General features: G+C 39.5%; 8 protein-coding genes across 11 annotated transcripts; 4 read left to right on the forward strand and 4 right to left on the reverse strand.

Moving 5' to 3' along the window:
• Nucleotides 1-3,040: 3,040 nt before the first annotated feature.
• On the reverse strand, nt 3,041-36,330 carry LOC146313418 (uncharacterized). Of its 2 annotated transcripts, none has more exons than XM_084739910.1 (10): nt 36,158-36,330; nt 28,526-28,587; nt 28,126-28,146; nt 26,028-26,300; nt 23,958-24,045; nt 23,263-23,489; nt 21,470-21,757; nt 19,303-19,481; nt 8,447-8,542; nt 3,041-5,822 (listed from the first exon to the last, which is right to left on the reverse strand). In XM_084739910.1, the coding sequence occupies exons 2-10, from the start codon at nt 28,569-28,571 to the stop codon at nt 5,370-5,372; spliced, it is 1,671 nt and encodes a 556-aa protein (XP_084596036.1). In that variant the 5' UTR covers nt 28,572-28,587; nt 36,158-36,330; the 3' UTR covers nt 3,041-5,369. The 2 variants fall into 2 exon arrangements, with proteins under 2 accessions (XP_084596036.1, XP_084596035.1); XM_084739909.1 differs by lacking the exon at nt 36,158-36,330 and adding an exon at nt 29,582-29,990.
• A 4,701-nt stretch (nt 36,331-41,031) lies between these two features.
• On the reverse strand, nt 41,032-50,910 carry LOC146313419 (tubulin beta chain-like). Its single transcript, XM_084738356.1, has 5 exons — nt 50,751-50,910; nt 44,995-45,103; nt 43,776-43,886; nt 43,415-43,659; nt 41,032-42,328 (listed from the first exon to the last, which is right to left on the reverse strand). Exons 1-5 carry the CDS (start codon nt 50,805-50,807, stop codon nt 41,516-41,518), a joined length of 1,335 nt encoding a protein of 444 aa, XP_084594482.1. The 5' UTR covers nt 50,808-50,910; the 3' UTR covers nt 41,032-41,515.
• Nucleotides 50,911-52,853: 1,943 nt separating this feature from the next.
• flot1a (flotillin 1a) lies at nt 52,854-63,958 on the forward strand. The gene is made up of 13 exons (XM_084738583.1): nt 52,854-53,005; nt 54,491-54,539; nt 55,134-55,209; nt 55,845-55,935; nt 56,443-56,586; nt 56,720-56,839; nt 57,344-57,439; nt 57,709-57,861; nt 58,882-59,063; nt 59,841-59,886; nt 60,017-60,154; nt 60,664-60,828; nt 62,595-63,958. Exons 2-13 carry the CDS (start codon nt 54,497-54,499, stop codon nt 62,613-62,615), a joined length of 1,275 nt encoding a protein of 424 aa, XP_084594709.1. The 5' UTR covers nt 52,854-53,005; nt 54,491-54,496; the 3' UTR covers nt 62,616-63,958.
• A 4,122-nt stretch (nt 63,959-68,080) lies between these two features.
• Nucleotides 68,081-81,140, forward strand: znf384a (zinc finger protein 384 a). 3 transcript variants are annotated; one of them, XM_084739455.1, is made up of 11 exons: nt 68,082-68,606; nt 70,401-70,468; nt 71,243-71,576; nt 72,475-72,597; nt 73,463-73,617; nt 73,747-73,823; nt 74,776-75,000; nt 77,453-77,620; nt 78,704-78,782; nt 79,038-79,196; nt 79,967-81,140. In XM_084739455.1, exons 2-11 carry the CDS (start codon nt 70,406-70,408, stop codon nt 80,387-80,389), a joined length of 1,806 nt encoding a protein of 601 aa, XP_084595581.1. In that variant the 5' UTR covers nt 68,082-68,606; nt 70,401-70,405; the 3' UTR covers nt 80,390-81,140. The 3 variants fall into 3 exon arrangements, with proteins under 3 accessions (XP_084595582.1, XP_084595581.1, XP_084595580.1); XM_084739454.1 differs by having other exon boundaries at nt 68,082-68,248; XM_084739456.1 differs by lacking the exon at nt 77,453-77,620 and having other exon boundaries at nt 68,081-70,468.
• A 4,842-nt stretch (nt 81,141-85,982) lies between these two features.
• Nucleotides 85,983-93,478, forward strand: kifc1 (kinesin family member C1). The gene is made up of 16 exons (XM_084739370.1): nt 85,983-86,104; nt 86,577-86,676; nt 86,845-86,898; nt 87,213-87,293; nt 87,832-88,030; nt 88,153-88,318; nt 88,610-88,777; nt 88,949-89,062; nt 89,329-89,415; nt 89,512-89,709; nt 91,013-91,177; nt 91,325-91,463; nt 91,661-91,800; nt 91,990-92,063; nt 92,351-92,426; nt 92,749-93,478. The coding sequence occupies exons 1-16, from the start codon at nt 86,015-86,017 to the stop codon at nt 92,791-92,793; spliced, it is 1,896 nt and encodes a 631-aa protein (XP_084595496.1). The 5' UTR covers nt 85,983-86,014; the 3' UTR covers nt 92,794-93,478.
• Nucleotides 93,479-94,588: 1,110 nt separating this feature from the next.
• Nucleotides 94,589-105,116, forward strand: zbtb22b (zinc finger and BTB domain containing 22b). Its single transcript, XM_084739048.1, has 5 exons — nt 94,589-94,732; nt 97,611-97,847; nt 99,580-100,326; nt 101,331-101,609; nt 102,369-105,116. Exons 2-5 carry the CDS (start codon nt 97,611-97,613, stop codon nt 103,488-103,490), a joined length of 2,385 nt encoding a protein of 794 aa, XP_084595174.1. The 5' UTR covers nt 94,589-94,732; the 3' UTR covers nt 103,491-105,116.
• A 10,464-nt stretch (nt 105,117-115,580) lies between these two features.
• daxx (death-domain associated protein) lies at nt 115,581-125,015 on the reverse strand. The gene is made up of 11 exons (XM_084738805.1): nt 124,661-125,015; nt 122,660-122,917; nt 121,967-122,428; nt 120,876-121,007; nt 120,617-120,733; nt 119,854-120,085; nt 119,417-119,586; nt 119,072-119,225; nt 118,021-118,609; nt 117,434-117,569; nt 115,581-116,622 (listed from the first exon to the last, which is right to left on the reverse strand). The coding sequence occupies exons 2-11, from the start codon at nt 122,897-122,899 to the stop codon at nt 116,563-116,565; spliced, it is 2,292 nt and encodes a 763-aa protein (XP_084594931.1). The 5' UTR covers nt 122,900-122,917; nt 124,661-125,015; the 3' UTR covers nt 115,581-116,562.
• Nucleotides 125,016-125,805: 790 nt separating this feature from the next.
• Nucleotides 125,806-132,061, reverse strand: tapbp.1 (TAP binding protein (tapasin), tandem duplicate 1). The gene is made up of 8 exons (XM_084739238.1): nt 131,750-132,061; nt 130,147-130,335; nt 128,772-129,020; nt 128,314-128,673; nt 127,480-127,803; nt 127,181-127,282; nt 126,920-126,948; nt 125,806-126,781 (listed from the first exon to the last, which is right to left on the reverse strand). The coding sequence occupies exons 1-8, from the start codon at nt 131,808-131,810 to the stop codon at nt 126,770-126,772; spliced, it is 1,326 nt and encodes a 441-aa protein (XP_084595364.1). The 5' UTR covers nt 131,811-132,061; the 3' UTR covers nt 125,806-126,769.
• Nucleotides 132,062-136,963: the final 4,902 nt, after the last annotated feature.

A 136,963-nucleotide genomic window follows, 5' to 3' on the forward strand; every position in this document is an offset into this window, starting at 1 on the left:
AGTGCTTCACACACTTTTCTCACTCTGGACAAACCCCAGGTGATTCTTGGATAAGTTGATGGCTAGCTAATAAGATACAGCATTCAAAAACATTTTGGAGTCGCTGGTAGGCTTATTTTTCCTCTTTTATGGAGGTTGGCAGTTTTACCCTGCTCACCCTGCAAACTTTGTGCAAAGCTAGGCTAAATATGTTAGATGCAAATTGTTTTTCTTCACCACATCAGCAACTTAAAGGCAAAGTGAGCAATTATCGCAAAAGATGGATAAATGTTGAGTCTCAATCCGAGCCACCAACCCTAAGCACCGATATTTTGACGACTTGGGAGACTCATCAATCAACTACCTTTTTTCAAAATTGCATCGTCTCTTCTCTTCTCTCCTCTCTTTCTGTTTTGCTCCTGCTCTGTTGGCCCAAACCTGAAGTGAGGAATCTAAATAAGAATCCATGGTTAAGTCCGGCACTGTTCCTGTGTCAAACAGTGCACCCCAGAGGCGACTACACAAACTTCACTCCACTGCTGAGGAAGAATTTCGATGAAAGGATTTCACACAGCATCACTGCCTGTGACTCAAACATGTAAACGTGACATGAGTCAGACTGCAGAGCATCTCCAGTCCTTTGTGTTAATATTCTACCTACGGTGGGTGAGTGGTTAAAGGATCAATGCAGCGTTTTTTATAGTATAAAATCTTGCATAAGCCTTGCAGTAAGAAACATATTAGTATTTTCACACTACACACATGCAGACCACATATCTTTTATATTTACAACAGTGAAAAAAAGGGGATGATTAAGAGTGACTGATGCAGAGATGTGCTATGTCAGATTCCTCAGTCCGCCCGGTGCATGTAAGTGATGTCTCAGTGCCATTATCATTAATATTGCTTTAGATTTAACTGAAAATCCTTCAAGTCAAGTCGTCGATTAATCATCAGCCCACCTGAACTTCTCATCAGAGCTTAATTCAACCAACCTGATATTTACATCAGACATAAAATCACATTTACGCTCTTAGAAATAAAGGTGCTAACTAGACTTTAATAAAGGTTCCACTTAGAGCTGTTTCGAAGGGTTATACCTGGAACCACCTCTGAAAGGTTCCACCCAAAACCCTCTGCAAAGGTTCTGGAACTTTAAAAGGATGCTGACAAGAACCCACCCAGAGGTTTCTACCAAGAACCTTTTTATATTCCAAGGGTTTTAGCTAGAACACACCCAGGAGGTTGTGTAGAACCCATCCTGGGGTTCCACTGAGTAGTTTTTTTTAAATCTCAAGGGTTTTATCAAGAACACAATCAGGGGATCCACCAAGAATCCTTTTATATTCCAAGCTTTTTAGCTAGAACCCAGCATGGGGTTCTACTGAGGACCTTTTTGTATTCCAAGGGTTTTACCCAGAGCCCACTTGGGGGGTTCTATCAAGAACCTTTTATACTATTAAGGATTTATCTAGAATCCACTCAGGGGGTTCTACTGAGAACCTTTTTACATCATGTTACAAAGAACCCTTGACGAACTCTTGACAAAACAGTTCTTCAAGGATTTCGACAATCCTCAAAGAACTCTTTCTTCTTTGGATGAAAAGCGTTCTTGACGGAACCCTTAAACTTACAAAGAACTCTTGACAAACCCTTTCTTTAAAAAAAGAGTTCTTCAGAAGCAGTAGAACCTCAGCGCTTCAGGAAGAACCCTTTTGGAACCCTTATTTCTAAGAGCGTACATGATAAAGTCAAGACGTCCCTGCACGAGCTGAAGCACCTCCCTTTAAAAAAGCCATACAAAATCAATAATTCATTGATAAGTGGGGTCTTTTACACACTCATGATTCCATATTTAAATAAAGACTCAATCCAAACTACATTTTCCTGAATAAGAAGGGAGCTAGTTAATCATTTTTTGCAGATCCATATATCGTATTTACAATAGCTGCTACTTTTTTTTTTTTTTACCCTCTTTAATTACAATGTGAATCCATTTCCTGCTTCAAAAGGATCACATGTTACACTTTGTGCTTTTCTTGTCCAGACACCAAACACCTGTGTCCGTCTGACCGCCTTTAATAACCTTTAGCTCGTCCGTCTTGACATCAATTCGGTTACAGCACGAGGTAGTCATGCTGCTAACAGCTGTCAATGGAAACAATATCAGTGACAGATAAATGGGAGCGTTGGGACAGAACGCCCTCGTTATGATGACGATCAATGTGGTTTGTGTTTCAGTGGGTGGAGCATGTGATGATGTTGCCATGGATACTGCTCTGATGCTCTTAAGCTGTGAAAGGGGTCTCTCTGCCTGTATCGCAGCCTGTTTTGGCGGCAGGGGGGACATGCTTGAACAGAGTTTTCTCAGCAGTGTGAGATGTCTCGCTTTAATTCTGTGAAACGTCTTTGGTGAAAATCGGTTTCCTGTGACCCGAATTAGCCCACGGGCTCCTTCCACGGCGAGGAAAGGAAACTAATTAGTCAAAAGCAGTCGTTACGGCTGTGAGAGCTTAAGCTAATTGACTCTGTGCGTGCTTCTTTTTAAATCTGCTTGAACTTGTGCCAGATGTGTCTCATCTGTAGATGTGTGGTCCATCACTTGTGCCTTCACTTGTCTTTCTTTAGACTTGGCATTTATTGTTAGTAACCCTTTATAATAACCATTGTTAATAAATAGTACATTGATGGTTAATTCAATTTTAGTTCAGTTGTTTTATGCTAACAAACAAAACCCTATACTCTCAAATTATGGTACCCCTGATGGTACTCAAGCTCCCTCTAGTGGTTCACTGGAGAATCTCCTACAATGATAAAAATGAAATAAAGTAATTTAAAAACAAACAATTTTTTTGTGTTAACATTATGTAACATATGTCAATTAGGTAAGGTAATATAATTATTAGTTGCAACTTTATAATAGTCATGTAAATAATATTTAATATTTATAATTAGTAACTAAAGTTTAATTAGCTATCAATTTATCTTTCATCATTGATGGTTATTGGTGTTAGAAAAGAACTGCAGATTTTATAGACCGATGTCATTTAGACATCTACATCTGTCCCACATCCTGAGATGCCTTTTTTTTTAGAGCTTTCAAACTCTTTACAGTAAACAAATCTACAGTATGACCTATCAGTTATTGGAAGTGGAAAGCCATCCACTCAATAAGAGGCGTAACTTTTAAACTGAAGTATCTGTAAACATCTGACCTTCCTAACATCGAGGGTTAAGTGACAGTAATACTATTACTGGCAAGGGTGCAGATCTCATTACAAGTTGGAGGGGAGGGGCAGCGAGCGGGAGAGAAATTCAGCCCTGGACTGAACCAAAACAACCCTTTAAAACACCAAAGTCACACAATCATTCCAATAAACCAACCAGTCAAGGCAGCAGTAAACCAGCGTCCATGAAGAAGGTCTTGAAGAAGCTTGGGGTTAAATGTAATGTATAAGATTTCAGATTTGAGAAGCTGGGAAACAAAACAAAAACAAACATAAACAAAACAAAAGTTTAAGTTTTGAATTTATGTCCCACTGTTTTCAAAAGTGGAGTCGTCTGCTATTAAACATATCTTTTCTAATCCATAATTTATTTAGAAGTGATTTATTGACTCGTCCCCTCCAACCTCCTGAGGATCTGTGCCCGAGATCTCTTTCACTGTCAGTATTAGCATCAGTGTCACCGTATCGTTCAGTGAATTTGGGTTCGTGGAGCGTAAAAACCAAATGTCGAACTCACTGTTTGTTTGTTTATTTAAATTACCATTAATTCAGGATTTTCATACTCCGAGAACGTCCTCCCCTCTTTCATTTCCTATTTTTCACGGACTGAAAGGAATCATGTCTCCCTGCACTGAAGGTCTAATATTGTTGGTTGCTTTGTATGAACGCCCCCTTCACAAACACACAAACACACACACACACACACACACACAGCTCTCATAATAACGGATATACAGCCTCATTCCTTCGGGGCGGTGGGTTGCGTCGTTATCACAGATTGATCCGACTGCGTCTTTTCATTTTGGCAAACAACTGGGCCACAATAATCAGAGCTCCGTCCGTCAGATGGGAAGGAGGGGGGTGAAAAATAGGAGGTTTTAAATCATGCAAGTCATTTATCTGGTCCCCCAAATAGTACAATGTTTCATCTCTGTCGTCTCTTTTATCACCGCTCGTCACTGTATGGTGTCCGTGAATCGCTCCTTTTGTGAAGAGAACAAGAATCCAATTATGTTCTCGAGAGCTGCTCCAAAAGTCCCAAAAGTGTTGCGCAGCGTTCTTCGATTTTACTTTGCTCTGACGGGGCTTGTGACAACTCCGCCGGGGATAAAATAAAAACAGGTGAGGATAGTTTCTGCAGTCAGCTCTCGCCCCTGTGGGTATTTTCTCCAGCAATCATCATTAGCGTTGAGTGAGACGAGGTGGACGGATTTCAAAAGTGGCAGATTTGACGCCAAAGATGTGACAGACAGAAGTGAAAACAAACAGAGGAGAGACGGTGTTCAATCTGCAGAGCTTGTTTCACACTGCAGTTTGTTGTTTTTTTTAAAGAAAGAGCACGTTGAGGAGGTTTTTCCTCACCGAGAGCGCTGAGACAAGCACTTCTGTCTGAGAGGCGGAGACGCTTTCTGACATGCTTGTACTGTTAATAATAGAGTCTGTGTGTGGGCGGGATGAAATGCAATCATCGCAGTGTTTGTCTGATGCCGCAAGAGCAGACAAAAGTGCTGTCAGAGGCAACACAATACAGGAGAAGCTCTTTGCTGTTGTTGTTAGTAGCCTCAGTTTTTTTTGTTTTTTGTTTTTAGAAAATAACATCTGATTCCTTTGACTCCAACTGTCAAACTGTCAAACTCCTGCAATTTTTCTTGACAACCTTAAGACAGGAGCTAAAATTCATTTGATCCCATTTAGGTGTTTTCCTAAAAGTGCTGAGAGTGATTTACCCTTTTCACATCATCATGACTTCTTTTTGAGCCTGTGCTTTCTTTGGCATGCAATCAGTCTACTCTAACGTCAGCATTTTCCTGTAGATCTGAACTATGATATCTACTTTAATGTTTAATTTAAATTCATGCTTTTTCCATATGCACAGAATGGCTTTGTTCTTCTTTTTGATAGAGCTCGGGGTTGCTTTTTTTTGCATCTCATTTAGTGCATTCAATTTTGTGTTTGTGTATTTTGTGCAGCTGCTTTTTATTATTTTCTTTGAGGCTGAATTGTCATCCGGATCCAAGCGTGAATATTTTGTCTGTGATGTTGATTCGAATGCTGTGATCAAGGACTCGGTGGTGTTTGGGTATGATAATGTTCCTGGAAAGACACAGCAAGATAGTTGTGAAGGAGTATGAGCTAAAAAAAAATCCACCCTGGTGCCTCCTCTCAGGTGCTCTGAGCCGTTTCCTCCGTCTGCGCAGCCTCTTCGCCCTCAGCGCCTCCTTCTATCTTGGCTGTATCCGACCCAGCGGTGCCCCTGGAGGCCGCTCCTGGCGACACGGCACCGCACAGACTGCCGTCAGGGGTGGCGGCTGAGAGGGAGCGAGGGTTGGAGGCGGGGCTGGCGCTCATGACGGAGTCAGGGGTCCGGCTGGCGCTGAGGTCGCCGCCGTGGGGCGCCAAGGTGACCTCCTGGCTGTCAGAGTGAGCCCCTGTGGTCACGGCTGTAGGGGAGACGGCGTTCAGGAGGGGCTTGTGGGAGGCGTAGGTCATGGCGGCGTCAGTGTCACTGTCCAGTGGCAGGCCAGAGCTGGTGAACTCCACCCCAGAGTCGCTCATCTCCATGAAATTGTCTGAGGTGAGAGCCTGGTAGCGGCCCGGCTTGGACACCTCGAGACCCTGCAGAGAAAAAGAGGTCAGTTTATGAAAGACAAGGACAGGAGGAAAGAAAAGGCAAAGAGGAAGTGGAGAGATAAAGAAGATGATAAGGGAAGCAGAAAGAAAGAGAAACCAGAAAAAGTACAAAAGAGTGGCAGAGAGTAAGAAGACAGAGGGAGACAAGTACACCAGAGTGGAGGAGATGAAGGGGGGAGGTGATGTAGGATGGAGGAAGGGAAGGAAAGTGGTAAAAATTGAGGTCAGTGAAAAAGCAACGTGAATAATTTATGCACATGTTTCTGGAACCGTATTTATAGATTTACCTTCCACTAACATGCAGCCACCACCACTTTCTTTCCCCGTTACTCGCTCAATAATCTGCAGGAATGGATTTAAGCGTGTCGAAGGAGGATAAATCTGATTTGTACCGAAGATTCAGACTTTAAGATGTAGGTAATGGATGAGAGGCTGCACCTGCCTTCTCTATTAAATATGGAGGCCGCTTTTCATTATTTAGACACGATGTATGTTACAGAAGCATGTTGTTTCCCTGCTGAAGTCGAGCAGCTGCTCCTGAGATTAAAAGTCTGAGAGCTTTTTGTTCTGCCAGATGTTGCGCATGTGTTGAAGTGAATCACTGATTTTGTGTTTTAGGTTACAATAGATATCAAAATATCTGGATTAAAAGTGGGCTAAATTTGGCTGAAAAGTGAACAGTTTTAATTTGTCTGTCTATATGAAACTGCTGTTTAAACTTTCCCACCCCTTCCCTTCCTATCATACACTTATTTTTTTCTTTTTTGGGGTGATACCACGATGATACCATGTATTACACAGCTGCACAATTTAACCATCTTGACCACTTCAGAATACTCCAGTATATTGCTGACCTCCTCCTATCTTGTACGTTGAATCAGGTTCTGGGGATTCCTCAGTAACTACCTTATTGCCAAAATACACCTCACAAAACTATCCATTCTCTGACTGCCTCAGGTCTCTGGTTTGTGGTTGTGGAGTTTCATGAGGCTGTCATCATCCCAGAGGTCACTATAGGTCATTTCATACAGTGAGGTCTGGTTTCACTGAAATCCCGACTATGGCTACATCATCACACATGAATGCCATTGGGCTCATAGTATTGGGAGTTTCATATTTCCAGTCAGACGCAATTTATGCAATTCCAATACTGTTTAGGGACCCCAGTATGTAAGAATATTCAAATAGAACGGGTGAAAATACCACACTGCATGTAAAAAACTGCATGGTTTTGTCTGAAAACTGCATGGAATTAGCATGAAGTGGGGATGCATGTAAAGAGACTATTGGAGCTGGTATGACATAGTTGGTAACAATGAATGTCTTAGTCATTTAGTTTTATTTGGTGCTTGTATCGACACTAGATTTAAAGCTGAGCCCACCACAGCCTCTGAAAGAGACTGACCTTACATGCCAGACAACGTCACATTTAGTCTGCAGAAGCTCTAATCAAACAACTCAAAGAATTCCTTGACCACTTTGCTTTCTTTGCTTCCCTTTATTCCAGTTTCACCGAAGGTCCTTCCTATAAACTCTAATCTAATCTGTTCCACTGCTGAGTGCGGTGTGAAAGGTTGATTGCCTTTTAATTACACTTGGCATTGAGGCGACATCACATAGCAGGTAGTTTCTGCAAAGCAATCTAAAACACGAGGACTGTTAATGATCTCTCTGTTCTTCTATCGATACGCGGCTTCAAAAGAAAACTTCCCTGACAGTACAAAGGTGTTCTGTAATCAGGTTTTAGATGTTGGTCAGCCGCAGCTCGTTCTCATGATCAAGATCAAGACTTCGCTCTCAGGATTTTTTTATTTTTTATTAATGATTCTCGTATCTTATCAAAATAGTCCCAAAAACCTGCTGTTGAAACGCTTGTTTTGTTGACCCATTGGCCTGATTTCTACTGCAAGACGAAAACAACTGATGATTATAATATCTTATGTAACTGACAGACTTTATGTTACATAGGTGAACTTATGTAAATAATGCACTTATTTTAATGCATGGGTCTGCAAACTTTCAAAAGAGCCATTTTTGACAAATAAAATGGGACATTTGCAGACTCACTGTATCTTAGTTTTGAGTGACAGGTTATTTACTTGAACATTTACTTGGGTGCAAACTAATTTGACATTATGTCAGCGTAGCAGCATAAATCGCAACATCAGCCCCTAACCTCAGAGGAGAAGAGATATGAGTGGATAAAATACTTATTTTTGATGACAACATATCTGTGGATTTTACTCTGTTGGAGTGTTTTATCAACAAGGTCAGCTGTTAACTGTTCAAACTCAGTGACAGATCGATACCAGCTGTCTGTGACCCGACTGCAAACTTGAAAGCTGTAGGTTTTGCTGTATTTTACATTGTTTTAGTGTTTTTTGTTTTGTTTTTTTGTTTTTTTTTGTAGATTATCATACTGAATTTGATTCTAGATGTTGCTAATGTGGCTAGTAATGTTAGACGAACGTTGCAATATTAAGAGACAGTCAAGGGAAAATGTGTGAACATTAAGTCTCGTTTAGACATTTAACTACTTGGTTAGGTTTAGTTTTAACAATGGATCCGACCTTTAATCTTATCACATTTGTGGTGACCCCTCCACTGACCTTGATTGTGACCTCAGTGCTCTCCGAGGGCTTGTCATCGCACACAGACTGCATCAGAGACTCCTCAGTGAACCTGGTGTAAGCATCATGGACCACCTGCAGACACACACACACACACACACACACACACACACACACACACACACACACACACACACACAGGAGACATGTCAAACTGTGGCCACAACAGTGTAATGTCCCAGGAGCTAAGCTTTTGTCATCAAATATAGATGGACACTGGTAGAGAGGACATACAGTTAACACACACACACACACACACACACACACACACACACACACACACACACACACACACACACACACACACACGAGGAGGCACACATAACTGCACAGAAAGCTCTTAAACACACACATAAGATACTGAAGGGGAAGCTTGTGTGACATGACTGAGAGACGGGCTGGTTTATTTGTCTTCACGGTGGGGCTGGAGGTTGAGAGGGAACAGAGCCAAACAGGCTGTAATCTTTCAGAAATGTCGGTTCCATTGAGCTGCAAGAAAGAGAAGGTCGAAGACAGATGGAGGCAAGATGCATTCAGTCTGAAGAGTAAAAGCAGGAGAGGAGGAGAAGGAAGACCGAGGTGATATGTTGAAAAAGAAGAGGGAGTGAACAGAGACAGGTGTGAGAGACTGACGATGAGAGATAAAGTGAGGAAGATGGGAGAGAGATGGGGTGGAAGGTGTTTAATACTTGAATAGTTTTAAGAGAAACTGCCCTTCAGTCAGCTTAGCCGAGGGACGTGAGCACACTGTAGACACTGTCTCCATGCTGACACTTATGTAATGTTCAGTGACATCCATCCATTTGCTTTTTTTTTTCTGACTGGAGACAATCCCAGCTGACATTTCTCGAGAGGCGGGGTGCGGCCTGGACAGGCTGCCAGTCAATCGCAGAGACGGACAACTATTCACATGAAAGCATGGACACACCTTCATGTTGTGAGGGGACAGTGCTAACCACTGCATCACCGTCTCACCACGAAGCCCCTGTTCAGCGAAATTATCAAATTATCTTTGACGTGAAAAAAGGTAGAATGTAAGGTTGAGTTTTAAAGTCCACCTCCAGACATGTTTTAAATTATATAATATATTCTGCGAGAAATAATAAATTGTGGGTTTTTTGGGGGGCAAAATAAGTTCAAATACCTTGTTGAAATGGCTTACATACAGCTCTACACCTTACCTTCATTTAATATTCAAGGATTCATGAATATTGAAATAGTCCCCGCCCTTACTGAGAACTAGCAGGGACCATCTGTGTTTTGTGATGTGTTATCTATTATCAGAAAAAAACATCCACTTATTAACTTCTTCAACTCCACCCCTCCTTACCACAGACCCATTCTAATCATGTTTAGGGGGTAAAGGGGGATCTTTAGGGGATATAGCAGGTTATCAACGGCCTATAACAAAACAGAAGTGGTAAACATCATCATCTGGGAACCTGAAAATAAAGATGTAGCTGAGCATCGTGTGTCAACTTTTCCAGTCAGAAATCCGTAATAAGCAATAAGCTCCTGTTCAGATTTGTGTGTAAAGGCTTAGAACATCATGACTGAAGCACATGATGGACATCCTGATGCTCTATTATCTCTCACAAGTTGTGGCAGCAGTTTTTTTGTTGATACTATTTATTACACAGATTTGGTGCACAATCTAACCATTTTTGACCACCCAAGAATTGCTAAAATTTTCAAAAATCCATCTAAAAAAACTCAAACGTTGACAATGGGAGAATTTTTGCAAGAACTGCATTGTTTGATTGGTTGGCGAGGCCATATGGTAAATGTATGTATATACAATATACATAGAAAAGCCATCCATCACCTGAGGCTGACTGAATCTATATCAGCCTTTCAGTCACACAAAATTTATGCCTTTCCAGCACTGTTTAGGGAGCCCACTATGCAGTAATATTCAAACGCAACAGACGAAAATAACATTTATACTTTATGCAAAAAGCTGCATGGTGTTCGGCCAAAAACTGAAGGGGATTAGCATAAAGTGTGCTTGTCTATAAAGGGCAGACTCTTGGGTTCCCATTAACCAGTTTGCATCCAGATATCTTGAGGTGAGAGGTCAGGGGACCACTTTGAAAGTGGCCATGTCAGTTTTTATCTCGCCAAAATTTAGCCTAACTTTGGAGCGTTATCTAATCCTCTTCTCGACAAGCTGACATTGGCATGGTTGGTACCAGTGGATGTCTTAGGTCATCCATCTTCATTTAAAGCTTAAAAGCCTGCAACCGTCTATAAAAGACTGTAATGTTGGGCGAGGACGCTGGCATCCTAGCAGAGTTGAAGAGGTTACTGCCTACACTCGTCCAGTTAAAAAGATGCTTTATATTATCTTGACTGAAATAGGCAGGCAGTCAGAAGCCTTTTTAATAAAAATCTTATGTGAAACACCACACTGGATCAGGGAGATAAGGTACAAAATAGATGAGGAAAAAAAGAGTGAAAGTGAAAGAATGAGAGGGTGGCAAGAGAAGCAAGAGTGAAGAGTAAGAAGTGGAAATTGAGGGTGTAAGAAAGATTAAGAAAGTGAGACACAGGAGACTAAGTGAAAGGAGAGAAAAGATGGAGAGGGAGCAGGAGAGATGATGAAGATACAGAGAGGAAAGAGGCTGGTAGAGCGATGGAGAGGAGGATAGAGAGTAAGATCGATGGAAAAACAGCGAGGTGGAGAGACATGGAGATAGAGAGACGGAGTCAGGTGCTTTGATTGATTTGAGTTTCATGTCGGTCTCTCAGGTTAAGTCCCGAAAGGTCGACGCTGACAAACTCTCACACGTGTTGTCTGTGTTCTCAGATCTGTGAGGAAATCCATAACGTGTCAGCGTGACCGACGTCAAGGGCAACTGCTGTCGTCTCAACCTCCACCGTCAATACACACAAACACACACGTTAAAGTGCCCATACACACACGGAAATTCAGAGACACGTCATGGGCATTTGCACAAAGACATGTTGTTACGTAAGCTGCACGAACATACGAGGACACACAAACACACACCCAAACAACACAGACACATACAATGAGTGACACACGGAGCAGTATGACCTGCTGATTTAACATTTATTATAACATTTTAACTTTTACTGGTCATTTCTCATTTTTAATAGCAACTTCTTAAGAAGCATAAATATTTATCAAATGTTATCTCATTTTAATGTTATTTTTGTTTAAATACAGTGTGGGTAAAAACAAAATCACTACTTATCTTGTTATTGAATATAGACTGGGTTTTATTAAAGTGCTACCTGTGCTAGTCGTGACACTGAAAAAAAGAAAATCATTACGGAACAAATTTGACAGATACAAGAAGTATGTTTTTAGCCATGCTGGCAGCATGACTCTAGGGATGCTAATGTTGATCTGAATTAAATTTTTATGCATCCACTGCAATGCATGGGCTGCAAAGGCTGCAACATGATCCCTGGGGGCCAATGCATCCAAGTATGTCCAAGTACATCCACTAAAAAGTGCTTGTTTTTGCTACTGACAGGGTCAGATTGTTATTCTACATGTCTGGCAACATTATGGAAAGGATCCCTACAGAGATTAACTTTTTGAGACGGCCCTTTGTGTTGGAAAACTGAAGCCATTATATCATTCTTTTTAAAGCCACCAGACTCCTTTGACAAAAACAGTAATTTCCCCTCACAGAACCCAGGAGTTACTGTTTTAGCAATGCCTCGACTAGTCACTTAATTTGCAATACTGTGTAATTTTGGTGTTTGAAACGTTTATTCAGAACTGAACTATCGTCTGTCTCTGTAGCGACCCTTCCTATAACACTGTCAGACACTTCGAGTGACAATCTGAGACTGTCAGTGGACATTCTTGACATGTGCATTTGTACAGAAGGATTTTGTTACAGCCACTGCAGCCCGTTTTATTCCAAAACTTTTTCTTCCTATTAGTCATTTAGAAAAAAAAATAAATAAATACCAGAACTGCCCTTTAACATATGTACTTTTGAGTCAAATGAAATGAAATTTTCCCCTCAGGATGAAAACCTTTGTTTCAACTTGTGCAATAACTCTAATGTCTACTCTGTCATACAGCATTTCTGTTTATAACACTGATGTATAAATAAATATTTCTGTATTGTAGTGAGAAAATTATACGCTGAACTTTGCGTTTTGTTCCTCAGGGTTGCTTCTCTTCAAATGTTATTGACTGGGTCTAATTGGTTACTCATCCTTGAACACACAGCTGTTCTTCTTTAGGACAAACACGTCCTGACTCTCCTGATATGCACTCGAAGGACACCTGACTCAACCTCTTGTGTCTCTTTATCCTATAAAACAGATGCACGTCCTTCACTCATTATCGGTTCCTTTTACACTTCCTGACTGTGTACTGATCCTTTGGTCCTGGTGTCTGTCTTTATTTTCAGATTTTCCACCACAGTATCATGATGCACATTGAGTACATAATATTTATTTTTCTTATTTCTTATTCTATTACATTGCATATGTATAGAAACACTATGATACTGTTTAGGAAAACAAAGCAAATACCTTTACTGTACATATTCTGTTTTATTATCTATTATTGCCATTTTGTCTGTGTGTATATCAGTAGACTGTACATATTTTATACACCTATTTTCTCTTCTTCTTGCACTATGTAATATATTTTTTTTCTATTATTGAGCATCCATAATGTGAACAATTTCTTCCCAGGGATCAATAAAGTATTTCTGATTCCTTCTTCTGGCTCCATCAAAACAAAACTATTGTCATTCCCATCAGCCTTAGCTGTTCTTTGTGTTCAGTGCTAATTAGGAAATGTTGGCAAGCTAACATGCTAACAGTAAGATGTGGAACATGGTAAACACACTTGAATGCTACACAGAGGATTGTGGGTCAGAACAGCCAGAAAAGTTTGCTGGCTTGTGTGCAGCAAAGTGTGACCAGATGCAGAAGCAACTAACAGCATGAAGACTATTGATTAGCCACTAACATGTAAGTAATGGTGTCCTTGGTAACTACAGTGACATATGGGAATAAATGTAAAACCAGCACGCCATGGGGTAACGTCTCATTGTCATGTCACATGTTAATTTATTGCTTTGCATCACTTGAGTTGATTATAGAATATGAACACACAACATCTAACGCACAGAAACTAGACAAACACAAACAAACACACAAAAAGAAAACACAGACTGTCTGGGCCAGTAGTTGATTACACAGTGACAAGTCTCTGGAAAATAGCTCAAAATCAATCTACTGTACATCATGGAAGGTTTAATAAAGCATATTCATAAAGTTTAATCACTACTGCCCTTAACACGAACACCACACGCACAACCAGCACAGAAACCCACACATACACATCGGATATTTACCCTGTGATTCACCCCACACAATGAAACAACACCGACGTAAGAAATCTGTGCATGTGTGTGCGCTTAGCTAGCCGAGTCAGCACATACTGCACGTTAAATACAGCAGTGAAGCTACACGTCCACAGTTATCATAACTGGATGGTTTATGAGTAACTGCAGGGGATCATCTGAGCTGCGAATCAGCAGAGAGGAAGAGAAAAGAAAGAGAGAGAGACGAGGAAGGAGAGCGAGAAAGAAGACGAAGCAGAGGAATGGGAGGCGCAGACGTTTAGTCACAAAGAAAAAGTCACACATGAGATTAGCGTGACTTTCTCTGATACCATTGCTCAGCTGCAGTTACACACACCAATATAAAGGAGTTACAAACCATCTCAACAGGTCATTTAGTCTCTATACTTAAAGTTAAAATCTAATTTTCCTGAAGCAAGTGAAAAGAACTGGTCTAATTTTCACTTGTTTTAAGAAACGTGAGATTTTAAGAGTAAATATTAGATTAAATTACTTGTTAAAATGGACATTTTTTTGCAGTGAGCACCCCGACCTGGTTCAAAACTGTATCAGAAATCCTGCAAGACAGACGGCACTCTTGACTGAGCCTGTCAAACAAGTTTTTAGAGTTAGAAAATTACATATAAGTAGCCTCCTATGTTCTTAACCCTAAACTTAAACATTGATATTTATCCTTTACATCTAACCCCCATTAAAGGACCAGTGTGTAGAATTTAGTGGCATCTAGTCACAGATCTAATAAGGAGAACTGGAGACGGTGTCATTCATTACTGGGAAAGCTGTTCAAAGGTGTGAGACACTGACTTCCAGGTATAAAATTACCTGGATCTTCTGCAGACCTCGAGTGCAGTAGAGTGGGTATAAAATGATTTAGACTTTCTGAGTGCTGAATGGCTCAAATCCTGACAGTGAAATGTGTTTTTTCTCGTTTTTTTAATGTCTTCTTTCTTTTCCCCCCTTTATTCTCTCTTTTCTTTTCATTCCTTCTGTTTTTTGCTTACTTCTATGTCTTGACATAGTTTGTGCTCAATGTTTTGTATTGTTTGCTTGTAATGTTCAGTTTCCTTTGTCCTCTTCAATTTTGCTGAACAATAATGAGTTTTTTTTAAGGAGAGGACTCTGAATAAACCTTTCAGGCTCACGTCTTCTCCTGCGCTGCAACTCCTGTCCTTTCTACTTGTTATATAGACCCTTTCACAGCCTTTAAACAATGCACACGTAGTTTGGCATTAGAAGTATGTCCGACCACAACAGCTTGTCAATAGTCGCTGCAAACACTTTCACTTTAATAGCTTTTGGCCCTAACCGCCACCGATTGCTCTGAATCGGGCATCATCCTGTCAGAATCCTGTAAAACTGTCAGGGCAGTATTGATTCTGACACCCATACATGCAACCAGCAGGCATTTTGGTGATTTTGGTGCTGGTTAAATATCTAATTCAATGTTTGTAGCTTGATAACTCCTGTTGAGTGGGGGAGACTCTGTTGCCAGTATGCACTGTTGATGACGTCAGCTGTAAAAGGGTCCATATTATGTATTTTTATTGTGCTAATAAACTAAACTAAACTGTAACATAAGACTTTTTGGGCCACTGTGCATCATGTGATGTTGTCTTTACACCATCAGTCAATCAAATTACCACCAATCTTGTCTTACTAGATTTAAGAAAAACTGAACAGTTCTTATTTTTAGATTATTATACACTAGTGAAAACATATTGAGGAATATTATATTCCATTTCTGCCATATTCTGCTAATAAATCCCTATAAATTTTACACACTGGACCTTTAAGAGAACAACAGTTTCCTGAATATTCTGTTTTTTTCTTTTATTTATTTTATTTCAGTGTTAATATGGTATCTACCTCATGAAAGAACCTGGAGCTGTCCATTATATAAACATACAATAATATGTACTTATAGTCTACATAAAAAGGGATGTTTGTGCAAAGCTCAGTCATTTGAATATTTAAAGTCTTTGAGGATCAGAGAGACAGCTTGTGCCAAGTTGTGGTGCCAGATCCACTTCAGGTAATTCATTGACTTTTTGTCAAATTAGGTCTTCGATCATCTTCTGCTTGTTCATTAAGATTGATAGCAGTTTCTCCTCAGTGTCCAGGCTTTATTTAGTCTGCTGCTGCTCAGTTTCTCTAATCGATCATTATCATCTCAAAGCAGCACAGTTTACAAAATACTGAACACACATTTCTGAAACTGTCACCAATAATCTCGTCACAGTAAAGCAGGTTGATCGAGGAACTTATCTGGCAAAAAAACTGTACATTTCTCTAGACACCAATATGAAGGAAGAGCAGAAAAAAAGAGGCCAGAACACAATTCTCTCACCAAGAAGAGGCTCCGTTTGAGGCTCCTTTAAAAGTAAGAGGGAGAAACGCAACGCAGGCAACAGCGTTAGCTGGACCACCAATCAGACACATCCAGCTGTTAGCATAAAGGCCTCGTTTACACAGCTGTAATTTCAATTCACTCAACATTTATGAAGTTGAACCAAGACACATAAAAAAACATCACAAACTGGACAAACATTAATAATTTCACATACCTCTTTCCTGACAGTCTTAAACACAAACACACACATCTTTACCACACAACCCTTAATGACGGATGTAGTTGGATGGAAGTAAAATTAGACAAATAAATTAGGTTAAATCTAGACCATTGCTGTAATCTACCAACACTAATCCTTAAATTCAGCTTGTTGCTGTTGGTGTGTTGCAATGCAGATGTACTGAATGTAGTTATTCATCCAAAAAGTGAAGAAAATGAGAATTAGAATAAGGACTGTTACATCTAACAGCATCGCAAATACCCTCCAAACACCTGAGAGTCGTCTACATAGAGTTAAATGACCTAAAATATCAATTTAAGATGCAAATACACAAAATCACATGACAGTGAACAGAGACGACAAACATAAGAAACAGTAATGTGAGATAATAGAACAATACTTTTTTTAAAGTTGGCAATAACCATGATATTTAAAAAAAAATATATATATTCATGTTATGTTAATTATACACAATATTGTTAGGTCTTATTGATCTTTATAGACTCTCATTCCACCAATCTAAACCTGTAAAAGAGACAGAACTCACAATAACCAAATTTAAAGATGTATTTTTTGAATTCCCTATAGACAAAGAACATCACAGCCCTATTTGTAAAGTAACGGTATAATTATAAAGATTCTAAAGTTGATGAATAAGAGCTAAATTTACTACTGAGTAACTAAGAATGAATCAAATGAAACTTTACAGTTGCAGGTTATTAACATGATATATCATGTAAATATAATCTAATAGTCTCTGTAATCACCTCTGCAGCTGTTTCCTCTGTCTGTGTTGTTTACGATGAGTGAGTCATTTCTCTGCAGAGGTTTTTTTTTTAATGCCAAGTGGCATAAATTCAATCAGTTTAAAAGATCATTTTGTGGGCGTGCTGGTCAGGGAAGGAGGGTTTAACTGTCATTTATTTAAAATTATCCAATAATTTAGTCAACTAAACTTTTGGTAAAGCAGTAAAATGCTCAGATTATTAGTTTTGCAAGAAAGTTAAGTTTGTTTTTCTTTAACCACCTTCTTTAAAATGATATATAATAGCAGAATTAAAGCAAGATTCTGTGAACACTGAGTTCTGATGATCTTTGGAGACAACAGGATAAAACAGACTAATTTAGTTTAACATCTAACAATATAAACAAAAGTCTTCAGTGTTTCAGCATTTTATATTAAACCTTCATACAACTGATGTGGACGTCTGTCTTATGCCTGTTTGGTCTTTTTATTCGAACACGACAATCAGTGTGATGTTTCATTGTTTTCTGCAGGTGAATCATCTGTTTGTAATGAGTTTTTAATTGGTCCAAAAATTCAGTTGGTTAACAAATCTCCAGCTGAGGATGAGGATGCCGTGGCGACAGAGGGGTTAACTGTCAGCTCCTCTAAATCGTCCACTCAGTCAGTTAATCAGGAGTATTGAGCAGGTGAAGATTGAAAATACCCGACTGGGAAACAATCAGCGGTTTTTGTTTAGTTCAATTTTTGTTCCTACAGGCTCAGCACCACCTCTGAGGGTCATAATTTATTCTTAACTGAAACTTTCATTCAAAATAGAAATATTAAGACTGAGAAATATAGTAATGACAGGATATAAAAGGCTTTTTTATAGTTAATTTAAAGATTCTTAAAACTGAGTGCAAGACTACAGTAAATCATGAACAATTACTCAAAGTAAAAATAAAAAGCGCTCTATATCTGAGAAAACATTCAGTGGCCAAAACTCAAGCAGTGATTTGTATTACAAAAACTGCTAAAAAATATTTTCACATGTCAACTAATCACAAGTTCACTGTGTTCATGCAAAAATATCTGGTGCTAAAATCTTGTTGTTGTCTTCAACAGCTCTCCTTGCTGCCAGGCTTGAGTCTGTAACTCGCGCTTGTACTTCATTAAAAATTAAAATTTAGAAAGTAAAAATGCATGAAAACGTGCTTCCTGAAGCTTCAACTTTCCTCACTTGTGGACTTATATGGAGCACGTCGCTTCATGTTCTACAAGTTTGGACTTAATTTTGAAAGACATTTTAACTTCAGTGCAGCAGAGTCCTAGAACAAAGTACAACCCCTCTTTCAAACACCTTTTAGAAAGTCTTAAACCTCCCAACCTCAACTCGCAATTGTAATTCTTAGTTTTAGGTTTTCTTTGCATGACTATTTTACACTTATATTATAATTTCATCATATGAGACAGCTCAGCCCAAAATCAAAAATTTTTTTCCTCTTACCTATAGTGCTGTTTATCCATCTAGATTGTTTTGGTGTGAGCTGCAGAGTTTTGGAGACATCAGCTGTAGAGATGTCTGTCTTCTCTCTAATCAAAGTGCCAGTAATATATTTGGAAAAACTCAACAGAAATGTCTCTTTCTCTTGCTTTAATTTGTTTCTGTAATCAACTTAACATCAGTGTAAATGAGGGTCACTTGTCAATGATTTCTCCGGTATAAATAAAGGTTTAATGAATGAATAAATGTTTAAGGCTGAAGTCTCCAACATATTGTTAATTACTAAGAAATGAGTTCCAACAACAGTATGAATTTCTGATTAGAGTTTGTGGTGGTTTACTTTAATATCATTTAATAAAACTTGTTTATGTACAACATATAAGTGTGAGAGAAGAGAACAGAGATCCAGGAAGCAGCACTAGAATAACGTGTTTCTGTTTGTCGTCCTCTGTCATGTGGATATCTTTAATTTGGCTGTAACCATGAGTGTCAGGTCCAGCACTGCAGGGGGACGAGGTCGACCAGCTGACCATGCTGACAATCCCAGCCAACACACACACACACACACACACACACACACACACACACACACACCTAACACTGTGACCCTACAACATTCCTCCATCACAGAGAGATGAAGAATGATGGTGCTGCACCGGTGTTACCTGTCTGAACGCCTCGCCGTCTCCTTTGCCCGCCTGCTGAGCGAGGAGCGTCAGCCTCTTGTTCTTCTCGTTCCTCTTGTGCACTTTATAGAGGCAGGACAGCAGGCACACCAGAAGCATCAAGGCGAGCAGGCCCAGCAGGGAGAGGATGGCCACAGTCAGGGGAGGCAGCTTATAGGCTGAGAGAGAGAGACGAGACGGCAGAAACAACCACAGAGGAAAAATAATAAGTCTTCTGTGACTGCAGAAACGTTGCTTCAGGCTGACTTTATTGTGTAGAAGCTCATATTTCTGCACATTTCAAGGCAACGGACTGCAAGAGAGTTTTTGAGTTTTGAGTCCAACTGAAATTTACTACTACTGACTATTTTAAAAAATAAATAAATAAAATAAAAAAGAGTAAATTAATTGAAGTGATTGAGAAAGACCTTTTTTGTTATTTCTAAATGTCAAAGATTCAAAGAAGGAAAGTAAATGGTCTCAACTAAAGTTATTTCAAAACTTATAAGTTTGAGTTGGGCCCAAACTCAAAAATCTATTGCAGTGCGTTGCCTTGAAATTTTGAGTTTTCTGAACTTTTCTTTTTTACAGTGTGTCTGTTTCTTGTCAAAACTGATTCTCGCTTTAATTAGCAGGTTAGTTTGCATTAACATGTTGGTGGTAATCTGGTTAAACTGCACTGATCGTAGGACAGCGGTTCTCAAAAAGGGGTCTCTCTGCCACTCTGCCAGGGGTTCTGTGAAAAGTTTTCACCGTGAGATAATCAGCTTTGTCTGTTGATGAACTAGAGCCAGTGTTTGGTTTGTCCATTCTGGGCTACTGTAGAAACACGGCTGTGCAACATGGCAGCCTGCACCATCTGTAGATATAAACTGCCCTTTCTAAGATAATAAAAACACAATGATTTGTATTTTCAGGTGATTATACACTAATGAACACATGCTTATGAATATTATATTCCATTCCAGCCACATTGTGCCAATAGATCTGCCCAAATCTTGCACACTGGACCTTTACATCTCCAATTCTACCGCCGTTTATCAAGTTGCAAGTGTTCATTCATTCATTTCATTCAACCTTTATTTAAACTCGGAAATACATCGAGGTAGAGACCTCATTTACAATGTAGCCGAGTGAAATAATAGAAAATAAAAGCACTTAGACATAGAAAGCCAAAGAGAAACTACATGAGTGTGGCAAACAGAAAAAAAACACACAATGAAAGTGAAATTAAAAATGTTTTTTTTTAAATAATACAACAAAAAATGATTAATTAATAAAATCATCAATAATGAATAAAATAGCAGCAAAGGCATGCATGTACAAAATATCACCGTAGTCCAACACTGATAAAAAAAAAAGTTGCCTCAACAAGCATCTTCCTACAATGTGGCCTGTTTCTGTAAAAGAACCCAATTTTAATTCGTAAAGAATTCACCAACTTAGAAATATGATGTTTAAAGGTTAATTTATCATCATACACAGTGACCCTTTCAATATTTGTACCATAGCTGGTAGAAACGATGAGGTTGTCATGGATACTATTTTTTTGATCTGGTGAACAACATGAATTTAGTTTTGCCAGCATTGAGAACCAGTTTCTGATTATTGAGTGCAACTTGGACATCAGAAAAGCAGTGCTGGAGGGATTTTATGGCTGAGTGTGCATCACTGGCAATACAGTACAAAACGGTGTCATCTGCATAAAGATGAATATTACACCCAGAGGCAACTGAGGTAATATCATTGATCTAAATCGAAAACAGAACAGACCCCAGGATTGAGCCTTGCGGGACACCTTTTGCTATTTGGATAAATTCAGATTTAACATTGTTGTCATAATATGGGTGATGGGATCACTAGCAGACAGTGGTGGACCTGCCTTTACTGCCTTCCAGAAATTTGCTGGATTTGAATATGATTTTGGAATTGGATTAAAATAATAATCAGACTTAGCCCTTCTTATCACAGATGTACATTTGTTTCTAAACTGTCTGAAAGCAAGAAAGCATATAGAAAGTTGCCAGGTTACAGGCATGAAAACACTTGGTGAAGTGGTCGGGATTGTGTAAAAGTCGATATAGAACGCATGTTAGTTCACAAAAAAGCCAGATCAGAACTAAAAAAAACGGTACGTTGATCATTTAAATGTGTCTGTTTCTCTTACCGTCCACCTCTATGTAGACGTGAGCCACAGGAAACCCAGCCAGGTCTGTCACTTTGAAGATGCCCCTGTCGGACTCATGGACCTTCTTCATGATGAGCTCTGATCCCTCCACGTTCAGCCTCCCCTCCAACATGGAGTCCAGCGGCGACACCAGAACCCCCTGCTCCAGGATGACCCGGTCCTGATTGTCTGATTTGGGCCTGTAGACGATGTTAAGATTGGAATAGTGCAGGTAGAGGTTTATCTTCAGGTTTTCTCCGTAGGTCAGACGCAAGAAGTTCTGGTGCTCTGTGGAGAAACGAAGGGACGAATGTAAACTGATGTACAGAGTATATGTATAGCTTGTTTGGCAATGTGTCTAAACTTACACAGGCACATTTCTAGAGTTTTTAAATTTGATTTAAGCCATTCAAACAGTAGTAAATTTGGTGGCCAAGGTACATTTTTGGTGGCACAAACAAATGTAAACTCATGCAAAAACATTTCAGAAAAGGCAGTTTAACAGCTTAATGCAGCTGTGTTAAATCTGCTGTGTCGTCCATTTTTCCCATGAATTGTGATGTGATGTTTCTGATTCTTTTTCCTCTGTAAGGATCTCATTAGCAGTTTGAGTAGGTTGAGTAAACCCACACTTCGTTAGCACCAAAATATTGGCTCAGCAGCTTTCTCATTTTGTTCTTTTTGGCGAGGAACTCCATTCCCCTTCTGTTGATGTTCTGTTGCATTTTCAGTATATTCAAATTGCTTAAAATAAAGCTTGGGTTTGAATTCAACATGTCTGGTCACGGGTGCCCTTTGTATGTTGTTTAGGGAGGCCGTAACAGTCCAGCGAAATGTAAAAAATGATGATCAATTTGTGAATTTTGCAACAGTCTAAAGCATTTGATCTGCAGGGAAGGGAAGGACGGTTGCAGTCATGCTAGTAAACTAAAAATCTAAGTGTAAAAGAAAACTGATGATGACAAAAAAGTGTTTAAAGTTACAGTTAAGTGTGAAGTCTCCTTTATGTTACATCTGGGGGTTAATAGGCAAAGTTCATGGTATTTACTGCAAAGTATTTATGTGCAAGACCGTCAAAATTGAAGGCGCAATACTATGAAAAAGTGGTATGTCCCAATTGTTGTTCTTCGTACGGGCAGCTGCAGCACTAAAAGTAAAACAAAGTATGTGATTTGAAGCGCAGCTCATCTTCTGTTTAAAGCCAGTGTTCTCTTTTTTTAAAGCCATTGTATCTCAGTCTTTAGTTACAATACAATAATAATAAATAATACAAATGTGTTCTTGATGGATTCTTATCTACATGCTATTCTTTACTTCTGCAGCAGCAGCCTAATGTCCCTGCAGGCAGGTTTAACTTCATTTTAAATACATTAAATAAAGACTTATGACCTTGTCTGAGATAAAGGCATTAGGATTTTCTAAAGGTAATACACTCAAGAATGAGATAATGCAGACAGTGACTCCAGGCCAAGATGAAAATTTGCAATGTGAGTAAAACAAATAGCCTCTCACTAACTCTACTGCTGTGTTTCTGTCAGAGGTATCACTATTATCTCTTCTGGGCTTCGTAAACAACTCAGTCTACGGTAACAAAAACACAACAATTAAAACACGTATATTAGAGTGCATTACTGCCATATTCTGCTAATAAATGCCTGTAAATCTTACACACTGGACCTTTAAGCACATCAGTAGGAGTCACTCAGATGCACATTAACATGAGCGACACATGAGACTGACGGATCAGTCAATTAAAGCTGAGAGGATGCGGCGGAGCACCGATCTCTCCTCACCTCTGACATTCAGACAGTTCCTCCTCCTGACTTTGCCCTCGCGGTCCAGCACTGTGAAGCTCCCCTCGTCCACCATCCTGACCGACTGCAGCATCACCCGTTTCTCCGTCACGCTGAGGCGGCCCACATACTCTTCTGCCGACACCGCCGTCTGGTTGTACAGCACCACGGGCGGCGCCTCCGTTGTATGCTGTATCTCGGTCTGATTGGGATGAGCCGGTGTGGGCCTTCGCATGGTTTAAAATCAAACAGAAGAGAAGAGATGTTACCTGAACTAACGCAGGAGCACCAACCACAGCTCATAGTACTGTCACTGGATATGAAAGGAAAACGTGTAAATTCTCAAATATCGATGAAAAACTTAATTTATGCCATTGCTCACGACCCAGTGTCCCAATAGATTTTCACTATCCACTGACTTTTCAGTTGCTGATCAATCAGGAAGTGCTGACATGATCATTTCTCAGATTCTATACATTTATACGACTTTCAACCTGGAGCCAACAGTGAAAACTTCTGAGCTGAGCTTCATGTCAATATGGTGAATGCAACAGAAGTGAAGTATAAAACTAAGGCTAACTGGAATCTGCCGTCCCTGGTTGGCTTTTAAATTCAAGTCAAAACAGCTAAACATTTTGTAATAAACACGACAGATGAGTGAATCTTTTCTTCTGTCGCACTTGCACGGCCTGTACCTGAACTCCAGGGTGATGGGGCCTTCGACGTGGTTGAGATGGATGTAGTATGTTTCTCCGTACTTCACCACTTGCTCCAAAGCACAATCTGATCGTGAAGACGAGAGGAAATAAAGGTCATGATGAAAGTCATTATGTAGGCTACAAATCAGTAGTGTTGTTAATATCAGTTGTGAAATACTAATACAAAATCTTCTATTTTAGAAACCACATCTTTGAGAATTTGTGCACAAAAGAAAAAGGAAGTTTGTAAAGTTTGTTTGTGTACTGTAATTTGTTAACTGAGGAGTGCTGCATGCTTCATTTAAAGTATGCTACATTATGTTCCAAAATGTGCAAATGTTACTTTTTGTTATTATTGGACGCCTTCAGTGTGCAGATAACAAAATCGTGACATGTAATTTATGGATACCATACAGGACTGTACGCTAAGTTTTTCTGCACAGAGCACTGGTGCTATATTGATCATACAGGACAATCTTATCAGCCAGGTTAGGCTTTTATTTTCCCACTTTCATTCTCCATAAATCTCCACCTTATTTTAGTGTTTACCCAGAAACTACTTTAATCTGTTTATCTTGTTTTTCCCGTCTTCTTTACCCCCCACACAAACAGGCACCTCTGGTCTATTGAAGCACACACACCAGGGCTACTGTGTGCGGCTGCTCTGTTCGCTTTCTTCATCAGCAGTACGTTTTCTAATGTCTCCCAAAATAACACAACTCGCGTTTTGGATTTTTTTTCACTTGCCATTTTCACAGCAGCAGATGAGCTGCATGTGGAGGAGGAGGCTCATTGTAACTCCTGAAGCACAGCGAAGTATAGGAGGAGAGGAACGATTGTTCTCTTAGCTGGATGAAAAACTAAAAATAAAAGTTAAAACGGATCACCACATATACTTTGACAGCCGTTAATATACCTGAGCAACCCGCCCAAGTGAAGTCTATGTGTAGAGTATAAGTATTTTGGCATCTGGCTTGATGTAACACTTAATTTCAAACGTCATGTTGACAATCTTGACTCCAACTGTCTGACTTTCCAGTGCAAATTGAACGTCCCATTAAACCTGAGAACTGCAGGGAGATGAAGAGAAAGACAAGACAAAGACGAGTGAATATAACGCTGATCTGTCTGTCTGTTTCTCACTGTGACACAAACTCCGGTCTTCAGTATAGTTCAAACACTTCATGCTGCATGATCAACCAAATTTTTCATGCCTCCCTGACATTTCTGTCCATATTTGCACATTCTGTCTCTCTTGCTTGCAATCACACTTTTTCTTTATCAGCTGACGATGTGAGCACCGTTATCTCCCTCAGGAGTGAACGTCGCTCATGTTCCTGTTCATTAATTACAAACTGATCCGTTCGGTGCACCGTTCACAAAAAATATGAGCACCTTCAATGAACGCTGCTCTTTTAGTGCATTCATGCACAACGCTGTCACACTGTATGTACCCAAAGACAACTCAGAATTAGGAAAGACCACTTTTGAATTCCACGCTCCAGACATATGGAATAAGCTGCAGAGTACTTTAAAAATGAATCTTAAAAGTTTCCAACAATTTAGAAATAATGTCTTAAACCCTCACACAACAGAAAGCATTTTTTTATGGGATGAGGTTTCATGATTTTATGTTCTTCCTCTTGTTGATTGAATGGTTGTGTTCACTTTATACTATTTTATCACAGTTTTGTTTTATTTATTGTGACTTGCTATTTAAAGTGTATTGCATTTTTTCTTTTACATTTCTTTGAAATTATGTGTTCAGGAATGTTTTTTATTCTGTTTTTATTTTATGTACATTCAGGTCCTGAAAATGTGTGTGCTGCAGTGGTCATTTCGTTCAGTCCTGGTACTTCCATAATAGAGCACTGAACTGAATTGTGCAATTTATATTCTTTGCAATAAATTGTAATATATTTGCATATTCATATTTTGCACAGTATTCCTGAAAGACTTTATATTTTTCTTCACTTGGTATGTATTTTTCATTGTTCAACAGCATTCAGAGTGGAAGGCAAATGAAGAATTTCATAAGTGCAGCAGAAGCAGCAGAAAGCAGCTTACCCCTGACGATGAGGACGAGGTGCTTGGCTGCGTGGGTGTTGTTGGTGTTCCTGATGATGTACAGCCCCTCGTGCTCCTCCTGCACGTCCTCCAGCACCAGGTGGCCCAGAGAGTTGATGTGGACCCATCGGTGCACAGGCTGGCCTGCCTGCAGCAGAACCACCTCAGTCAACTCATCATTCTTGGGTTTGAACACGACCTCGCCAACGTTCCCGGGCGGGATATCGATGTGAATGTCCTCCCCAAAGAACGCTGTCCTGCGTTCCTCTTTGACTGGCAGAAACAATCATGATGTTTCATTAGGTGTTATTGATAGCCTGCTATTTCTTATTTACATTTCTGCCCAAGTTTGAACCTTATTCCACTGTCACTTTATCGTTCCTCATGCATATCATTTGTTAAAGGACCAGTGTGTAGGATTTAGTGGCATCTAGTGATGAGGTTACAGATTGCAACCAACTGAATAGGCTACTGATTACAGATATTGGATTATTTGTGAATCATATTTGTGTCTAATTAGCAATGCATATCAGCAATTTTTTTGAAGTAACTGGCCATGTTGTTAGCCAAAAATCACAAATCACAGTTTGGCTCAGGTGGCTTCAGACTCTCATTAGTGCGACAGAGCACACTAGCGTGACAAAAGCCCTCAAGGTGCTTCTAAAACCTTGACGTGGCGTCTACTGATGCTGAAAATGACCAAATGCTCTTTATATTTTCACGCCAAAAACACATTCCTGACAGCTTCCTGGCTGTGCATCTCCTCTGCTGTGCTGTGTGTCAGCTGCACTGCACGAGCACAAACTGTTGCACATTTCTTTAATCTTTTTATTGATTAATCTGTGTTATTTTCTAGGTTAATCTATTAGTTGTTTGCTCCATAAAATGTCAGAAAATGTGTTAAAAATGTTGATGAGTGTTTCCCAAAGCCTGATGTGACGTCCTTAAACAACCCAAAGATATTCAGTTTACTGTCATAGACGAGTAAAGAAACAAGAAAATATTCACATTTAAGAAGCAGAAATCTGATATATTTCTTTTTCTTAAAAATTGCTCAAATTGAATTAGTTAATCAATTAATCTTTGCAGCTCCATGTGCCTCAAGAGCAAATAAAACAAACTAACAAAGTAATTGCAAAGGCTGTATCTAGAGCCGATGTTTGTTTTTTCTGTTCTGGAATACTATAGAAACATGACAGTGCAACATGGCCGCCTCCACAACAATTCTTATTTTCAGGTGATGAAAACATACTTATGAGTATGAGATTCCGTTTCCGCTATATTCTGCCAATAAATCACTCTAAATCTTACACACTGGACCTTTAATTTACTCTTCCAAAGTCCCGCCCCCTTTTGCTCTGTGCTCCAATAACAGTTGAGTTTCCTTGGTACCCAACAGAACCTCGGTCAACTTTCTCTTTTCCTGTTTCCTGCACTTTTATTTGGATAAAAAGAAGCACTGTAAAAGCAGCCAGTCAGTATGTGTCAGTGTCACAGACTTCATCACGAAGTTAGTTAATGATGTCACTGAGTGAATGACGTGCGCTGATTGTTTCCGTAGATCAAAGAGAATCAGAAAAGAGTTGTAGTGATGATGTAACTTTAGAATGGAGTTTGGTTCAACAGCAAATAAACAACAAAATAAGGCATCTTAATACGTCAGATCCATCCACTTGACTGAGACAGACTGAAAGAAGCCCTATTTTTTAAATGTTTTGTGTAACAATGCAGATCATTGATTGGCAAAGACATATCATAATTGATCACCTGACTAAGGATTTGGGCTCGATAAACAGCGATAAAGTTATCTTATGTTTTGCATTTAAACTGGAAAAGATGTTGAGTCTGCAGTTAAAGTACCTGAAAGGGTTGCTCTCAATCATTAGCTAACTTAGGCTGTGACTTAGGATGTCATTTTTACAGGTAGCCCAGCCACATCTCTTCACCATCTTCAAAATCTTGATATAAAATCACACAGCACAAGCTCAGGAAATAGGAAAGTTCACAGAGGTTCCAAAAATGGGCAGGACTTAGGAAGGGTCAGTTCTCAAGCAATTCCTAGTCGTGCATTTCAATCCAAACTAGCATGCAGTTTTACCTTTCAAATTTGCTGACACAACTGTGGAAGAAAAGACAGAGAAATAAATAGAATTAAACCAGATCTTTTTTTAGTTCCCTGCTCATTTGTACCAAGATCTCTAAATAAGTTCCTTTGTTCTTAATGGAAAAGCACTTCACCAAAAAGTCTGAAAGCGTTTGAAATGTAAATGCATCACATAATGACAGCTAAAATTAGAACAGATGTAAACACACTTTAACTTTCTCCTAAGACAAGAAAAGAAAGCAAATAACTGGAAATATAACAGATCGCAAAATAACTTATAGCTTCCTTTGTTGTGCTTTTCATAGAATCTATGCTAATCATTCAGCTGAAACACATGCAGTTTCAGCCATTCATTTATCCAAACCCTCAAGAGACTGATTATGTTTGTGCTTACCAGTGCAGAACAGGGCGCCGAGCACTGCAGCGTCGATTACTTTCATCTTGAGTCGTCGGTCTCTGGTAAAAAAAGAAACCCACACACGAGACACAACAAATGAGAAAAGCTTTTTATAGCATGATTATGACTTCCTAAAAACAGATATCCGCCTTAATTATGTCAAGATGGGATAATTTTATTTGACATGAGAATATTTTTCTTTAAACAAGGTTAACTTTCTCGAGGTAAAGATGAACTGCTAATTTGTGTTCGGTGTTTAATTGAAAAACACCTCTGCAAAGTAGAATCGTGCCAAATTCAATCTGTGTCCTCGAGCTGAAGAGGAGTTTCCTCCCCCTCCTGTTCTGCACCACCCAGCTACATTAAATTGCATTTCACAAATTAGCTCTAAAACACCTGAGGGAGAACATAGCCAACACTCCATGACAAGAACGTCTATGGTGCTGCTGTAAAGACAATATACACTATTAAGCCCAGGTTTACAGATAAGGTGTCTTCAAAGCAGAATGAGGCGTGAGTCAAAGACGTAACACTGTGCTGCTGAAGCTCTCCTGCGGTGTGACGAGTCGATCAGCTCTGCACTCACGACACATGACCGCAAAACCAGAGAGATGCATAGAGAAGGAGGGGAGGGGAGGAAGAAAAGCAATAAAGACAGGAGAGAAGAACGGTGAAGGAAGAGAGGCTGCAAGAGAGAGTGTGTGGTCATCCCGCTGGGACGATGAGATGGACGGGAGCCAGCTGGCACGAGGAGACTCTTTGACCTTTCACGACGCTGGCACTGGATTAGATTGAGACTGAGCAGCAGTGGGACAGTTATCAAGGTGGGATAGTTAGACGGACAGATAGCGGAAGAGACAGAGAGAAACAGCAGCAAAAAGAGGGGAATCTGACTGGACAGAATTACTAACAACTCAACAACTGGCTGGTTCAGAGAGAAGGGCTGTTTCCTGTGAGAAAAGGCTGTCTGGCAGCAAAGTAAAGTGGTGAAAATATTCTAAATATACACTTAAACTGATTTTTTAGATGGATTAAAGACGTTTTGTTACTGACCCTGAATTACACTGGTTAGCTTCTGTGCTGGTGCTCCTCTCTGCTTCTCCAATCTGAGGATGCCAGCAGGTATCCTCTGTGGGTAAAACACTTACTATTGATAAGTTCTTCATACAACTCTACATTAAATAATCCAAATTATCCGTTTAACATGCATCCCATCACAACTGGACTCTGACCACCTCTGAAGGCGATCTGGGCCACACTGAAGGACCGCCTACTCAACAGCTGTCTGATTTCCATTTGCTTTTTCACTGTAATGCAAATTACGTGTTCAGGCTCTCTTCCCAGCCGAAATAAGCAGCAGATGTTTGTGATCACACTATCTGTTTCAACTGAACTCACCACTGAGCTAGAAACTGCAATATCCCCACACTCTCTTTAAAAATTGCGCAATTTTGAGAGTTGCCAAGTGAGAAGACACGACCGTAAAAATCATTTGTGACTTTGTGTGTTGCATTGATTGCAACACACTGATTTTTTTTTCTTTCCTTGTAAAAGACACTGTGTCAGTTTGTCACAGCTGCCCCAGTATGTCGACTACTCTGTCTAAACTGCAATTGATTTATAAATAAATCTCAAGTGGTTTCACCATTTAGACGTTTTATGAAAGAAGATAATATTTTATTTATGGTAAACCTGTCAAACTATACAAATACAGTAAATAGTAACCAAGAAAGGGTTGTTATGTCGCCCAAGGAGAAAGTACCAGGACCAGCTTTAAGAAATTGCACAATTTTCTGAGTTGTGAGAAACTTTATAAACCACTGTGACATGATTGGAGAAGCAGACAGGAGTCTTGGCACAGAAACTACGCAATGCACCGCTGTGGAAGGGATCAACAGAGAAACGTACTTTAGCCACCAAAGAAAAAGATCCACCTAAAACAGAATCTGTATCAGTTTAAATGTATGCTACATTTAGAATATTTTACTGCTTTACCTTGCTGTCAGACAGCCTTCTAATTTGTGCTATATTATAGATTTAAGCCAGCAAAAAGCTATAAAACGAGTTTCAGAGTTCTGCCCCAAATCATGAAGTCTGGAAAGTTATTTTCCTGTTTCTATCCACCGCAGCATTACGAAACAGAGAGAATCACTGCATCTCCCGACTCCGACTGAGAGAACAATAAAAAGCCACTGAATTCCTGCCAGCTTCCTCAGATGAGGGATTAGAGTGCTATTTAAAGAAAAAAGAGAGAAGAAAGCCCATCTACTCTCCCTCTGCACAACAACAGACGCAAAGTCACTCCCAAATGACACCCGCCTCGCACTGAAGTGCAGAAAAATTACTCAAGAGGCTCTTAGTCCTTTAGCACAACACAGTAATCATGGCATATTTTCTAATCGGTGCCCTGTGTGGCAGGTTTCAATCGTTGTACAAACCCATTAGCTTATTGCATGTGTGAGTGCTGGTGGCAGGGCGCTGCAAAGACAAATCACACGTTTAAATCATTGATGGACACAGCTATAAAGCTGACAAGAAAATAGGAGGTTGCTGCTGCTTATGTGAAGGTCATACTGCACGTCATTGACCAGACACACGCACATACATTTACTTTCTCTCTCTTAGACAACTAAGCTCTTAATAATACATTTGTATGGATGCACTTTGCCTCACCTAGGCATCTATAAACACCATGTTCAGACTGTGAAACAAATATTCTATGCCCATGAAAGAATAAATGCACAATATGACTCAGTTATCAAAACTGATGCTTCTTATTTTCCACACACAGAACTTTTGGCAGCATTTTTGATTGGTCAGCAACATTAAAACATTCAAACTGAAATTTAAATAAACCGCATTCAATTGTTTTGCTTTTGTCTTCCTTGACCTTTCTCACAGGATTGGTCAGGTGTTGTCAAATACTGACGTTTTAGGTTGGCAAAGTGTCCCAAACACAGCAAAACTGAGAGAAAATAAGAAAAGCTAGGGGTGGAATGGTACGTGTATTCATCCTGAACTGTTTGGTACAGGATGTTCAGATCGATACATGACTTCCTCAGTCCATCCACCCTGTGACCAAACCATCAAAATCGTCTACAGAAATTTTTGAGTGCAGGTTTACTTTCACTCTCACTTAATTACATTTAATACAGAACTGGACCACTGCATCAAACTGTGACACTCTAATAAGTTAGGAACATTCATAACTTGTAGCTACATGTAGCTAATGGTTAGCGACACAGCGGCACCTTGCGAGTGTTGAAGGTATAAAACAGTGGTGGTGATAAACTCCCCAGTTTAACGTGGAAGTGAGATGGAAAAGCCACCGCGGAAAAAAACGCCATAAGGTTGAGAAGAAAGGGAAGTTTCAGGAATAATTGATGAGCTCTTAATTCGTCTAACCTCGGGGGGCGGATAGAGTGATCTGCCTGATCTGCAAATGGATGAATTTGGTGCTTAAGGAATTTTTAAGGTTTTAAACTCCATCATGAGACCAATCACAAATCATACAACGAGTTCATGAGGATTCCTGTGCAGCCCTCAATCACATGCTGGCTCCCTATGCTGCTACTCACTCATCAAAACTTTGAGACCCCCTGGTTTTGGCTAATGCAGTGTATTAGATTGTAGTTTTTTCCCACAATATCCGATTTTGGGCAGTTTAAGTCGATACTGCTAATGATACTAAGTATTAGATCTGTGCATCCCTACTAAGAAGGCTCCACAAGGCATATCCCTGCTGAACTTTCACCCAATAACAACCTAAAAAGAACCTTTTGCTATCCAAAAGGGGCACTATGAATAAATATTTTCAAAGAATAACACACAATTTGATAAAACTGGAGGGCTAATGATGCATTTGCCAGTGTTTTTCTGGAGGGCGGTTGCTTTAATTTAAGGTGAAAATTCAGAAAAACTTCTGTCTCTGGATAAAAGCATCAGTTAAGACGCCTGAGACACAGATGTAACCGCTGTCCTTTGGCTCAGGGCGCGATGTCCCTTTTAAAAGTCTGACTCTAAATGGGGTCACTGCTCCTGTGTCTCCCGTTATGACCAATTAGATCAATCGAGGTGTGCGAGCGCAGCATCCACTGAAGTGTGTGTGACACGTCCAGCAGCCTCCTCGCTGTGAGAGGCGTGGAGGTTACATCTTTCAGGCTGATCTCATCAGCCTGACATCCATCCTGACTGACAGACTTAAGAGCCTTTTCCCCCCTCATCTCTCCTCTCCCACACAAGCCAGGAGGGCGCTAGCATCATTCCTCCATCCTCCTCCTCTTGATACAGCATTGTCTCTCTCAGATTTCTGCTCCTCTTTATCTCCGGTTTCCTGTCTCTTTTTTTTCTTATCTTCCTCTAAAACACTTCTGTCTTTTTCTGCCTCTCTTCTTAACTCCTCAAATATCCTTTTAACTGATTCCTGTGGTCAGACTCATACACTGCTTTGCCATAAAATCAAATATATTTTATAGTCACCCATAGCGAATATGATTCTCTTTGCACTGTTATTGTTTCAGGACCTTTCTCTAACATTACTGCTGACTGCTAATTCAATTAGCTTGAGTTTTAGTGCATTAGTGTCCTGAAGGGCTGCATAATTAAACACAATATTCATTATATGCATTTTTTTTTTTTTGATAAAAGTAAAAAGTGAGACAAAATGGCATTATAATAAAGTACTGTAGTGCTGCAGAGATGCCCTGGCCTACAAATCTTTTTCTCCAGTTGTAAGCGTGTTTGTTTGGCACAGACCTCAACTAGTATCACATTTTCATGACTTTAAAAATATTTTTGTAAGTTGAGATGACCAGTGACAACAACGGGGCTTTTACGACAGGAAACAAGGTGATATTTGAACCCATTTTTGTTACAATGAGGCTGAGAAAAAAAAAAAAAAACAAATGAAGGGAGGCAATGAGGCAGTTTGATAGGAAAATGTACCACAACTCTGAAAAGACTCACCACAAAGAAATTAATGAAACTTTTTTTTTTAAATCTATATTAAGCCAAGTTCTTGCAAGGTGGTGATGCTACTTAATGTAAGCAGTATTGCAGATCATACACACAACATCTGTTACACATCTGTCTGACCTGGGAGGGGGATCCCTCCTCTTTAGCTTCCCCTGAGGTTTCTTCCACGTTTTTGCCTTAAAACGTTTTTGTTTTTTTGTAAATTCTTCTTTACTTTTCGAGGGTCTATGGGACAGGGGTTGTTGCACACTGTGCAGATCGTGAAGCCCCCTGAGGCAGATTGTGATTTATGATATTGGGTTATTTCACTAAAATCTGACTGGACTTGATAATGATAAATAAAATGTCCCTTGACTAGATGAACTGAACGTTCAATATAATTTGTTGAATAAAAAAAAAAGACTAAAATAACAACTGTTTTCATTGACTAAAACTAGACAAGGATGGTTAAGGGTTTCTTTGACTAAAATGCTCAGACCTGAAATCTTACTAATAAACAGGATGAGGTTGACTATTAAATTTTAAAAAGCTGACAAAATGAACACTTCACTTTGCTTGAAGGACACAGAGAAGGGAGTGGCAGTTTAACAAGAGGGATGTATTTCAGGATGCAATTTCAGATTTTTTCATTGTTGATTAATCTGGTGACTATTTTCTCGATTAAAATGTGTCTGTTTATCTGCTTTTTACATACAAAAAGTCAAATATAATGATTTCAATAATAGGACCCAAAAATAAGGATTGCCTGCTTGCCCGGAGTCAGTAAAATACCACATTAGGCTAATAACTCCAGCAACTCACTTGCCCATTTGGGTAAGTGATAAGACAGACTTACACTATTAAACTATTGTGATAATAGATTATTTGTTAAAGTAATTTTTCATACAAAAATGGCAGAAAATGCTGTTTTCATCCTCTCAGATTTGAAGATTTCCTGGTTTTCTCTGTTTACTATAACCGGCATATTTTGGGATTTTGGACTGACAAACCTTCAAACTTGGCACAAATGTTCATTTGGACACACAGACATGGATGTAAACTTGCAACATGGTTAGCTGAGACTTGTCACTTGTCTTAACCAGACACTAGGGGCCACAAGTCACCAACAGCTGCTTCAGTCTGAAATTTTGTTTCAGCTCTGGACATTGTTGGCGGGGGTCGTGTTAATGCTGGCAGAACCTTGCAAATCTCTGCTGGTTATATCTGGCAGTTGCCACATTGCAGTAGGTGCTTCACCATCTGGTGTCTGAAGGGAAATCTACTGAGTGCACTTTATTTTTCTGACATTTTATAGATATAGCAGTCCTAGATTAAACATGCTGATTAGATTTAGTCTTTGCTGTAATTTGATAACAGCTAATAAATAAAATAATCTGTACAGGGGCAAGTAAAAACTGACTTTGGGCAAAGGGGTTTCTGACCCGTTTGCCTGATGCTGAACCCTGCAGAGCCTTTAATCCAAAAACAGTGAGATCAGTGCCACTTTTAAAGTAGACCTGGACCTGCGTGTCCCCTGCACTTTCCTTCACTGCACCTCCAACCCTTCCTCGTCTCTCTCCCCCTCCTCACCCTTTACGCAGCCCATTCAGCCAGGAGCAGCAGCTGCTGCTGGTGCAGCCACCATGGGTGTGTCACGACACAGCATGGATGGGGGCTGTCCCGGTACGGGGATGTCCGGATGGAAGATGGAGGAAATAAAGAAAGGAGGAGGCTGGATTTATCCACCACAGTCAGACAGTCTTACCTACAGTCTTATCTTCTCTGTGTGCATATTATCATTATTTTTTATCTAGAAGAAAGAAGAATCAGTTGGATTTGAGCATCATAAGTGAGCTTTTAATATCCAGTTCCAGCTGAAGATTGAGCAAAAAAATCTATATATATATATCAGATATCTTGTTTGGGGAGATCTGTTACCCAACAGATGGAGAATCGTTTGGTTTTCCAAAGATAACTTTGTTTAAGGTATCATGAAACTGTCCTCGTCCCTCATTTAACACTGTATAGAAGACTCTTTAGCTCTAATGTACATGTCGTAGCGGCGAAGTACATTGCGTAACCATTTCCACTGGGATGAAGCAGAAAATACCCTTTAATTCAGACGGGTATATCCCACATATTGCACCACAGTCTGAGCAACATACATAATATCATTACTGTATCTTGCCTTAAAACCGATAATCAGGTGTTAATGTTAGTTTCCTCTTACAATACATGAGCAGGAAAAATAGTGAATTAACGATATTGAAAAAAAAAAAAAAAAAAAAAAAAACTGGAATAAGACAGGAGACCATTTGGAGCACAAAAAAATTATTAAATCATGTCTCCTCTGGGGAATCCTGGATTCCTGTCTGAATGCTGTGAATTTTCTCGAATATTTCCGAAAGTTTACCCGTCTGTGACTTGTCTGTAAGGCGTTAATTTTTTTTAAATTCTTGTGTGAAGATGCCTGTAGTGAAACTGCTGCACGCCTTCGCTGCGTTGCTGTTGGTTACACGCCCTAAATCAGCCGTATGGGACCCGCTGAACACAAGCAAACAGTCAAAACAGCGAAGGAAAACCTGCAGAATTTAACCCACTATCTCCCAATTTGAACCAAACGCTGAGCAAAAGACCGACTGCTGTAATATACAATTATAATTGGATGTTAATTACCTTTGTCAAGCCTCGAATCCGTACACCACTGGACTGGGAGGGGCTCTGGAGGGATGCTTTCTCTAAGACGTCTATTTTTTTTCTTTATTTCATGAATCTCGTCCACCCCATCACCCCCCAACCCGACAACAACAGACTTCAATGGGGCCGAATCGGGAGTAACTGGAGAGTTTCGGTTGATGTCGGGTTTGTGAACCATTTGAGATCGGAGGTGTTCGGGAACCTTCGGTAAAAACCGTCAGTCCTGGCTTGAAGCCACGAAGCATCAGCTCTGCAGTTTAACCTCAGGCGACCAGAACACATGATGCCAGATGTGTCACATCTGATGATCATTCATCTGGTCAGGCAATCAATAACACCTAATAATAACTATCATCAATAACTGGTAAACTGATAGTCAATAAAATGTTAGTTTATGGTTATTTTACTGTGAACAGACATTCAGATTATATTTATATATTCTTTATGCAATGACCTTATTAAGCAGTTGTTAAGTCTTAGAAACATCAGTTGCATTAATGATGGCCATCCAAGTAATGCTTATAGATTAACTACACAATATTTATTAACATTTATGTATATAGATGCACTAAACAGTATTGATTAACCATTTACAAAGTATTCTAAACAGTTGTAGCACAAATTAATGAGAAAATAACATTAATTATATCATGAGTTATAATTAGTAAATGTAATTATCATTTCATTGTTGTTGACAGTGAAATAAGTAAAGTTTATGTTATATACTAGGCTCATCTACAACAAAGAGAAAACCACACTTTGAAGATGGTTCATAAATGTTGCTGGGGACATTTATAAGCGACATATAGTCAAATCTTTAGTTAGCTAATGCTAACAAAATGCTATCTCGCCAGTTAATCTACATCAATCATTAGCTAGCTAGTTAGCTAGTATTTTGCTAACTTTAAATAGCTTGAGGTGTAAACTTATATGTTGCTTTTGATGGAAAAAAGTTAACGTTGACGTGTAAATTGACGTGTGATACCAAGCTTGCGCAACTTTTATTGGGCTGCAGGGCAAAAAGAGGTGGAACGTAAGAAGGGGCAATTATAACACTGAAAAAATAAGTCATATTAACCCACCTCCAAGTAATCACATTACTGCTGTTGTGTCTAATATTACTTTTATTATCCTTTTTTTGCAAAAGACAAGGTAACTATTCTAGTGGTGGCAAAAGAGTCTTTGTTGGTAAAGTGAATGAGTTAAAGCGGGTTGATGAGTTGTGTTCTTTGCTCTGTTTGAGTGTCAGCAGCAGTAAACTACCGTAATAATGTGAACTTCTTGTTCTTGGTCCTGAATCTTTCCCAGCCATTTGTGTGGCTGCTGTCCAAGGTCCAGACACTTCATCTCAGCCACCGGCGTTGTGTTTCTGCTTTGTATCATAATAAATCCAATTACTCAAGAGGCTCTTAGTCCTTCACAGCCAAACACAGTAATCACTGCATATTTTCTAATCGGTGCCCTCTGTGGCAGGTATCAATCATCCAGCTTTAATGTTCTACAAAGCCATTAGCTTATTACATGTTGGAGGGCTCGAGGCGAGGCGCTGCAAAAACATAAATCACAGGTTTTATTTAATGGTACAGTGAGCTATACATCTGACGAGAAAATGAGAGGTTGCTGCTGATTACATAAAGGTCATTGACAAGCCACACGCACATATATATTAAAAACTGACTGACACATGAAAAATGCCTTCAGTGAAGTGCAGTCAGACAAGTGTTTGTGCATCTAAAGAACACAACTGAAAGCAGTGTAAGAAGCCCACATAAGGCTGCAGGCCTCACCTCGCTGAACTTTTCTTCCCTTTACAACATAAAAGAAAAGTTCTGCTGTCATAATGGAGGGCGCTATGAGTAAAGAACAATGTTTCAACACTTTTGCAAGTGTTTCCAGTGTTTTGGATGGTGCATTAGTGTTTCTGCATTGGGGTGAGGTAGCTCTGATTAAGGATGAAAAAACATGTCCATTTTAAAGGTCTAACTTTTTTCATTCGTTCATTATACATTTCATGTTGTTTGTTTTAAATTAATTAATTAATTCACCGATTCAGAGTAGGTTTTCACAATTCAGTTAAAAGTGTTTAGTTTTAGTTATTACTTTCAGGACTCTGAGAACTTGTCTCTGACATTTTTCAGAATTTCCTCATATTTTAAAGAGTAAAAAAGAATATGTTAATCATAAAAAGTAATAATAGATTAATGGCTATGGAAAATAATCTCAAGTTGCTGCTACTTTTCAGTTATTCCTGCTGATAGACCGATTTTTGTCTGCTGGACTGTAAGTCTTGCATCTTGCTCATTCATTATCATTATCATGTGTAATACATATTAATAATTAATTATTATCATGTACAGTATTATGTTAGATATGTGCAATTTTATGCAATATTACTTTTTTATTACTATCAATATCAGCACTATTACTATTACTATCAATATCAGCACTATATTATAATATATAATGTTATTGCCAATACTGTCTTTTCTACTTTCTATCATATTTCTATTGTTATTCTACTAGGCACTGTTTCATGATTTTTACTCCTTATATACTTTATATTTAATACTTTATTGTTGTTATTCTTATGTTGTTATGTTAAATTGTAATGTGAATGGAAAAATTGGATTTATAAATGGCATTTCTTTGTTTTGTTTTCAGCATTATATCATTAGCATCAGTCACTGATGGTATCAACTAGTATTTATCACTGAAATATGACCCTGTTTATGTGATGGGAAAGATATTATCGGATGCTTGCCTTCACACCGCAGCTCTCACTCCATTTGCTGTTACCATAAAAAAAAAAAAAAAACTGCAATGACTTCCTGGAAGCTCACACTGAAAAGTGTTGGAAAAAAAACACTAAAAGAAGTCAATCAATAATCAAACACCACACGTGTTTTTTATTTTTCCTGCAAATGCCATTTTATTTCTCGCTATTGTTTCACAGTCACTGGGATCCCGAGTCAAACTTCTCCACAGGAATTAAAAACAAAACAATAAAGGACACACAGACATAAAGACAGCATGGCTGAAGATCACATACTGAACACAAATGACTTCGCTTTGATTTGAATGCATACTGTCGTGGCTCAGAGCGTAAACATTTACCAGGATGTTACATTGTTCACAGGACAAAACCTTTACAGGACGAAATACAAAACTGGAAATTGGTGATTTTACTTTTTCTTTCAAAAATAAAAGCATCCAGGCATTTTACATTTTTTAAAATGTAGTTCAAGAAGCCTTGATAATGTTAAAAATGTTAAAATGACTTGTGTGATGTGAAAGTTGACCAGGTGATGATGGATGCAAAGTGTGAGCTGAAGATGCAGAAAAATGACAGGAAATTAAAGTAAAACACTTCAACTATGAATTTTAATACTTTCAAATGCATCTCACTGCTCGTTCCTGTCAGTCCATCCATCTCAGAGGTTTCAGACGAAGGTGATACAGCTGATATTATCCTGACGTGAATGAATTTAAGGTCATCTATGTTTGGAGGAAGCCCCCGACCTGAAATATATTAAAAATTTATATTTTTAAAAAATACATGCAGGACAAAGAGTATAGTTGTATTGTTGTTGTTAATATTGTTGTTACTGCCTTTAAATACAGTACTTGACAGATACACGCTTCTAATCCAACAACAGCAAACACCCTTCTACTATCTGAACATTAAGGAAAGGAAAACAGATCAGGGTAAAGATTATATGCTTTCCATGACCTGACCGGGGTTCAGAGTGTCTGCAGTGTGTGATCCTCCTCATGACGTTGGCTGGCGTCTGAGAAAAATCCTGCAACTGCTGCTGTTGCATTAAAACTGTAAAAGTGCATCATATTGAAGTCAATTTGTTGGTCAGGAATTCAGTGAAAAAAAGTTTTGTACCGATTGCTGTACAGCTAAAAAGTTTCCTCTTAACGTGTCTCTTTATAAAATGTACAACATTTATTTTAACTGAGAAAACACTGGACTGATTATGAGGATTTGTTGCATGAAGTTTTAACTGATTGGTGCTTTCAGCTGAGTTTTCATCTTTTCCATAAAAGTTAATTTTACCACAGCTTGAACACACATCTGGACAGGAGAGACACACTTCTGCAGTTCTGTCCCTCTCACAAATTCACATTTATCTCTGAAAGCTGACAAAAAAATAGCAAAAGTAATTAACACTGAAAAAAAGCGATTAACACTGATAACGGCATGATTTTGTATTTCTCAAGATCACTCTCGACATTATAGGCCTGTTTTCCCCAAAATTATATAAGTCACAGTTCACTGGGGTTTTTTTAACACTTGACATTCTTCAGCTTTGTTTAAATGCTTTAACTTTTTGGAATAAAACACCCAAAGCTGGATTTTTCTGACTGATAACTCTGCTCTCAGCGAAGAAGCACAGACATTAAATTATTCCAATGAATGTAAAATACTGTTTCTGGCGCGAGAGGTAACGTCATATCAATATTTGGCAAAAATTTGCAAGTTTTTTTGCAGGTTGGAGTGAGTGACTGTAAGTGCAATATTTATCAGCTGCAACAGCGTGTGGCTAGTGTTGTTTTTCACATTATGAGTCAGTGTGTGTCAATCATAGATGTATTATAATGAACTGGACAGAGGACGCAAAGATGGCGCCCGTCCAGTCCGATGAGAACTGCTCGCCTGGCACATCAGTCAAAAACAGTTTTCTTGCTTCTGGGTTTACTTCTGGGTTATAAATCCCATCTGAATACGTGCAGGAGTGTTCCCGCTCGGCCCGTAGACTTTATATTGTGACATGATCTGTCTTCAGGACCACATTTTGCCACGATGACTCACACGGGCTGCTAACTATTTAGCTAAACATTTGCTGAAGGTGAATTTGACCTTACAGCACGACTTGATTTTTTTCCCAGTATTACCTTTAACTTTCTAGGATACCTTACAAGACAATCCTACGTGATGAAAGTGGAGTGTAAGAAGTGCTTTTGATTTGTGCATTTGCTACAAGACAAGACTTTAGTGTAAAAAAGATTTTGGGAGGCCAGTCTCAGTAGAAGCGGCCTACATGGCGTCACAATAAACTGTAAACCATGGCACATTAATTTGGTCTCGTAATTTTCATCCTGTTTCTCATTCCGCTTCTCTTTCTCTTCTTTGCCTACATTCAACTTTTCCTTCTCAGCTGTCCGTCCATTAAACATTTCAGACCCCGGTGCTTTTCTAAACAGACTTCCTTCTTCTACATTCCTTCATTCCTTGTCACAATATTTTTTACTTTTTTTTAAAGTTTTTTTTAATCTATTTGGTGATTAACTTCTTCTCTTTCTTGCATCATTTTTTGTTGTTTTTTTTTTTTAGGCATCCTCCTCCACTTCTTCCTCAAACTCTCCCTCTTCCTCGGCCGTGGCGTCCTGGTACTGCTGGTACTCGGACACCAGGTCGTTCATGTTGCTCTCCGCCTCAGTGAACTCCATCTCGTCCATGCCCTCTCCGGTGTACCAGTGCAGGAAGGCCTTGCGGCGGAACATGGCGGTGAACTGCTCGGAGATGCGTTTGAACAGCTCCTGGATGGCCGTGCTGTTGCCGATGAAGGTGACGGCCATCTTGAGGCCGCGTGGCGGGATGTCGCAGACGGCCGTCTTGACGTTGTTGGGGATCCACTCCACAAAGTAGCTGCTGTTCTTGTTCTGGACGTTCAGCATCTGCTCGTCCACCTCCTTCATGGACATACGGCCGCGGAACACGGCTGCCACCGTCAGGTAGCGTCCGTGGCGAGGGTCGCAAGCCGCCATCATGTTTTTGGCGTCAAACACCTGCTGGGTGAGCTCGGGCACCGTCAGGGCGCGGTACTGCTGGCTCCCCCTGCTGGTCAGAGGGGCAAAGCCAGGCATGAAGAAGTGGAGACGAGGGAAGGGAACCATGTTGACGGCCAGTTTCCTCAGATCGGCGTTCAGCTGGCCGGGGAAACGCAGGCAGGTGGTCACGCCGCTCATGGTGGCTGAAACCAGGTGGTTGAGGTCACCGTAGGTGGGAGTGGTGAGTTTGAGAGTGCGGAAGCAAATGTCGTAAAGGGCTTCGTTGTCAATGCAGTAGGTCTCGTCTGTGTTTTCTACCAGCTGGTGGACGGACAGGGTGGCGTTGTACGGCTCCACAACCGTGTCTGATACCTGAAGACAAGAAACATTACAGTTACAATAAAACAGAGACAGAAAATATGTCTCAGCATTAAAGGACATTTCATTAAATACTACAGAGGAGACAACTAGATTAAAATGGGACTAGTAATTATAATAATTACTGACACTGTCTGTGATTTTAATACCGTGTGAATCTGCCATGTCTGTTATTTGAAAAGTAGAAATTCCACATAAAATTAACAACAATAATTCGCTAAACACAGAGATCATGTGTGCAAACTGGCATCTCAGTAATTTGTGGTCATATTTTCTTTTAATCTAACATCTGGTTTCTGTTTTCAGATAACTGACTATGAATTTTTTGATTGCAGCTTGTGAGGTTGGACATTTGATATTTAATGATTGATAGAGAAGTCTGACTGTCTGTTTATTGCCTATTTATTTAGTCTGTTTGCTGTTAGCTAGTATGTCATTTTATTTATTTTATTTTATTTTTTATCTATTCTGTCTATTTCCTCTTAACAATTTACCATTTATTTATTTTTTACCCACTGTTTGGAGTTTTAATTTATTGATTCATTGTATTTTATGTACCTTATCTCTTCATTTTGACTTTTATCCTGCATCTGGTGTTTCCTCACTTATGACAGCATTTCCTTGGTTCAGTTCCTTGAATATATCTCTCGCCTTTAATCTGATGGTCTCAATAAACTTTTTCACTTTTAGAAAAAAATGGCGTGAAGAAGATCTGAAAATCTAGTGTCAGAATCACCAAACTGGCAACACTTACTATGTCCAATAATTATGATATGATTGATAAATGGATTTTTTTTTTTTAAAAAAAGAGAGTGATTAATATTTGGTTTGGTGAAGGATGATGTTTATAAGTCAGCTGCAGGGCTCAGCTGCTGCCAAATAAAGTGACTGCGTGTTCGGTGTCTCTCTTCATCTTTTCCCTTCATGTCCTTTCAAATGTAAAATGTGTCACATATATTAAATGTCATGAAATGCCAAGTATTAAATGTCAAGTAATACTAAATTATGGATGATGTTTTATTCAGAACAGATTCTTTTATTTTACCGTAAACAATGAGACAATATGTCTTTAAGTGTTACCTTAGGAGAGGGCACCACACTGAAGGTGTTCATGATGCGGTCGGGGTACTCCTCCCTGATCTTGCTGATGAGCAGGGTGCCCATGCCGGAGCCGGTGCCTCCTCCCAGGGAGTGTGTGAGCTGGAACCCCTGCAGACACTCGCAGCTCTCGGCCTCTTTTCTCACCACGTCCAGGACCGAATCCACCAGCTCTGCTCCCTCCGTGTAGTGACCTTTGGCCCAGTTGTTTCCTGCTCCGCTTTGACCTTGGGGAATAAAAACAAAGTGACTGTTTTGTATCCCACCCCTGATCTCTGACTTCCTTTGTAAAAGAGGGCCAAATTATCGACTCAGACTCCTCTCCAGTGGGGTGTTTTCTCACCGAAGACAAAGTTGTCAGGTCTGAAGATTTGTCCGAAGGGTCCGGAGCGGACTGAGTCCATGGTTCCTGGTTCCAGGTCGACCAGGATGGCTCTGGGCACGTACTTCCCACCTGCACACAGAAACCAAAACAACATCTCAGCTCAGTGCTTTAAGAAACATTACAGCTCTATACAACCAATCTCAAAAAATCATATCACGTCTGTCAGCACACATTAGGGATGGATGGATCGATTCTGCAGGATCGATACGTCTCAAAAGCTTTTCTTGAAAAAACTATGGATAATATAATTACATTCGCACACGCATCCAAACATTTTCAGGCAAGCATGTTGTGAAAATCCCATTCAGTTGCTGTTAGAAATAATGAAAGTAAAGAAAAGAAATGAACTACATGTGCTTCAGTTTAGTTGAGTGAAAAGCTCACTCTGCAGTATAACAGCTGCTGTGAGGCTGTAGTACCTCATGCAGCCACTAGATGGAGTCAAACACCGTAAAACTGCAGGAAGCAGCTGATTAAACTCCATAAACCTAATATTTTGTGATAAGATTAACACTAGTGTGACCAAATTGAGCAACCATATCACAGTTTTCAGATCATTTAAAACATTAATTCTTTAATCAAGGATTATAAATTAAAAATTAAACTAATTTCCAGTGTCAACTGTTTTTTTTAGCTGCTGAGTAAACCTGCATTATGAGATTTCTCAGGGAAAATGGAAAGGAAAGGAAAATGTACCCTTTTTTATAATCAAGGTGCAGTTTTTTGATGTGGGTTTGACAAACTAACAATTGAGGCAACAAGTTGACCAACAACTCCTGTGTTCTGTGAGGTAAAGTTGCAGTTTTTGCCAAAATATTCTAAATGCAGCATACACTTAAACTGACATGGATTTTTTTTAGGTGGATCTTTATAAAGTCGTTAAAATAAGTTTTACTGCTGACCCTGTCCACATCAGGTCATTGCTTCCACCTCTACTCCTCCACCAATGTAGTTTCTTTTTTTGAGTAAGTGGCTCTTTGAGGCAGTGTGGCCCCATAATGAACCTCATCATCTGCAAATTTCATAATTAAATCCGTTTGTAATAACATGAACACATCCTGTGGTTGTATTTTCATCTGCAGCGTTTTTGCTGCAGCTGCAGTGAGACAGTTTCTCCACCAGGTGGAGGTCAGAGCTCAATTTTTCAAACACTCAGCACACGTTAGGATGAACTTACCAGTGGCCTCGTTGTAATACACACTGATCCTGTCCAGCTGCAAGTCGCTGTCTCCATGGTAGGTTCCTGTAGGGTCGATGCCGTGTTCATCGCTGATCACCTCCCAGAACTAAACACACAAACACACAGGCCAAGACACCGTCAGTAAAGAAGCTGTGTGCTTTTAATATCAGGTGGGATTGCTTTTAGAAAATAAATACATAAATTAAAGACAAGGCAGTTTGTTCATCACCTTAATGTTTGGAAATCTGACTAAACCTGATCGGTTGACCCTTAAATACACCTTTCACTGGGCTTGAAACATGAAACATCCTTTTGCAGCTTTACCTCTGATTAAATGCCATGCGTTTAGTGATGTTATTCAGTCACAGTTCTGGAAACATGCCTCAGAAAAAGGTGTCTTTGTAGACTGATTAAGACCATAACTGCAAGCCAATTTACTGAGGGGGAAGAGGAGAGAATCACTCCTCTGTCCTCTGTGCTGCACACCAACATCTGATTACCTTTAGCGGTCACAAGATCGCCTAAAAACAGCGACATGTTCTGGAAAATCACTGTTTCTTCGAATCTGGCTGAAGAAGTTTATTTTCTGCAGGCACCAGTGTTATCAGATCATACAAGCTTGCATTTCATGGATACACTCTCAGTGTGTCATGTGGACTGCGTGTGTTTAAATGTACAAGCAGCGACCTCTCAGCTTCTGTTTGTTCTTTCTGACCTAAAGGCTGAAATTAGAACAAACTGAAGCTTTGATCGCAGCTAAAATGGGAACTAGGCAGCTCAAAACAGCTCAGACACAGCTCTCTGCGCTCGATGTAAATCTCCTGCTGGATTTGCAGATTCACCACAGACGTGTAATAAAGTCTGGATCTAATAAATGTAATAAATAAATAGAAACGACACAGCCCCGATCATATTAAAGTCTCATCATGTTGTTGTGCTTCTTTTCTCAAGAAAACGAGAAAGAAAAGAACAAAACAAAGACTTTAGACTATTTTCCTCAGGGGGAAATTCCTTTTCACAGCGCTGTGCACGTCATACAACAACAACATATAATGACAGACAACCGTACACAGTCAGGCCAGTTCAGCAGCAGTGAGGCCTGTTATTTAAGGCCACTATGACTGCAAGGATCAGACTGTTTTTTTCCAAAAGGGAGCCCTTCTGCACCTCAGTGCTCTGTACCTGCGCCTGGAGGGTGGTCAGGCCAGACAGTGAGTGAGTGGATGTGTGTCTGTGTCTGTGTGTGTGTCTGTGTGTGTGTGTGTGTGTGTGTCTGTGTGTGTGTGTGTCTGTGTGTGTGTGTGTGTGTGTGTGTGTGTGTGTGTGTGTGTGTGTGTGTGTGTGTGTGTGTGTGTGTGTGTGTGTTGTCCTGTGCTTTAGAGGCTGCAGTGTGTGGAGCGGCTTTGAAGAATTTCTGAGTTTGAGAGCAGGATGAAACAACAAAAAGAAGAAAGTACTGAGACCGAGTGAAAAACAGGAATAATTTTGTGCCAAAAGAGGTGAGGAGGAGACTAACAAGTATTTTCATTATGGATTCATCTATAAATTAAATTTCTCAATGGATTGATTAATTATCTGGCATAAATGTTATAACTGAAATCATACCACAGCAGACTTTGTGATATCTGCAAATATCATAGTTGTCCAAAAAAATCAATACGTTATCACGTTGTGATGAAACTTGTGATTGATGCCCCTCGTAAATATACATGTGATTCTCCCTCAAGCCATAAAGTTGCATCACACACACACGTGTCACCCCTTAATGGTAGAAACAAACTCTCTCTGATCCAAAAGGACATAGATGAGGGGGTCTCAGGCTGAAAAACACTGACCGCCTCTGATTTAGGCGCACACATAAACACAATTTGCGTTCATAACGCCGCCTCGACGACAACTAAAAACTACTGAAACTCCTGGTCCTGTTCGTGGTCGGAGAGTCAGTAAGAGCGGAGATTTCAGTCGGCCTCGTTTCTGCAGGCAGAGACTTTAACGACAAACTCAGTTAAGACGAGAGCACAGACTGTCACACCAGCTCAGTCAACTGACCCTAATCTGTGCCATGGACTGCCTGTGTGTGTGTGTGTGTGTGTGTTTAAGAGAAAGAGGGAGAGATAAGCAGAGAGAGGTTGGCACGTCTATGTGTGTGTGTGTGTGTGTGTGTGTGTGTGTGTGTGTGTGGGAGCGAGGGAAAGATTTGGTGGGCAAGAAAATCTCTTTCTTTTAATCTTCACTACTGTCACCTCACCATCTTTGGCTGTCCCTGGATTCACCCCCCCTGTGATCACCATGGCAACAAGTTGATAAGTTTAGTCATGCAGTTTTAGAAAGAGGAAAAAACCTAAAGCATTTCATTGGGCGATAAGCTATAAGAATATGGACTAACAGTGACATAATATGCAAAACTGGCCTCTTATATTCACACAGTCTGGATAAATATACACGGAGATCTACAGTGGGTTTAACAATACAGCACAAACGTCGAATAAACACTGCGTTACAGACTTTACATTCAAATAAATAATGAACATCAGAGGTTAAGAGTCTCTTTGAAGCTGTCTGTGACCATCTACTCTTTCACGTCTTTCCATAAGAAGTTACCCAGCAGCGACATTTTAACAGACCTGAGCAGATTTTGGTTGGATGTTGGAACTGGAGTGGGTGAGCGAGTGAGTTCAGGCAAAGTTAATCCATTGTGAAATGAGGATGACCTCAGCCTCACTAAGTCCTCCGTAAATACACTTGTCTTCAGTGATCAGGGCCATTGAGTAGTGGAGTCTGAGTCACCCCATATGTTGCCGCCACGCCTCTTGTTGTGCTGCCAAGAACCCCGGGGCGAGTCTGCCGGACTCAGATTCTTCAGATCGCAAGACTTTCCGATTGATTTTCTGCTACGAAGCAATCAGTGTTGAAGGGTGACTTTGGTATTTTTCAACCTGGATGAGTTTTCAACCACATTTTGCCATCCTGTTGTGTCCAAGTGACTAATTTGGGCAACATTTTTTAAAAATTGGTCCAGTATTGAGCGAGACAGCTGCAGCCATCTGCCAAAAAAGGGGTTGCAATGTGGCCTCTAATCCTTAAAGGCAACTGCACCAGTCAAGGTACATCCACTGAAAGTGCTTGTTTTTACCGGTGAGAGGCACAGATTATTTTTCAAAGTGTCTAACAAACAGGTTTATCTCCGTAGGGATCATTTTCATAACGGAGTAGACGCATCGTGAGACAGCACCACAAATAACTGATTTAAAACTGTTTCTTTTTTCACTTTACAGCCTAAATCCTTTACATAATGGCTCCTAAACCCATGACCAGGAACACTTTGGTTTGGATTTCAAAGTTCACCTTGCTCATTGTCGAATATCAGTATTTTATTGTATCTAAATTATAAATTCCAGTCTCAACACTTGCCGAATTAGATGAGAAGTTACCCTTTAAAGTCCTTTTTCTGATATTTAAACGGCCTAATGTACACTTTGAGAGACAACAGGACACATCTGAGCTAGGGATGTTTTCTCATCTGCTACCAATCGTGATTGCTGATAAGCCATATCGGCTGAAACTGATCCTTTTAGCAGTGTTGTAGGTCCGTTTGATATTAGGTCAAACCATACCAGTAATACACAATTTTACCACTAAGGATCGCAGATTATCCAGCTTCTCCTGAGTGGAACATAAAAGCATGTGAATAACAGTAGCGTTGGATATTTCACAATAAAAGCCTTGTTAAGAAATTAAGAGTCAAGGACTGCTTGGGTTTTAGGATGAAGTTCTCCTTTTGGTCAGTTAGCATGTAACAATGACGCCAACTCGGCTGAGAATTTGAAGAAAATGCAGCAGTCAGCAGGAGTCTTTTTCTAAATTAAAATAAAAAAGATAAAATAAAATAAACAGCCATGTAATATCACAGTAGATACAGTTACAGTCCACTATTGAGACTTTTTTTTGTGATATTCGATATATTGTTCCATCCCGAGTAGAAAAACCACAGGACATTTAAAGCGCTGCAGCAAAAATGCTGATAAAACAGAAAACACTTATTTCACAAGTAACCACTTCATGTCATCGTGTAAACAAGGTTTTCGGGGTCGCTGGTGGTTTGGGGGCCCGAGGCGTCTTCATGTGATGCACTGACTGGAAAAGCAGCTATTTAAAAGACCTCAACTGTGCTTTCAGAGGAGACACTGAGACACTTGTTGTCTGTTCCCCCTTCAACCCCCCTCCTGCTGCGTTCCTCTCCTCTGCCTCAGCAAATTTCTCCTTTCTTTTCACCCTTTCTCTTGTTTTTTTCCCCCCCTCTCCCTTTTCTCAGTGACAAAGAGTCCGGCTCACCAGGCGGCCAAGACAGCAGCTGGTCCTGAGCGTCTGCTCAAGTCTGCCCAGCTTTATTAATCATGGATCAATGACTTGAGTCACTGTTTTGTCAACAGTTCCAAACAGTCCCAGTGTGTGAATTGTTACTGTATTCATATGCAAAAATACTGTGTGAGGATTACTGCTTATTTATCCCAGAAATACAGAGTCAGTGCTATATTCCTATGGGCTCTACTTGTGTAGTTTTATGAAATCTTGTAGATTTAAAGCTACTCAAAGGACTTTTTAACTGGTTGTGAAACAGTTTCGACTTACTACTGATGCCTCTACATGACCTACAAATGAGACCATCAGCGAGAAGATATAGAAGCTTTTCTATAAAGGTATTCTTAATGCTGCAACCAGGTCAAATTCTCATTGAAATCAGATTAAATTAGCCTGGAGATTTTTTTTTTAGATAATCTTAATCTTTGACATTATATTTTGTGGTTATTACAGTGGAAACACTACTGGTTTTGGCCACAGGGGCCTCCAAAAACAACAAAACAAGAAACTTCCTTGTAGTAGCTTATTCTTCTATTGTATCACTCCATCATAGCATAACAATATGATAGTATTACTATTGGTTTATACAGAATACTTGTTGAGGCACTAATGTATTTAGATTAATATGGACCTTAGTGTCCTTTGTGGTGCTTTAATCACAGAGTTATTTATTTATTTATTTATTTATTTATTATGGTAATTACAGTATTTTCTCATCCACTGTTCAAACAGGATTAAGTCAGATTTTCTATTGCATTTCTATTTAACTGTGAGTTAATTAATTTGCAGTTTTAATGATACATTTGTGCAGTAGTCTTGAAAAAGTCAAAGTACAAAATGTAAATATTTCCTTTTGATAAAGATAACAAATTAATTTGGTGCTTTAGGAAAGAAAAAAAACTCATTTATACCCATGATGTAACTTAAGATACTCCACTCTTCAACAAAGATTATGTTGAACTATACAAAAGACTGAAACTAAAAAAAAATTACAATTAATTAGAGTTTTAAGTAATAAAATGTAAGATGTAGTCATAGGCTGGAGAAAGATGGGCAGATTAAATGGTTAACTGAGTCTTTGAAACAGAAGGCTGGAGAGAAAACAATGGGACTGCGTGATTTCTGGTTCTGTTATATCTTTATACTAAAGGCACATATTTTTTAATGTTTTGCTTTGTAAGATATAAAAACTGGGCCGTGTATTATTTTTCTTTGTGATTTTTAAATTCAATTATGTTCTAAAACTGTCAAAACACACAACAAAAGAAATGGCTCTTTAAAAAGTTTTAAGAATGAAAAGCTTAACATAACTACTAAAAAAACAAAAAAAAACAAAACAGGAATTAACAAACAATCAACAACAAAAAAGGAGCTCGTTTTGTACTTTTTCTTACCTTCGCACCAATCTGGTTTCCGCACTGTCCGGCCTGGATGTGCACGATTTCTCTCATGATGGATGAAGTTAGTGATGTAACGTTAAGTTGAGTGAGGAGGAGAAAAAGCGACGCTGCTGTCGACCTACTGACTGAACACAGACGGTCTGAGCGGTGCGTGAACTGCTCTGAGTCCTGTGGGCGGGGCTAAAGTTTTGGGACGCGGCCATCACCGCGTTCACGAAAATGATTGGCTGCTGTCGCTGCAGCGCCGGTGCTGATTGGATTAAAACGGGGATTTTTTTTGTAAAGGGGTTTCCTTGTCTGAAAGGCAAGGACCGGAAGAAGAGAGGGAGTGCCGGGTTTTGTCATCACTGCCTTGTTGGAGCCCCACTAACCCGAATGAAACAATGCAGGACAAAGTAGAACAGAATAGAAACGAATAGAATAGGCAGGTTAGTAAAATATAAAGTATAGACAATATAACAATATGAAATAAAATTCCATAAAATATTATTGAAAAAAAATATATACGTACAAAATATTTTTGTATTATATTATATATGTACAATGTACAATTAAATACTCTCCAATATAATATTAATATAAAATTGAATATACTCAATTTTATATAGTAAATATAAAATAAATTACCATAAAATATATTTTTAAGTGAATAAATAAATGACAACAAAATGTTTAATTTAAAATTGAATACACTCAATCATAAATATATATATTTTTTCCTTGTATGTTGTTGGACATTGATGGTTTATATATAGACATAACTTATATATGGGCCTGTACCGATTTTCTCACGCACTTGTGTGCATAATAGTCCTGTCTATTATTTGCCTTTGTTTTATATGTTGTTGTTGTTCTTATTCTTAGCATAGTACATTGGTACATTTGTACATTGAGAACAATGACAAAAACTGAGTAAACTTTCTTGTATTTGTACACATATTTCTCCAATAAAGCAGTTTTTTACAATGAGGCAGCAAATTAATGTCTGTTTACACTTTTCTGATGTGTGGAGCAGAAATGGGGAAAGAAAAAAATAGAGCAGAACAGAATAGACTAGAAGTAGCTGTTTAGTGTGTTGCCATAATGCAGGTATATGGCTATTTTAAATCAGCACAGTTTAAGGAACTGTATAGTTATTGCTGACCACTAAGAAATGTACAGCTTTCAAAATCTGACTTTTAATCAGGAGCAAAAAAACAAAAATGGATGGAAGATGGTAGAGCCACATTATTAGAGTTTAAGATTTCTCCCTCCATCTTCAATTCCTGAGTTTTTGGTGTGTTTAAAGCAATACTGTTTATATCCATATTCTGAGATGCACAGATCTAATTTGGAGTTTGGTAAACATGTCTGTTATACATACATACATTGTGACATATCCCTCACAATGTTTATTTCAATCAAAGAAGTCAGATGTTGCAACTGACTCCAACCCTGGGTACAGCTGCAACACGATCAATTAATTAATAATTAAAATATTGTTTCACGATGTTTTATAATTTTATTTATTGTTTATACGTAGGACATAAGCTACATTGAGTCACTGAGTTGACGGATGTTACTGATGCTATTTAATCTCTCTATTTTTCAGTGTGAGACAAAACGTGGAACGTGTCCCAACCATCAGACGTGATAAAACAATATGAGCTTGACACACTGACACATGCTAACCATGTCACTTAGAAAGCATCAAAATAAGTTATGTAAGTTTTGACTGATTCATACAAAAGGTCAGGACAGTGTGAGAAAAAGATTGTTCATAGAAAACACTTTCATACAAAATAAGCTTTGTTTTTTTTTGCAGCAGCAGCATGTGCAGTGTGAGTATCATCACTTCAGCATGTTCCTGGCTGGAGGAATAAGACTTGTTGCAACTGTCCCTATATTTCAACTGTCCCCAGTCTACCCTAATTTCACAGCATGGCATTGGTACTTCTACTGAAGTGAAAAGGACCTGAATACTTCTTCCATCACTGACTGAGTCCCAGTCATAATAATAGAGTTTTATTAATGACAGTTCCCCACCACGCCACTAGATGGCGGCCGCACACAGTGTGAGTGATGAGCATGCTCAATACGAGCCGCTGAGCTGCAGATCATGTTGTACTCAGCGGCCGCATCAGCTGCTATCTAACGGGAATAACCGTCACTGGGGATAAAATTACATTAATTTTGGTTCGGACAGACCGCTACTTCTTCCGCCATTTTCATCCTACTCTACATAAACCACGTCGTTTACACAATAACCGGTAAGTGTGCGGTCATGTTACGTTTCTATCCGCATCCATTCTCGATTGTAAACACAAACGTGTCAAATTAATTGAGTTAATGGTCAGACAGCTGGCTGATAGCAGTTTGCCGCAGGGAAAACGTTTTGAGGATTTTTAAAAGTGTTTTTCTTCCCTAAAAAGTGTCTTTTATGATGGGCGGTTTTGATATTCGTACGGATTGTCCTACACTGCGCAACATCTGACTGTGTAAATTAGATTTAGCCCTGCTGGTCTGCTGTCTGGTCCCCAGCACGACCCCTCCCTCTTTTTAAAATATGGCAGACATAATGTTACCTGTCAACTCAGTTTTGAAGGCCTTATTAAAAAAAAAAAAATACTATAATAACATGATAAAATAAAGGTGATTACATAGTAGAAGTGATGCCCAGCACTCTGCGCCCATCCCACATTGATGCAGCTAGATTTTCCAAGTTAGCCTTTAAGGCTGTCTGCCAGAAAGCCCTCCTGTGGTAGGTTGAGTGGGAATTCATGGTTTAAGTTAAAACAGTAGGAATTGCTAGAAATGGCTTTCTGACAGAAAGCCTTAAAGGCTTGCTTCTCTATGTGCCCTCATCTAATTTACTTTATTTATAAGGACAGCAGACATTAATCTAGTGATGCACATTATGGATTTTTTTTTTTAAGTCGATGCTCATAAAATATAATTTGTTTAGATAGTTTATGTTTTTTGTAGTTTTTGCACACCTGAGGCTAAGAAAGACTCAGGTGTCATAATCAGACATGGATGATTTAATATTTCACAGCTTTGACTGAACCAAATCTAAGTGACATCATTATTACAACATCTCAAAAAAAAGATTAAATCGAAGGCACATAAGACAAGACATATAAACAAGTCTAGTTTACTGTGATTTAATCTTTTCTTGCAAGATGTTTTGAAACGTATAAAATGATCAAATTAACAGAACGACAGTAGAAAACCACAAAGACAGCCAGATGCTATAGACAGAACACGAGCCATGCAGATCAACAAGAAGCAGCAGAGCATCAGTACAATACCAACTACACACCACATTAACACAAACAGCTATGTGAGCAACATGAAGCAATAAAACACGGCCAAAAAGAACTGACCACGACCATCTTTTGTTTCATGTGGACATTAGTCTTAATAAAATGTTTAAAAAAATGCACTGAGAGTTAAAGGGGTATGTTCACTAATGCACAAGCCATGCAACACAAAGTTAACCAAGTTGTTTATAAAAATAGATATTTCATAGGACGAGGTGAGTTAGGAGCAGGTTAGCCAGTAATAACAACAATAATATTTAGATTAACAATGTTAGAAATGTTCACGTCTGTCTTTTCAGAAGGTGTGATTGGTGTTACAGTTTCTTGATTCAGTTGGCAAAATTTTCTGACCATTTCCTTCATTAAATGGAGTTTTTGTAAGGTTGGACTTTATAACAGTTAATGAATCACTTCACTTCTGTTTGTTTTCAGAGGAACATGTTCTACACCTGTGGTCCCAACGAGGCTATGGTGGTGTCAGGTAAACCAGTGGTCTTTTTTTTTCTCAAGTATTTGCACAAAATACAATACGATAATCCAAACTGGTTTTATTCATACATCTCTGACCATTTGAAGTGTATCATTAGGGCTGGGCAGTATGGATAAGATTTTTGGTAGATAATCATCGGTGATGTGGATGTAATGACTGTGTGGGTGAAGGTAAATAATAGGACAACTAGAACAGTCTAGTGAGTTCAGGAAATTACTTCACTTTATCGTAATGCAGCCTTTATAACCTGCAAAAAACAACACTTATGATATAACACAATATAACAATAACCAAAATCGAATATGATGTCTAGTCTTATATCACATTATCAATATTTTTCTGTCCCTCATGGTTATTCAAAGTGGATAAAATGTGCAAATATGTACAAATATTACAAAACGTTTAATAACTGGCAGTTATAAAATACTTTCCATGTTAATTAACCAGTTTTTGGTTGAATGTGTGATTCTCAAGTGAAACATTACAAAGCCTCGGACCAAAAATGAGAAAAAACATTATGTTTTAATATCATATCACTTAATTTTGGTGATGTCTAAACTCTGCTTGGTGTCTCGTCTCTCCCAGGTGTCTGTCGTTCTCCTCCACTGATGATAGTTGGAGGCCGAGTGTTCGTCATCCCGTGCATTCAGCAGATTCAGAGGTTGGAAAATGTGAAGGATTTTTTTTGTGTATAACACTTTCATTTATATTTAATGTTTTTGTTATATGGGAGACTGACATTTTTGAGATGGCAAACAGCCATATAAGATAAGACGGCAAAGCACACTGCAGAAGCCAAAAATACAGATACAACTTGGAAAGGAAAGAGTAGCTTCGCACTGAAGGTGACAAATCATAAAAATATCATTAACAAATTTGTGATCATAGTGCCAGAATGAATAGACACAGACGGACTCAGGGGGCATCTTCCACCTCCTCATCAAATAAAAAGGATCATTTACATCTGTATCTTGTCTAATAAAGTAATTTGTACTAAACATAAACCATTACTTTCCTCATGAGAGCAGATTGATTTCTATCTCCCTCTCAAATGAAATATATTTAGCCTGCAGGCCAGGACACATTTGGATCATCCAATCCACATGCAGCTCCTCCTACAGTAATTTCAGTCCATCGTACGGCTCCAGACCTGACATCGGCACCTGTAAAATCCTGTTCTCAGCACTTGCAACTCAATGCGAGTGCAAACCGGATATTGCTACGCTTAAATGTGTACATTTAGAGCAGTGGATAATAAATCAATAATCATCTTCGTCTTACCCCGCCTCTCTCCAGGATTTCCCTGAACACTTTGACTCTGAATGTGAAGAGCGATAAAGTCTACACTCGCCACGGCGTGCCCATCTCTGTGACCGGGATAGCGCAGGTCAGTGTGCGTCACTGCAGTGGAGGTTTTCGGATGTAGACTAACAGACACTTAGTTTCTGTGAGTCATCAGAAGGGAGACAGCTGTCAGTCAGCAGCTAAACACTGCAAATCTGTGTGGTATAGAGGCTATGCACTGATGTCACTTTCCCACAAGGACACGCCTCCTTAGTCGGACTGAATGACAAAACATACATTAGTTGGAGAAACTGCAAAATGTAAATTAAAGGCAGTTGGACTCGACAATCCTTACAACTTCCTAACTGCAAATCAATGTTTGAGTGCCTGATTCCAGTTGTTTGTGAATTGCAGTGAACTATTTTATTCTCTTTTCAATCGAGATGTTTTGGCTTCACTTTTAGGAAGCTCTCATGTCGTCCATCTTTATATATGTCACTGGTTCGCATCCAAAACCAGCTGCTGCTTTGCTGAACTCCTCACTGAGCCCGGTGATCATGTCAGTGTTTCTCTGTTGTCCTGATAATAAATGAGTTGCTGCTTCCTCCAGATGAAGATCCAGGGTCAGAATAAACAGATGCTGGCTGCAGCCTGCCAGATGTTCATGGGGAAGTCAGAAGGTGAGATTGCTCAGATCGCCTTGGAGACGCTAGAGGGACACCAGCGCGCCATCATCGCCCACCTGACTGTTGAGGTCAGAATCTGATGATTGTTGGTTTCAGTGTTCACTTGAAACGAAGATGCGCTGAACATGGCTGAACTTATCTAACTATTGTTTCGATTCTGTCACGAGTTTCCACATCAGACTAAACATCCTCCTCTTACAGGAGATCTACAAGGACCGCAAGAAGTTCTCAGAGCAGGTTTTTAAGGTGGCCTCCTCTGACCTGGTCAACATGGGCATCAGCGTGGTCAGCTACACGCTCAAAGATGTTCACGACGACCAGGTAACCACACATCTTCATATTATCATTTTTCACTGAGCCATTTTCAGATGAGCTTTTTATGAATTGTAATTATGTTGGATTTAATGTGTATTTAAAGGAGTTTAGGGGCTCCTGAAATTCTTTAACACGACAAACGGATTAAATGACCAATATGTAAGTTCTATGTCTGTTTTCTTCATTATTAAACAACCACAGGTAATGACAAGGTAATGTAAGTTTTATTCATGTTACATTTGGTCGTGTTTGCCAACTTCCTTCCTCACTCTCTGGTGTATCCGACTTCCCAGACATTATAGTAACTAGTGGATAGCAGAAAGCACACCGTTACCTTGAAAAAATTACAGATTCTCTGGGTTTGACTGTAGTTGGAGACATTTTTTATTTTTCTGCTGGTGATGTAAAGAGCTGCCTTTGCAGCACCGTGACAGCTGAAAAATAAAGGGAATTTTATGCATCTCGGATTAAATCTGCCCTGAGCGAAGAATCTGACTTTCTGTTGTGCAGGATTACCTGCATTCACTGGGAAAGGCTCGGACGGCCCAGGTTCAGAAAGACGCTCGCATTGGAGAGGCCAAGAACAAGAGAGACGCTGTGATCAGGGTGAGATATGTCACACTGTGTGCTTTATTTACAGAAGCACTGATGTTGTCTGTTGCATGTGACAGAGGCCTTCTTGATGATATTCTTGATGTCAGAAATCTGTTTTTAGAGTAGGCAGCCATTTATTTTCTGCTCAGTCATCAGTGATATTTCTCTAAACTCCTGTGTATTTTTAGCATCTTCATCCTATTTTCAAGAGTTACTCCCACTGATCCCCCTTCCTCCCTCCCCATTTCTCTCGACTTGCTTCTCTGTCTCGCTCTGTGCAGGAGGCCCACGCCATGCAGCAGAAAGTGTCGGCTCAGTACAAGAATGAGATCGACATGGCAAAGGCCCAGAGGGACTATGAGCTGAAGAAGGCAGCCTATGACATGGAAGTCAACACGAAGAAGGCAGAGTCAGAGATGGCCTACCAGCTGCAGGTACAACAAGAACTGGATTCATGTTAATATTTGTTTAAGTGGGCTGGATGTTTGTAGAGTAAAGTTTGAGCTTGAGTTTGTGCATAAGTGACTTGAACAGCATCGATCAGCGCCTGGCAAGTTAATGATTTTAATTGGTCACTCTTATCTAATTATAAGTGGATAGCGAGATATAACCAGTGCTAACAATCAGCAACACACTAAAAGTGTTTGCATGCACTGTGGTAGTCATGATCAGGTTTCTGGAGTATCCTGGATATATTTTCCACTTGTAATGTCATGTCCTGGTTTCAGAAAGCTCTATAAAACCATATCCTGGTCTGGAGAAACCGGGATATCCTAACTTGGGCTTTCCAATAGAAACCAGGATGCTGTGACGTTTAAACACCTCATTCTGGTTTCTGAGAGCAGAGCAGTTGAGATGGAGTGAGATCAAAACACACCTGCAGGCAGGAAGCGAGAAACCTGAATACAGTTATGAAACTGTTATGGTCATGTATACGTGGTAGGGGTGTCCAAATTTTAGTTGCAAATCAAAACTTGATCAAAATGAGCAAAATCGAAATTGATTGAAATCAAAAGCAAGACTTCCAGTATTTTTCTTTCTTCTTACATGCATCCAGGATGAAAAGACAACACTTTAAAGATGAGACAGCGTTGCTGACTGGTAGCCTGCAGCTGCACTTTTCACTGACAAGATTTTGTTAGTGTTATCTTGGAGTTAGCCCAGTGTGTCAAGGCAGTTTCTATCTGCATAACTCGACTGTGAAGAATCCAGGATGATGCAATGGGAAATCAAATCAAGTCAAGCCTCGATGTTGGTGTTTAAATCGAAAAATCAAATTGAATCTCAACCTTATAATCCAAAGTCAAATTGAATTGTGGACAACATACATGGACATTTCAGGCCCTAATTTTCATTGTGTTTTTTGTATAAGATGTATATATATATATATAATATTATATGATACAGAATAATAATGAAATATTATATGTATGTACTGTATCTTCCTTTGCCAGGTGGCGAAGACGAAGCAGCGTATTGAGGAGGAGAAGATGCAGGTCCAGGTAGTTGAGCGGACGCAGCAAATCATGCTGCAGGAGCAGGAGATCACCCGCAGGGAGAAGGAGCTGGAGGCCAAGGTGAAGAAACCTGCAGAGGCCGAGAGGTACCGCCTGGAGAAACTGGCTGAGGCTCAGCGGTGAGTCGTCTCATAGCCGCTCTTCCGAAACAACAGGGTGAGGTTGTGAGCAGGCAGACGGTCTTTCAGTTTGACTAGCAGAGTTTCAGGTCCCTGTGTTTGTGGTACGCTTTCTCTGTTAATGTGTGGAAAGGCAAGATACTGAATCCCTGTTGCCTTCCTACAGCTGTTTGTCGCACACTTGTCGTAGACTTTAATGATCATTGGTAAAAACTGAAACAATCTGATTTTCGCTCTGTCGTTTGTTTGCATTTCTTCCAGTTTGGAAGTTGTGCCGCACAGATCTTTGCCCTCACTTTACAACTTTTTACAGCCATTGACAAATTGATTTTAAAGGTATAATATGCAACATTTTTCTTTCTCTACAATCTAAAGGCTCATACAGACATAAACCTTTCAGTCATCAGTGTGTGCAGTGAGTGTGTCTGCAGAGACCCTACCCTCTGCATGTATTTCCTTATTTTTCCTCATTATTTTGCTGTGCTTGGGACGCTTTACCAACGCAAAATGTCAATTTTTGATGTCTTAGTATCTTCCTGGTGCATTTATGAACAGCTTAAACAAATCCTTCTGATTTTGCCTTTAAGAAAATAAACCCAAATCATTAAATATAATCCTGTACTTCTTTTGAGGACATTAAAATTATGATTATGTGAAAATTAGGATCAGATGTAATCTAGCCTCTTGTTGTAGTATTGGTCATTATGTAGTTGTATCATACTACGTTTCACTGTCTGCTCTCTGACTCTGCATTTCTTTCTCTCTCCTCCTGTCCAGTCTTAAGTTGATTATGGAGGCAGAGGCAGAAGCCGAGTCCATCAGGGTGAGTCACTGATCACTACTGCAGAATCACAACTCAGCTGTCTGTGGTTTCTAAATAGTTTAAAATATAAAACCGTGTAGTTGAAATTGCGTTTTCAGGTTAAGTAGACCTGTCCTCTTGTCTCGTTCAGATTAAAGGTGAGGCTGAGGCGTTTGCAGTGGAGGCCAAGGGTCGCGCTGAGGCAGAGCAGATGTCGAAGAAGGCGGAGGCCTTCCAGCAGTACAAGGATGGAGCCATGGTGGACATGCTGCTGGAGAAACTGCCTCTGGTGAGAAACAACTAACTGTGGAGTCCATAACATTACAACCTTTATACCTCATACACAGTCCACTGGGTCCCACTCTCTGTCATAATTAAAGCTCATTTTTAAATTTAGCGCACATTTTGCAAATACTGTTGAAACAAGAAACAAACAAAAACAGAAAGACAGAACAAAGACAAAAATAAAACATATAAAAAACATTTTACCCAGATATTAAAACCAAGGACAGAATAAAAATAGAGCTACAGTTTGCTGAGTCTGTACATAAAGGCTCATGTGTAAATATTTTAAACTAAGAAACACTTTAAACTGATATGATGTGGCCAACTAATTATGATAAACCAACATTATTTAGTATTTTGAATCATGCATGGCATATGTATTAAAACTGGCTGGTGTCAGGGTCATTTCTGGTTTTCACAGAGTCACTTAGTCGCCTCATGTTTCGTCTGCATGAGAGCGAGTTTGACTGCAGTTTTTTTTTTTAACATTTGGTATTATCTGTCTTCCACCAGATGGCAGAAGAGATCAGCAAGCCTCTGTGTAAAGCCCAAAAGGTTACCATGGTTTCCAGTGGAGAAGGGGAGGTGGGCGCTGCCAAACTGTCAGGAGAGGTGTTGGACATCATGACCCGCCTCCCCGAAGCAGTGGAGAAGCTGACCGGAGTCTCCATCTCCCAGGTAACACAGTCATGCACACGCAGTCATGTGAGCAAATATTACACTGTGTTTTTAGTGGACTTGTTACTGCAAATATATCAAGCAGAACTCATGAATGTTTATCGAAGCTGCATTAATTGAAATCATGCGCGGGGTTGTGTGTGTGTGTGTGTGTGTGTGTGTGTGTGTGTGTGTGTGTGTGTGTGTGTGTGTGTGTGAGTGACCGACAGAGCAGCCTGGCCGGTGCGTTTCTCTGCACCGGTCAACCAGCGATTCTCCTTCGCTGCTGTGTTCTAATCACACACAGAGCTGAACTTTAGAATAATGTCACAAATTTAAAGCTTTTTATGCGTCCCTGCATAAAAAGCAGAACACAGACTTGTATAATTATCCACAGGGAAGGACTTTCCTCCTGTCTGTGTCTGTTCTGCTCATCTCTGTCCCTCTCTGTGGACACAACTGACAAATATGTGGAATAAATACATAATTAAACACAGCCACAAATAGCACCGATACTGTTTCTAAGAAACATAGTGGATGAGCAGATTTTGATACTTCATCATGTTGTACGAAGAAAATCGGGGGATTTGAAACTCAGAACAGCAGGGAGAGGGGAAAGAAAAGAGAGGGAGGATGCATATTTCATCACTTATCAGGATTATCTCTGTGATTTCATGCCAGATTTGATCACAGAGCAGAACAGACACCAAAACGATCGCTGCTGATTGTGAGCCAGCTGTGGCGCGGCGTTCACATCACCGCCAAACTGAAGCAGGCAGCGATTCACTGAACGGATCTGCATCCTGTGTGTCACTGCTAGGCTAAAACGAGGCTGACCTAGCAGTGTTTTGAAGTAACGAGTTACATTTGAGTATTTGCATCTAATTAAATTGCAGAATAAATGTAATTGTAATCCACTACAGTTGCTGAGAAAAATGGTAAATTAAGTGACAGTTACTAATCAAAATGTTGGCGATCACAAAGGGGTAACATCCAAATTCTTTTTTGGTTGGCAGGTGAAGATATGTGCTGATCATCTCTCCTCTGATCTGTACTCTAATTTTATCATCTTAGCAAGTTCGTATTGATAATTGGTCAGCAGATGGTTGCCTGTTTGCTCATGCAGCAAACCCAGAGCAAAATTATGGCCAGATCTGGGTTTTTTTTTGGCATCCAGATTGTATCGAGATTAATTTTAGAAAGCCTGGACACAAAACGCCACATAAAATGTTATTTTTGCAAAGTGGATCCAAGCCACATTTGGCGGTGGTTTGAAATGCAATCCCGAGCAGATGATCAATCTTATGCTTTGGCGTTGGCAAGCCGCGTCAAACCGATGATCACTGACGCCCACGTCTTTACCACAGCAATCCATGCAGATAGCTTTGTGATGTCTGGGCACACGAATCTGATCTACAATGTGGAGAGTCTGTCTTAAAAATATGGCTTGAGAAACAAATCAGATTTGCCTGCAGTCCGGTTCTGGGTCCCCTGACACCCTGCTGATTGAACATCAGCAACCTTTTGTGATTGATCAGAACAGTGAGAACCAGACCATCAATGTGCTTAAAATTTTTCAAATGTATTTTTGGCGCTTTGAGCACCACGAGCTGAGATGCCATTTAGTCCCGTTATATTGGAGATACAGCAGACGGTTGATATCTTCAAAACTCTGCAGCTCACACCTAAAAAATCTAGATGATAAAAAGCACTACAGGCCAGAAAAGAATCTAGAGTTTTGATTTTGGGTTGAACTTTCTTTCTGTCTGTTTCCTTCCATTCTGCAGGTGGCCTCTCGTACCGGCTGAAGAGGCTCAGTCAGTCTGGTGACCAGGCAGATCCACTCTCCCTCTGTCTCACCAGCTGCCTGGACTCTGTGCATGAGTCTGCATTAACTCACTAACAAAACTCTTCCCTCGACTCCCATTCCTGTCTAACATCACCCGTATAGCTGTTTCCCCCGTGCAGCTCTGTCCACATCTTGCTGTGACGTTTCTGTGCTGTGCTTTTTTGTCTTCTTCGTGTGTCTTTTTGGTCACTGATACGCAGCTGTATCTTGGCTGAAGGATTGTGCTTCTCTGGTTACAGTTACAGTTGTTATTTCAAGTTATTTGCTTACTACTGGTACTGTGTTACTTTCAGTATAAAGACAAAACATTTGAATCAGAATACTTCACATGTATTTTCTTTTCACAGTTCAGGCCTGTGACTTGATTTACACCGGCTGGACCAGATTTTAAATTGCATGGAAACAATCAACAAATGTAACTGTAGCCTCTCTGTGTCTTGCACTTTTTATAATTTCACCAGACTCAAACGTCCATTCCTGTGTTCTCCTCTGTGCAGTTTCTCACATTGTGTCACACTCATGAGAAAGTGTCTCCACTCGTCTTGAGTCTCTCCCCGCTGTCTGTGTTTGTCTGTACTGTCCCCTCCTCGACTGCCTGTGCACTGCCTTGCTGCCAAACCTTAAGTGCATCTTAATATGAAAGTTTAAAACAAACATACACTCAAAACATCGATTTACTAATGCTACTAACAGTACAACGTCCAATACCAGAACAAAACCACAGTAAACTAACAGGTCGTTGGTACCATCTGCAAATCTGTGCAGTATTATTATGCATTATGTTTTTTCCTTTGTGTGGTTTCTACCTGCTTTGTCTACTGATGTTTTCCAGTCTGCTGTTAGTTTACCAGTGTTAACATTTTGAGTAAGATATTTTTGAGGACCCTTTGCTTAAGGAATAATCATAAAACCAGTTCTGGAGCCCGATACCACACTGTACTCTGTACTCTTACTGTGTAAGATACAGTGGAAACCTCTGAGTGATCACATCTGTCTGGGTCAAATGAATCACTCTTTTCTTTTTCTTTATTCTGAAGCAGATTATCATCTTATTGTCATTTGAACACTTACTGCACGAATATACAATTTTGATTCAGATAGTTTGATTGGTTTTATTCAAAATAAAGGCCTGCAGCTGTTTCAAATGCTTCTCAAAGTAGTTTACAAATTAAATGATTCAAGTACTATAATACAGTCCAGCACTGTGTGTAAAATATCGCTTACTGCAGTTTCGCTGCTGCATCTTGTCGGTTCATTTAGCAGTTTGTCATTAGCTTTTAGTTTTTCATTGGGAGGACGACTTTTTTTCCATCATGAAAGCAACAGCCAACTGCAGGTTACTGTGAATCATGGGAGTTAGGTAAAACAAAAATAGAATTAAGTAGTTTTAAAATGTATTTTGTATTGTTGTCATGGTCTTAAAGATCCCAAATGAACCTCACTATATAATGACTAGAAGAAAATTATTTAAACAGCATTTTTTTAGGAATGATTCTGTCCCAAACATTTTGATCCATGTAAGCGGTTTCCACTGTATTAGCAAATGTGATGCATGTTTATTAACCCTAACCTACCGTCACTTCTGTTGTCTCTGACTTCATGTTCTCACTAAGCACTTCTATATCAAATAAGGGTGTAACGGTTCTTGAACCGACACCAAAGCCGCAATACAAACTGTTCATGGTCTCAAACTGCAATACCCGTCTTCCCTATCACAGCATAGACCCCGACTTAGGCAATATACATATATATATATATATATATATTTCCACCAGACTGACCTGGTTGTCTTGTCCTCAGCAAAGTGTATTTATTAATTAATTAATTAATTAATTTATTTATTTTACTTACGTATTTTACCTTCACAGTGTATTCTTTAGTATTTTCAATATGCAGCATTGTAGTTTATGCAGTAAATCCAGAATTAATTACCCCCAACCACCTCCACCATACAAAAAAGTAAACAAACAAACAAAAACAATCCAAGATATGAACCGAGCCATGGTTCAAAAATCAAAAAGTCTTAATCAAACCGTGCACCGTTACAGCCCAAATATTTTTATATTTATATTCAGGAAATTCAGCTCAATTTGCTGTTATGATGTTATGCTGGAAGTTCATTGAAGAGCAACGTAGAAATTCATAATGAAGTTTGTTGTAATAATCCGATGCCGCGATGACCATCATAGGCAAATTCCCCTCTCCCCATCCTTTCTGAACAGTGGGGTCACCGATTCGGGGGCAGCTGCAGAACTTACAGGAATATGACGTTTTTCCAAAGAGCACTTTAAGTGAACAGATCAGAGCATGAGCTTGGACACTGATTCTTTTGGTTCAGGCTCTCTAGACACCCAGTAATACACACACTGTACTCGATGTATACCTTAAGTGAAGTGGTGCCGTTCTGTGTGATTATGGCCAGTAATGTAGCAGCTCTCGTAAAGGTGTAGCTTGTGGATCTAAAGGTAAATGTGGCGTAAAGTATAGCTTTAGCCCTCTATTGTAGCAACTGGAACACCACAGTGTATTAACTGTATTGAAATGCTGAACTATGTATCATTATTGTTTTTTAATGGAGGCTTAATGTGAAGAGATGCAGACGAGATGCTAAACAGTCAGATTAGTTATTGTCAAGCTTGCACTTCATGGAAAGGGATGTTTAAGATTTGATATTTGAATTTAATATCAAACTGCGCGTTGTAAGGAGAGGTTAGTAATTTTGTCACGTTGGAGAATGATATGTTAGTGAAGGTTTAGGAGCTTTACTCTGAAGTGTTAAGTTCCTAAAAAATAATCCAACTTGCCTTACACCCTAACCCTAAAACACTGTCACCCTCTACCTCACCATGAAATCTGGGGCTGGGTATTGAAAACATGTTTTATGTCGGCACTGTATCTTTTTTTTTTTATGTATCTGCATAAAGTTATGTAAACGTTTAAGAGTCTTACTTTGACTACATCACTACAAGCACTACATCTAACCAAGAATAGGCCCTTTCTTTTACCTCAGTGATACTTCTGGAGGCTTTCTGGCTTTCTGAAGGTGATTTTATTTATTTAAAGATGAATGCTACTGCTGTTATGCATGCATTGATACCTGTCACACTTTAACTGTAACTTAATCTTGCAGATGCATTTGTTTTCAGTCAGGACGCACTCTGGAATTACCAAAGTGGGAAGAGATATACTAGTGGTAGCTATAGAAAAGAAAATGTGATCTCTGTTCTTCTGAAATAGAATGTTTTGACTGTAATAATAATTTGAAGTGGCACTACATATAGATATAGATGTATTTATACAGTATATTTGATACAGTAGCACTGTTTGCTTCGTGAGTCACCTTTAACAACTCTATTAACTCTTACTAACAGCAGCCCCAATGTTTCATTATAAATGTACTGAAGCGATGGTCACTTTAGTGGAGTTTTCTGTGTGATTTCAACTTCTGCTGTAGTTTGCTGGTGCCAAAATGGAGGGTACCGCTTCGCTGCTTTGTAATTACTGTCTGTGCATTTCAGGGAATTTGTGTTTTTAGGAAAATGTTATTCTAGAGACCTGTACACAATAAAGTTGTCATTAAATTGCAAAAGGGAAACCAAATGTTTGTCACTTCTGAAAACTGTGTTCTATATTTTACTGCTGTGTGTTATTTATTACTTAGTTTTGTGTTACTCGTGTATTATTTCTGTTTACACATCTTTTCATGTGTGCATCTTTTTGGTGTTGTATTTGTGTTCCAGTCATTTTTTTTTTCATCAAAGGGCAAGTTTGTGTTGCTTTTGAACTGTAACTGCATAATGTTTTTATGGGACCCACGAAGAACAGCTCTCATATATATGGTGTGGTCCTAATAAACTTGTTTTTTTCTAAACATTTTTAAGTTTTCCTTTCATTTATGCACCAAAAATATTTATGTTGTACCGAGCAGCTCCAATTTCAGCTACAGTGCCTTGCCCAAGAGTAACTTGGTGATATTGTTTTCATCCTTGCATTTTTGCGTCTTTATGTATTTATTTGTCTTTGGGATTCAAACTAGCAACTGTTTTACCACAAAACCTGGTTCTCAGCTTGATACTAAAGCCATGATAAATGTTTGTGAAGAAAAGAGGTGGGTCAATTTCTGTGAAAGTCTGATGTGCACACAAGCAAGAAAATATAACAACAGTGATTGGATATTGTAGATACAAGAGAACTGCAGCAGTGATGAGTTTGTAAATTGGAAGTGTGGCTGTAGAAATTAATCTGTGAAGTGTGTAATGCTGAAGAACAACCGTAGCGTCCAATTCAAGACTGAAATTTACACAGAGACTGATAATCATAATGATGTGCTGAACCCCGCGCACTGACGGGATAATTAACACCGGAAGGCGCTGAATGGACGTTGGCAGCTCTGTCAAGTGTGCAACAAATATCCAAACTAGTACAGGAAGTGAGAGGATTTTGTCTTCAATATTAAGATATAAACTGCCTGGGAGGAATCTCATACATTACATATGGAGAGATGCGTCTACTGCTATATAGGCAGTCAATAAATAATTTAAAAAAATATTTTCAGGCTTATATATGGCAGTATATTGCTAACATGCCACATTATAGCAATATAACTTATCACGTTATAAGAGAAACATTTATGTTATAATACAAATTTTTTTTAACATGAACATCAGACAAAATTGCATGATATGAGTAGAAAATTCTGATAGTAATATTATATGTTATGTCACAATGGAAACATGACATGAAATTTTTCACATTGTAGCAAAAATAAATAAATAATCTTGGCATAAGCAGAAACTTTTGATAACAATGTAAGTTATCACTTCATAACAGAACAGTTTTATGGTATAATAATAATTATCCGTTGGCTTTGTCTAATACTCAATTCTGATTGGTCAATTATGTAGCAGAGCGTTGGTATGTAGAACAGACTGTGACTATGGATGCAGTTATGATCATAGACTCCGAAGGACCAATAAAGTCATTTTCAAATCCACAAAATCAATTTTTTTTGGATCAAATTATTATTTTTTTTGTAAGTAACCATGTAGTAAGTGCGATGGGAAGTAATCATGCATCACCCTGTCTGCGTTATTTTGTAATAATGACCTGTTCACTGTACATTAGCAATTACATAATGTGAAACGTTTCACAGAATAACAGAATAACTAATAAATTGTGTAATGCATAATACACTTTTCTGGTTTTAATGTGATATTGCTCTGCTTTCTTCTTTTTTGGAGTGGCAACAATCTGTTTTCGTTCTAAAGAACTAATAAATGCTAAACTGTTAAATCTATTACATTTTCCACCTGTGTAGCGAATATATTTTTGACATTGACATTTGACTGATTAAAAGGCAATGGGTAGTAATAGGCCTGTATTTTATTTTGAAACACGAAACCGGAAGCACAGCCGTGTAACAGCTTGTCTGGCTTGACTCCGCTGAAGAGAGCTGGAGGGAAAAAAAGGAAAAAAAAACCGAAGAAAAAAAAGGCATATCTGAGGGGTTTGAGGGGCGGATTTGGACAAAGTTTCCCAACTGTCCCGACCCGAGGAAGCTCCGGGGGGGTTGACGGGGAATCGATTTCACCGGTAATTAACACAGGAGTTATTAGTCGGTTGTTAATTATCTGTTATTTTCAATGTGTCTGAGAGCGCTGTCGTCCCAACCGCCGGAAGTCTGCATGAAGCTGCGTCTCCTACAGAGGCAACGGCGTCGACGTTTTTTTTTTCTGTCTTCGTTTTTTTTTTTTTTTTTTTTTATTCGAGACTTTTTTTTCTCTTTTTTTATTTTCTCTCAGCGAGATGAGCAGGGAGTGAGGAATGGAGGCGTAGGGAGCGAGGATGTTTGTGTTTACTGAGCGACGAGCTAGTTAAGCATTTGAATATACAGCAGGCCTCCTTGTAGCTGGAGAGCAAGCCAGCGAACAAAAGGAGAAAATTAATGGAGGCAAGTTAGCTAGCTGCCCTTGTCTTGTTGCGTTCACCAGCTAACGTTAGCCATGTTTGTTTACAACTCAGATATGTCATTAAGCGCCTGGCAGCTGCTTTGGTGCAGCGTTACACATTCAGGCTGAGTGCTTTGCAAGGGGCTCACTGATTTAAACGATTTATGACAAAATCGTATTTACAAGATTTCCTCAATCACTGCTAACGTCAGCCCGCAGCTAGCTGTGCCACAGTTTTGGAGCCAGCTTGTGCCCCTCGTCAAAAATGGCTCTCACAGCACTGAAACGTTGACTTTGTATCGCACTATTAACGGCCCCTAAGTTGCCAGATAGCTACAGACTGTGGGGTATTAATTAATTTGCCTCAGACGCTTGTCCCATCATTTATTTATAGGTTGTGCAACTACAGAGGAGAGAGCAGGCTCATGAAAAACGACGTAAAACATCTCAGTTTTGCATCGCCAGTTTGCATGACATATATCGTTACATCAGTTGTTTCAATCTATTTTATCAGTGTCTTACTTTACTGTGCTGAAGTTTATTTTTCATGGGCCTGTATTCCCCTGAAGGGTTTAACAGTTACCAGTTATGTTACATGTCAGTTCAGCTTTACTAACATGTAATTACGTGCATGCTTTTCTTGGTATGTGAGCAACATGGTTATGCATGGCATTCACAATCTTAACATGCATACAGAAAACCAAATCTCACAACTACAGTTGCAAAGTATGTGCAAATAAAGTGCAAATGCATGCCAAAATAGCACAATGAAACTAAGAAACTTCCTTTTTTGTGTGTGCATCAGAAAACACGTTGCCTGTGTCCAGAGGACAAATGGGACTGGAGCTCAGCCTTTAATAATTGTGCAGACAGGCTTATGTGTTGACGCTACTGTGACTTAATCAGAGTCAAATGCTGCTATGTCTCATGTTGCCTGTGTGTAAATGATAATGAAAAGATAAACAGTACAGTTGTGTTTGAAACACAGAATGTCTTCAGCAAACTATATGTACGCTTAGAAAGGCTGTTATTTCAACACTGAATGGACTAGCATCTAGTTTAGGACAACATGCCTCTGTGTTAGTTTTCCGGGCAATGAATAGTTTTGACACAGCATTGTTTTTTGTTTTTCAAAACTAGACTCATTAACATGTTGCTGATAAAGCAGCCACTGTAAGATTGTGTAATTTGTTATCAGCGACACTCTGTGTGTTAGGGGCTAGTGAGGAAGTGCATGGGCTGTGTTACAAATCATTATCTTAAGCCTCACAGACTGATTATTACAAGTGTTTTTTCAACTCTTGCCTCCTCTGTCCTCATGTAGGTTTTTTCACGTCTATCCCTCCTGGGATTGAACATCTTTACCTGATTCCTTTCACATCCTCTTCTCTGTAAATCTGATCAAATGTTATTTTTTAAAATCACAGCATGAACCTAAAATAATTTCCCTTCACCCAGTCAGTTTTGTAACAGCCATTTTACTCTTTTGGAATGAAATCACTCAAAACAATGGGTGCTTGCCAAGCACAGTGGCTGATTTAATAGACATGTTAACCAGCCACAGCTCAAATTTAGCAGCACGGGCTGCTGCTAGTGTTAATATTCCACACTGAACCTGAAACTTGACATGTTCAGTGTGTCAGCTGACAGAGGAGAGGATACATGGAAAGGAAACAAACTAAGATGATTGAAACGCAGCCATGCATGGTTTCAAATGAAAGTAAAAAAAAAAGAAGAGCTTAGTAAGGAGGAGGAGGAGGACGGGTGTTTCTAAGTGTGTTGCTTTTTAATTACAGAAATAATGGACGATTCCCATTTCAACTCATCATACTTTTGGTCTCCCGTCCCCACTGTACAAGGACAGGTAGAGACAACCTTATTGTTGGAATTGTCTTGAAATACACATGGTATAGTGGTATGTGCTATGTCAAAATATACCCGGAAGCGATTATTACTTTGACTGTTAATGGTTTAAACATTACATAACACCAGACAATGATTTGACCCTGAACATGTTGTTAATAATACCATCGAATAATGTTCGCTTAGTCGGTGAAGATGGCTTAACCTCACATTGAAGTTATTGTTTTTGAATGGTGATTACATGATCACTCCTGTCCCTCTCCTGTGTCATCTCTTCAACCTTTCTTTGATCCTTTTTTTCGTTTGCATCTCACCTTGCCTTCGTTCTCTGTTCTCTCCCATTACCTTCTGTTCCTCCTCCTGTCCTCTCCCTACATGGATCCAACCCATCACCAACTTCCAACCTTTGCTCCCCCAACCTGCAAACTTCAACACTCCTGCTACCAACGTCTTCCCTCCTTATCCCCCTTTTGTCTTCCTTATATTGCATCTTTCTTTCCATCTTCTTTCTTCCTGTTCTGTTCTGTCCTTTTCAATTTCTTCCAACCTGTCTGTTTCTTGTTTATCATTACTCCACTTCTTTTTCTCACCTGTCTCCCTCACATCTTACGGCCTTGTTCCTTGCACATTTAATCCTTCATCTTCGTGCCATCCCTGTGAAATCTGCCAATGTTTTACCCTCACCCATCCCACGTTCCTTTCCTCTTTATCACTTCACTCTTCCTCTTCTCCTTCCTCTTACCATCAACCCGCCCCTCTACTCATCCCCATCTAGATCGAGAACGCCATGTTCCTGAACAAGGCAAAGGAGCAGCTAGGTCCAGAGAAGACCAATGCGCCCTCCTTCCCTCACTCCTCTGCATCTTCCACCTCCTCTCCGCACTACCCCACGGCGGTGCTCGCCATCCCCGGCTCAGTGGACCCAGGGTCCGGGGTGCGGGTGATCCCCAAACAGGAAGGAGGTGGGGGTACGGCAGGAGGAGGAGGTGGCGGTGGTGGCAACAGCAGCAGCACACCTTTAAGTGTGGTTGGGGGACACCTGCACCAGTCACACACCTCCCAGAACATCACCGTCGTGCCTGTTCCCTCTACGGGTATCATGACTGCAGGTGAGTGCGCTGCTCTGTCCTTTTTCCTGCCTGAATCATGACATCCCCCATGCCATTTGCCATTTCTGTACCGCCTTATTGTGTTTCGTTGTTGGTATCACTTTAAAATGGGTGCATGAGAGTCAGAAACATTATAAATATTTAACTGTAGCTGCCAGAAACGTCTCTTTGTATTTGTATTCAGTGTGAGTATCAGCAGGTTATAAGCAGCAGTTTTAAGGTGTAATGTTGGTGCTCTATTGACCAAGAAAACTGAGATCTCCTGCTCACACATTTAAATTGTCCAAACCAGTAAAGCAGTTATCAAAATAGTTGGCGATTGATTTAATAGTTGACAACTAATCTATTAATTGTTGTGTATTGACACCCTAGCCTATAGCTGTTACTTTGTGGGCCAAAGCATAACATTAGGTGACAAAAATACCCATCTGACATGCCCCCGTCTACCCAAGCTGAAACAGCCTACCAACGACAACCAGCAACATCACTGGATGCAGGAAGAACAAAAGATTTTGCAGCAGAAGAACTCAGCTTTCTTGGTCAATATAGATTGCACTGAGGAATTTATTGCTTCAGTTGACTACATCAACACTGACTAGACATCTACCTAAAAAATTCCAAAGTTTTCCCTCTGATGAATATTGATCTGAATCATTTGTTAAAAGATGTCAGCACCATGATAAGTCTTTTGCGTCAGTGCTGTGGCTTTGACATTTATACAAAACATTTTTGTGGCTGGAAATATTGGTAGTTTATGTCAGGAAGTTTACTCCGATGGTGCACATAGTCTCAGTTACTGTTTGTAGGAATGGTAGCCCTAGAATGCCAAGAGAATTCATGTAAAGTGTTTGTTTTGACCAAATGGACGGCCAGATCACGGTTTCTCTTCTCCTCTCAGCGGGGTTAGTGATCACCACCCCTCAAGGCACACTGGTCCCCACTGCCTCCACGCAGTCATTTGTAACTGGACCCCACACTGCCACCACCATGATAGTGTCTGCACTGCATCCCTCAAATACAGGTAAAACACAGGCGCAAGTCACCGTCACTTCAGTCATTTCAACATGTTGAAGGTCCATTGTGTAAGATTTAGGGGAATCTATTGGCAGAATGTGCCAGAAACAGAATATAATATCCACAAGTATGTTTTCATTAGTGTATAATCACTTAAAAATAAGAATTGTTGTGGTTCCTTTACTTAAAATGAGCCGTTTATATCTACAGAGAGAGCGGGTCCTCTTTCACGGAGGCTGCCATGTTGAACCGCTATGTTTCCATACAGAACAGGCAAACCAAACACTGTCTCTAGATAGGGCCTTTCATTTCAAGCTCACCATTAGATTCCACTAAATCCTACACAAAGTGCCTTAAATGCATAATGGATAATGGTATGAGTTTTGTCAAAGTAGATTTTTGTCCAGAGATTTTTGTTCAGCCTTATCTGTGCAGTAAAACACAGCTAAAAACTGCCCACTGTAAGCACTGTTGGTTAGTGAGCAGCTCTAGTGGAGCAGGTGGGAGGGGGCACTTTCTGCAAGGGCACCATGACACAAACTTTTAAAGGATCAGATATTTTTTGTCTGATTGAGAGCCTTTTTTCTCAGTATTTTGAACTCTCAAAACATTTCATCTCCTGCGGTGTTTTCTATCCACCGTTTATTTATTCTTACACTTGTGTGTTGTTACATCCATACATATGCAAGCATACACACACTTGTGTATGTTTATAGTTTTCCATAAGATTTGTTTTTTCTCCTATCCCTGCATAGCAACTCCTGTAGGTGATGTGTGGGATGGATTACGTCACATTTTTCCATCTTTAATAGATGCTGTCTTCACCTCCTCTTTTGTCTTACCATTCTTTTTTACTTTTCTCTTGTTTCCAGACAAGAAGGAGGACATTGCTGTCCCTCCTGCAGTTGTCATGCCGACGCCATCAAAGCGAGGCAGGAAGAGCAAACAGGTGATGGGAAGAGTGGGTGGGGTTCTCCCTCCAGGAAGTGATGCGTTAATATTGGCGCATCTCGCCGCTGGTGGACAGGTGAGGGTCTCCTGTATTCCTTTTCTTTTGATTACAGTTACAGAGCTGTTGCTGCTGATTTTCTACACAGCATGAATTGTCAGTGCTTGTATCTTTCTTCATATCTAATATATTGTTATTGTGTTACAGCACCATGGTGCTGACCCATATGACCTGTCAAATGATGAGGATGATCACACCAACAAAGACGGCCCCAAATCCTACAGGTAGAGGAGAGATAGATTTTGTGAAAAGTATTATTGTTTGTGGCATCACCAATTTTTATTGAACATTAAGAACAAGTCATCTGCCAATACATATACCATAGTGTTAGTGGTGGGGGATATCTTGCATGGCAACGTTGTATTAATACATGAATGTCAAGCACCGATCTTTTATTTTATTTTAAAAAAAAAATAATAATATTGCAAATGCAAATCAAACTTTTTGGTGCTAGAATGATAAAAACAGTTGCATTTTCAGTCCACTAGAGGGTGCTGAGTTTTTTTCTGGTGAGGTCAGCAGAGGTCACAGCGGGATTGGTAGGTTTTTGTGACAGTGTTGGTTACACTCTGTGCTTGACAATCACATTTTGTCACGACGGTGAAGGTGAGATGACCAGACTGAAAACTGTATCTTATTAGATCATAAGACAGATGTTGACTAAGTTCTCCGTTGGAGACATAATTTGTAGAGGTGTCACGATTCTCTAAATTCAGGATTTGATTTGACTTTTGACTTTAAAGTCATGATTTGATTCAGTTTTTTAATTTAAACATTTTTTAACACTACCTTTGCCACAGTTAAACTATCGAGTCTTGATTTGTAAAGATCAACAGACCTTTGCTTTAATGCCCTGACAACTGTTATTTACATTTTCAAATACTTCTCCTTTAAAAAGACAGATATATGATATAACGGCCGCTAAGCTACACTGTGTCGTCTTTGAAGTGTTGTTTTTTCTTCAGACACACACTGGATGCCGCAAGTAGCCGTGGATTTAAAGAAAAGAAAAAATACTGGGAGAATTGCGATTCTGCCTTTGATTTCGATCATGGGTCTCTTATGATTCCTGCCCCTGTTACTGTAGACGGCTTGTAGCCTACATGTAACCCAACATTAAATCTCCTTTACTACTTTGTCAAAGGTTTTCCTCTCTTTCACTTCTCACTTGCCAAGGTGTCGGATGTGTGCAGTGACGTTCTTCAGCAAGTCAGACATGCAGATCCACGCCAAGTCCCACACTGAGGCCAAGCCCCACAAGTGCCCCCACTGTTCTAAGTCGTTTGCCAACTCCAGCTACCTGTCCCAGCACATCCGCATCCACAGCGGGGCCAAGCCCTACACCTGCACCTACTGCCAGAAAACATTCAGGCAGCTCAGTCACCTACAGCAGCACACACGGTACTGGGCTGAGTCTTATATGTGGTCCTGTGTGTGTGTGTTAGAGTGTGTATGTGTGTGTGTGTGTGTGTGTGTGTGTGTGTGTGTGTGTGTGTGAGAGAGAGAGAGAGAGAGAGCCTGTTTGTTCACATGGTTTCTGTTGTTGAAGCATGTGTGTGGGTCTGTGTGTGGTGACTGATGAAGGGAGGAAAGCGGTTGGGAATTGGGGATGTGCCAGGGGCTCTTGGGAAAGTGTTGACAGTGTAAAGCTCTTTTTGCACAGTCTAAGCGTCACCTTTGAAGGCGCAGCACCAAATCTAAATTTAATCATGGTCCTAAGCTTGTTATTTTTATGCAGTTATCAACAAAGATTATTTCATTTTTCATAACTGTTCATCAGGGATCATCAGGACAGGAAACCAGCTTCATCATTAAATTTAACTTTGTTCACTTCTAAGCATGAGAGCCTGGGCGGATGCATGCTACAGTGTTTGGTAGAGGTGAACTTACAGTACCAGTCACCGCAAAGCAGGTGGTTGGTTTTAACTTTCTCATCCTGCTGGTGACACTATCACATGTTTAGCATGTTACTGCATGCGTGTTGCATTATCTTATTTATTCAGTTTTCTTTAGATCCACCACTGCTTTCACTCCTTCTAACACGAAACACCTTCTGGAGGCCTTTCACTTTCATTGGACCCACTTGTAACGATGAAACACCCCCTTATCATTTCAATTTCATGCCAAGTGGAAAAAACAGCAGTAAAAATAGAATTTCGGCTAAGTTCACATTGGAGAGATAGCAATACTAATTATGTTCACAAACGACAGTTGAAAGTGGATTATTAGATAGTGAACAAGGTTTACATTAGCTGGCATATGCCGTATTTTGCCGTTGTTGTGTGTAGTTGTCCAGCATATGAAAATAACAACAGCCAAAATGTCCAGCATAAAATATGTCAAATCTGTTTCTGCAATGACGCTCCACCACTTTAGATAAGAAACCTAAAGTAAAAACAGCATATTTTAAAAAATGTTTTGTTATATCTCATATCCCTGTGTGTCCTTATAAGGGAGGACAAAGAAATGAACTTGACATCATAGATTTAGTGCTGCTGGAGCACACCGGAATGACGCTCTGCCACTTTTTTTCCCTCTAAGTGAGAAAACAGAATATTTAGAGTTTGCATAATCTATGTGTGGCCCTGATCAGAGCATAGTTTTTTTTTCCCAGTTGTTTTCTAAAGACAGAAAGCATTTTGTGTGCTGCTAATGCAGCGTGGGCGCCTCACACTTTAGACAAACAAATGATTGAATGGTCAAAGTTGTCATATTGACATTTAAATAATATGACAAGCGTGATGCAAACTCACAGTTGCAGCAAAGAGATAGCACTCATATGGACTGAGTGCTGTGAAATATTCTCAGCACGATAAAACCATTCATAAAGTCAGTCCAACATTTGATCATTGATCATAGACAGTTATAGCCGTCTAATGTATGTGTACTTGCCACTGTCGTAACGATGGTTAAATGACCTGAAACGAGACACAATTTGGTGCACCCGCTCCTGTACTTAAACAAATAGTACTACATCTCTGCTTTTATATGGCTACTTACGAGGAGTTGTTCTTTTTGGACAGAATTCTGGAATATTAATGCTCATATTGACTGTGAACTCTGAAAGTAAAAATGTTGCCAGCTGGACAGTTAGTTTCTTATTTCAATCACACAAGTGTGAATACGCTTGGCATACTAACTGTGTGATAATTTACCCCCTAAAAACATACTCCTTGTTGCTTTTGTCATTCTTTGACTGCACTGAGCCAGCCTGCATGTTTTACACACAACAGTTAAAACCACTAATTCAATATTTAGAATGGTTTAACTTGTTACATGTAACTATGCGTGACCGTGTTAGTGATGAAAGCACCTGACCCCCATTCATGCCGTCATGAATTTTCTGTTTGACCTTGTCTTTCACCTTCTTCATGTTTTCATTTCCCTTATTGCCATGCACTTGAGTTTTCTTTGTGGGTTTCAGGCCATTAATTTTAAACAGGAAGATGTGCTCCACTGGCCTGCCACTCATCTTGAATTTACATTTCAATTTGACTGCAGCAGACATTCATAGACACACTCACACGCCACTCAAAGCAGGGCACACCAAATGGAGAGACTGCAAGAGAGAGAGAGCGAGAGAGAAAGAGAAAAGCGTGACTGTGCTTGCTGTATGTTTTTGTTCTGTGTTCTCACAACTCAGACACAGCACAAAGAGCACACTGTCAAACTTAATGATCTGTGATCAACACAATCGATCGCAGATCCTGTTAACTTTAACGCATGATTTGGTCTTCGGTTCATCGTGAGGTTTGGTCATGCTGTAGCTTAAAAATCTCTCGCTGTTTCTCTCTCTGTTTCTCTCTCTCTCTCTCCACCTCCTCACCCCTCCAATCCCGGCTTCCCGTGTTAGAAACCACACTGAGGCCAAGCCCCACAAGTGTCCCCACTGCTCCAAGTCGTTTGCCAACTCCAGCTACCTGTCCCAGCACATCCGCATCCACACCGGGGCCAAGCCCTACTCCTGCTCCTACTGCCAGAAAACATTCAGGCAGCTCAGTCACCTACAGCAGCACACACGGTACTGGTCTGGGTGGGCTGTGTGGGTTTGAATGGCCAGATGTGTTCTTTTGTGTGCATGTATGGGAGCAGGTATGTGGAGACTTATGGCGTTGTGATTGTTTGCATCATTTTGCACTTTTTTAATCTTCGAAAGTTGCCAAAGTAACCTAGTGTAATGTAAGACATTTTCAGTTCTAGCATTTTCTTCACATCATCAACCGTTTACTTGTTAGCCACAGACAAGACAAAAGTATTGATATTTTTTCAATACCACGTTTAAAAACAATGCAGTACTACTGTTCAATAGTACTGAAAGTACTAAAATTATATTTATGTGTATATTTCATTTAAGACCTCAGTTTAGTTTAGTCTTTATTGTCCTTTGGCTTGCAGCAAAACGGACAGTGTTCAGTGACTTTATCTGTACCAGCACTGTGTGCAGATTGTTAATTTTTAAAAAAAGAAAAAAATTATACTATTTTCTGTGCCTGGGACTTTTTTTTTTGTCTTTTTGCGGTGATATCAAAAGAGGTAATGAGTATTGTGATGTTATACTGGTGTTATTTAATAATATAATTTTTAATATTAGAATATTAACAGTCATATTAAATAATAATAATTTAATCATACTAAATCATGTTTTCGCAACTTGAATCATTAGATATAATAGATAATAAAACCACATACCAAAAATGACCAAAACTTCCTCTTGTGGATATAAAAGTATAAAAAAAAAAGAAAGCAATGGGTTGAACTACAAAGCTATACCCGTAGTTAACTTTTATCGTAAATTATGGTAAATAACAGATGTTTCGGTAGGAATGAGTACACTGCATTTTAATTGGTATAACACTGCTGTAAATACTGCAATAATCAGGCTTCTTATGAGTGCTAAAATTCCACAAGTTTCATCACAATACATTATATTTATACTTTGGATAACAGTATGATATTTATTAACATCACAAAGTCTTCCATATGACTTTGGAAAAAGTGTAGGAACCCTGAATAATGCGCATCACTCCTGTTTTCTTTATGCAAGTGCAGCAAGAAAATGAGATTTTTTTAGAGTGTAATTAATTAAATATTACTGATTTTTCAGGATTCACACCGGTGACCGACCGTACAAGTGTAACCATCCTGGCTGTGAAAAATCTTTCACTCAGCTGTCCAACCTACAGGTAAATCATTTCACAGGTTTGATCCTTGCTGCTGAACTGATGGTATTTTCTATAGTAAGACTTGATTTGTCTGACTATTTTTTTTCTCTTCCTTAACTAAAAAAAGAATGTAAACTCTATATTAAAATCTGTCTTAATGGGGTGAAATTATTTTTTTTTCCAGTAAAAGAATATAAAAGACATTCTTGTGATACTCCCTCTGGTTGTTCATCCCACCCCTCCTCTCTCTCTCTCTCTCTCTTGCTCTCCCCACAGTCTCACCGTCGGCAGCACAACAAAGACAAGCCGTACAAGTGCCACAACTGTAACCGTGGTTACACAGATGCTGCCAGCCTGGAAGTGCATCTGTCCACACACACCGTCAAACACGCCAAGCTGTTCTCCTGTGGCCTCTGTAACCGATCCTATACCTCGGTAGGCTCTCAGACATTCATTATTGTCTTTTCTTGCATTCTCACCCAGTGTCCTCAAGTTGGACTTGTTTGACTTTGGTCATTTGTAATCAGACTTCATGCACCATTTTATCCTGAAAGATGATGATCCCGTCTGTTCTTTATCCATTATTTTAAAATATCATTTTTCGTTAGATGCATCTCATTTCATTCTCTCTTGAAAGATTATGAATCAATGCAGAAAAGTAAATAATGGGAAATTTAAATGCTAAAATATATGTGCAGGGAAAAAAATAATTAAAAGACTTCAAGTGAGCAACATAAATTAACATTTCAGGTAGTAGGAAGAAGCATCATGCTTGTCTAGACCTACAACTGCACCTGCAGTAAGTGACCTCCAGACAGTGTTTGGATCTATGCCCACATTAAAAGCACAGGGCTCTGGACTGACGGTATGGACTTGAATCGTCTTAAAAATAGCCTAAAAGTCTTGAATTTAAGTTGTTGAAACCCTGTCTGGAAAGCATGTTTATCATTTTTTGAATTCCACACAGTACTGGTGTTTAGAGTAGGAAAGTCATCATTTTGTGTATTAAACATTATTCGATAAATTCTACAAAATCTTTCTAACTGCCCAAATTTACTTACTGAGACTTTTTTTATATGTATAGGTATGGAGGGAAAACAGCCAAACATTTTTATTATTTCATGAACCCAGAATGAAGCAGGTCCCTTTCTTCTTTTTTTCCTCCCTGCCATCATGTCTTCTACTTTCCTGTTTCCCAACTCCAGGAGACGTATCTAATGAAACACATGAGGAAGCACAACCCCGACCCGCTAACAGTGGCAGCAACGGTAGCTGCTCAGCAGGCCCAGGGCCTTACGCCGGGCGGAGGGGGCAGAGGCCGAGGCCGTGGTCGAGGGAGAGGAGGTGGCGGAGGAGGTGGGGGCAGAGCCGGGCAGCTGCAGAGTCAAACCAACCCGAACAACACCACCCAGAACCCTAACCCTGGACCCCCAGGCAGCTACCAGTCGCACCAGCAGCCCACAGAAGCTGTGGTTCAATGCCCGTTTGACCTGCACCAGTACAAGACAGTGTCAGCCAGCGAGATCCAGTACAAACCAGTCACTGTGGCGGACCTGCCAGTGACCCACAAAGACCTCTGTCTCACCGTCTCCACGTCAGCCATACAGGTGGAGCACATGAACTCATAGGCTGCGTCTTCCCTCTCTGTTTGAGGAATTACTAATTGTGTCTGCAGTGTAAAAAGGTCCATATGAGCAAGTAATTTAACTGTACTCAGTGTTACAGTCTTCTTAAGGAAGAAAAAAGGGCTAATAGGGTGGAAAGTTTTACTACCCTGTTAGTGAGATGCAAATCATCTGGTTTACTGCATTTAAAAATGTAACAACACAAGCGGAATCAGTTTAGATTAAGTTTCCTTCAGCATTAAGAGGGACATTATTTTTAAAGGGTTTGATTGGGTAATGTTCAAAGATAACAAGCCAGTTTTTTCCTTCGTTTTAAGAAGCTTTAATGCTGAGCACAACATTAAATTACTTGTTGGAACACAGATATTTTACAATGCGCTTCTCGACTCCTGAGCCCACTTGTGTCAAGAATCTCTCAGTAGAAATGCTGGTGGAAGAAGTTTCTTCTTCAGTCTGGAACCACAGTCTTTCATTTTGTGAGGACTAATCTGAGATCAGAACGAGATGGCGATGCTAGACCTGAATTTTTCCAAAGCATCTTGAGTCTACGTTCACCTTTAAAGCTACTACAAGGAACTTTCATATGTTCTTAATTTTGGAGACCCCAGTGGACAAAAGTGGTCGTGTGTCCACCACCATAACCTCAAAATATGATGTCAGATATCAAATTATGTAGTCATTTTTGGGGGGTACTTGTATTTTTTAGTTACTGTTAAAATCATAATTGAATACAATTTGATTTAATATCAAAATATTTCATCTGCATTCTTTTAGCTAATAAGGATATCCAATTGCAAACAGGCCAATGAAAACCATGACATTCAGACAAAAAAAACAAGCACTTTGATTGACTGTCTGATATTGATGATGCATTAAACATCAACAGTTAAAAAGTGCTAATACTGAGTAGTTTTTGAGAATAATACTTTTTTGTAACAATACTTGTACTGGAGTACAGTGTTTTTTACTGATGTCAGTCATAAAGAGGCATCATTAATAAAGGGAGATGTTTCATAACCAGTTAAAACTCCTTGTAGTAGCTTTAATCAGTTGTGACTGGACGTACCAGTCATTGATCCTAAACCAGCAGTCCTCCTCTGAGAATCTTGATCAAAGAGGCTCACTGATGTCCCTTCTGTCTTTGTGTATTGCATTGTTTGCAGTATGCATCACAGGAGGGGGAAGGTGTAAAATATCTGTAGATTACACTATCCTCTGCACATTTATGGTCCAGAGAATGATGTAACTTTTTCAGATCACATTAATCTGAACATTCTCCATGATTTAGTTCAAGCCAAAACAAGGGAGAGAAACAATGCAAGGAATTAATGACGAACGACTGTGGAGATTCATAACAGCAGCTGAGACAGCAGGGCAGTGGCACTGATCTGAAAAATGAGGAAGGACTAGGTGGATAAGTTTGAATGGCTTTCGGTTGACACTGCCGAAGAGTCGTGGACAACGGCGATTGGATCAGGAAGACTGAACTGGAGCCTGAGAAAAGACCACAAAAGAAGAGGGGCAGCAGGGAGAGAAGGATGTGGTGCATTATGGGATTAGGCTAACGCCTGGGGCTGAATCTCAAAGTGTGCATTTCTCAAATCATGATGTCCTTATTTACACCCACCTCCCCTCAGACAACGAGGAGCTGAGGAACCATTTCTTTGTCGGAACCCAAAGCATTGAACAAAAGAGACGGAGCGGTTCAAGAATGCACTAAATGTGAGGAATCTGCAGCAGAGCGAGATGGAAAGGGGTTGGTGGGGTGGGAGGGGTCATAAAGAAAGCACTTGATGAAGCTTGTACTTCATGCCTATGTTTGTCATCATTGTACTTTTTTTTAATATATCATATGTATGTATTTTTCTACCAACAGAGGAACGCGTGAACGAACTCAGAGAGAACGCAAAGTGAGTGCATGAATGTGAAGGGAACAGAGAGAAAAGTCCTAACAGAGTGTTTTTTTTCCCATTTTCATTTTTTAGTATTCAAAGAATGACCGTTTACTATCCTCCAGTGAGTAAAGACAGCCCAACTCGTCATTGTCAGGGCAGTTGTTGGGGAAATAATGATTGTGTGATAAAAATGGCTGACAGGTACTGTTATCAATCTTTTTTTAAAGAACTTTTCATACATATTATTACTACTTTCATTATAACTGTATTGCAAATGTTATCCACATTATTATCAATCTGAGGCATTATTGTATTGCAGTATGCTGTACATAAAATAGATAGAAAATACTTTTTCATCTGTAAAAGGGAAGTATGTCCTGTATAAAGCATATATGGAAACTAAAGGAACTCAAATTAACAAGTACCAAATCATCAGCCGTATCCCAGGTCACCTTTAGTGCTGATGCACCATGAAGTCCTAAGAAAATTTAGGAATTGCCCAAGAAGTTGGTTAAATTGTGGGAAATATTTTTCCTCTTACTGTAATGTATGTCAACATTTGCCCACTGCACTTGGTAGTATTCATTTTTAATTCTGTTGCAGCCTGGAACAATCTGGCCAAGTTAACTGTGTGTTTCATTTGTTGGAAACATTAACAGAGTTTTACTGAAGCCCAGAGAGGAGTGAGAAAAATATTCTAGTGATCCATTTTCTAAGTCTGATTTAAATTGTTTTCTCTCCGGTGTGTTTATGGCTTAAAGTAGAAATCTGTAACATATGTGCTGCAAGAAATCATGAAATGAACATGTCTCAGAGATTGAAATTGAAATCTTAGCTACGCTAACGCTACAACCGAGGTGTCCTCTTGAAATTTCTATTCTGGGCTGGAATGACTTTTTTTGTATGCCTGTTTCACATTAATTAGAGTTCAAATTAATGCAGAATGTTCGCTGAAGTTACAAATAATATTTTACAAAGAGTAGATGTTTATAACGGCTAAGTTGAGCAATATGCTAATGGTGTCTGGCAGGCAGTCACTGAACTCAAACTCTGTTGTTAATAACACACAATACATGTACCTTGTGTACATAAATATAGTGCATGGAGGAATCAAAACTCACCGGGAACAAGAACATGGAACATAAATGTTTGTAATCCTTTTTAGATCATGAGGTAGTGGTGCACTTCAGCCCCTTGTGGCCGAGATGAGTATTACAACAACAAACACTGGCAACAAACCAAAAAACAAATCACAAAAACAAAACTTTTTTTCTTACTGGTCTTTTATTTTACCTGCTCTTAAATCATAAAAACAGGAGAGAAAACTTTTTTTTTTTTTTTTTTTACTTGCCTCGTCCATAGATTTTTATTAGGCCCATTATTAAAAGATTGTTATGGCTGCTCAGAGACGTGTAACTACCAGTCATTCTGTGGAGCACAGGTGTTGTGTGGGTAATCCATAGGGCATGGCCGGGCAAGCCACTGTGTCTTAAAGAAGTATCTATGTGCCCTGACCAAAGGGGGATCATTCCCTGCACATATGGAAAATATAACCAGATGATAATCATTCATTATGATGTAACCTGAAGTGGTTTGGCCAAGTGAACTGTCTGGTTAATTTATAGGAATCATTAACAAGGACTATTATTAGGTATATTAGACAAGATTATTTTGGCACTGTGCAAAACCTGTTGCAACCTGGAAACCAATTTTTAACATTGATCTCCAGTGAGAATTCCTTCATGAACACTTTTACAAATAATAAGGCTTTGACGCAGGTGACCTGGGACACTGCTGCCATGTTTTTGTGCACAAGCTGTCTCTACCCAATCAAAATGTTCAAGCAGCCTGTACAACTGGCTGATTGTCTTCATGTATACTCCTCCTTGTACTTCATTGTGTCTTTTTATGAAAAATAACACATTCTCAATATTCTTGTTAATGTTATTACTGATGCTCCTGATAATAATACAGTTATTAACTGCCCTCTTATGCTACACTCTTGCATACTGTATGCACAGTTACACCTCTTGCTCATCTGAACAGACTGTTTCTTCCCTTAAGGAGAATAAAGTTCGAAAACAGTTTATGATGAAAAAAATAATTGTCTGATTTTTATATTTATTTATTTGGACTGGTTTGATGAAATCTGTGGCCTATGTTGTGTCTGATTTGTGTTGTCTTAAAATTACAAAAGTGCACTGATCACTTTTTCTTCACAGTAAAAATGAGGGGAAGCATGTTCAAGACAATAGCTGCCCACAATTAAAGTCACTGTTAAGACATGACATTTTGCTGCAAAATACAAAGAAATCAATATTTTTATTAGCAGCAATAAGTGAATACATTGTAATAATAGTAAGAATAATAATAATAAACAATATTTGAATAGCACCTTCCATGCAAGAAATGCAGCCCAAAGTGCTGTTTTACAACAAAGAATAAAATTACAAAATGATTAAAAACTGATTTATAACTCATTCGTGACGTACTGTAATGACGTATGAAATGTGATTCATTTGATAACAAGTCATCTAGAGTCAGACTAGATTTTGTCTTTTGCACCAGTGAGAACGACCTCTTTTATACTGAGTGAGCGCAGCGTTATCCCGCCTGATCAAGACACTCCGTACGATTTATCAAGCGTCTCTTCAGGCAGGGGGCGGGGTTTCACGGTGGCTCAACCAATCACGGCAGCTTGTCCGAAGCGCCCACCAAAACAGTTAAATTTCAAATTCAAACGGCTGGAGACGGTGGATCGGACAGACCCGAGGAGAATTTTTCCCATTTACGGTAACTTTATTTTCAGAAATTAAAGCTATATATTAATTTCGTCCATCTCAAATTTTAAAGGGGTCTAAAGTACACTTACACACGACACAAAAATTATAGTTCCTGTAGTTTAACGTAGCTGTTAACTTTTTATGCTCAAGTTAACGTTTACAGCAACTTACAACTAGTTAGCTAGCTAGTTAACGTTAATAATACATCAACGTCGATTTTTTTTGGTTTTGCGTAGTTTACGGTACCACAGTCGAAGCTAATTACGTTAGCTAAACATTTAAGTCCTATATGGTATCTTATGATAAGGTTCCAGTGTGTTTCAGTAGTATGTCCTGACCTGTTGTGTTAACGTTAGAAAGAATGCTAGGCTAAGATTGTGTATCTGAAAATCCACCAGCCTCTCATCTACATTAGCTACCATTACTTTGGAGTCACCGAGCTAAACATTTGTTTTCCTAAAAAAACAGACAACAGAAAATCAATAACAAAACTTGTTGATCCATCAATGTGTTTTTCAAATGAGCACTGTCTTAATCCAAACAGATGGTACCTAAGAATCACTTATGTCTTTGCTTAATGTTTATGATATATCATGAGTCTAAGTTTAAAAACATATGATCAGCTATATTTGGCTATATTGATGTTACTTAACATTATTTTCGTGTAAAATCTCAGTGTTCTGTTGTTGTATATAAATAGCAGGGACGTGTCATTGTTGTATGTTGTGTCACAATGGGGAAAAACAGCCCCAACTTGAGAAAAGGGCAAAAATTGTATTGTCTCACACCACAGACAATCCTGATGGTTAGAAGAGTATTTTGCAAATGTATTCAGAGCAGCATTAAGTGTTGTGAGTTTACTCTATATTTGTTTTATATAACTTATATATTTATATAACAAACTGATGGTCTGTTTTGACCATAACCTACCTCTTAACCCCCAACAGAATATGTCTCGCTTGCCAGTTATGACAAGCAAAAGGGTCCTCACAAGCAGCACCAGCAGCTCAGAGAATGGTCAAGACTACGCACCTGCTCAGGTTTGTACTTAAAATCATCTACGCCTTTCATTTCACTGCCTTTGCCAACTATTCTTGGTGTGTTTTATTCTTCTGTGAATTAGCCAGTTATCCAGCTTATAAGCTCCAGAACCCAGAGGTTGGCCTATAACATAAGCTCTGTTGTGCAAGTACACTGTGACACAATCACATAAACATGTAAAAGGTTAAGTTTGTGTTATGGCTGTATCAGTGAGGTGTTGATTAAAACTGTAGAGTATATTTTTACTGGTGCTCTATCAGATTGGCTTCTGTTGTCAGGCATTCAATATTGTTGCATGCTGCATGCATTGTTGTTGCAGGCTGGGCAATATAAAGATATGATATGAGACTAGACTAAATGAATGGAGAACCCATATAGACTTGATAAAGATTTCTGTGATAGGTGTGCAAGAAAAAGTAGATTATTGTTATAACTCTTGCTTTATGCTGGTTGTTGTCTTTGTGTTTACAGAAGAGGATTCGGAAGGAGTCGGATCCTGTCAAACCACAAGCAGCAGCTACAATCATTGGTGGCAAGCGGCCTCCTGTTGCAGCATCAAGGGCACCTATTTGTAAGTTACTAGCTCAAACCTGAATTTTAGAATCTTGCTGTTTTTCATCAAGGTTGGAGACTGCAATTGAAACTAAATTTCATCTCTTGTCTGTGTATTCTTTAAAAAATGACATCCCTCTGTCTTGTTTAGACCAAACCTGTGCCTCTTTTTTGTTCCCTCAAACAGCTAAGCCAGTCAGAAGTGTGGGAGCTGCCACCGTGGCTGTTGCTCCTTCCAGAGGTAAGATGAACTCTCTGTTAGGTGATGGAGCAAAGTGCATAAATTGGGATTGTGTTTTGAATGTCAGGATTGCAGGCATCATGTTCACAAACCCCCACCTGGAGCAGTGATAGACAACATTTTAATTTCAGTTTGGATATGATATGTTAGTCAAGATCTCACAAGTTGTATAGTTTAACAACTGGGAGCAAGAAGAAGCAGAAGAGCTTTGGTCCATCGTGAACACATGGTTTTTTTATCATCAAGAAAATGGACTCTGGCAGTACATGATTTGACATGATTTTGTGACGCATTGCTCTTTCTTGTTTCATCAGGTGTCCTGAAACAATCTACAGTTTCAACTGTAAAGGGAGGCAACGTCAAACAACCTGCTGCATCCACTGGCACGAAACCAGGTGAGAAATCCTTTCAACTTCTTATTCCACAATAAAATATATCAAATCAAGCTAATTGACTTAGGTTGTTTGGTGCTTGCTTAATGACTACCAGATTTTCTGACAACTGTGGCTTGGAGATTAATTGTAGTGTTAATCACCTCTATGACATGTTACAACCTGCAGAACTGGTCAGTGATTATAATTTTTAACCAACCTGTATAAGGTGCGAGGGGGTAAAACGTGTAATTATTGCAGTAATATCCCAGCAGACACTTTAACTTGTAGAAAAAGAACGGGTGTTACTAGTAATAACATTATTTGATAGCTCCATATTGTTTTCACTTCTAATTACAAGGGAAACTTGAATACAGTTACAAGCTGTAATTGTATTCCAGTGTCCCTGTAAGCCATGACAGTGACACTGACAGGCATGCACAATACCATGACCCTGAAACTGAAGCAACTAAATAGAATTCAGCGACCATTAATTTTTAGTTACACCTGTGTTTTACTGTGATGTGTCAAGATGTCTTCTGTGGATCACTGATGTGTACAGGTGGAGGCGGGACCACCAGGCGGCATGCATGGGACCTGAAGGGCAAGGTCAGCGACATGGAGGATAAGATCCGTAACTACCAGACCAAGGTCAAATCTGTCAACCAGGAGAACGAGGTTCTTAAAGGCACGATGGTCAAGAGCCAGACAAGAGTGACTGAAATGGAGAGAGAGCTTGAGAGACAAAGGGGCCAGATCAGGTGCGACAACCGCTTCATTCGGGGGAAAAAAATAGATTAAATGTTTTACTGTGATCATACTGTAGTGTTACTAATTTGTCAGTTTAGACACCATTACATGTCCTTTCTTCTCTGTGATTTAGTGAGTATGAGGTGGAGCTGCAGGCATTGTCAGGAGTCCGGGATGAATTGGAGAAAGTCTCTAGTGATAAGAGCACTCTTCAAAAGGAGCTCTCCAACTTAGAGGGCAAATACAAGGTGATGGAGACTCTCCGAGACAGCCAAGAGACAGAGCTGCAGACTCTCAAGGTATAAAGTCTGCTGTTGGATAGCAGCTAATTCTGGTCATTTTGGCTGTGTGGTATCAATATATAAATATGCTATTTGGCAGATCTGATGTGCCCTAAAGTGCTTAACCCTACTGGAACTTGATCCATACAGGATGATTATTTATTTTAACAAACAATTGGGCACTTTACACCCATGAAAGAATCTGTTTTCCCAAAACAAATAGTAAAGATAATTTTAAAACATAAAATATTATGGTCATATGTTGAAAAAGACAAGATTTTCAGTTGTCTCTCTGTGCTTCCACTCCAGATGAAGCTCTCAGTGCAGGAGTCAACTCTGGCTCGCCTGCAGGGGACCCTCAGAGAAACAGAGGAAGAGGTCCGCTCTCTCAAAGAGACCGTGGCCCAACAGAATGACGAGCTTCATGCTGGGGAGATGGAGCGCAGGCGGCTGCACAATACCATCCAGGAGCTCAAGGCAAGTTACAGTGTGGGGTAACAGCTCAACACAGTCACCATCAGAGGCCTTTCAGCTGATCCGTGGGCTGGGTTATCTCATTTTTAGTTCAAGTCTTAACTCTTCTGAGAAAAACAGTGGTGAAAATCGCTGAATGATGAAACTTATTTATCTATCACTCTTTTCATGCAGGGGAATATCAGGGTGTTTTGCAGAGTGCGCCCACAGGTGGGTGGAGGCCTCAGCAACTACATCCAGCTCCCAGCCAGTGACAACAAGATGATAACACTGGCCAAAACAGAGGAGGTGAGAATCCTGTCAGTATACCAGATCTCTCAAAGGCATGTTTGTAGGTGAACTGTTTTTATAGCTGTGGTAGAAAGGATCATGCAGAGTTTCTGCATGATGTATTTACCGTCTAACCAGCCAATGATGTTTCAGAAAAGAAAAACAGAAATAGATAAATTGGCTGGATGTCAAAGTTACCATAACAAACATATCTCGGTGTTACAGTGAAGGGCAGTGCCCCATCATCATAAGCACAAAACTAAATTTTTTTTCCTGCTGTTCAGTCTCACACAGGCAAAACTACGGACACTCATAAGAATTACAACTTCAGTTTTGACCGAGTGTTTGGCCCCAAGGCTTCACAACAGGAGGTAAACATTAAACATGTATCACAATTTACAATGTAAAGAATCTCTTCTTCTCGATGGTGCAGGAACTTCATGGTGATTTTTGTCATTTGTTTTCAGGTCTTTGAAGAGATCTCACTGCTGGTGCAGTCAGCACTGGATGGCTACAACGTCTGCTGCTTTGCCTATGGCCAGACAGGAAGTGGAAAGACGTACACCATGGAGGGAGACGAGTTTGATGAGACCAGAGGTGTCATTCCCAGAGCTGTGAAACAGATCTTCAGAGCAGCAGAGAAACTGGGTGCACAAGGCTGGGAGGTTAGTGTGTAATGTCTTGCATGTGAATACATACAGGGAAAGAGGGAGTAGTATTTAAAATTAATTCTGTCTACCAACTCCTGAGAAAAGTCATGAATTGGGTAAATCCTTTTTACTCTTGTAAAGCATTTCAAACATGCAGTAAATGATTTATGAGCCACACAACATTGACATATCATCACCTTTAAGTTAAACTCGTTAGCCAACAGTTCAGCTGCTTAATTACACATCCAGCAACGTTGTTTCTGGCCACCTGACAGAGTGTGAGTCCAATATTCATTCTTCTTTTAGCCCTGCTTTTGGTCTCTACCAACTCCTGCAGGAAATGTTTGGCTCTTTATCTGCTAAATTCAACACAGTGTTCACCAGCTGGTCTCTAAACTGAGTTCATCTGTTTACTGCTGAGCAGTTAGTATAAACTGGATTTTTAGAGCTTTTTCACTGAAAACAGCTAAAAAAAAATGAGCTGAGAATATGAGGGGAACTGCAGATTGTAAATTTAATTCCCTGAAGGTTCATCACTACGAGCTGTCCCTTTCACATCATCATTTCATACATTGATATAAAAATATCAGTTATAGCTATTAAAGGGATAGTTCATCCAAAAATCACAAAAATGTTGTCATTATCTATTTACCCTCATTCTGATTGAAGGTCAGCTTTAGTTTTTAGTCCACAAAACACTGCTGCACTATTACTACATATTCATCTGAACCGAATGTTCAGGACTGATTTTCCTGTGATTCAGACACGAAACAGGCTCATAGAGAGCAGCACAGGCTGTAGCATTGGGAGAATTTTCACATTTGTGAACTTTCTCCCAGAGCAATGCAAAAAAGCTGTTACAACTTATAGATGGCTTCCTTAGGCCACTTTGAAGAACCGCGATGAGAAACAGAAGCTCACACAGAGACAGACAAACTAATTAAAAAAGATAAAACAATGGCGGCCATATTTCATTAGCTTTTAGATTAATCAAATTAGTGAGCACAAAACAGACTGCAGGTTTAGACTGCCGTAGTTTAACTTCTAAGGCCTGACTGTGTTGGTCTAATAAAGATAAATTACTGGACTCTCAAGAGATATACTTTGCCATACAGAGAAGCTGCCTTAATGCTCAACCAGCTGTTGCCACACAGGCAGAGTTGCTTTTTGTTCTTTTGGCGATAGAGGTGAACAAAGGAACAAAAACGGATCATGCTGTTTGTATCTGGAGGAGATGCAGCATGATGGGAAAGTGATTTTTTTTTTCTTATCACTATTATTATTATTAAATGTTGAAACCATGTCTGTTTTATTTCAGTTCACCTTCACAGCGAGCTTTGTTGAAATTTACAATGAGACCCTGCGAGACCTCCTCTACACCGGCAAGGCCAGCAAGAGGCCCGAGCATGAGATCCGAAAGTCAGCCAACAATGAGATGACAGTCACCAACCTCACCTATGAAAAGGTCGTCAACGAGGATCAGGTACGGCAGCCAGATCGCTTAAAGTATGTCACTATTGTTTAAAAAAATATTACCCACAATTAAAGATTACAGTCATTCATTTATCCATTTATTTATACATTTTTTGCTTAACAGTGAATAATGTCTCTGATCCCCTTCCCCTGCCAGGTTCTCGGCCTGATTGCTTTGGCCAATCAGAATCGCTCCACAGCCCAGACGGCCCAGAATGACCGCTCCTCTCGCTCCCATTCAGTCTTCCAGCTGGATATCGAGGGAGTGAATGCTGGCAGAGAAATCAAATGCAAGTGTGAGTATAATCCCACTGATTATTCCAGCTTCAGAAATGTGGAGTCATTTATTTATTTAGAATTTCAAAGGTATCTTCTTTGGTTATTCAAAAGGCTGCCGTTTCTGCATATGTGTCTTCATATAATCTGATTTACTGTATACGTTTATCCCATTTTTTTTTAATAAAGATGTTTTTGTCTGTTTTTGTGCATGAAGCCACTCTGTGCCTGGTGGACTTGGCTGGCAGTGAGCGAATGCTGAAGAGTCAGTCTCAGGGTGAGCGCTTCAAAGAGATGACGGCCATCAACGGCTCCCTGTCCAACCTGGGCATCGTCATCACTGCACTCGCCAACAAGGTCTGTAAACAGAAGCAGAAAACAGCAGTGCTGAGATCAGAGAGGCTGCTGCTTCCGAGTCTGTGAACCCTTACATGTATGGTTTATTTACACCCTGCACTGGGGATGACAGAAATGAACAGAATCTAGAGGTTCAGCACGCTGAGTATTCATTTTGTCTGCCATAAATTGATTTTGTTTGTGTTCCAGGAGAGCTACGTTCCATACAGGAACTCCAAGCTTACTTACCTTCTGCAGGACCGCTTGGGAGGAAACAGCAAAACGTGAGTTCTTCATCAACACAGCTTTAAGACGTCAAGATGTTCTCCAGCAGATGCTGTTCTGTTGTTGCTGAAGGCAGCAAACCACCCTGTTCAATCATTTAAGCTTAGCCTCCATATTGTAGCTCGTTGCCTCCCAAATCAGGATAGACAACTTATGATTTTACCATCTTTTTGCTGACTTTTAATTCTCACCCAGCTAAACATATTTAGGAAAGGAGGCATTCTGCGTTTTTTGTTTCCTCATGAGTTTATTCATGTTGATTGTGTTTCCTTTTTTCTCGTCTCAGCCTGATGTTTGTGAACATCTCTCCAGAGCCAGACAGCTTTGGGGAAACCCTCAACTCCTTGAGGTTTGCCAGCAAGGTCAGTGGTTGTTTAACATCCTTTCTTGACGACCCCGTTGGTATGAAGTGACATGAGTACATTAATCACACGATGTCAACCTGGAGATAAAGTGAACTTCATCATAAAGTTAAATTAACTTGTATAATGCTTTGCCTCAGCTGTGATTAGCATTTCTCCAGTGTTTAACATATTAGCTAGGAGCTCATTTTAAGATAAAGTACAGTATTTTCTGAGTAAAAAAAAATTAATCTTGACCCGTGGCTATAGTTTTTACAGAATCTTTTAGTCGTTTCATTGGGATTTTTTGACATGTAATGTTTTGTGTTTGCTCTCTTTACAGGTGAACGATTGTGTAATTGGGACTGCAAGTGCCAACAGGAAATAGAGCAAAGAGCTTAAAAAAACTAAACTCATCATTTTTACCAACATGAAATGTTCAGTGTAATTCTTTCCCATTCCTTTTACTTACACATTGTGCTGTTTGGGACAAACCTTGTAGCCAATCAGCAAGAACCAAAAACTAAAATCCTTTTTTATATTCTCAGGGCCTTGATTAGTGATCACTAATACAGGCTTTTAAACATTTTTATGCTTCTGCGTGAATCAAGTTGATGTATATATAAATGCATATTTCTAGTCAGATTTTCAGGTTGTTTTTTAAGTGTATATACAGCACTCTTCACTAATAATCTAGTTGAAACATTTAATTTCCATTGAACATACCATTTCATTAAAGGGATAGTTCAGGGTCTTGAAGTGGGCTTGTTTGAGGTTTTTATCTGTAGTTGGTGTCTTACCTACAGTAGGTGGCAGTCAGCACACGCCCACTTTACAGAAACAGACAGGCAGTTTATTTTGCAAACTGGCCTGCTGATCAACATCTACTGCAGCTAACACACTGACTAAGGATAAGTACTTCATAAACCTGACAAAGACCAAACTATCCCTTTAATAAAATTATCCATATTATATTAGTTTTTTTTTTTCTTTTTTTTCAGTTTAAGTGCGTTTCTGTGTGGTATGTATAACTTGCACAGTAAATCCAAATAAATGTTGTACCATTAAATTGATACCATCTTTTTTTCTTGTTATTTGTTGATAAGTTGTCATTGTTTTGTTACTTTTCTATCTGTGTTTCTATCTGTAACATGGGCTGCTTTCTGTGCATTTCCTATGCTGCCTTATGTTATTTCAAACAAATGATTGATAATACTTCGCAAGCATTAGGCAGATCTATTCAGTAACATTCCTGAAACAACGAGTTTTTCCTTTCTGGATTCCCTTATTTTACTTTCCAGGCAGATGAGTTCATTATCATTTCTTCAACTGATATGGAAATCAACTTTGAGAGTTCTGTTTGAGAAGTTTTTGACTGAACATATTCTTCTATACTAACCAGTATGACAGTCACATTTAGTCAATGTCTGCTTCAATGTCAGGTTGTACACATTAGATATGATGCATTATAATCACCCCTTCTTTCTAGTTTAATTTTTCTGTCTTTATTTAATTTATTTGTAATATTTGAAAGATACACATGAAAGGAAATTTTAAAAATGATGGAAATTATGCACATTACCAACATATATGCACACCATGTGTAATTAATTTGATCATTTCAGTCTTATTTTATTATTAAAATTATTATTAAGCATTGAAATAACACAGTATTTAAATTATTTTCTTAATGTTTTGTACAAATTGAAATTAATAGTTTTATTATATCAATTCAGTATTTAAATAATTTATTTAATTAGTATTTTGTTTATTATTAATCATAGAAAACGTTTAATTTATTTTATTATCATTTCATATGATTTTAAATCAATCTTTTTTTTTTTATCTTTATGTGTGTTTTAATCTTAATGTACAGTATTACCATTTGGTACTATTTTTAATCAGACTTGTATTTATTATTATTAGTCACAGAAATGCCAACGCAGCATTTAAATTGTTATCATTTCATACTATTTTAAATCAATATATTATTATTATTATTATTATTAATGATAGAAAAAAACAACTCAGTATCTAAAGTTATTTTTATTGTCATCAGTCATAGAAATACCAACGCAGTATGTAAATATGCTTATTTTATTATTTATTTAATTTATTTTTTGTCGGCCAAAGTCTGGCTCGTCTGTCTGGAATCCTCTTAAAGGCGACGCGTCGCTGTCTGCTGCTGCAGGAGAGACCAGATGGGAAGAAGAACATGTTTAAAAAATGGTCCTGAAACTTCAGGGCCTGCAGACACCGGCAGGACTCGCTGCCGTCAGCTCGGTCAGAGGCTGTACGTCTGAAGGCTGCGGTGTCAACTGAAAACGGTGAGTTTAACGCCCGCAGCGGCTCCTGGTTTCTGGAGGCAGCCGTGTGAGCTAGCTAGCAGGCTAACGTCACATCTGTAATGGTGTGTGATCAGAGTCTGAAGCTGAGGCGGTTTGCAACTGTTTCTGTGTCTGGTGTCTGAAAGGAGAAGACTTCCATCGGAAAAACGTGTCCACGACAATGTCAGCTTGGTTTTTAAACGCACAGATGTGCTTTTGTAGCTTGTCAACTAAAAGTGTGTTTGTAATCCAGCTGTTGATTTTCTCATGCACTCATAACACAGCAACAAAGTGGTGTGGTCATGTATGCGATGTGCACATTTTCCGTTTATTGATTAATTACATGATGTGCGGGTTTTGTTTTCTGCAAAGTGCAAAATTATACTGATCTGAGCTTTTTATAACTGTCATCATATTGTCAAAGTGGAATCAGTCACATCTGTCATGTCTGTCAGCTGTGCAGGAACACTGATAGAACCCATGTGATGCAGGACTGCAACTAATGATTATTTTCACTGTCAATTAATCTGTCAATCATTTTCTCAATTAATTGATTAGCTGTTTGGTCTATAACATGGCCACAAATGGTGAAAAATCCATTAATTATTAAACTTTACTTGTATAAAACCTCTCATACAAGTTAGTGTAGTTCAAAGTGCTTAACAGGTGACTGACAGATATAATAGAGTTAAGTAAAACCTAGACTAGGAACTAGATTTTAAAACACAAAACAAAAGAACAAATAAAACTGATAATAATAATTGTTTTAATTCTGTATTCAATTGAATAGAGGTTGAAAAATATTTGCAAATCATTGCCATTCTGTTTTTATTTACGTTTTACACAACGTCCCGACTTTTTTGGGAATTGGGGTTGTACATTTTAAGTTTGCATTTATTAAACTTCAGAGCGTAAGTGCGAAACGCTGCCTCAAGACTCGAGCCTGAGGATCTGAGGGGTCGTTCTTACGCTGTTGGCAATAGAGACAAATGTGCCAGAGTGAGACCATGACGTGCTTTAAAAACAAACCCTTAGAATTTTAAAATCAATGTCAGAACTTTAAAAAAATATTGATAATTCCCTCCCAGAGTCCAAGTTGTTGTCCTCAGATGTCCAAAGATACTTATAAGTAAAATAACCAGAAAATATTCATATTTGAGACACGCAAATCACAGAATTTTGTGTTTCTTTCCTAAAAAAAAATAATTTAGAGGAATTGATCGATTATCAAAGTATATGGCGATTAATTCAATAGTTGACAACTAATCAGCCAATCGATTACTCATTGCAGCTCTAATACAACGCATGATCTACAAAAGATATTAAAAGCATGTAACTAAGCTTCAGATTTACAGAAGGAGCAGCTTGTTTTCATTGTTGTATTCATTCAGATATGCAGCAGCCGGGACGCGGCTGCACAAAGACACACTGTGACTGTGGCTGAGAGCTAACAAAAGAGACTTCAAATAGATACTTGAAGGTTTTCGGTTGCACAAAGCTGTCTAGTTCTTGACTGTCTCAAGTTGAACTAATTTGAAGTGTATTCTGGGTAAATTAAGAGTCTTTTCTAAGTGACAACATGGCCAATCAAGGCAGCTGCTTCATTGATTGGTCCACTGTTCTCCCTGCATTTACCAACTCCTGCTCTCCTGCACATTCCAGCATGTGATAATAAAGGATAAAATATGATTAAAGCATCCTACTTAATCAAAATATTCACCTTGGAGAGCTTTAATGGCTTGAAAATTAGTTTCAGTTTTATTTTTATTTTATTACTCCCAGTGTTCCCCAACCCTGGTCCTCAGTGCCCACTGTCCTGCATGTTTTAGATGTTTCTGCTGCAACACACCTGATTCAAATGATCAGGTTGTTATCAGGCTTCTGCAGAGGCTTGATGACGAGCTGATCATGTGAATCAGGTGTGTTGGAGCAGGGAAACATCTAAAACATGCAGGACAGTGGGCCCTGAGGACCAGGGTTGGGGAACACTGCTCTAGACCACACAATGTGGTATTGAGTACAAACCTAAAATAAAGCAACAATACAAAGGTAAATGACCAAAATAGATCAATATCACAAACTAGGTCATTTAAATAAAGTTGCTCAAAAAGCACCTAATTTACCTACAACCCCTGATTTATCTGTCTGCAGTAATAATATAAGTTTTAACATAGACAGATGACGTATTTTGGCGGGTACTTCCCTCTATACTCAACAATGGATTAATTTTCACATTCAAACAAAACCTGATATTCATCCTCTAAGAATTTATCATTACATAAACTACAACAACTTTAATCCCTTTCCAGTCCTTTATATCTTCCTGTTATGTTGGTCATTCTGCTTTTAGAGACTCAAAAGTTACAAATAGCCTGTGAATACTTCCTGTTTTCACAGAGAAGATATTTTAGTCTCTGTAAATTCACAGTATAGATCACATGATGACATACTCTGGAGTTCATAATGCTACTTCTGCATGGAAGGGATCGGGTTGAGAAATAACTTTGAGTTATCAGGTAGTGCCAGCTTGGTTTTTTTTGTGTGTGTGATAAACTATTTGAAACCATTTGAAGAGTCAAATTAACTGGAATGTGGATTTTATCCTCCATCAGCTGGCAGCTAAAATAAATGCAATGTAATAAAATAGTCCTGTAATAAACTAAGGATTTTCAATTTTGAAAAAAATAAAATCATATCTATGCATCTTTAGAAAAACACTATACCATAGAAAAAAAAACTTTATTCAAAACTTCTGGCAGTTGTAGTGACATTGCAGTAGGTGCTTCACCACCTGTTGCTTGCTGGAGATCTGCACTCTTCTACTTTCCAAATGATTTCCAGAAACATAATTTAACCGTGAAGTTTTTCTACCGTCCAGATGCAGTCTCTGCCCATGGAAGTGGGAAGCAGCAGCAGCAGCAGCTCAGCCCCCAGCGACACATCTGGCTCGGTGGTGCAGGTGTGCTTCCCCAGCGCTCAGGCCTCGGTGCTGGACAGTCTGAACCGTCAGAGAGAAGAAGGCAGGCTCTGTGACCTCTCCATCCACGTCCAGGGACATGTGTTCAAAGCCCACCGCTGCGTCCTGGCCGCCTCCTCACCCTACTTTCATGACCAGGTGGGAGTTTAATTCTGTCATACATGGAGTCATATCCATCCACTTCTGATCTGGACCATCAAGAAACTGTGCCTCAAAATCAGATTCAGAAACATGCATGCTTGTACTGGAGCAGCTCCACTGACTCATGTAGCAATTTTAGACGTCTGATAGCTTGAACCGGACTCAGCTGAGACAATATTACAATAATGGATTGTTGATTTGATTAGTCTTTGGGGACACAACACACTTCAGCCAACACTCAGTGTATAATATCACCAAGAGGGCGAGAGAGATCCTTCAAAACCAGAGTCGACACATTTCTGACAACACTGTCACTTTTTATTGTTATCAAGGAAACGTTGAGTTGAAATACTCGCTTCTCTGACAGCAACAGTGTCTCCATTTGAAATTTCTATTTCTATTTCGAGCCAGAGCGACTGTTTTTGTTTGCCCTTTTCATTTTAATTAGCATTCAAATGAATTCTGAATGGTCACCAAATGAGTTAGTGTCTGTTTATGAGTCATAAGAAATCATTAATAATCTTGTAGAAGGAGTAGATGTTTATAACGGTTAAATTGAGCGATACGTTAATGAAGTCTAGCAGGTAGTGAAACAGACTGTAGCTTTATGATGAAAGACAGTTGACAGTTATAAACAGCTGATCAACTTATAGTGGAGGACTCGTCATAGCTTTTTTACAGTGTACAATGTTGCAAGCGTCTTGCACTCCTGCAGTGTTCCTGCAGCCTGCCTGAGCTTCTTCAAGTCTGGGAAAGAGAGGGCGAGGGGAAGCAACTCGCTTCAACCATAGATCATTTATTAAATACGATTTCAACCTTTTTAATATATAATCTATGGCTCCAACTCGCTATTTGGACTTTATTTTTGCATGCATAATTGTGACATATTGCTCCTTTAAGTTCTGCCGTTCAGGGTCTCTCTTGCACGGACATAATTTGATGACATTGTGAAGTAGCGTGGGACCATTGTCCATGAACATCTATCTGTTGTGACTCAGGCAAAAAATCATGTTTACTGACAAGATAATGGATCAAAGTTTTATTCAGGTTATGTTTAGTCACGTTCACCAGCTTCCTTCTTCACTCTCTGTCGTATCCTGTGTTTCCCGTGATAGATTACAGCAACTAGCAGCTAGCAGGAAACACACCGTTACTTTGAGTAAATTACAGATTTCCCTGGGTTTTAATGTTGTTAAAAACATTTTAAATAACCTAAGCACAAAACTCATGTCCAGTGTTTTTAGACATTTTAATGCAGAAATGTTACATATTAGGCTAAAACTTTAATTAGGATTTGGGTCAGTTTTCCACCATAAGTGTGTATAAGAAGGAAAAGATGGAGAGGCAGGACATATCATTGGTAAATTGATTTTTTTATTATGATAAGGTGCAGGTGGGTCTTCAGAGGCCGTGAAAAATAATTTAAAAAAAAATTAAATTTCAAAGTTTGAAAAGTATTTATGATTAATTATGAAAAAATATATATCAGAACTAATAAAAGAAAGCCATGTGATTTAAATTACATGTTATTCTGAACTTATCTGACCTGATTCACCAGGTGTTGCACTGTAATTGGTGACCTTTCACATGGTACAATAAGTCTTGTGTGTTGATCAGAGGTGTGATTAAAGGTTTAATGGGCCACTGAAGATTTTCAGATGTCAGATTTTGCTGTGGCCTCGTCAAGTTTGGGAACAGTTGTGATAAATAGTTCTCCACCCACCTGCAGGTACTACTGAAGAACATGTCCACAGTCTCCATCCCGGCGGTAATGGACCCGCTGGCGTTTGAGAGCGTGCTGAGCTGCGCCTACACCGGTCAGCTCCGTATGCTGCGCGACGACATCGTCAACTACCTCACGGTGGGCAGCGTCCTGCAGATGTGGCACATCGTGGACAAATGCACTGAGCTGCTGAAGGAGGGCAGGGCAGGGGGAGGGAGCGGTGGAGGAGGCGCGGTGCAGGACGGAGCCAGTGTCGGGGGAGGTGGAGGGTCAGCTAACCTCGGGTGCAGCAGCAGCAACGGTGAGGGTGGCAGCACAGGTGCTGGTAATGCGGCTGGTAGTGAAGGCGGCGTTGGTGGTGGTCAAGCCCAGGTTGTAGAGTCCAACGAACCCCAGCGTGCCTCACAGCCCCCCAGCCGCCCGTCAGTGAGTGAGAGCCAGTCCCCCAGCAGCACCAACTACTTCAGCCCCAGGGACGGCAGCAGCTTTGGAGGAAGCGGTGCGGCCGCAGCCGGGACTTCGGTGGACGGAGGCGGAGCCAGCAACACCCCCAGCTACTGCACCCCATCGGGCGGTGAGGAAGCCTTCCTGATTGAGGAGGAGGAGGAGGAAGTGGAGGAGGAAGAGGAGGAAGTGTTGTACCACCAGAGGAAGAGAGGAAGAGGAGGGGGCAGCGGGCGGAGGAAGAAAATGAGCTCAGTGTCAGAGCAGGAAGTTGGAGTCAGCGACAGCTTTGGTGTGTCTTCATATCAGGTGAGGTGTAAGGATCCATCAGTGTGAGCAACCGACACTAATGAATCTTTAAATTCATCTGAAAACCTTTTATTTTGAAAAATATATATCTTCATGAAGCATCACAGTTATTTTGAAAAGTTCCTTAAATCTGCATTCTCTCTAATGACCAGCAGGGGGCGACTCCACTGGTTGCACAAAGAACTCAGATTAATGGAGTCTTATGGCAAAATGACCCGACTTCTTAGTTGATTTATGACCTCAGGAAACAGTTTACTAATGAGTTTATGGTCTCAGTTGTTAGTTTAAAGAGTAAAATAGATTATAAATAAGGGTAAGCTTCAGGGCGGGGCTACCTTGTGATTGATAGGTCCATTCAGTGCAACACGCTCAAGGCTCAAGAAACTCAGATCAAACCATCAAACTAGACCGTCTCAATACTGTGTACTGTGTCTAATGTCTGTTTAGTCGTGATATGAGAAAGATCTTGACCAAGCAGGCCACCATGTTTCCTGCTGAACTGACGAGCCAAAACCAAGCACCGCCCAAGCTGCAGTACGTTACCCATCAGCCCCATGCTCTCGACAGTATTGTGCATGCTCTGGTTGCAAAAAATCAAGATGGCGCCCCCTAAAATGCCAAACTTAAGGCTTTAAAACAGTAGTGCACAAATCTCCCTTCGCTAATTCTACTGTCAGAGGCTACCACTTTGCAACTTTCACCAAAATGTAGGTCCAGTGACCAGAAATGTTCAGATTGTTCAAGCTGCCAGCAGTTTTGAGGTCCATCACTTTGTTTTTGTCTTTGTTTTGTAGACAGAGTGGGTAGCTTTGGTCCTTTTCAGATTTTCCATCCATTAAAAAAGCGTTGTTTTTATGAAACGCCTCTCAAACAATTAAAAATGAATGGTTGCCAAGCTGCTTATCTTTGTCTTCAGCTTGTTGACAAGACAAAGTTTTGACTGACAACAAAGACCAGATATCTCTCATTAACTGTATTATAACATGAAATATCTTAATTGTAAGGATGGCGATGACTCAGCATTGCCACCGCAGAAGCGTCCCACATACAGCCAGCCCAGCATCATGCCTCGTAAACAATGGGTGGTGGTGAAAACCGAACGCATGGAGGACGACGATCTCATCGTAGTGTCCGGGGAGGAAGGAGGAGAGGACGAGGAGGACGAGGACGAGAGGGAGATGGAGCTGGCCAGAGAGAGGGAGAGAAGCGACTTCAACATCTCCAACGTTCGGAGCCTCTCGGCCGAGCTGGCGGGCAGAGCGGAGAACGACATGGACTCACAGGTGAGCTGAAGCTGACTTTAAAGACACGATCTGGAGAGTTTTCATGTGATTGTGGCCTCGTTCAACATTTTCTGATTACAGAAGTTTTTGTTCAAAGACAAATTAAACAGACATGGTGAAAACTGTGCCGTGGGGTTTTTATACCACAACTAGGGGGTGTCAAAGTTGCAAATTTCAAATTGCAGACAAAGAGGCTCAGACCAAGGCTGTTCAGGCGTTGTAGCAGCAGTCTGCAGGGGCGTGGTCATGTTTATTTGTGCTATTGAGCATCACTGCTATGAAACAGTCAGAAAATAACATTTTATTTCTCTGATTCACCAGCTTTCACAGCTCCTCCTCTTCATTCTCTCTCTAGCTCGCCCTAAAACAAACAGACACAAACCAAAGGAAACTTCACCACTGTGCAGCACAAACTGCAAGCCAGACATAGACGTCAAAGCAGGGCGCATAAAATAAACCAAAGGAGGAAACGTCTGTGAGAATATCATCGTTTGGTTCATGAAGTCTACCTGGATAGCATCCGGTTTCAGTGATATTTCAGGCCGACTGTGAAGCAGCCTGATCACTGATTAATTTATCTGATTAATTTACAGCCTATAATTGTGCAAACAGACATTTCAACAGTACTGTGTCTGCATCAGAGTCAGGTCTGTGTCATTAGTAAGTAATCAGTGTCTAAAAAGTGTCTTTAACCTGAGAATCATCTGATTCAGTAGTGACCTGTTTCTACTAAATAAACTGTTCCCTGTGTGTCTCCAGGTGGACTACTGCCAGTCTTCAGAAGACTACCTCAAGTTTGAAGGCAGTTTAATGGACCAGACTTTAGCTCAGCACCTTCACGACAGCGCGGCAGGTCAGAGCCAGAGTGCGAACCGTGCCGTTTCAGCGCTGCTGGGCCAGGTTCAGTCTGCGGCCACGGCCCGGGCCCAGCTCTTCCCCCTGGACATGCAGGGGAACCAGATCCTGCTCTACAGCCAAGCCTCCGGACTCTCTCTGGACGCCGCCGCCGCCCCTCCCCTGGGGATGGCAGGTGGTATGATCGGCGGAGCCCCTTTCAAAGGCCCCGGTCTGGAGCACGGTGCAGTCCATCTGTCGGTGCAGGGCGGTTTGGGGGTGGATGGCATGGACAGCGGCGGGATTGGAGGTGGAGGCGGGAGTGGTGGCAGCAACAGCAGCACCGGGGGTTCAGGGAAAGTGTTCATGTGCCACTGTGGTAAGACCTTCACCCACAAGAGCATGAGGGACCGCCACATTAACATGCACCTGGACCTGCGGCCCTTCCACTGCCCCGTCTGTGCAAAGAAGTTCAAGATGAAGCATCACCTCACGGAGCACATGAAGACGCACACGGGCCTCAAGCCGTACGACTGCCTCGGCTGCGGCAAGAAGTTCATGTGGCGCGACAGCTTCATGAGGCACCGCTCGCACTGCGAGAGGCGCAGCGGGATCGGAGACAGCGGCGAGGGCGGGAGTAACAGCGAGGGAGGGAGAAGAGGAGGAGGCGGAGGTGAGGATGGGCCAGATTTGATCTCCTCCCCTCACCTCCTCTTGTCTGCAGGTGAAGGAGGACAGGGTGGTATTCTGGGAGGAGGAGGGAGAGGAGGAGTGTCCGTTTCCTCTCCGCATCTGTCCGGCTCTGTTCTGTCACCGCAGCACGCCGCCGCCCCGGCCACAGGAAGTAGCAGCAGTAACAACAGTTTGAATAACAGCAGCAGTCCTGCTCTGAGCAACAACATGGCCGCCGCCGCGGGGGCACTTCTAGGGGTCGTCTCTCAGAGTCAGGGTCAGGGGTCGGGGATGTTCGGCGGTCTAGGGTTGGGTCGAAGCGTGTGTGATGAAGACGTGTGTGAAGTCAGTGCCAATGACAGTAGCGTGACTTAAACCAAAATTGTGTGTCGTGTCCAGCGGGTGCCTCTTTCCCAGCAAACGGTCGTGCGTCTCCTTCCTGTTGCTGTTTCTACAGCAAACTTAGAAGAAGTGCAGTGCTCTTTCAAAACACTTCAAACTGCCAAAACTCAGCAGGACGTCCGTACTTTATCGAGGTGAGGCTCCCGTTGGACACACAGCCTGAAGAATCTGTAAGTGTTCATAGAAAAATGGGACTTTGAGAATCCAGTCGACTGTTGTGCCGTGAAGTTTCTGAAATAGACTTGTGGTCGTGCCGATGCCATCTCAAATTATCCTCAATTCTCGTACCGCAAAGACTTTTAGGAAACTCGCCTCCGAAAAAGTGGCCTCATCAAAAATGGACCTTTTGTCTCAGTGAGTAAGCTATTGTTTTAAATATCCGAGATGTTACTAAAGTTTATTTTTTTGGTTTTGTGGAAGAATGCCGTGCGTGTCGAGAGGAAACCAAAAATGAAAAGACAGTGCTTCACTAACTGTTACCTTCTGTGGCAACATTATAGTATCAGTAGAGTAGAAAAATGGCTGTTCTAAATTGCTGTGATTTTCTGCAGTATCGTATTGTAATGTATCACTGTCATATGATTTAAATAGAAAAAAAAACACAAATCTGCAGGAGAAAAACTTACTCAACACGTAATTCACCTAAGAAAAGAACAAGCTGAAGTTGCAGATTTGTGTTTTTTTTCCTTACAACAGCAGTGGTACATCTTTTTTCCTCAGTGTCCCATGTAACAGACCAACTGTCAGCACTGCCATGTTGTTTTAGGTGATACTACGGTGCTGCTTTGCTTGAAGTCCACTCTGGATTATTATAGTGAAAGGCACAATCATTTATCCTCATCACAAGGGAACCCTGATCGATCCTGTGTGCACAGGGAGGTAGAGGGTGAGCTGGAGCCTCACTCTGATTGTTTTTTTCAGAACATAGAGGGTCATTTTGGTATTTTTAACCTACCGGACTCTATTTTTTATTACTTATTTTCTATGTTTTTGTGTTTAAGTGACTAATGGGAATGACATTTTATTTAAATTGGTCCAGTATCGAGGGAGAGTGCTGCAGCCACCAGCTGAAAGTGCTTGTTTTCGCCGCTGAAAGCCTCAGATTGTTATTTTAAGTATTGTACGACATTACGGAAAGGATTTTTAAAAGAGTAAGATGCATTTTCTTTAACCTGAAACTGCTCTTTCATCGCTCTGATCAAACTAGCCAGAGTCTGTTGGTAAAATTGTAATTTTAATGCAGTCATTGTCATCTTCATCATATGACAGAAACAAAATGAAACTCACTAAAATTGTCTTTTCACCATTCCAACGATCACCAGCTCTGGTTTGGTCAAAATAAACCACGTCAGGTGTGAAAGTGTCAGAAGAGGAGCGAGAGGGAGGTCGGACATCGGAGAGCGGCAGGGAGAAACGGCGCGTAGAGCCAGAATATTTTCAAATCTGCTGCAGTGAATTAAAGGTTTATTTTAACCAAACAACCAGAGTTGGTGGTTGGAACAGTGGAAAGATGAACCAAGACGTTTTTAGTGAGTTTTATTTTTTAAAATTACAGTTTTGCAAAGGGAGTCTGGTGAGTTTTGCAAGAGCAATAAAACAGCTGTTTCTGGTTGAACAAAACTCTTTTAAAAAGTCTGTCTCTATAACAGATCTTTCCATAATGTTGTCAGACACTTAATATAACAATCTGAGCCTGTTAGCAGCAAAAATAAGCACCTTTATTAGACGTTTTTTTGATGGAGCGCAGTTTCCTGGAGGGATCACAATGTAGCTTAGTTTGGCTTCTGCCAGCTGCAGCACTTTCTCCCTCAGCTCTGGACCAATTTAAAAAAAATGTCACCTGGACACAAAAATATAGGAAAACAGGGTCCATGTTGAAAAATGCCAAAGTGCCCCTTTAATATTTGGTTGTTGAAGTAGCAAAAGTCCAAGATGAAATTGTCGATCTCTTTTCCAATATAAACATAAACACTACCTGTGACTGATAAGCTAAAATTACTCAGTAGAATCCCCCGTTGCTTTCACTTTCTTGTTGTTCACAGAGTTCTCGTGCTTTGAGAAATATATTATCACTGTAAATATATAGAAATATATGTTCTTTACTCCTCAGACCTGGAACAAATACTAACCTGTAATACTGACGTGTTTGCTGCCGTCTGGTCGGCGTTGGAAGGATCAGGAGCAGAGAAAGTATTTGAAAGTGTTTTCTGCGCTGGGTTGCTGAAAAAAAAACAAAAAAAACATCTTAACCTCGAGCGCATCTCTTCGATAAAGTTGAGTTCAGTGTTTAAAACGAGCAATGGTAGATGGTGGTCTTATCTAAGCTATACAGTGTATAGTGTGTTTACAAGCGTACCTCCTTTGAACAGTTGACCAAGTAGATTTTAATCAAGTTTATGGACCCAAATGGAAAGAAAACCTCCTTTTTCAGTAGCTGTTATGCACAAAAATAAGTCAAATATTTGCTTTATTCTTTTTTAGATGACAGCGGTTTGTTGTGAAGACTGCTTCGCATTTCATTTTCTTCTTTGTGTGGAATTCTTTGTCTTTGAATTTTAATATTTTCCACTGGTGGGTTTTCTTACTGCAATAATTTTTAGGAGCATCATTGAGTCCTGCAGGTCCTGACCTCCCAAAAGTTTGTAAATGTTGAGGGAAGTTTTGTCTCTTTATTGACAATAGAAGTGCAGCGTTTCCCTCGCCGTTCACATCTGTCAGCGGTGGTTTCAGTCTGACACCTGTTTCTGTTTTGGTTCTGGATGTGAATGTGGATTGTGCAGGTACTTCCTGTTTTTAATATCATTTTGGGGGCATTTTGCCTTAATTTGATAGTGATCATGGAGAGGCAGACATGGAGGAGACAGAACAGGGTTGGGTCAAATTATCTTGAAATGTAACATAATTGATTTAATTACAAAAGAATTACAAAAACTGCAAATAAATACAACAATTTGTACAGGGGCAAGTAATAATTGAGTTTGGGCAAGTAGCTTTGAAACATTAAAATTGAACCACGGAAATTGGAATCTAATTACAGTTTTTTTTTCCAAATGTAATCTGGGTTGATTTATTTTATTTTATTTTGTAATCTAATTACATAATCCCAGTTACATGTGATTTGTCATTACCAGTCTTGATCAGCGAGAATCTAACTGGTGCTCCGTCCATATTCACATTGTTGCAGGTTTAACACATTTGGATTTTTTGTGTTTAGAGGAAATAGTGGACATGAAGAAAGTAAGGTGTCATTTTGGCTTCAAATAACTTCCAAAGGACAGTAAACCTGTTTTAGACAATAATAAGAATAACAACAATAACTAGAACTGCAAGCAGTTATGAACGGGGGCCAAGCCTCCCCGCGCGAGCCGGTCCCCGCGGCCCTCGGAACCCGCCGCCGCGGGCCCCGAGGGACGCGGGGCTCGGGGCGATCGCGGGGACGCGCGCCGTCGTCCGAGCTGCGGTATTCATGACCAATCATTAGGTAACTTTGCGGTCGGCCTCAGGAGAGAACCCACATCATGCGCAGCGAATTTAGGACGACTCCGAGCAACTTTTGGGAAACCTGATGTTTTTGGGTTTGTAGCGCCCCCTATTGGCCGATCCGCACCAAATTTGGCACAGCGTCTGTGGATGACCTCTGGAATGAGCGTGTTAAGTTTGAAGTCAAAAGACTTTAGTTTGACCTAAATATGACACAACATGCGTTTTTTGAGCTAGCCAAAAAAATCGTTCGGTTATAATTAGCGCATTTTTTGGTGTGCAACAATTCTTTTGATAACTTTTCGTCAGACACGTTTAGACATCGTATGTGCAAAGTTTGGCGCAGATGGCGCTTAAACTGTAGGAGGAGTTCGAAAAAGTAGGTTTTGGACATGTGGTGACTTAGCGTCCGGCAATTTGCGGCAAAAGTGGGCGTGGCCCACGTCAGAAAATCCAGCGCTTTTCAGGGAACAAGGCAATGTGAGCTTTTTCAACGTCTCATTTAAAATGTGGAAGTTATAGGCAAAAATGGAGGGAACCCACATCATGCACAGCGAATTTAATACAAATCTGAGCAACTTGATGTTTTTGGGTTTGTAGCGCCCCCTATCGGCCGATCCATACCAAATTTGGCACAGAGTCTGCGGATGACCTCTGGAACAAGCGTGTTAAGTTTGAAGTCAAAAGACTGTAGTTTGACCGAAATATGACACAACATGTGTTTTTTAAGCTAGCAAAAAAATTGTTCGGTTATAATTAGCGCATTTTTTGTCGTGCAACAATTCTTTTGATAACTTTAGATCAGACACGTCTACACATCGTATGTGCAAAGTTTGGCGCAGATGGCGCTTAAACTGTAGGAGGAGTTCGAAAAAGTAGGTTTCGGACATGTGGCGACTTAGCGACGGGAATTTTCGGCGAAAGTGGGCGGGGCCTACGTCAGAAAATCCAGCGCTATTCAGGGAATACGGCAATATAAAAATTTTCAACGTGTCATTTAAAATGTGGAAGTTATAGGCAAAAATGCGTTATAGCGCCCCCTAGTGGAGCACAAACACGATTTTCGGTAGGCCGGATCTGAGTCCTATTCTACATGTAGCCATAAAATTTCAAAACCCTAAGTATTATACTTTGGCAGAAATTAATTTTTTTTGTTTATCTTGTAATAAGCCCCGCCCACATCGACCTGTCATGACCCCCTTGAAGATATGGCCTCAGGACTGGGCCTCCATCGTACGGACCAAATTTCGTCGAAATCAGTGCAGCCGTTCTAGAGATATAAACTTCCCATATCTCTAGCGCCCCCTAGGCGCCGACATTCACCAAATTCAGCTCATAGTTTCCCAGTCTCATGCCAACCAAGGATCTCTGATTTGGTGTCGATAGCATTTACTTTGACCGAGATATGCAACATTTTCCATTTTTACGGCTAGCTATCGAAATTTGTTCGTTAATAATTCGCGGAATTTTCAACCCAATAAAATTCTTTTGATAACTTTTTGTCAGGAGGAGCAGAAGAGTGTACGGGCCAATTTTCGTGCAGATTGAACAAAATCCCTAGGAGGAGTTCGAAAAAGGAGGTTTGCCAGTTTTCGCGATTTTGCGAAAAAATTATTTAGGCGGAAGTGGGCGTGGCCAATTACAAAGTGACTCAGCTCCATTCAAGGAATCTGTGGATATAAGGTTTTTGAATGTGCGACATACGGTGTGGGAGTTATAGGCCAAAACGCGTTGTCCTTGCTTATAGCGCCCCCTGCAGGCGGACGTGTGCAGTTTTTTGCGTCTGAGGTCCCTGCGGGGGTCTGGGCCAGCCCTCAAATTTTCATCTTCCAAACTTGCACGGTTTAGGCTGCAGCATGACTTTTATCAACGGAAGAATAAAAATAGAGAAGAAGATGATGATGAATAATAATAATAAAAACCTGAACAAAAACAATAGGGTTCCCAGCACCGCTGGTACTGGGAAACGCGTATGCTTGCATCCGCGTTCCCCAGCCCCCGCGGGCTTGGCCCCCTAATAAATAATAACAGAAACCCAAGAAGCTCAGTTTTACCACTGCTGAAATATTTGGGAAAAAGCTGAATTGCAGTTAATTTTAGTTACTTTTTTGGGATCTCAGGACCTGAAGTTTGTCGTTGTTCATTTAAAACATTAATGAAGTTCCTCTCAAGATGCCTAATTGGACCACAGGTCAGTTTGTTTACTTTGTACCTCACAGAAATGTAACCTCATGTTTTCCTCTGGGCCCTGCTGCTGTGGTTGAAACACACTCTTAGATCTGTGCTGTATTTACACTGAGACTGTTGTCATTACAGAGTGATATCAGTACTGAGTGATGCTTTGAGGGACCAGACTGAACACCAGTTCAACTGATGAGACACGCTGACAGCGGCGTTACACTGTAGAGTATAAATACTCTTTGTTTTTTCATTCAGAGTTGGATCTGTTTGTGAAGCGGGTTGTATTTGTCATCATTTAAAAAGTTACAGACTCAACCTTGACTTTTTTTTTATTTTAAGGCGTCCAGTCACCTCATGGAGCTTTTTGTAACTCGTTCAGTAAATCCAGCTCAGTATCTCAGTAGTTCTTGAAACAATTATGGAATTAAATCTATAGATTTGTGTACATGGACACCATTTATCAGCACAACTTTCAAACTTATAGGCTGTAAAAAGAAAAAAAAAAAATGTGAGTGCTGCACCGGATCAAGAAAAGTAGTGTTGGTAATGTAAAAAAAAAAAAAAACAGAAAAATTAGGTGCTGGTCAGTAATTAGATGAAAATAAATCAAACTATGACCTATTGAAGTCAGATGCCTCAGATCTTTGTGAACTGCCAACAGTTACTTTGTCCTTTCATTTTCTTTTAGCTGGACAGTTACAGTTTGTTTTATTTTCATCTAATAGAGGATGCGTGTTGGGCAAGTTATTGGAGTTTAGTAAAGTTTAAAGTAATTTAATTATTCTACCATTAGCCTGACGAATGTAGTAGAAGAAGAACACAGGCGGAGCTGGATGTCAGACAAGCTTACAAACAGTAATAAAATTTATAAATAATTATGTGATGAGCAGTTTATATTCTACTATGATGAAAAACAGGTTTGCATCAGGTGAGACTGTACATCTGCTACCTCTGCAGTGTCATACTATTTTTAAGGTAAGACCAGTGTGACGAACTCGTGTAAATTTCAGTAATTGTTACTGCGTTATTTATCCGAAAAAGTAATCAGGCAGTTACATGTCTAGTTATGACCAAAAGTAGTGGAAGTACACTAACGCGTTAATTTGTAACGTAACCAAACTGCGAATGCATAGATTAAAAAAAAACACAAACCTGACTACAGTATTTTACAATCTGTCGTGAGACTGTGTTGGAAATTCACATTTAGCATTAGCAGGCTGCAGATTCTCCGCAAGGTGGCGCTGTTTAGCCACTGTCAACCAGTTTAATATAGAATATTATAAACAGCACACCGTCTGCAGGTAAAGAAATTATAGCTGTTTGCATCAGGACACCACTTTGTGCATTTTTTCTTAGTTAATTGCATCATATAGTTATTTTTAACACTGTGCTTTTCATCTCACTCAGATGTAAACTAAATGCAAAAAAATGGCTCATTACAAAAGAAATATGATACAGAATTTGGTTTTCTCTGAGATGAAAGTGTCATTATTTGTGATTAAATAAGTAAATTGGCCTTAATTTTAACATTTGTTTAATTAGTGTCTGCCCCTTGTGGCCACAGTTGATACTGCGGTTAAGAGATTATGATAATATATTGTTATAACTGTGTGTTTATGAAGATAAGTAGTTGTATTTTTGTTTCACTCCTCTGTTAAGCTGGACTTCAGTGTCTCTCCAGTGTAGCTACAGCACAGAACAGTTAGTCGTGGGAGAAAAACTACACATGATGACCTCTTGAACATTTTTTCATGCCTTCAGAGATGTTTTACATTTCCAGTTACACAGAGCAAAAGAGTTGTAGGGTCTGAATGTTTTACCTTCTGTGAAGGCCGGGTGTGGATATTTTTATATGCAGGTTTGGAGCTCAGACTAAATGAAAGGACTGTTGGCTTTTGTATGTGTTCAGTGATCTGTGAAGTGTGACCTCCGGTGTTTCCTCTATGACTCTGCTTCAGTTGTGTCTGTGGGTGATTCTGGTTTCCGCATTTTGTTCCTGGTTGTTTGGTCCACAGCTGAACAGATAACAGAGAAAACACTGGACGACTGTAAGAGCAGAATGTGTGAGAAATGTGAAACGGCGATCTAATGCTTCTTTTCTTAAGTGTGGATTTAAACACATTTGAAGTGTGCCAACAAAGTTTCAACATGAATATCGATGACTTTCCCTGAGAGTGAATGTACGTGAACAAGATGAGCACATTTATTTGTTTTTACTGTATTCCTCAGCAAACAAAATCAGAGCTGCAGCAATTAGTTAATGAATTAATTAGTCGTCAACTATTAAATTAATCACCAACTGTTTTGATAATTGATTGAGCATTTTGGGTCTTTCTTTATTTTAGACAAAAATGTCCAAATTCTTTGATTGCAGTTACTGAAATGTGAATATTTTATGGTTTCTTTACTCTTCTATCATAGTAAACTAAATATCTTCGGGGTTTGGACAAAACAAGAGGTTTTGGTGAACAGTGATCAATATTTTTCACCATTTTCTGATATTTCATGGACCAAAAAAACTAATCAGAAAACTGAGAAAATGATTGATTCATGGTTAAAGAGAATAATTGTTAGTTGCAGCTCAAAGCAGAACATATGAAGAGAAAACTCAATCAGAAATATGGGAACTCTCTCTGACAGAATAATCAATAAACCAGGATTTAAGTGCAAGACCAGCAGATTCTATCCGAGTTACTGATAAGTTTGTGATCTGCTTATGTGCAAGAATTTACAACTAGTGCCAACTTAAGCTACTACAAGGAATTTTAACTGCTTATGAAACTGTGTCAACTTATAACTTATGTCTCTATATGACCTACATAAGAAAACAAGGCCAGCAGTGAAAAGATTGTCTGTTTTCATATAATTATTCCTCCCTGAAATCAGATGAAACGAGCTTGTGTTTACATTTTCCCAGTCAAAGTGACACTGAGTTGTACATTAGCCAGTTAAAATGAAGCAGGATGAGATTTTTACCTCCACATGTTATATTTTTTTTGTGGTTATTACAGTGGAAACACTATAGCTTTTGCTCATAGATGCCTGAAATCAACACAATATGAAAGTTCCTTGTAGTAGCTTTAAAATCCCTCCAATAATCAATAAACATTAATAACGTGGTTGGTACAGTGTTAATCTTATGGAAAATAGAAATACAAAAACTGTATTAAAAGTTTGATCTTATTGTTTCACCTTCACATCTCTACTTTTAGTAAAGTGCCCTCAAATTTTAAAATGTCTTAAACCAGGAAATGTATCTTAAAATATTTTAAGGGCCCCTGACAGATAAGAGGCCCTAAATATTCAGCGGGTCAATTAAAAACTCTAAACTTCTACCATGTTTTCTTTTGCACCACCTCTTCTTTGGACGAGTGGGAGCTGAACGTTTCCTTCATAAAGGGAAAGTAAAGATGGAGGAATCCGTGCAGAGAGCTCAGGAGTTGCTGCTGAAAACTAGACTGAGGAATTTTAATTATTTTTGTACATTTCACACGACTGTCACACAACTTCTTCTTACACGTGTTCTGATTGACCAGTTGATTGTTGAGCAGAAAACTGTCGAGACATTTTTATGTAAATCCTGAGTGGTACTAATAATGTAATTAACTACAAGTACATCAATATTCACCTCTGCCCTGTATGGAAAATAATGGATTAATAAATTATTTGGTGCGAATATTGTTTGTCTTTTATCTCTGTTCGAGTCTAGAAAGTATGAATAAATCTTGGACTGTTTTTTTTTTTGTTGAATTGGTACCTGGACAGGTGAAAGTGCAGCTGTAAATTTAACACTAGAACAGCCAAAGCGGTTATTTTGACTCTTTTAAAATTTATATGTGCAATAACTTACTTCACTTAAAAAATACAATACTGCTGGTACTTTACCTAATACTGTCTGTATTTTTATTTAAAATGTTTTTATCTATTTCAGTCATAGTTTTAATTTGTTTCAATTACTTTAAGTTTTCTTGCACCTCATGAGGTCAGGCAGGCCTCACTACCCCCACGAAGCTTTGGCGACCCCTAGTGGGGGGTGGGAACCAGTGCAAGAGATGTTGGAGGTGACATCTGGTAGTTGGGGTTTATGTCTTTAACTACAACTATAAATTAATTTTATAGTGTAAAACGAGGTATGATCTGTGACCACATCAAGCAGTTTTTTTTTCATACTGTAAAAATGTTGATGTACAACAAAGTAAAAATCCAAATCAGCAACACAGAGGCTGTTTATAAAAAATTATCATTTATTTTATTATCAAAAATGAAAAAGAAAAAAAAATTCACAGTGAAAGATGGATCACTCCTCTGCATAAATGAGGCCGACAGGTCGTAGCTACGATAACTACATTCCAGGTCTACGTTTTGAAAAAGAGCATTTACCCCAAAATGTCATTTCACCCGTGTTCTTGAATTTAATATTAAAAAAAGGACTCAGGAGGAAAAGACAAAAACAGTGGTTGATATAAGGATAAAAAAAAAAACTGAGATGTTTCCTATCGAGACACTAGTGCTCTTTTAGGGACCAGCGAGACAAGTCATAGTTTTAATAATAATAAAGGGCGCGATGCACACTGATCACAAAAAAACCTCATTCTTCAAATGCTGGAGATGTTAAGTGCAACACTGTCCGGCACTGCTTATAGTAACTAGAAAAAAACAAAACTTTATTCTAAACATGGCAGGGATGTAGAAAGTTAAATCCTAAATCCTACATTTATATGAATATCCAGGGTATCAAGGGGAGGAGCGAGAATGAAAAAGCACTAAAAACTCTGAACTGAAAAAAACTGTGTGAACAAATCTGGATTTTCTTCCCACATTGTTCCAAATTGTTGATGACATTTTTTAAGATTTAGCCATTAAGACTTGTGTGTTTAGGATCCTTAAAGGAACAGTTCACCCCAAAAAACAAAAACACACATTTTTCCTTAACTTTGGTGCTTTTTATCCATCCAGATAGTTTTGGTGTGAGTTGGAGATATCAGCTGCAGAGATGTCTGCCTTCTCTACCATATAATGTAACTAAATGGTACTCGGGTTTGTGACGCTCAAAGCGACACCAGCGGCGTCTCTTTCTAGAAACCACGACCCGATTACTCAGGATAATCCACAGACCTGGTTGTGAGCAGTTTCATGTTCTGTCTATTGAACTACGCCTTTTCACTGTATCACACTGCAGAGGGAGGCGTGCATCTGCTCATGGAGGAGAGGCTCCACTGAGCTGTAACGTCTAGCCACCACAGTGACATGGTCGATGTAGTTCAGTAGAAAGAACATGAAACTGCTCGCATCATGGTCTGTGAATAATGTTGCATAATTTGTGGGTCATCATTTATTTTCCAGAAGTACTTTTTGGGCACTTTGAGCACCAGAAGCTGAGTACCATCTAGTTCCATTGAAAGAACGCAGACATCTCTACAACAGATATCTTGAAAACTCTGCGACTAGATGGATAAGTAGTACTACAGGCCAGAGAAAAAAAATCTATTTCTGATATGGGAAGTGAACTATCCCTTTAACTGGGCCACATTTGTGTTATTTATGGTTTGGATTTAAGCAAATGCTACAGTGGAGAGTTTTGATCACACAGTGAGGACCAGGTGAACCATCACTGTCGTAGTGAGACGCTTTGAGACACAACAAAATCATGACTCAACATTTTTGTTCTGTAGGACGAGGCTGGCATTGTTCTATAGTTTTCCTGATATCAACAAATCCAGTGCAAAGACCAAAAACATCAAAGGGTTAGTCCTCACTACTCTAATCTCAACACTAACTACGTTCTAACTTCCCTGACTCAGACCCTGTGGTTCCTACTGAAGAACTAAACCTTAAAAAAAAAAAGGGTCACAAACATATACTTGTAGTTAACACAAAGGCTCAGTAAATTCCTAACAAAAAAAAACTAGATACTGCAGTTTTCAGCGAGCCTTATTCAAGAAGGAGTAGGGGTGGGAATCTACAATGTTATTATAAAACGATTATTGATGGATCCAAATTGATCATCCCCTCCACCCCAAGTATATAGTGCTTTTGTTTGAAAAAAAAAAAAAGAGAAAAAATCAATTTAGCAACTATTTCCAGCAGCAAGAGGGTGTATGTGTGACTGAGCTGATTATAAAGAAATAACTGTCCCTCACTGTGACAGTGTGGATTAATGGTGTTTTTTAAATAACTTGTGGAAAACACTTTGCTCTGTGGTACAGAGGAGTAAGCTATAAAGTCTTGGATAACCAGCTATTCATCATCACAATTTATTAGTAGTCTTTGTCTTATAATGGGATTTGCTGACAATAAGAAAAATATAGAATATTGCTCACTTTAGCCTTCAAACATTTGTGTCAAAACAATATCTATCAATATCTAACTATTCAGCTATCCTGCAGCAGACATACATCTGAATAAAAATAGAAACTTGCTTTATTATAAACCTAAAAACAGAAATGTTTGGAGGAGAAACAGAAAATGTCACTGCTGCAGTTCACACATCCGCTAGAAGTAACGTACACACCACCACACAGCTCACTAATTCAATGTATAAATAGGAACGGCAAATAAAAACAACATCTTCTCCAAAGTCCTGTACAGAACACAACTTCCCTCCCTTTACTTTGTGAGAAAAATATGATTGAATTATAAAAATGTAAACAAACTCACGGTGAGCTGACGCAGCCCTCAGGAGAAATCCCTGTCCGGGCCACGAGTCCGACTGCACAGCTCATGTTTTCAGGCACTGGTTTCTTATCTAAACCACAACAGTTCAAGTGGAGGGACAATAATCCCCAGAGTATTTTTAGCTCTGTGTTCAGAGCAGCAAAAACAAAAGAATTTCAAGGCGACCACCACCTGGACGTGAGACACATTAGTAGTGCTGCACTGGAAGGCAGGAAACACGGCGAAAGCGGTTTGGCTGCTTTTGTCACCCGACAGATTCAGATATTTACTACAACCAAAACAGAAAAGAAGACAGCCGGGTTCACGGTCAGTCAGTGTGTCTCTGCTCACAGAAACCGAAAGCTGTTAAAAATTTGATTTTTCAAAAAACGTGTCCCATTCAAACAGCTTTCTCTCAAATGTTAGGTTATTATTTTATTCAAGTCCTTTACAAAAACACTTGGCTTTTGTTTGGTGAGATGTAATCAAGTGACATGAGGTACTAAATTCATAGTTTTCCCTGTCGACCACACCTGTGAATGGCTGTTGTGTGTGTTTTGGTACAAACTTGATATTCACTGTTTAGATCATATTTCAGCAATTTCACATGTTTTTAGCCTTTTTTTCCTTTTTGCAAAGCCAGCGGACGAGGACGGTCCTCAGAAAGACGTGCAGAATACAGGTGACGTGGAAGAATCCTTCAGTCAGGTGAGAGGGCAAAAGTTGAAGGTCACTCTGAGTCTGACAGGACGATGATCTCGTCTGGGTCGCACTGGGTGGCAACGTTGACCTGGAAACACAAACAGCGTCACGGTAAGGAAACTGAAATCTCTCACTGAACTGAAACCAGACTCACATTTACACTAAGAACTAGTACGGGAACTCGATTGTAATTTGCGTGTTCACCACTAGATGCCACTAAATCCTACACACTGCTCCTTTAGTTTGAGGAGGTCTTGATCATAATCATTTGCTGGTGTTCACTGTTGTGTTTGTTTCTTGTTTTGTTTGTGTATAATGTAAAATATTTTGTACTTGTTGCCTTTTTACTCAAATACAAGAAAATCTATTTTAAAAAAATGGCTCAAAGTGAAACAGGGATGTACAATAAATATAAAATATATTCTTACAGAAACACAAAAACCTTGTGGTTTTGGTTTGCCTTGTTTTTTTACGTGTACTGTAGAGCTGCAACTAAAGATCAATTTCATTACTGGATTACTTTCATTATTAATCTGTCGATTATTTTCTTGGTTAATCAATTAGTTGTTTGGTCCATAAAATGTCAGGAAATGGTGAAAAATGTCAATCAGTTTATGCACATAGAGGACCAAAGAAACTGAAGCTGAAAATATGAAACATGGAGAAATTTGTTCGTACCCACATCTCCTGTAATAAAAATACTTGTGTCATAAGGAGACAAAAGTCATAAACTAGATCATTATCAATAAATTACGATCTGCAAACCCAAACATCTAAAAACTCTTCTGTCAGTCTAGAAACAGGACTGTGATCCAGCAGGTTTTGAACACAGAATCATCACTATTGTCATTAATGGACATTTATACAGTAAATTCTCATTTACCATCTCGGTGACCCACCTTGTTTTTCTTGGGAGGCGGCGTCGACTGTGAGCTGCTGACAATTTCCTGGGTTGGACTTTCTGCTCGGGTTGATTCTGCCGGCTGCGGAGAATTGCAGCTAAAAACGCCCATGTCCAGAGGGATGTCTGCCTCGCTGAGGAGGGAGTAACGGATGGAAGAAGAGTCGGGTGACGGGAGAAAGAAGTGGGGAGAGAAATAAAGAGGTACAAGAAAAGTCAACAAAAAAGAAAACATAAAAGATGAGTTAAAAAACTTTCCTAACAAATTAATCCAAAGCTCTATTATTATCAATTAAAGCGTATTAGAGTGGATGGACATCGATCAATAGTTACACAGTTTAAAGTGCCATTTAAAATTAGGATTTGCTAAACAAACTTGATTACAAACTTCTCTGTTGTGTTGCATCTATATGGATTTATTCTGGACAACGTGGTTAACAAACAAGCAAACATACACTTGTTTCCCATTTTTGGTCAAACTTATTGAAAAGGTGTCAAACTGATGCTACAATAAAAAGCTACAAAAATAAAATAGATTTCTATCACACATTGTCTCCACGTCGTGTAAATAAAGCCTTTCAGTACCTGTCATGGATGATTGTGTGCTTTGTTTTCCCTGATGTGATTTCCTCCCTCTTCCTCTTCTGGCTCCTCGTAGCTCTCGGGCTGGGAGGCGGCGACGTGCCGTTGGTAGTCTGTGGTTCACATTTTTCTACTACGACCACTGGTGTGAGAGGCACTGACACCCCGTTGGCTGCTACCCGGGAGACGTCTGCTGTGTCCTTAGCGACTTTGCTGGTGCTTACCAGCACGACCGAAACATGATTGGAGGAATCCGCGGGCTCCTCTAATCCTGCAACGTTACCGTTTGACAGCGCCCTCTTGTTATCAGTCCGCGCCGCCTCTGATTGGCTGGGGCTGTGTCGCGGGGAGGGGATGTCAGACAGTGAAGACATATGGGACTTGCTTTCATCGGAAAGAGGACTCAGCCCGCTTGTGATCGGCTCCTCATCCTCGTCTTTCGCGCTTCCTTCCTCCCCGGCAGAGACGCTTCCTAAGACCTTGTCCGTCTGATCGTCCTTGTCATCATCGCATGCTTGTTCGGCCTCGTTACTGTCGTCTTCCTCGTTCTCGTCATCTATATAAAAAGACAAAAGAAAATAAATGCAGTGAACTCGTTTCACATTTACACATTCATTCATCTGCTGAAGAGAGAGAGAGCTCACCTTAAATATGAGTTTAACAGTTCATTCATGGGTGTCAGAATAAGAAAATGAATTCCCAGATAAGAAAATTCACATAAACACTCCCACAAGTCATAACAACAACTCAGAAAGTCAGGGGAAATTTTGTTACTGAAGTTGAGCTGTTGTTCTCCCTTTACATCATATATACAGAAATACGGTGGGCGGATAAATGTAAGGTTAGTGAATTTTTATTAATTCAAGCCCCCTTTACCTTTATTAGCATGTATGTCATTTCCACTCAATGACTTAAAAGTTCATAAACACGTCAAAGACAGAATAACAACTGCGACCATCAGAGGAACACATGAATGCACTGTAAAGGCATGGATGTTAAGAGCGTGATATAACATGATAATAAACATTTATGAATTAAATCTCTCTGCTCTAACCTGGTCCATCCTGCTGAGTGCTGGCCTGGATCTCTTCCTCAATGTCTGGGTCTGATGACTCATCCTCTTCATCATCATCTTCCTCGTCTTCTTCCTCTTCCTCTGCCACTCCGTTCACCTCTTTGTTTTCTTCTTCCTTTTCTGATTTGTGGCCCTGAAAATAGGATCAAACACGACCACACAGCCAGAGAAAGAGGAACAAGGTGTGAACATAAAACAGGAATGAAAACAACAAAATATCTGTGGTTGGTTCTATAAATTAAGATTAATACCAGACAACACTTTCTGGTTTATCCATTAATAACAAATGAAAAGCATTCCCTCCTTCCTCAGGTGCTCTCATACCTCTTTCTCCTTGCTGTCCTTCTTTAGCCGTTTGCTTCTCTCCTGCTCCTCTGTGTCCTCCTGTTTGACAGCATACTTGGTGATGACCTCCTCCAGACGGGACAGAGCCACCTCTCTGTTCGTCCGAAGCTTCCGCAGCAGTGACGAGTCCAACAGGGCCGGGTCTGTGGCTTCAGAGGGACACATGACGGGAAAAGAATAAAGGAACAGAGAGGGAGGACAATACATTCAGAGTTAGATAAGGGGTGAGTGTAGAGAAGAAGTCATGTAGCTTAAAAGGTAAATGTTACATACATTTTTACATTTTTGTACTCTTGAAGTCATTGTTTTAACATCTCTTGCATGCTGCATGACCCAGTATGAGTACTTAAAGGTTTGCATTAATGTTCTGTTATTCTGTAAATGGCAACAATTTGTTTCCCTGCCCGATGCCTTACCCGGCTTGTAGGTGTCAGTGAGGTGCGAGCCGAAGTTGTACACCAGGTCCAGGTGACGTCTCTCCTGCATGAGGCTCCCGGTCTCTCTGAAAGCCTCCTGGGCGATCTGGTTCAGCTGTTTTCTGCTCAGGCACAGGTTGTGTCTCTCATTGGCACGCAGCACCTGCTGGAGGATGTCTTGGTAATCTGGAGGGTTCCACTGGGCCTCAGGACTGTTGATGAACCGCTCGATCTGAAGGGGGTAAAGAACGTAAAGTATGAGGTCAAGAGCAAATCAAAGTCACAAACGTTAAAATACAATAATGCTGAAGAAAACAGCTCTGCAACCTAATCAGAGTCCACATCACAACAGCAGACACATTATTACATATTTGATTTGATGTCTCATATAATTTTGCTTCTGTATGATGGTTTTTGTTTTACAGAAACACTCAAATAAACTGACTTGGTCTCACAACTACTAATGCCAACTGTACTGGGGATATCCTGATTAGGGTTGAGGATCAAGAAATGCATGTTCCCATCTCCTAACGTATTTGTCTCATTAAATCATGAGTCTAGCATTATTCTTAGTCACTCAGCTGTTGCTAAGTTGCATGACTAGCAGATGAATGACTTGACACTCATGAGTCAACATGGTAGACTGTAGGACCTAGAAAAAAATAACACAAGTTGACCCAGTCAACAGCAAACACAAGTTTACCCAGTTTGTTACTTTCCAGGATATTAATAAAAATGTTTAATCCAACAGCAACCAGCTCACCTTCCTGTTGATCTCAGGATATCGAGTGCTCTTGTAGGAGATCCTCTGCTCAATGACTCGACCTGTGTGTGTGCTGCAGCCCTTTAGTTCACACAGCTTTTCATAAATCTTCATCATCTGGAATAGTAGAAGAAGAAGAGGACAAAAGGAGGAGATGTAAATAGCTGTCACTCAACCTGCTGTGTAATGGTTCTTTTTACAGCTTTCAGCACCATTTATAACCAGTGGAGCCTCAGTCTGCATCAGACTCCAGCCTGACCTTGCGTTTGAGTTTGTGCTCCTGGATGTATGAAGATTCCTCAGTTCCCATGTCGTCCAAACTCAGCTCAGCCTGCTGCAGGCGGCGGATCTCATCGTTGTAGACCCTGAGCAGGTTCTCCAGGTACGCAATCTGAGAGAGGTTCAGAGGAGACAAAAGGGTAAAGGTGTGTTTTCCTACACAGACTTCCAATCAAAAGTTTAGGCTTATAATCCTGTTTTTTGTGTGTTTAGTGTTATGTCAAGGATGAAGAAGGAAGGACAAAGAAGGGGAAAGAAAAACTCAAAATGTGACATATAATAGTTTACAGATCATTAAACTTTTCCTTCATACTGAAGTGACAACCTTCTGTTTTGCCTCAGACATTTGAGATCTGAAGAGCTGGCCTGTTTATTCACTTTGTGTAATTTCTATTGGTAGGATATGAATAATGGACTCCTCTGGATCTGTAAACTGGACATCAACTCTAAAGAGTAAAAGTGTCAGCTGGACACTTGCCAGATAAGGTGGGACCGGGGCTCCCCACCCCTAAGAGATATACTGTCTGTCTCATCAAGATTAAACAAGTGCAAACAAACATTAATGTTGAATCTTTCTTGAATTTTCTTTTTTTCCTCGACCAAAGTTCGCACACAATTTTACTTGTTTCTTAACAAGCCTCCAAGTGCCATTTCTGTTTCTCTTTTGCACAGTTTCTTTTTGCCTTTTTAAATATTTTGTGCCACTAAACCTTGTGGGTTTATAGTATTTTCTACAGTTCTTTATCCTTACTTGAGCCCAGCTGTGGCCAGATTAATATTATTTGACATTCAGCCACCAATTGCATGATCTGATTATTGTTTTATTTACTGACTCAGTTATTGATTGACATTATCAATGCTCCCTTATCTGCTTTTATAATTCATAATTAATTCTCTTTTGCTCTCAAAGGTGATTTTATTTTCAGGTGTTTCGTCTAAAGTACTTCACAAACCCTGAAGCAACCTCTGTCCTACAAATAAAATATCTTATTACTATATTCAGCAGCTGAACTAAAGGTCATCATCAGCCAAAAATAATTCCAGTCACACGTTCTGATGTTTCATACTAACCTGTTTCCTGGATGCCCTCTTTGCCTTTTTCTCCACCTCCTGTTCCTCATTGTTTTTGTCCTCCCCGCCCTCCTGCAGCCCTGAGGTGGAAGGCTGCTTATCCTCCGCTGCAGATTTCTGACCTTCCTCCTCCTCATCCTTCGTGCCTTTAGTCTTGTCTTTACTTTTGCGTGTTACAGAGGTAGACTGGCGAGAGCCTGATGTTGAGGTACAAGGCTCAGACTCAACCTGGATGGGGACCTGCCTCTTCTTGGCTGCATGCTGCTTCAGGGCAGTGCACAGTTCATTGATGTAGACAAAGGTTTTGGAACGGGTGGCCTGGGCGCGAGTCAAACATCGTCCCAAGGTGTTCCTGAACTCCACGGATGACAGATATTCAGGAGAGGCCTTGGAATGCTTGGTTTGGAGGAAGGTCAAGACCTCTGGACAGTCCTGGGTGAGAGGGGTGCAGTGCTCCACAAACTGGGAGGATGGAGAAAAGAAAACAGGAAGGATGAGAAGGCAAGGTGGCGGGTATGGGGTGAGGACAGCAGTAAAAATTAAGGTTGCATACAGAAACAGAATGTTGTGATTCAGGTTTTTCCAGTTCACACCCAATTTCAATGTATTATCAGTTTAATTACAACAAGAAATGAAAAGAATACAGTTAGGAATGACCAGCTGCCTTGGAGAAAACCATCTTATGTGACTCACCTCAGTGAACAACCTCTCATTCTCTGCCTGCAGAACATGCGTTTGCTTCTTCGCTGAGGCGAAAGGTGACTGGGTGATGTGGGTGGGGACAGGGTGCTTTACTGTGAGCAGCGAGACCTTTTTGGCTTGACGCTGAGAGGACGAGGTGGAGGCAGAGCAGGAGGGTTGAGGACTCTCGCCGTCGTCATCATCATCAAGGACAATGATCTGATCTGCCATCGAGGCGGGAGCCACCGCCATCCAAAATGTCGGTTATTTCTGCTTTCAGAAAATACATATGGGGAAAAGGTTGATCAGGGCAAAGTAGAAGAGGTCAACAAAGCAGTAGGAAGAACTCGGCAGTACTTTGGTGAAGATGAGCAGCATGGCGGAGTACTGATGACGGAAGGCCCAAGTGATAAGACAATATGTTTTTTTCCTGACACTTAAAATATGCAACATTCTCTGGTATCAGTCAAGTACAAATGTGTTACTAATCTTTGTTTTAAATTAAATGAATATTTGGGTTTTTGACTGAGAAAACAAACAATTGGACAACATCAGCGTGGACTCTGGGAACTTCTAACAGGCATTTCTAACTATTTTATAACATTTTATAAACCAAATGTTCAGTCGGTTTGTTGAGAATATAGGTAAATCAATTATGAAGATAACTTTTAGTGACAATGCTAAACAAAGAACAACGGTGTAATGTACCTAAGAACATCTACACAAGTACTGTACTTGAATACAGTTTTGAGGTGCTTATACACGACTTGAGGCTTTTCTGTTCACGGCACTTTCTATTTCTACTCCACTGCATTTTAGAGGGCAATATTTTACTTAACTACATTTATCTAACAGCTTTAGCCAATACTTACTTTACATATTAGGATTTTTAAACAAACAAAAAGTGAATTAAATATATTCTGTTATAAATTAAAACTACCTGAATACAGCTGAAATGACTAGTCAATTAAATGATGGACAGAAAATGAACAAGAACTATTTTAATAATCATCATTTCTTTCATGGATCCAGCTTCATAAATGTGATGATTATTTTACTAATTTTAATTCATTCTGAGGACAACTGGTTGGACAAAACAAGGATTATGAAGTTGTCACTTTGGGCTCAGGATAATTGTGACAGCATTTCTCACCATTTTCTTTACAAACCAAACAGGGCTGTGCAACATATCGATATTATAATCCATATTGCGATATGTGACTAGATATTATCTTAGATTTTGGATGTGATGTAAATCTCTGAACTTACCAGACTGCTTTTGCTGGTCTATTATTCTCCTTTATCCACTTAGTCATTAAATCCTATGATCATATTTTCTGAAAGCAAAAATAGTCACCCCTACAATATTTTCAGTCCTATAAAAGTGGTTCAAAAATCAGGTACACTTCAACCAACTACAACAGTAAAATACTTCTTTTACATTAATGACTAATAATAATCTACTAATGTAATGGTGTAACAGTCACAGGGGACAATGTCCTGCACTGAATACTTTTACTTTCAATTCTTTAGGTACGTTTTCCCGATTACACGTCCATATGTTTATTTAAGTAACTCCAGCATTTTCAATGCAGGACTTTTACTTAGCACTTTTTTTTTTTTAACAGTGTAGTATTACTTTTATTTAAGTAAAGGATCTAAATATTTCTTCCACCACTGACCCTGTGGTTCCCCTCCTGAGCCTGTGTCCCACCCATAACCCCCCACACAAACAAAATAACAACACAGAAACACGGTCATGTGCTCATGAATTTTGTCGTTGTTCTCTTATACTGATCTTTCAATCATGGACAATCTAAGAAGTAATTTAACATGAGATTTATGTTGCCTCTGGTTAAAGAACCCAAACCAACAGCCAGGCTTCTGGATTCCTTTAAACGTTAAGTGAAAGTGAACAGCTTGATGACACGGTATAATTCCAGACAGCTGGCAAATGACACAAAATCTTTCGTAAAGACAGAAAGGTTTGAACTGTCACACGACACGACTTACTCACACACACCGACCTCTTGTTTATGAGCTGCTTGACGTGACAACAAAAGAGAAAAACGTTCCGCCGCGACGCATCGTTAAAATCCTGTGTTCGAGATAACGTTAGCTAACGTTAGCATTTGGTAGCTAGTTAGCTTTGCGATTAGTAAGTGAGCTAAGAAATAAAATAACAAGCCCGTAGAAAAGCCCGCATGCTGTCTTTTACCACGTATCCTGATCGACAAACAGATCCGCGATACTCTTTAAGACCGTTTTTCTAATCTCACAGACTTTCTGTTTACCAAAACAATGATCGTCAACTATATGCTGTCGACACCTCGCTCATGATCGAAACTGTACCCGCTGAAGTCGTGTAAGCATCAATGCCTCCGATTGGTTGTTAGATGGTTTACGGTGAGTAATGTCGTTCGCCATTGGGTGACTTCCTCCCGCTGAGCGCCACTGCTATATTTTGTGGTTGTGTCTTGGAGGGATCCCTTGTTTTGCGAAATTCTCGCGTGATTTGTATGATTTGTTTTGTCGTTTTGGGCTTTGTACAAATTAATAATGTTTAATAATGTGTTAGCGATGTGTTTACTATGTCATTAGGTTTAGGGACAAAAAACACTTAGTTAGAACAGAGGAGAAATTGTGTTTTGGGTTGAAATGGTCATTCTCGTGAGACCTTTCGCGGGTTCCCTTCTATACATGACAGGACTTTTGGTGAGTTTCATTTTTTTTTTAAATCTACTTGCGATCATTCAGCGATTATAAAGACACCTAAAATTAAAATTACATAAACGATCGTATCAAACGCCGATTCTAAGTGACATGCATTAACTACATGACATCAAAAAATAAAAGGCAAGAAAGGGTACAGCAGTAACTGGCGCCTGGCTGGCGTTAAACGCTTCTGTTTTTGTTTTTTTTTTGTTGTTGTTTTTTATTATTTCATTACTCATATTATGTCTGTCTGTTCAGATTTGAACATATTTTCAGTTATGTATAATCACTCCGAAACAAAACACCCTTCAACCCTTCAGGTCATGAAAAATACAATCTTTTTCCTTACTTCTTTTACTTGTTTTGAGAATCAGATACTACTTAAATGTTTATACCAGTGTGGTAACTTTATATTTTATTAGACACTCAAACTTTGCAGTATGGACATTTTGAAAGGTTTTATTAATGAGAACCATGTCATCCCTGCTGGTTCAACAGCAAAAAAACATAACATCACATTGTTTACACTCTCATACTTCCACATACATCAATCAAAGAAGTCACATTTTTTATCATTCTATCATAAATGTACATGTGAGCATTTTCAGGTATTCTTTAAACAAAGTGGCACAACACTTAGGTTTTATAAACAGGAGACCCCGTCAATTGACTTACGTGCTCTGCTTGTACCATTTCCTTCACAATTCTATGTAAATTTAATTTACGTTAGCCCAGACTGTTAGGGCATCATCCCTACAAACATGTGATGAGCGTATTACTGAGATGCACAAGCACACATGTAACAAAAAATCACAATATACATACATTATTCTCTCTCTATTTACAAAAAAATGTTGTTTGCTGTTGGTTTGAACTGTTTAGTCTTGTAGTAATTTTACTGCCCCAGAACATTTACAAAAGCTGTTTTTTCTCTTTCTTAAACACACACAAGGACTCATCTCTGCTCCCTCAAAGAAAATAGTTTTTTTGTCTTATAAACATGGGGGAGCATCATGTCTTAAATTAAAGTTGGTATTTTAACAAAATCATTTCAACATTTCTGACCCGTTTCCAGTGTTTGTAACAAGATTTAACAGTGGATGGCCAATATAATATAACACCTCTTTAAAGTGGAAGATTACCCAAGCACAACAGTACATCTATTCCTAAGTATTATTTCTATTTGTGCAAAACAGTGGAAATAACAACTGACATTGAATTGAATTATCCCAAGCAAGCCTCTCTCTGGAACTGTGAAAAAAAAAAAACTTCTTTATCAAGCATTCGAAAAAATTACATAGCTGTCTGAATGAATAGGATAGTGACTGAAACCCCATCCAAGATATCAAAACAGAAAAGTTTGCTGGTTCAGTATCACACTTCCACAGCAGGTGACTTTTTTCTTCTTTACTTGTCTTTCTGTGAGTGGAAGAAAAGGAAAGCGATTATTGAAAAGAGGTGCAAACAACCCCGGGTGCAGGCCCAGGGTTATAACAGAGAAGCACACATTTATGTAAAAACATTTTTTTGTATTAGTGTTTGAAAAAGTAACATTACCTTGTCTTGTTTACCAGCATCATCTGAGCCTGTGTACAGTGAAATAAAAGATAAAAAAAAGTCATACACAAATGAAATTCAAATATCTTACTGTATCTTCTTTAGATTATTCAACTCTGTTTACGTTTTGTCACATAATTTTTATCTAACTGCATCCAAATGGTGGGATAGTATCAAGACCTATGATTGAATGGCTGCAAAAAAGTATATTATTATCATTTCTGCCAGTATAAAAGGCATTTTTTATGGATTATTTGCTACCTGAGCTGGTGAAGGTCCAAGAGACGAACTTGATTAGACCGTAGAGAACCAGCGCCACACCAACCATTGCCATTGAGTCCTCAATGGACGGAGCACTGAACCCTGAGAAGACAGAAGCCAGACTAGTCTTAATTTAAATTGAAGTCTTTATTTATTCCCATATATTTGACAAGCATCTTTGTTGTCAAGCTTGTTTGACAAGAGTTTCATATTCCATTAGAGCCATAAAATGTTAAAATAACTGTATCTCCACTGAAATCAAGAGGAAGTCACGACAGAATAATATTCTTCCACATTACCTATGACATTGAGGGGAACGCTGGCCCGTCGTGTGCCTCCAAGATGAGCAGCCGTGCAGGTGAGCTCCCCTCCTCTGCCCAGGTCCAGGGCCGCGGTGTCGAGCTCCAGCCGGGTGCTCTGGCTGTAGGTTCCATCCCAGGCCTGCCTGTGGCCCGTTACACTGCCTGATCCCAGAGGCCTGGACTTCCCATCGGCGCCTTTAAACTCCCAGCTCAGCTCCAGGGAGAGGGGGGCGAAGCCGGACGCCTCACACTGGACGGTCACAGTCTGGCCGGGGACAGCGAGCGGCAGAGGGGACGGGTGGATGGAGAGGGACGGAGGTTCTGAGTAGAAAGAGAAAAGACAATAAGAGAAAATGAATCATCTTAATGAAATCTCCCGAAGTGCTCTGAATTGTCACCCAGAATAATTTATTTCAGAGCAGTTTGACAATAGATATTAAATAGTAATGTCTGTATGTGAGAAAGCATAAATGCCATCGCTACCAAACTACTAGTCACTAACAGTATCACCACGCTACCTAACTCAGTGGTGCTAAAGTTACAGCTCAGCTGAGGAGGATTGCATCAGTGTTTACATCCCATCCAAACCTCTCGTCCACGAGTAGATGCACACTTTCTCTTTCAATTTCCTATATGAAACAGCTCACAACAAGGTCTGCGGATTATATTGAGTGTCTGGATTACGATGTCCATAAAGAGACACTGCAGCTGAGTTTTTCAAATATATTTTTGGCGCTCTGAGCACCACAAGCTAAGTGCAGTCTAGTTACATTATATTAAATAAAAGGCAGACATCTCTACAAAGCAAAAAGTGTAATTATTTTTCCTCACCTACAATCTCAAGCTCCACCGCGACCTGAGCCATAACATACGGCAGATACACCGTACAAATGTACATCCCGGAGTGACGCACTTTCGCTTCCTGCAGGACCAGTGATGCATTTCCCTTCGCGTGCAAAGCGTCAAAGTCGAGCATGGCCCCTTCCTCTTGTGTGTCAGCCAAGCGGTCCGTCTTGCCATCGTAGGCCAGAACCAATCGCCCGTCGCCTCTGAACTGGTAGCGCCACTCTACGGCAAAACCCGACCCAGACAGGGGCGAGCTGGGGTCTGCCCAGAAGCCACAGTCCAGCAGCACTGGTTCCCCGAGTCTGGACTGCACCGAGACCGTCTTACTGGTCACACTGAGGATCACTGAGGAAACAGACAGCGAGGAGGAGAGAGTCAAACTACCACAGACTGAGGTAAGATTCATAAAGATCATCGTCTCGACTGGTCTTCTGTGTCACTACCATTGTACTCTTTGGTTCCTGTAGGAGCACCCATGATGCTGGAGACGGTCAGCTGATCGTTGAGTCCCCGATGGGAAGTTGAAAACCAATCAGCTTGCAGGTATATGGGGCTCAAGTTGGAGTCTGTGAGTGAAGCTACCCATTTGAGGCTGGAGGGCTGCGGCAGGAAGGGGTTGATCTCACACTGGGGCTTCTTGATGGAGCCCCTGGGAGGGTTCAGACAGCGATGACAGAGAGTCCCGGCTGGGTCTGAAGAAACAGAAGTCAGGAATTAAATGAATTAATGACTAATCTAATGATTATTTTCTTTATTGATCAATTAGTTGTTTGGTCTATAATAAGTCAGAAAATGGTAAAAAAAAAAAAAAAAAAAGTCAATCAGTGTTTCCCAAAGCCCAAGGTAACGTCCTCAAATGCCCTGCTTTGCCCACAACCCAAAGATATTTAATTTACTGTCATGCCGGTGAAATAAAGCAGAAAATATTCACACATAAGAAGCTGAAATCAGACAATTTTGACTTTTGTTCTTTGTGGTCAATTTATAATCAAAATAGCTGGTAATTTTATTTAATTTAATAACGAATTCTACCAAAAATGCAGAAAAAAAATAAAGAGAGTGCAGAGAATACACAACCTGCATCTTGACATCTGAATTACTGCTCACATCTCAGACTCTTTTTTCAGCGATTCTAATAATTAAATGAAACAATCTGGTAATTCAATCAGATTTTTAGGCTACAGAAAACACACTTGCTGCATCTGTGTACCTATTTAATGTGCGTCATCTTCTCATGATCCTTCAGCCTCTCTTCAAACTAAAGTGATCTTTACTCTGAGGGTTTGAAGAGCTTTAAGGAAGAAACTGATAACCCTTATCAGAAAAAAACACTACGAGCCTGAAGTTCAGATAAAGTCATTTCCAGTGGAGAAACTCAGTAGAGGAACTAAATTATTATAAAAAATTATAATTATAAACATTCACCTTTGTTTTTATAATGATTGCAAGGGATCTCTACAGCGAGGCACTGCATGTATGTTATTGTTTATATCTTCTTTGTAAATCTGATTTATGGGTTATTTTTCATTCTGTCCTAATTTAAAATTTGAATATTTGTTTATACATTTTCTCTGTTTGTGTTGTGTGGAGGAAACTACAACTGCATTTCACTGTGTAGTCCTGAATTGTATAATGACGATAAAAACTGAACCTTGAATTGTCACGAATTTGTGACATTTACTGGATCTACACACAATGAGCAGCAGTGAACATGGACCTACACGCATGCATGCAAAAATCATACACAAACAACACACAGTTACTCTCCAACACACCTAAATAAAGATGCAGTTACACATCCTGTTCCTTTAAACTAACCAGTAACAAAGTAGATTCTGTCAGGGTTGATGTCGGATGGAGAGTTTTGGGACTCTACTCTGCTGTGTTCGTCTGTTCTGATGTGAAGCAGGGACTTTTCCTGGCTTGTAGCTGCAGTTAAACCTCCTCCTCGACCCACTTTCTCCTGCACAAACCAGCACTCCAACACTGGACAGCTGCTGCTGCAGGCTGGAGACAACAGACATAACAATAAATTCACAATAAGTAAAAGAATATTATGAAACAGGAGCATAACAGTACAATTACACAACATTCTGATATTATAATCTATGGGAATATATATTAATATGTTGTTAAAGAATGTTGTTAGATAAACTTTTCTGATTTTAACATTGTGGTTGTTTTGTCTGTAAGTGACTTAAGTGTTTTAATGTTTTTTTTAAAATTATTATTATTTTGTGTAGACCCAGGAAAAGTAGCCTGATATAATTTAATGGGGATTCAAATAAAATCCTAAATCCTTGTATTCTGCAGTAGCAGCACTCCTATATTCCCTTATAATTAACCAGTAATTTGTAATTTTGCTACAAAGTGTGCCCAAAATCTATTGCAGAATTAATCTGATATACTTATGTTAAATAAGGCATATGAGAGCAGTTCATATTATAGGAAACACAAAATATAGAGAGGATTATTAGAGAGTATAATAAATATTGGGTGTAACATGCTATGAAACACCTTACAGGACTTAAATTCTAACAGTTAGAAACAAAACTAAAACTGTGATTGTCATGAGGGAACCACATGAGTTGTGGCTGACTGTTCCTGTCAGTGTTTCTGCACTTTTAGAGTATTGCTTTCAGTTTATTTTCCTACTTTCTCATGCAACTCTCTGGACTTTTAACAGTAATTCTGACAAAATGGATACCATCCATCAGAATACATTTTCCCTTATTTTTTCTGTCTCTGTGTGTCACTACATTATGTGCATTTAGCTGTGTTGGTTGTATTACTATAATTAACTGAGTTTCAGTTGTTTCTACTGTTGATGCTTTCACCACCACTGGGTTTAACAGTTTCGGGCACGAGAGGGCGCTACTCCATGAGCACTTCAGTGTACACCAAACTCCATTTAGAAAATACCGTAAATTAAGGTAATCTATGTTGAAGTTGAAACTATATGAAGATTAGGAAATTCCTCCTGACATTTTACTACTTAACAGGACCTTATCTTGAATTCGGCTTTACATGCTTGACGAAGAATCACATGTTCTAACATTTAGTAGCCTGAAATTTACAGTCAATCCGACATAGTTTGCACATTGTGATCCCACACTGTTATATTACAAGTAGAAGGCTGTTTCTCTATATTCAGACTTTTCTGATTGAATACTCTATATGCAAAGTGCCTTAAGCTGCCTAATATCATCAAAAGTTGCAGCCATTACCAATATGTAGAGGAACATTTTCCAGTTTGATGTACTTCATTACACGATAAAACACGCATCCGGTGGACTACAGACATGCTGCATGTGCATACAAGTACTTCATTTCGTATATTTGGCTGAAGCAGCACCGCAGCAGAGCTAAAATATCGACAGGCATTTACAAAAAAACACGGCAGGTATTTGCCCGATGTTACCTTGGATGAAGCAGAAGACTGCGACCAGGCTCAGTTTGTAGATTGTAGAGAAGTTTGTCATGATTATAAATCCTTTCTCTGCTTCCAGGTGTGACTATATGCTGTTATCTGTCGAACAAAGTTGACTTTAGACCGCTGGTTTTCCCCTTCAGGTCCGGATCACTTTACTTTCACTTTCACATACAGCGAGTCCAGAGAAAAACATACAAATTCCGGTCATAATTTCAAAATAAAACCACAATAAACAACTTCGAGCGACGCCAAAAGGACATACTGGCTGAAAATAATAAACTAACAAACAGAATTTCAAATCAAACGCGGATTGAAATAGTTTCAACTGAATTCAACACTGAGAAGTTCTTTAGTTTGAAAGATAGATGGCGCCATCTGACAAGCAATAATCCACAAAGACTCTGTCGGGACGTGTTCCACTTCACTTACGAGTCCTCTTGTTTTGTTTCCTCGGACTGTTCATCTACAATAAATGTTCTGCAACTGAGATTACTGTCACACAAATAACAACACTGACAGCTCAGCCTTATTATAAACAATGTCAAAAAACTAAACTTTTATTTAATCTTTTTTTTTTTATCATGCAAAACTTTCAATATGCCTGTTTATATTTACCATCTGTGTCAAAGGAGATAGACAGATACCATTAATGTTTATTTATTAATTTATTAATAAATTTATTTATTAGGGAGATTACTGAGAAGCAAGAGAACATGTGAGGCTGCAAACTTGCAGGAGTAGAATCCAGTTAGTGAGAAAAGAGGTCAGAACTGCACAAACCAGTACACAACCACATACAACCATTTTTATCTTCGTCTTAACAAGATGAGCAACCATAACTCCATCCAAAAAGTTATTTTTCACACTCATTCATTCATTGTTATAAACTAAATATAAATCATATCCAGAGAGCAGTGTTTGCACAGAATGTTTTATGATTTATATGGTAATTTAAGCTTTCTGATGTGCATCTTTTATTATTCCTCTGTAGAAAATAGGTACAACACCAGAGGAATGTGACAAAACAAGTGTGACAAGATGTGGTAACTATGCCTGTATGCTCTTTGTTTCTGCAGCGGTGTGTGTGCCACAGAAAATTTGCAAATCATGCCAGCAGAAACGAAAGCTAATCGACTCATCATGTGATTTTCCAGAAACTTCACAGAGGGATGTGCAGTTTCTGTCTAGTGGAGGAGCTCTAACACTGTATAAAACCACAGCTGTCATCAGTTCTGTTTGGATTTTCCATCTATAGCTGTAGATTTTACCAGGTTTACCTTGCAGATCTGCATCAAATCAGAAACAGGAGCTGCAGTGTCTGGCAGACAGAGAGGAAAAATAGATTAAATCAAGTTGCATTCTGGGTATATTCAGTGTGACTTGCTGCTTCTGACTAGAAAATTAATGAGGAATGTGACTTAAATTTTTAGAATATCCATCATGTAAAAAGCAAAAAATTAGTCATCTGCGTTGTGATAATTTTATTGATAAAATGATTTGTTAGTAGTTACTTTTGAAGTTGTGATGATATGAACATATAAATGTATATATATGTAATTTTGTTATGTACAGTTTGTTTGGAAGATAGAAAACAAGCAGCTTGTGTGTTTCTGTAAATGATCTTGTTGCTGTATTTACAAACATACAGAAATGTTAGCTATTGTAATTCTATTGTTCACACACATCACATCACTTTGGGAGTTATAGAGAGGTGAAGTCAATCACACACATGATGACTGTTAATTTAAGAGATAATTTTAGAGGTCAGGAAAGTTACCATTTGTTGTGACGATAGTAAAGTACCATTTAGTTTGGTGTGAAGCCGCTCAGTGAACTATGTCACCAACAACATCACTCTTCCTTGTAACGTTACCTTATCTGAAGTCTTTTATCCAGCGACTCCTGGTCCTTTTATCATCTTTTATCAGGTGAAAGAGTGAGCGAGAGCCGTTACTTGTATGATTCCTGTCCCTGTACAAAAACACCTGCATCATAGCATCAGTGGCTAACGTTAGCTTTTGGAGGGAGAAAGTCATGACATCACTTATACGACCTCCTGTGGTCATTCTTGACAAGTGGAACAAAACTGCATTTGAGGGATTTTTACTCCTCACTTATGCTGAGAAAACTTATCTTAAAAGATCACACACTTGACTATTACAACTTGTAACATACCAACCTCCTAGTGATTCATTTTTTTAAGATTAAATTTATTAAATTAAAAATATACTTTCTGACTAAGTTCACATTTTGTGGAGTAGACAAAATGTTATTTTTTTTTAATTTCACAGCATAGTCGTTCTGAGTAGCCATATTATTTTTTTAAAATTGCTTAGATTCTCTTAATGCTAATCAAAATACACATTTGTCTTTGATTTGTAAGATCTACGGAGTCGACATGTTATGGATGAGGTACATCTGATAACAATATTATTTAATTTATGAATTTGAAAAATAGAAAGCTCACCAGTGCTTTAGCAATATTCCCTCCTTTTTTAAACCAGGAAGTGAAACCAGGGTTTTTAGGGTATAGCTAGACCTTTTTATGCCTGATTAAATCATTTTCTGTAAAAATCTGACGGAGTTGACCAGAATATGGGACACAACTTTAAAGAGCCAACATTTCCATAAAAAAAAAACTGATTTTCAAACAAAGATGACTATAATGGCACATTTTTACACCCAAGTTATCAGTAAGTATTGATAATGATTATTTTTCTAAATAAGAAATGTCCACATTCTCTGATTTCAGCTTCTTCAATGTGATTTCCTGATATCTGATATATTTCCTGATTTTGTTACTCCTCTCTGACAATAAACTGAATATAAAGTCTTAATTACAAAAATTCTAATCAGCCAGGAATAGCTGTGGTTTTAAAAATTGATAAGTACTAAAACACAATAACAATAATAATAACTTCATATCTGTCCACCTCAATATCCGAGGGAGAACTGAAAATGTTTCATTTTGTAAAAATGAAGGTGAAGATGATCAACCTGTCGAGTGTTGGGTGAGTGAACTTGAAATCTAAAAAAGTTACAAAAGGATGATGGTAAAGAAAAAGGCAAAAACAATTATCTATATATAAACACACATGATGATGAATATTTTTGTCATAAACTGAAAGAACGTTCAGTTTTCTGAACAGATGAGTTGAGGCTTCTGCAGAGTCTGAAACAGTTTCCAGTCTTACAAATAGTTTTTGCAGCAAATAAAGTTTATGAAGATTGGTGGAGTATTTGTCCAAGCAATAAATCAAATAAGGATAAATCATGGAATAATATACAATTAATAAACAAGAAACATTTACAAAACTTTGTAGTTTGCTGTTGATCCACAATACCTTCACAGTATGGTTTTTCCAATTTAAATTCTCATCAACGAAGATGCCTGAAAAATGAGTGTTAGAACTTTGAGAAATTTATTTTCCCCCTACTGACACTCTAACATAATAATTTTCATATCTCCTGTCCTTTCCTGCAAATATTATAAAATCTGTCTTTTTAATATTTGATGAGAGCTTGTTACGTTCAAACTATCTTGTGATTCTTACCAATTTCTCATTTATATTATTTACTACAGTGTGTAAGTCAGTATGTGACAGGATCATATTGGTGTCAAACAAAATATGAAATGAAAATTTACAAACTAATGAAAAGTCATTCATATAAAAAAGTGTCCCAGAATTGATCCCTGTGTTTCTCCTCATGTTATATGATCTGTATTAGAGGCACAAACATGTAATGTTCTCTTTCATTCATGTAACTAATTAACCACTTTATTGCATCACCATGGAAATTATAGTCTTTTAATTTGACCAACAAGATATCATGGTTAACAGTGTCAAACACTTTAGAGAGATCTAAAAAAAAATACTGAGTGTAAATTTGTTCTCATTTGTTGCTGCTTGTTTTTTGTTAACAAGCTGTAGAAAAACCATAGAGGTAGAATTATTCTTTCTGAATCCAAACTGATGTTCATTTTAAATATTCATTTTTCCAGAATTCATTTTTCCAGAATTTTTGAAAAGCACAGCAAAATGGAAACAGGGTGAAAGTTGTAAAGTTAGTTGGATCACCAGTTTTAAATAAAGCTATAATTTTCACTTTTTTAAGGTCTTAAGGAACAACATCAGTTTCCATAGAACAGCCTAAAATATTAGTGAGACATTCTAATATATAATTAGATTAGATGTTAATTAGATAACATCACTGTAGAGAGTAACACCACCATTTTACTAGATCTTGAACAGATTATGGATTTATAAATGAATAAAGTGCTTCTGAAAACTCAGTTAAGAATTATCTGTTTGTTTGCTGTGAATTTAAGGTTCATAGTTGTTTCATAACTTAAAAGGATTTTTCAGGAATTCAACTTTATTAAAAAAAAAAACTTTTGTTGGTTTCAGGGAGCAGTGAGGCTGTTCAATGACAATAAATAATCTACATTTTACATTGGATTTATTGTATTTTATTATTCTTAATTTGATGAAAATGCATGACCAGAGTCGTGGATCATCAGGATGTTTTTGACAAACAGAAACAGAAAGTCAGGTGACCTCAGGTGACCTGATACATAACTCGTCCACAGGGGGCGCTGTCACACTGCTGACTTCTCTGTGAAGGTAAACTCAGTGATCATTTACAATCAGAAATACTTTATTGATCCTGGGGGAATATTGAGTTTTGTTAACTCAGTAAACTCAGGTATTGATCAGCAGTGAGCAGGAAGAGTCTTTATCAGCCAGAGTTCAAGCCTCAATGTCACAAACAAAATCAATTATCAACATAAAAGATGTGACTCATATTTCTTTGTGTAATAATCATGAATAATATTGTCTCAGTTGAAGAAGTGAGAACAAAAGATCTGAGTTTTATTCATTAAACATCTATAACCTTTTATAAAGTGCTTCATAAACAATAAATGAGGAGTGAAACAGAATAAACGGAGCCAAAGAACGAGCAAAATGAAAAACAGCATCAGGTGTTCAAACATCAACAGTGGTGTTACATTTCTCTTATTCAAGCAGTTTTCAGCGTCCACAGCTCCAAATCAGTTCAGAGGCTTTTATTGTGAAGGACAGAGGTGATCTGATGTGATGTTTGTGTTTCAGAAAGTCTCTGACTCTCTTTCTGCTTTCATTTTATTTTATCTGCTTCTTCTTTTCATTTCAGAGTAAAACACTGAGATCAAATATTGTT

The sequence above is a fragment of the Lutjanus erythropterus genome, chromosome 16 (genome assembly GCF_056507025.1).
Source record: "Lutjanus erythropterus isolate fLutEry1 chromosome 16, fLutEry1.hap2, whole genome shotgun sequence".
In the NCBI taxonomy this organism is placed as follows: Eukaryota; Metazoa; Chordata; class Actinopteri; order Lutjaniformes; family Lutjanidae; genus Lutjanus; species Lutjanus erythropterus.

Excerpts from the sequence above, each read along its gene's own strand:
- kifc1 (XM_084739370.1), top strand. The coding sequence starts at position 86,015 with ATGTCTCGCTTGCCAGTTATGACAAGCAAAAGGGTCCTCACAAGCAGC. Across the intron at positions 89,710-91,012 it reads TGGGTGCACAAGGCTGGGAG|TTCACCTTCACAGCGAGCTT; the intron begins GTTAGTGTGTAA and ends GTTTTATTTCAG. Across the intron at positions 91,464-91,660 it reads CAGAGAAATCAAATGCAAGT|CCACTCTGTGCCTGGTGGAC; the intron begins GTGAGTATAATC and ends TTGTGCATGAAG.
- flot1a (XM_084738583.1), top strand. The coding sequence starts at position 54,497 with ATGTTCTACACCTGTGGTCCCAACGAGGCTATGGTGGTGTCAG. Across the intron at positions 55,210-55,844 it reads TGCATTCAGCAGATTCAGAG|GATTTCCCTGAACACTTTGA; the intron begins GTTGGAAAATGT and ends GCCTCTCTCCAG. Across the intron at positions 60,829-62,594 it reads CCGGAGTCTCCATCTCCCAG|GTGGCCTCTCGTACCGGCTG; the intron begins GTAACACAGTCA and ends TCCATTCTGCAG.
- LOC146313418 (XM_084739909.1), bottom strand. The coding sequence starts at position 29,694 with ATGAAGAACTTATCAATAGTAAGTGTTTTACCCACAGAGGATACCTGC. Across the intron at positions 24,046-26,027 it reads CCTCGTCCTCATCGTCAGGG|ATTGTGCTTTGGAGCAAGTG; the intron begins GTAAGCTGCTTT and ends CTTCACGATCAG. Across the intron at positions 5,823-8,446 it reads GCACTGAGGTCACAATCAAG|GGTCTCGAGGTGTCCAAGCC; the intron begins GTCAGTGGAGGG and ends TTTTCTCTGCAG.
- znf384a (XM_084739455.1), top strand. The coding sequence starts at position 70,406 with ATGGACGATTCCCATTTCAACTCATCATACTTTTGGTCTCCCGTCCCC. Across the intron at positions 72,598-73,462 it reads ACTGCATCCCTCAAATACAG|ACAAGAAGGAGGACATTGCT; the intron begins GTAAAACACAGG and ends TCTTGTTTCCAG. Across the intron at positions 77,621-78,703 it reads CACCTACAGCAGCACACACG|GATTCACACCGGTGACCGAC; the intron begins GTACTGGTCTGG and ends CTGATTTTTCAG.
- LOC146313419 (XM_084738356.1), bottom strand. The coding sequence starts at position 50,807 with ATGAGAGAAATCGTGCACATCCAGGCCGGACAGTGCGGAAACCAGATT. Across the intron at positions 43,887-44,994 it reads GTATTACAACGAGGCCACTG|GTGGGAAGTACGTGCCCAGA; the intron begins GTAAGTTCATCC and ends TTCTGTGTGCAG. Across the intron at positions 42,329-43,414 it reads GTGTGGTGCCCTCTCCTAAG|GTATCAGACACGGTTGTGGA; the intron begins GTAACACTTAAA and ends TCTTGTCTTCAG.
- tapbp.1 (XM_084739238.1), bottom strand. The coding sequence starts at position 131,810 with ATGACAAACTTCTCTACAATCTACAAACTGAGCCTGGTCGCAGTCTTC. Across the intron at positions 127,804-128,313 it reads GGTGGAGCTTGAGATTGTAG|AACCTCCGTCCCTCTCCATC; the intron begins GTGAGGAAAAAT and ends CTTTCTACTCAG. Across the intron at positions 126,949-127,180 it reads TTGGACCTTCACCAGCTCAG|GCTCAGATGATGCTGGTAAA; the intron begins GTAGCAAATAAT and ends CACTGTACACAG.
- zbtb22b (XM_084739048.1), top strand. The coding sequence starts at position 97,611 with ATGCAGTCTCTGCCCATGGAAGTGGGAAGCAGCAGCAGCAGCAGCTCA. Across the intron at positions 97,848-99,579 it reads CACCCTACTTTCATGACCAG|GTACTACTGAAGAACATGTC; the intron begins GTGGGAGTTTAA and ends ACCCACCTGCAG. Across the intron at positions 101,610-102,368 it reads AGAACGACATGGACTCACAG|GTGGACTACTGCCAGTCTTC; the intron begins GTGAGCTGAAGC and ends GTGTGTCTCCAG.
- daxx (XM_084738805.1), bottom strand. The coding sequence starts at position 122,899 with ATGGCGGTGGCTCCCGCCTCGATGGCAGATCAGATCATTGTCCTTGAT. Across the intron at positions 122,429-122,659 it reads ATGAGAGGTTGTTCACTGAG|TTTGTGGAGCACTGCACCCC; the intron begins GTGAGTCACATA and ends CCATCCTCCCAG. Across the intron at positions 117,570-118,020 it reads CACACAATCATCCATGACAG|CGAGGCAGACATCCCTCTGG; the intron begins GTACTGAAAGGC and ends CTCCCTCCTCAG.